Source organism: Eschrichtius robustus, chromosome 5, assembly GCF_028021215.1.
Source record: "Eschrichtius robustus isolate mEscRob2 chromosome 5, mEscRob2.pri, whole genome shotgun sequence".
Taxonomy (NCBI): Eukaryota; Metazoa; Chordata; class Mammalia; order Artiodactyla; family Eschrichtiidae; genus Eschrichtius; species Eschrichtius robustus.
This window is the reverse complement of record NC_090828.1, coordinates 70,267,121-70,389,016: the sequence shown is the minus strand read 5'-3', so window position 1 is coordinate 70,389,016 and position 121,896 is coordinate 70,267,121. Positions and strand designations below refer to the sequence as shown.

Genomic DNA, 121,896 nt, shown 5'->3' with positions numbered 1-121,896 from the left:
GATGTGGCCGCCTTCCTCCTTAACCAGGCAGTCATTCAGGCGCATGCAACCAGAATTGGGTTGAGTAATATTTCTTCTTAGTATGTTACATTTTCTTTGTCACTCATCCTTCTGTGATTAACACTAGAAACCAAACCTACTCAATGAAATACTATTTTTGCTCACAAGTCACAAATATCATGACTTTGGATAGGAGAAACTAATTGGAACAATTAAGAGTTTTCATTGTTTGATGGGTCACACTTTTCACCATACATGCGTGTTAAATAATCTGACAAACTTGGGGTGACTGCTCAGATGAAAGATTATTTAGAATAAGAATTTTGACTGAGTTTGCTGGAGTTCAATTCCAGAAAAGACACCCTTCTCAATTTGGCAGTAAGAAAATTATCCTTCTTTTTATTAATTCAAAGTCTTGAGTTTAAATGTTAATATTGTCACAGAAAGGTGACATTCAGAGAGATGATACATTTCTACTGAGCATGACATTGGTCTTATTAATCCCATGCTCTGAGCTTTTCTTAAGGGTAGTGACGTTATGCTTTATTACGCACATTCATCTCTCATTCTCAACCATCCGTGTCCCTCAGGCATCCTGAACACACACTCCAGATCTTTCAGGATGTATGTAATACTGTTCTCAGACACTGCTGTCACAAAGTTGGAAGAACAAAATTCTCTTACTTTACTCTGAAAAAAACCCATTCTTCTGTTTTGGTATTGTTTTTCATTTAGAGCTTATTAAATCTTAAATATTGTACAAATCTAATAGTTTTATAAATTGGAATTCTCATATCAACTTAGAGCAAAAGCAACAAATGCCAAGTGGTGAAACTACTAGCCTCAGTGACCACCTGTGAATATAAAACACGCAGAATGACATACAGCCTGATGTGATCAATGATCTTCATGGTGGTGGCCTTGGGTCATCACGATGCATTGAATTATGGTCTATGCCGGTTATTTAAGAAAGCATGGAGGTATGTAATCATTTCTGGCAAGATTTCCAATTTTAAAAAGTTCGAAAATAATTTGTAAAGTGATTTTCTAAAAATCTTGATCAAAACTTTAAAAAGAAACACTGTATCCATAGAAGGGATGTGACAATTCCTCCCTTCCTTTGGCGCGTGTGTTCCTGGGCACCCGTGCACTCTAACAGGCTGTTTACGAAAGGATCTTAGCATCCAGGTGCCTGGTGAGGCTGCGACAGTGAAAGGCAGGCAAGTCTGCACATCTTACTGGTATGGCTAGTTCCTGTGTGTTTCAAACCGACCCTCAGGCTAAGTCTATCTCGAATTTATTTGTCAATTTAACTTCCTTCCTTAATAAACTAATTTAAAACTCTTACTGGAGAGTAAAACTTGTCCTATGAGGGTCAGATGAAATTTACTTTAACTTCAGTCACATCATCACCATTTGCAACCCTCATTATGTGAAAAATACTTGCTGGGATTTTTTTTATTACCTCTGGGCTCCAGAGAAAACATGGGCACGTTTTGAAACTAAAGAAACAATAAATTCATACAGTTTTGACATTGTACAATAGTTGTACAATATCAGATACTATATAATCGTCTTAATATCTGTATAGTATCTGATATTGTACATCTACTGTTGTAAAATTGTCTTATTAATATCTGAACAATACCTGATATTGCACAATATCTGGTTTCAATTAAGATAAAAGGAGAATTTTTACTTAATTTGCTTTGTGATTACTAATTCAATCCAGGATGTGAACATATGACCTATGATTACTGTTTCTGGATATAAAAAAAATCTTCCGCAAAGATTGGTCCAGCTACTCACAATGATTGCAGTCTATTATTAGAATTATGACAAGAGCCCTATAGAGTTTGAAGGTTGGCTTATGGTTCCAATGAATGAATGATATTTTGAGACTTAATTACTCAATGCCATGCGCTGAAAATACAGTTGAAACAATTTCACAATCTTCTGTTCATTCCTATGCATGACTCACCAGTCTCATGTTGAATTGATAGATTTTTTCCAATTCTTCCATTTTTAGATTTTTATGCTGTAACTCATTCTGTCTGGGACAACTTTTTCCAGCTATGTTTGAAACTATGTTTGAGTTCATAAAATCAATTTTTAAAAATAAGGCCATTTTGCAAATAATTGAACAAAAATATTATGTGTCCTCAGTTATCTCAGCATCTTAAATGCATGGTTTCATTAATATCGTTATGTCAACCAAAAATAATTAGTTAAACACTTAAGTTGTTGACTTTTTTTTTTAACTTCTACTGAGCCATCTGGGCTACCAAGATGATGCTGTCGAGATTATCTGATATTATGAGCCTCATCGTAGTTCCCCGGAATAAAATGATATAGTATGTATTATATAAATAACCAAAACTATGTTGAGTTGATTTTTCAAAAGCTTATATATATGTATGATAACAGTAATTGTATATGTATTAGATAAAATCGCTATGAATTGCTTAATTTAACACATCTCTATGTATCTATTTCTTACAAAAACTGAACCCTCTCCATGTTTACGAGGCAGTTTGGGATAACAAGCAAAATAAACAAGAGCCTTTCTGAGTAAGCGTGTCCATATGCCAATGCAGTTTAGGTCTGATTCAAGACACAGAACTCATTACCTCTGAAAAAATGAAGGCACATTTATTACTGACCAGGAGAAATTCCACCGTATGTAGAATGGGAATCATATTACATACATTTGTAGCTAATTTTCAATTTTTAAAAACAAGTCCAAGGAAGTTAAAATATTCTTTTAATTAGATGCTCAAAGACATGAAATAAGAAAAACTGATGCAAAGACTCCTTCAAGTTAGGATTTGCAATACAAATATTTTCATCTCTTAACAGGGCAAGCTGATGTGTTCACATCTCCGTTCCAAGCTGCCTCTCTCACTAAGAAACATCAGTATTTTTAAAGCACATTTACAATGCTTTCCCATCACCCTTGCTGTGTTTTTGTAGCACCTATAGCCATAACTGGCACCTGGGGGCCCTGCATTGTTGGCAGTTTCTCTCTCATTTCTTTGGAGTCTATTCAACTGCTGTGGTTTTATTCAGAAGTCAGTGCTTTTGCATATATGATTTCCTGAGACTGTTTGAATAGTCTTTCTCAGAAAACTGTGCCAGTCTGGCTGTGAACAGCTCTTTGAGGAGCTGATAGCAGCCTGGTTGGGTCAGCAGGCTTGGACTGCGGTTCACAGCCTCGCCAGCTTCTTTCCCTACCCCCTCTTTTCTTACCCCTGCCTCGGTGACATCACGGCCCACATCCTGTCATTCCTTCCAAGAAGAGAACAAGTCTAGTCCAGTTAGAAAAAAATGCTGCCCAGGGAACCTCTGCAAAGCTCCCATGAAAACAATTCTTAATTGTTGTTTCACTAACTGATATGGAAGTGATTTTAAATAATAAACAAAACCAGACTGAATAATTCAAACTTCCGTAAGGTAGTAATCTGTTGCGAAGACAGAAGTCCCTACTTCGGGTTATAGATATGAAATTTGGGAACAAAGGTAACCTTAACATTTCTTGATTTGAGTGTACTTTTTTAACATCATCATCTTGATGGTGCAGTTTTGAGATAATGAGAGCAAAAGTGGCTTTTCAGAAGCTTTAAATGGCATGCTGTTCCAAGGTGCTAAGGTAGAGAGAAGCATTGCTTTAGGAAGTGGCTCATGTGGGTGTATATGTGTTGGTGTGCTGTGCTGCTGGCGATCCCATGGTCTTCATCTGTATACCACTGGAGAGAGGAAAAGAAAGGTCAGAGTTAGGAAGTCAGTTGTCTTTTTTTTTTTTTTTTTTTTAACCCAAGTGAGTTCTCATGAGCATACATGGAATAACACAGGATGTTTTAATTCTTCAATCAGTTTATAAACTGAAATGTGATCAAAGAGGGTTTCTCATTTCCTCCCAGAGCTTTTCCAGGGCATGTAGTTCTGTCCTGCAGGAGTCTCTGATCGTCCTTTGCAGGTGCTGAGACAACTCACTGTGAATTTGGCTTCACTGCATAGTGCTTTAAGGGTATGTATAATTAAAATATCCAAGTCCATTTTCAAATTTGACTCAAAGGACACTTAGAAACACATCATGCATAGGAGGGAATGTTTATCCTGTAAAGCCCACTTTAATTAAGTGTTATCAGCTGTTAAATTTCTCCTACACTGCAGTAAGATAAACTATTAAAATAAATGAATTTTTAGAAAGCAATTTTTCCTAATATATATCACTAAGGCACTAGAAAAAATCTATTTCAATATTCCATATAAATGTTTAGCATAACATATGAAGTCAAAAGTCAAATGTATTATTTGCAAACACTTTTTCACTGGAATTTCACTGGAATCTCTTATCTGCATTCTGACATTTATGTAGGATGAGTTGATGACCTGAGGCAAAAATTTATCAACTCATCCCACCACGTGAAACAAGTGGGAAGTCACTGCCAGGAAAACATATATTATGGAGACATAAATTAACTTTCAAAAATGGCTTAAAGTATCACGTCTTTTCTTTGAACAGTGGAAGGATACACCTCAACCTCATAAGAATCTAACCCCAAAAATATATGCCAGGTTTTGTGGTATCAAATGACTGTCCCACTTTTATACAGTAGGTGCTGTTTGAACTGAGCACGGAGCAAAGTGTGTCCGTTAAAAGAGAGTGAGGGAAAGCAGGCTTTTTAAGCTAATACAGACAAGAAAGGACTTAACACAAAAATATTTAGTGGAACACACACATATATATAATCTTTTTTTCTTCTTAATCTGAAAAGGTCTAATGCGTAAAATGAATTTGACTTAATACCTAGAAACATCCTCTGAATAGGCAACAACAGCTCTAGCCATTTCCGACTTTATAAAACCAGCCTAATTGTTTATAAGCTGTGGTGTTCAACAAAAGATAACATGGAAGTTGCAAAAACTGAAGCGCACTGATTACTGATACCCCACTGTTGTTAGAAGGGCTAGTAACACATACTAGAGATGGATTTGCATATTTGACCTCAGCTATTATCATGCTGGTTTCACTTTAGAATTACTCTGCCACACGTTCACTGGGTAAGTGATTACTTTTCGATCAAAATAGGGAGAGACGGGACAATCACAGGACTAGGGTTTTGACTCTCTCAGGATATGCAATATGGTGCTTCTCAACCCCCAACTGTATGATATTGAACATGACTCTCTTTATGACTCAAGGATATCACTTCTTCAACTTCTCATTGGAAAAATAAGACTCCTTTTGCTTCCGTCCCCGTCTCCTGGAACCTCTGTGAGGAGAAGTAGTTCCAAGAGGGGAACCGGAACCCACCAGGAAGTTCCCTCCCCTTGCAGGAAGTTTTGCTATACCATTGACTGGAAATCCGCTCCAGCATCCACCAGGGCTTTGGAGATCTGAGCTGACTGCTGGAAGTGAACGTTATCTGCAGGGAGAGAAAGGAAACGTAAAGTAACTAAAAGCCGCTCCACGTTTCTGGTAGGAAGGGTGGGAAAGGCACAAGAAGAAAGGGACTGTTTGAAGTTCTAGGATTCAGCATCCCATTTAGGCCAAGACAAGTGAGTTGTGGAAAGCAACACTGTTTTATTGAAGTAAATGTAACAGTCTTGCCCCTCATGCTTTTGTTTTGTCAGTAGTGAAATTGCAAACCTGTCTGTGATACTAAAAAGTCTAATTAACTGAAACTCACCATCTGCTGTTCCATGAATAAGGAGGTACTCAACTTGTTTAAAATTTTCAGCTCTGCTCATGACTGTTGAATTCTGGAATTGGGAAAAAGAATGTCATTATTCAAAAAAAGATCTGCCATAAACTGATTTTTCACTTCAGTTTACAAAATAAAATGTTTTCAGCTGGGGCCCCCTTTGATACAAAATATAGCAAACCGATATTCAAGCAAATGCTGTCTCCATGCATGGCAGAATGTACAGCATGCCCTGTCCCTGTGAGACAGGACCGGAAAGGGAGGACGCCACATCTTCCCTGCACATGCAGAAGAGGGCATCTGCCCCCCAGGCTGCATGCGAAACCCCTTGGGTCCCAGATCCCAGATTGGCTGTGTCCTATGCATTAGCACAGGGCAGAGTCTCATATTAGCAATGTATGTTCCATGGGCTTATGCTGTAGTTCAGCCAAAAAGTGTATTGCCATGGCAACCATGTGTCACATGGTGCCATACATGCTACATTTCAAAGAGCCTGTACATAGCATTTGCAACTAAACATACTCTGCAATATGTCATATGAACTTTGGTCCACATTGCTAGGCTCTGAATGAGAAGCAAGTATTACCTTTTTTGGAACAGATGTTTAAAACCTAGGCAAATGTAACATATGGGAGGGGAAAGGGGTGAAAAAGATCAAGTACGGCCTTAGAAAATCAGTGGGTGGTTGTTGTCTGCCTCATTCTGCTTTGGGGAAAGTGCTGCTTTTGGATCAAGCCAGGGAATTAGGAGAAAAAAGTGGGAGGTCAGCTTTTTGAAGGCTGTTTCATGACCTTGCACAGGTAGGACTTCTAGAATGAGGGTGGAGTCTTTGGTGGAAAAGCTTTGAAAGTATAGAACTAGTGATCTGATCTTAATTTGGAGATGTTTGCAGAGTTGAGGTGAAGGTAAGAATGTCATAGACATTGTAGCAACTTTGGGAAGGGGTGAGCCGGACTCTGCTTCTATTGTGGGGCAGAGGAAGGGCCACTAGCCTCCCTATGGGTTTAAAATCAGCCAGCTCCTCCTGCAGCATCTTGGTGAATCAAAGGCAACTTTATGAGAGGCAAGGTTTGTGTTTTACAGATATCTTTGTAGTTAACATCAGCTTAATATTTTGATGGGAACCCTGAAAGTCTGGCTGGAAGGGGATGGGGCTAAGGTCCGAACGTTTGTATTCTAGCCCCAGCTTCAATATCAGAGAGCTGTGTACCTAGAGACATGCTGCTGAGTGTTGTTTTCTTTGAAATGGGAGGAAGATTAACTCCTCTTGCTCTCACTGAAATAGAAATCAAGAGACATGGCTTTTTTTAAGGTTAAATTACGGTGATGTGAGGATGGTGTGACACAGTGTTTCTGGAAAAAAGGACGTTCTGTCTACAACTTTCAGGACAAAGTCACCCAACATATTTGTGTTGACTGAGGCTGTCAAGGTGATCTTCTCCTGGAAAGCTTAGAGCAAAGGCCCTCCCACTCCTGTGCAGGCTGGGTCCCACTTGTCCTGACCATATGGCATTTCTGACCCAAATTGAGAATTTACCCACGAACTTTCAGAATAAACACCTAGGACTCATTAAAAGTCGCACTTCTATTTTACTTTAAGAAACGTGTTATCTGGTGAGATGTCCCAGATGAATCCGTCCATCCATCCATCCATCCCAACATTATACTCCATTCATTCTTCCATCCATTCATTCATTTTTTCAAGTCAATCAATATTTATTTGTCATATACCCAACTAAACAATAAAATTCATGAGAAGAGGAATTTATATTGTTCATTACTCTATCCTGAGCATTTAATAGAGAGCTAAATATCAATTAAAGGAATAAACAAAAGAAATGTAGGCACTTATATTGTACTCTTCACTATGTTCGGTCCTAGTTTTGCAGAGGCAAGTGGGAATAGCTAGGGGAGGTGGAATAAAATATTCTCATTCTGAAATTTACCAAGATAAGTTTTGCCCACTTTCAATCCATACACCATGCCATTAGTAATAAGAGCTGATACTTATTGTGTACTCTGCGCCAGCCACTCTGCTAAGTATCTTAAAGGATTTATAAAAGCACTGCTCTATTTGATCCTCATGACATTCCTGCAAGATAGGTCTATAGCAATCCCACTTCTACACGGAGACAATAAAGTACTCCAGGTTACATCAGGAAGAAGTCGGAGCTGGACACAAAGTCTGATGGCAGAACCTCTTTTACCTCCTATGCTGCACTGAGTCTCCACTAAAATTCCAAGCTGCTCATGATGTGGTCTTCCAGCAAAGATACAGGGAGAAAGAAATTGTTACTGAACTGCTCTGGGATTTGCAGTGCACAAACACACTGGGTGTCCTTTGCCCCCTGCGTTCTCATGCCTTCTTAGAGTGAATTCATTGGAAGAGAGCTGGCTCGCACAGACCTTCGAGACTTGTGAGGCGTTTTGGACTGTGTGGTTGATGCAGAGCCTAATGAAGCAACAGAACCCTGAGCGATGTCCTGCCCTGGAGAGAGGAAAGGGTCAAAATCAATCTCCCAAAAGGCCAGTGTAGGATTCAAAGCTGGCGACAGCAGAGGCTGGGGCTGACCCACCAACCGTGAACACTGCCAGTCTGAGCCCCAGAGCCGGCGCCCTTGTCCGAGTCCTCCTGCACCATCCTTTCTGCGGCTACACGGCTGTCTCCTCCACCTTGTTTCCCCCCACAAGAAACCCAGCTCTTCGCTTGCCAAAGATAGTCAACTTCAGCACCTACACGTGGCCCAAATATCCAGCTGTGTGACCTCCCCTCCCCTCCAAAAGCCTCTCGGGCCTTCCTTGCGTGGCAGAGTGCACAGCAAAAGCCGCTCCACAACCTCCCTGAGCCATGAGACTGAGAAATGTCACTGAAACATAGAGTAATAGTTAGGAGACATATAAATACGCAGGACAGTTAGCAAGGAATGTGATAACTCCTGGAGTTTGGACCAAAACAGTTTCTGGCTGCCTTTTTTTTCTTAAATGGAGTGAATACAGGCTGAAAGAAGACAATTTTTATAAACAAGTAAAACCCTGAGCCTAAGATAAATGTTGTGATGTACACACTGTAGCTGTGATGAACTAGACATGGTGAGAAATGCAACATACTGAGAAAAAGACGAAAACTGTGATAAAAGTGTCATGATGCAAATTGTTTTACATTAACAATATTACACTACAAAGAAAGAAAGACAAATACTTTAATGCAGCAAGGGAAAAATAAAACAAAAGCTTCCCCCTGCAACCACAAGAGAAGTGTGTCATTTCCAATGCACACGTCCCCCTGCTCGCTGGGAGTTGCGTCAAGAGGGACCTCTCAGTGCACGGGAGCCAGGCAGCCTCAGGCACACACCCATTTCAAGGCTCGCAGGCTCCCGGGAACATTTTGCCCTCCTGGAAAGATGCAGCTGTGTCACCTTGCCTCTGGAACCACCCATTGTTCCCTACTAGCCTGAGCGTCCTGGCTTCTCAATCGAGAGGGACTCTTGACAGTTCGCTGTACGGCACACTTTAACCCATGAAAGGCAGCCAGAGTCAGTGAAAGAAATGCACGCACTAAGTTAAGGGAGAACTAATGACCAGAAATAATTCAATGGTGCTATTTCAACCCACCAAAACAGGATAATCCCCATTTGCCTATCGATGGAAACAGAAATAAAAAAGGAAATGGATGACTAAGTTAGAAGCCGAATAGTCTGTCACCAGCTCCTAAAAAGGAAGTTTAGAGTGATAAATGGGCAAGGATGCAATGGTGGTGCAGTTGGCACTCTCCCGAGGCTAGAAACTTCCGGAGAGCCCCGCTGCCAGCAACAGCCTGGCAAAGTGAAGTGGGGAGGATTGGTCCAGTGGCAGTGCTGGTGCACAGCATCTCTGCGAGGAGCTTTTCCTTCAAGCCCCAAGAAGAACCATCTGTAGCTGCTCGTTGGATCATGCTGGTTCCTCAGTTACCTTCCAGCAAATAAATCTTTGTATTTTTGAAATAAAAGAGAGAGCTGATAAGAGTAGGGAAGTACTGTGAGAAACAGAAGGTCTGACAATTTTTAAGCTACCCCTTGCGCCATCCAGGAACCATACGGACAGTTTGCTTCCTGAGAATAATGGTGGCAGCTTCCATGTTTTTGTAAGCTTATTTCATGGCAGGCATAGGTGCCTCGTTTAATCCTGTCAATAACCCCATGAGGTAGCTCTGATTCTCCCCATTATTCAGATGAGGAAACAGAGGTTCAGAGAGGTTTAGTAACCTCTCCTGGCTAATAGGTGGTGGAAACAGAATTTTAGCACAGGTCAAACTCAAAAGTCCATGCCTCTTAACAACATATTCTAGTGTCCCTTCACTTCACAGCCAAACATCGCATTGTCATTTCCAAGCTCTGGTAGAAAAAGCAAACAGCCACAGGTGTAATGGACACCCTATTGCTTCAGTGAGACAGTACCCCGAGTGTACTGACTTGCTCTGTGCATTCTCCCACTTGTGACCAAAGCCTCATAAATAATATTAAGTGAGGCTGTTTGGGGAAGCACCATTAATGCCACACCAGAGGTCACAGAAAATGTTTAAGGAAAAATTAATTCAACCCACCGCATCAGATGTTTTACTTGTCCGTATCCATCAAACAACTGTACCCGTGAGATGCCAAGGAAAGAGCTCCCATCCGCCTACAGGGGGCCCTACCTCAGGCCTCACCCAGCAACACTGGCTCCTTTAAAGATCACACAGCAGTCAACATTTTATCAGCACTCAACAAACAAGTTAAGGTTTGGCTTAAATCTGAAGGTCTCTCTCCCTTTGGCATATTCTAGGATAATAGAACAAATGTCAAATCAGTACAAGATGGCATATTTACAAAATTGCACCCTGTTTTGCATAACCTAACGATGCAGCAGTTCTTAAGGATTGAACATTTCAAATCTGCTAGCAGAAGACTGCCAAATCTATGACTGTTTCGTACACTTGCCAAAAGCCTATCAAATTCTGAGCAAAATGCAAAATAAATCTCCTCTACAAGTTAAATCAGTCCCTTCTGTGTGTTCCAGGCTGCCCTCTTCTCTTGGCAACGAGGCTCAGGACTTGGGCCCCGTTTCTCTTGCCCTTGATCTGACACGGCTCTCTGTAAGTCCATTCCCTCCCTGGTCTCCCATGCTGCCTTATTAGCCACCATTTGGCCAGCTCCTCCCACATCCCTGCTCTGTGTTATCCCTCGGTTCATCCAACCTGCTTCACAGATCCCCAGAAAACCAGCTCTGCCTGCTGCCACTCGTGTGTCTACTGTGCTCCTCTGCCTCGTCGGTCCCTCTGGCAGCCTGTGGAGAGCACCTACGCTATTCTGCTGCATCTCCCAGAAGTCTTCCTTAACTGGCTCCAGATAAGTGCCCTCTCCCTTTCCTACCCCTCAGTAGCTACATCTTATATAACTTTCTGTGCCTCCGTTTCTGGGTCAATAAAATGGAGAAAATCAGAGCACTTATCTCAGAGAATCTGAGGGAGAACTGAACCTAATAACCCATGGAAAGCGCTTAGAACAGTGTCTGGCCATAGAAGCAAGCACTTACTAAGTGAATTTAAAAAATGAATGAAATAAATGAAACCAGATCCCCCCTGGTTGAGAGGAGTGGGGGGAGGTGAAACCCTAACTTCTCAGCCACTTCCCTTCCCTCCCTACATGCTCAGAAGGCACAGAATTCCTGGGGCTCCAGAGTCACAATTTGGAACTACTAGTCTTTTCCATACATACTGGGCACTATGTCATGTTCAAGTTCACGCTTTATGACTACTCTCTTTTATTTCTCTTCAAAAATTGTGCCTGTATGTTTTGTCTCACCAACAAGGTAATCAACTTCTGAACAGCTAAAACACCAGGCACCTTGAATGGGTGAATGAAAGTCTACCACGTGTTAATATATTTTTTTACAGGTTTGACTAAAAGACCTGTGATTGACCATAGAGAGACCATTCATCAATGTTAGTCAGGAACCCCCCTCCTCAAGGTGGGACCACGGTTGCTATCTGCTTATCGCTATTGGGGGTGAGGGTTGTCTCATTGTCTATCTGATTCTTTTGCTCAAATCTGTTGCCATTTCTGTCGGCTGTGGACTGAGAATCGGACTGAGACTCACGGCAGTGAATCTGCTTGTACTGCTTATTAGCTACCCTGTCATCCCTCCACTCTGCCTGCCTACTTAGAGCTTCTGGGACCAGCTTCTTGGAGTTTCAGGGAGATGAACAGCTTCCTTCCTCTTTGAGTCCCTGGTATCCTTTAAACGTGCTCCTGCCCTGCCACTCGGCAGTGGGTAGGTGACTATCTACAAAAAGAGTCTTATGGAGTCACTGTTTGTGTCATTGCATTGGGTCCAAGCCTTAGTCCCAGGGTCTCCTAATTTATATGGCAGCTTTGTGAGAATAAGAAAAGGCACTCCCTCCGGTTGGATGCAGCCCCAGAGGTGCACGCCTTAGAGAATGAAGCATAGACTAGCTTCCAGCAGCGCACAAGCTGAACAACTGTACATGACATCCCTGCCTGTTCCATTTGCGTATATAAATGGCTCCTTCAACTTCCTTTCCTAAGTAGTGAGTAGGACCTTTATTTCACAAAATGTGCTTCTCTTGGTGTGCTTGTCTAAATTCTTTCAAATCTGGGTCATCAATGACTTAAAAATGAATCCTCTCCTCATTTGAATTTTATTAAAAATTACATTCTCTTCCAAAGGCTGTAATTCTGGCTACTGATAATGATTCTATAGCTGAAAAGGTGTACAAGGATCACAGGACCTTGCTTAAAACACGCTTCGATCATTCCTATCCTGGATGTGCTGAAGAAAGTCAATAGTCTAGACTACCTCGGACTCATTTTCAAAATATTTCCTCCTGACCTACGGAAATGCACAGAGCAGCGAAAGCCAGTAAGGAATTGTCTCCTTTGTCTTTTCCAAGAGGGTAGAAGGAGGGAGGGAGAGAAGGAGAGAGAAAGGGAGGAAATAAAAACAACCTGGGAAAGAGAAGTAAAAGAAGACAGGGGTCCAGAGGGGCAGCTGGGGCCTTGGAGGAAAATAGAATCTTTGAATGTATTCCTGCCAGAGACAAAAGCACAGGCTCATTTGAAAAACAAAGGAAGGCAGCTTTATTCTAAAGCCTGCTGTGCACCAAATATAGGTACTTAGATTCAGTTCTCCACTTTCTGAGGATGCAACTTACAGGGCGGAAACAATACAGTGAACGCATTTGCCTCACTTTCTCCTACCCACCTTAACTGTCGCCCACCCAAATAATTCCTCTGAGTAACACATTGGGAACCTTTAGCTCCCTGGCACTGGCAGTTTTAATGTGTCCATTGCCAGCAATGAATTTTGTGCCAAGAAAACCCGACTCCTGGCGTGGAAGGATTAAACAGTCCTCGGGTGCCATCTGTGCAGTGAAGTGAGACAGTGACTTTGTGCTCCCAGTGTTCGTGTATTGCCATCGGTAGGAGGAAGTGACTTCTATTTACATGACTACCTCATGCAGAGAACATCTAAGGGGAGAGATGAAAATGGCCACCTCAGTGGCGGGTAGAGTTGGAGAAGAGGGGGATGGGTGTGGGAATGAGGAGCCTATGGGAAAATCTGGAGAAAGATACAGGTTGACATGGCAGATTAAAACTAATTATCCTCTAGGGGGAGGGCTGGTTGAAGAGGAAACACGCTGTTGGCTGATGTTCTTGAAGTGTAGTAGGGTAGGTGCCACGGACTTCTTCGGATGTCAAGGTTTAGACTTGATCCTGTGCTTCTAGGTTCAAAGACTTTCAAAATGGGATTTTTAAAATGAACTTTTGACTCATCATCCAGCAGGTTCTAGAGTCAGGATGAGGGTCCCGGGCAGTACACCTCTGATGTTTTGGGAGTTTTTAGTACTTTAGGATATTTGAGAACACCCTTTAGCCATGCCCCAAATATGGCACACTACAGGAGGGATCCTGGTGGGGTCACTAGCAAGAAAATTCCAGCTGTAAAATGAGAGCAATGATGGAGACATATAATCTTTATAACAATGTTTCCCTTCAAAAAAGTTTTAAAATTAAATCAAAAAAGGTTTTAAGGTTTCTATTTCATACTGGGTGATCCAAAGAATACAAGGTTGAGCAAAGCCTTGAATGACTAATAATACCGCAGAGGGGGAAAAGGAGTACAAACTAACTATGAGTCCAAGATGGATAAATTGAGGATTAAAGATATACAAGGAAAATGTCATGGGAGTCAAGAGAGAATGCTAGTCTTCTGGGTGAGCAGGACAAGTTTCCTAGTGGATGAAGACAGAGGGGGAATGACATTCCAGGTCGAGGAACAGAGGACAAAGGCACAAAAGGGAAAGGCCCAGAAATATTCAGAGAACAGTGAACATTCCAGGTAGCCTGGGCCATTCTCAGAAAGGTGTTGAACACCTGGTTAAAGAATGAGGGCTGGACTAGTTTGTACAGGAAAAGTCCATGAAAGTGTTGTGGGTGAGGGTTAACCTCACACCTCTGTGTGGTACAGGCTGGAGTGCAGACAGATAAGCTAAGGGGGGACCCGTGGGGTTACTGTTGTAAAAGGAGGTAGTCATGTGACAGCAGCAATGTGGTTATGGAGCAGGGAAAGGATGTCTAAAGCAGCTTATTGGATGTGGAGGAGAAAGAATGGGAAAAACTGAGTCCAAAGTGTCATGTGGGACACTCAGCAGAAATAAGGACAACCTCATTACGGGACTGCTTTGTAGTGGAAGATGATTGGTACGTCACACTTTACAGGTTGTTACTTTTCTATCTTGACTGAAAAACAGAGATGAAAACACACACACACCCAGGCACAAACACACGCGTACACCTCCCCGCCCCTCCCCCACAAGCCTTGCTAAATAAAACTGAAAGGAAGAGGTAAAACGAAACTGTCTGTACATATCTTGCAAAACTAGAAGTTTTATTTGCATTTTCTTGTGCTTTGATCAAATGGCTTCAGAACCCATAATAATGATGACAGCTTACAAAAATGTACAAATATGGCTCAGAGCGATGTATGAATAGGAAGCCCAAGCACTGAGAGCTGTGGCACAGATGAGGAGAAATTGTGGTCTTAAATTGTATGCGTTATTGTTTTCTTTTTATCCTGGGAGGAGTTTTGAATATCCTCCGGAGAATGTAAACATCAGATGATTGACCTTGTCATCTGTACGTTTCAGGGTTTTCAATTTACACGACAGAATCAGGAAAGTTGTGGTTTTTTTTCTGGTTGGGGGGCAATGTGCTGGAAGGGTGCTTAGTACTTTGGCTGACACTTCCAGCTGCAGCAGGCTGCCACCAAAGAGAGGGCCCTGGCTTTGCGGTGGCACCCACACTAGCACACGGGGGCCGCCAATGATGGCTACACCCAGACCATATTTCAGATGCTACAGCCCATCTGCACAGCAACCTGCCCACTGGCTCTTCCATCAGGCAACCAGCCTGTGGATGCTATTCAGTAATTTGGATTCAAGGGCTTTTCAGAGTATTACCCTCCTGTACCTACACCTCACCTGCTTTATTCAAATCTTGTGTGAAAAAAACTGTACATATTTGGCTATGAATTAGAAAATTGTAGGCTTGTACATACAACTTAATTATGATAATACCATAAGAAATTTTAATATGTAGTTAAAGGTTTAGAGAGTCTTCTGGGCTCTAAAGGAATACGTTGAATTTGACATGTTTTCTGAACTGAAATTTTTATAATTAAAGTAATTATCTGGTGTTGCTTTGTATTTCCAAATGAACGCATATTGTGACCTATATAGCATACGATAAAGGCTGCAATTATGCAGAATATAGTACGGGAAGCTATTGGAGTATCTCTAAACCACCTGTGTTATTTCTTTTTAACAAGAATTTCATTGGGAATAAAAAATATATATTTTCTGGAATGGATACACTTAAAAATGTTCTTATACCACTTATAAATAGGTTATAAAATGGATCTAGTTCACCATCTCTTACCCTGTAATGGTCAAGGTTGTCTTCTGGAGTCGGAAGACCCATGTAACGTTCTGTGTACACTGAATCTGTGATGGAGAAAAGAAAATAAACTCATACAATAAAAACTTTTTTCCCTTTTTTTGGGTTACTTTATATGCTTTCATATTCTTTACCTGTGCAAAGGTCTATAGTGTTACCCTCAGAAGTATCTCCTCCAGATCATCTCTACTTGGCTTGTTAAAGCAGCCAGACTCCTGCCTTTCCATGCTCAGCCCTATAGCCCATTTCCTTTAGCCCTTCCTGTGAGGGCAGAGGGAGATCAAACCAGGTGATCTAAAACCCAATCAACAGCCCGCCTGCAGAAAAGTCAAATGGGAAGTGCTAAGTGATAAGGACTCTACATTATCATCTGACCCTCTCAAAGATCTTGATTAGCAAGTCAGTTAATGTCTCAATTGTCTGGAATTTCTTGGTCCTGACATCAGTCAGTATATGCTCTACTTTAGGATACTCTCTTTCCTACTGGAAACTCCTCATAATTTTCAATTACTGGTTGCTTACTTAAATCATATTTTTTTTTGGTGGGGGGGGAGACAGATCGAAAGGAAAGAATTCAGTTATCATTTATTTGTTGTAAAACCCTATAACGGCTCAGCTACTCCATCATAATGCAAGTTAAACATCTGTTTTCTCTCATTTTGTGATGAGGCCTCAATTCTGATGTTATAACTGTTGAGCATTGAGAAACAGATTACATTAGTATCTGTGCTGAAGTGACATAAGCTGTTTTATCTATAGATATGGCAGAAAAACGTATGCATTGTGGGTTTGGTTATTTTGGATATTTAAACATATTTTGGACCTAATTTTAAAAAATTAAATCATATATCAAATGTATGTGTGTGTGTGTGTGTGTGTGTGTGTGTGTGTGTGTGTATATATATATATATATATATGTATATATATATTTCCTAAAATATCAGTGAGAAAATTTACTGTGGCTGAATTCCAATATAACTTTAAAAATCTGAAATAACTGTTTTTGAAACATGACCAGGTTACAGTAAATAAATAAGTATAATATGTTTCCATTGTGCTATATAGGTTAATGGCTTGAATTTCACTATAATTGTACCGGTATTTCAATATTGATTTAATTAATTATTTAGAAGAATATATCATCAAAATAACAAGCTTAAACAACATCCTAACCCTTTGTGAATGACTGGCATTGGAGATTAAAAACTACATTGATAAATCTCTTGCATTTCTATACACTAATGACGAAAAATCTGAAAATGAAATTAAGAAAACACTCCCGTTTACCATTGCAACAAAAAGAATAAAATATCTAGGAATAAACCTACCTAAGGAGACAAAAGACCTGTATGCAGAAAATCATAAGACACTGATGAAAGAAATTAAAGATGATACAAATAGATGGAGAGATATACCATGTTCCTGGATTGGAAGAATCAACATTGTGAAAATGACTCTACTACCCAAAGCAATCTACAGATTCAATGCAATCCCTATCAAACTACCACTGGCATTTTTCACAGAACTAGAACAAAAAATTTCACAATTTGTATGGAAACACAAAAGACCCCGAATAGCCAAAGCAATCTTGAGAACGAAAAATGGAGCTGGGGGAATCAGGCTCCCTGACTTCAGACTATATTACAAAGGTTCAGTAATCAAGACTGTTTGGTACTGGCACAAAAACAGAAATATAGATTAATGGAACAGGATAGAAAGCCCAGAGATAAACCCACACACATATGGTCACCTTATCTTTGATAAAGGAGGCAAGCATATACAGTGGAGAAAAGACAGCCTCTTCAATAAGTGGTGCTGGGAAAATTGGACAGGTACATGTAAAAGTATGAAATTAGAACACTCCCTGACACCATGCACAAAAATAAACTCAAAATGGATTAAAGACCTAAGTGTAAGGGCAGACACTATCAAACTCTTAGAGGAAAACATAGGCAGAACACTCTATGACATACATCACAGCAAGATTCTTTTTGACCCAGCTCCCAGAGAAATGGAAATAAGAACACAAATAAACAAATGGGACCTAATGAAACTTAAAAGCTTTTGCACAGCAAAGGAAACCATAAACAAGACCAAAAGACAACCCTCAAAATGGGAGAAAATATTTGCAAATGAAGCAACTGACAAAGGATTAATCTCCAAGATTTACAAGCAGCTCATGCAGCTCAATAACAAAAAAACGAACAACCCAATCCAAAAATGGGCAGAAGACCTAAATAGACATTTCTCCAAAGAAGATATACAGATTGCCAACAAACACATGAAAGAATGCTCAACATCATTAATCATTAAAGAAATGCAAATCAAAACTACAATGAGATATCATCTCACACCGGTCAGAATGGCCATCATCAAAAAATCTAGAAACAATAAATGCTGGAGAGGGTGTGGAGGAAAGGGAACACTCTTGCACTGTTGGTGGGAATGTAAATTGATACAGCCACTATGGAGAACCGTATGGAGATTCCTTAAAAAACTACAAATAGAACTACCATACGACCCAGCAATCCCACTACTGGGCATATACCCTGAGAAAACCATAGGTCAAAAAGAGTCATGTACCAAAATGTTCATTGCAGCTCTATTTACAATAGCCAGGACATGGAAGCAACCTAAATGTCCATCGACAGATGAATGGATAAAGAAGATGTGGCACATATATACAATGGAATATTACTCAGCCATAAAAAGAAATGAAATGGAGGTATTTGTAATGAGGTGGATGGAGTTAGAGTCTGTCATACAGAGTGAAGTAAGTCAGAAAGAGAAAAACAAATACAGTATGCTAACACATATATACGGAATCTAAGGAAAAAAAAAAAAAAAAAAGGCCATGAAGAACCTAGTGGCAAGACGGGAATAAAGACCATGAAGAACCTAGTGGCAAGACGGGAATAAAGACACAGACCTACTAGAGAATGGACTTGAGGATATGGGGAGGGGGTGGGGTGAGATGTGACAGGGTAAGAGAGTGTCATGGACATATATACACTACCAAATGTAAAATAGATAGCTAGTGGGAAGCAGCCGCATAGCACAGGGAGATCAGCTCAGTGCTTTGTGACCACCTAGAGGGGTGGGATGGGGAGGGTGGGAGGGAGGGAGATGCAAGAGGGAAGAGAAATGGGAACATATTGTATATGTATAACTGATTCACTTTGTTATAAAGCAGAAGCTAACACACCATTGTAAGGCAATTATACTTCAATAAAGATGTTTAAAAAAAAAAAAAAAACTACATTGATAACTAGTGTTAGTTGTTCTATGTGTATTGCTCATGCTTTTCCTATGGAAATCAAAATATTTTCCTCCAAAATGAGTAACAGTAATATTTTATCATTTTGATTAAAGTGAATACAGACTACAAGCAATTTTACATATCTAGAGGACACTAATATAGAAAATATAGTATCTTAAAGTACACTTTTAAAATTTAAGATTTTCCTAAAATGCTCATCTTTTAACATTTAAATATGAATAACTTAGGTTACACATTTAATGGAGGGGGAATAGCTTTTAAGGGCAAAATAAAATTTTCCCCAAACAGCTACAATTCTTCTTGTCCTAGAACATAATACCCCTTTCTTATTATGCTAACCAGGTTTACATGTGTAAGAAGGTCTCAAATTTTAAAAATACTATTTAAAAAATGCTTAGTGTTGTGGTTGTAAACTTTTAGAAGTACGTCTCGCAATACCACTTATGTACTCCTTCAATTTGATTTTTGAGTAATACTGTTCAAATTTGCACATATATAAGAATTCTAGAAAGTTCCCAAGTGTTAGGTTGGTCCTCATACGTTTAATAAAGTTCTCTTCTTACCATTATGTAGTTCCAAACTCACAGATTGTTTCTATTACTTTATTGACCACCAGAGGTCTCCAAAAACAAGCCTTCCGATAGAACAATTAATATTAAGCAGGAAAGTATTATATGAAAACAAATCTATTGTGTGAGGATCAATCCTAACTATGTTCTCCAATTTTTATTTAACTAAAAGGCAGGGTTGTCTCTTTTACACATTGGCTTCTCTTGACTTGGAGAGGCTTTAAAGAAGAGTTTTCCACAGGACTGGTACTAAGATATATTAGGACATTAAATATTTAATGAGCATATTCATTATGAATGATTCTATCCTTATACTGAATAAAGGACTTGAGATGGGGTAGGAAGAGATACAGGAAAATAATTCATCTTCTCACCACCTCTGGCTCTTCCCCCCTACCTAGTGTTTCACTGCTTACCCGCTCCCACTTGGGAATTATACCTTACATGTGTATGATAGAACAATACTTTCTCAGCAGTGAACAGGATATTCTAGAGTGGCTTTCACCTACTCAGAGACAGTGGAAACAAAACCCCCAGGAATTCCCCTGCCCTAGTCTCTTCTTTCCACACAAAGTCCTACTTATATTTGACTTTTGCCTGAAGGGAAAGAGATACATACTTCTCTAATTGATCTAATATGTGAAGCTTTAAACTCAAGTTAGAATAAAAAGAAGGAAGGGTTTATCGAAAGAATTGTAGCATTGGGGATGTTCTAAAATGTGGAAAACTGAATTTGTTGATAAGACATTTAGAAAACAGAATTGGTTGGTAACTAAACGTGTAGATAGCATTTACTACCATCTAACATTTCACAATGGCAGAATAAGTGAGACTGTTTCATTACAGGTATCCATAAAGTACTTCTAAGGTGAATCAGTTTATTCACTGTAGAAACACTGAAACTCAAAAAGGAATGGTTTTGTCATTGGAATGTGAAGGTTCACACTCAGTAACTCTGTACCTGGGAGTGATCACTTACCATAGTATTCCCACTTTGACACGGGTGCCACGGCTATTCCACACTTGAACACGCCACTTCCTGCTCCCAGGACCATTGAGGTTACATACCCTCCATATGACTAAGAAATGGAAACAGTTATTTTTATGGAGGTAAAGGAATTAAGGACATATGGTAAGCAAGTCGCAGTTTCCACATTTCTCACATCTTTATATACTGTGCCTCTTTCAAGATAGAAAGCATGGTAGAGAAGGTTTAAATTGGCCTTAGTTGGGTAGTATCTAAAGACTATACTTTCAGAGCCCTGGTCCCTCTTCTTGGTAGGTGTAAGGGGGAAAGTATTGAAAATTTGCTGGGCAGTACTAATTGAAGACAAAAAACAAACCAAAACCAAAACCAAAAAAAACCTCCCAAAACCAAAAAAGCAATAAACACTAAATCTTTACTGACTTGGACCCATGAGAAAAAGTCTCCCTCCTTCCCTCTCTCCTTCTATCCTTCTTTCCCTTTATCCCTCTTTCTCTCCTTTCCTCTTTTTCTCGCTTCCTCACCTCCCTATCCCATTGTAATAAACAAAAGTATAAGCCTGGGGGGACTCATTGCCCAGAAATCTTAAGACATTGGACCTTCTTAGATTGAAATGATTGACATGATTTTCACCTCCAAATATGTACAAACAAAAGTAAATTATCCTGCTCTGGGTTATATTCACTAAGGAAGGCATACAGATTCATCAGCCAAACTACTCACCCAGCCCCAAATTGCAATCCGTTTGTCATCCACAAATCCCATTTTTGAAAATTGTCTAAAATACATGGAACAAGTCCACGAATTAGTATCACACTGTGTATAGAAAACTAAGATAACTGCAGAAATGTGAGAAACCCTGCCATTTGTTCTCTATTTCATTCTATTAGAAACAAAGATTAATTGCTGCCAGCAATCAAATAAACACCTGAGATCGATGTCTATCATTTTTAACTTGAGAGCCAGATGAACAAGGTTTACTTGTGTTGGAGTCCATCAAAAATTTGTGTGTGTGTGTGTGTGTGTGTGTTTCACAGAAAACAAATCCTGGCTGTTTTTTTCACAGCTTTATATAAAAATTTGCAGCCCAGATGCACTTTTCTTTACATAATTGAATTTAAATCTCTCCAGATGTTTTAGAGTTTGAGAGAGGCTGTGCCTGCAATGGAGAAGTATAGAGGTGTGTAGAACATCTGGGTAGGGCTTAGAAATGTCTCTGGGCCCCCTACCTGAGAACTTAAACACCATTCTCTAAATACATCCCTTCTTATGATGGGTGTTGATTAGTTAGCTCAGCGCTATTAAATAAGAAGCAATTTTTCCTTGATGGATTAAGAAGTCTTTTTGTCACTAAATTGTGTTCAGGATTGGAATCCAGGTAAAGAAAGGAGAAAAAGGTTCTTAGCGTCTATTTCTTAATCTTAGCCTTACATCAAAAGGCAATCTGTTTACTTTAAAAAAAAAATCTAGCAAATGGGGCCCTTAACTTTGTAGTGTCAAGGGAGGAAGGGGACCCTTGCATTGACTTATATGTGACTTTAAAAATCTTTGTTTTCAATGGATGATATATGTCTTAGACTGCCCTGAGTTAAGCAATATTAGAAAAAATTCAATGTAAATAGTTTTCAACTCATTATCCACTCCACGCAAACTTTTTAAACTTAGAACACATATGTACAGAAATGTGCACCAAATCATGCCTGTACAAGCTGGTAAACCTTTACAGAGTGAGCATACCTTGAACCAAAATATAGGGCATTACTAACACCCAGACGCCTCTGTGTCACTTCTCTCTTTGAAAAAAGAAAAAAAGAAATGTCTTCCTTTTATTGGATTCCATAAAATTTTCACCTGAATTTGTACCAATATAAATTGGGTCATGCAGGACATACACTTTTGTTCCTGGCTTCTTTCACTCAACAGTCTGTGAGATTCATCTGTGTTGTTGTGTTTAGTTCCTTTTAGTTGCTGAAAAGCAGCTGCTCATTACTTTTTAAACGGAGTTGTAGATTGTGGATAACACAATTCTATCATTTTAGACTTGAGAAGACCTGGAAATCATGCCCTCTCTCACAGAGGACCAATCTGGATAAATGAAAATGTGTTTGTAAAATATCAAAGCCTCACTCCTGAACCAATTTATCCTCTCTCTTATCTAACCTTTTTTTTTTTTACTTTCAAGGATGATAGCTAATCATTAACTTTGATGTAACAGACTTAGGGATACTTAATAAATTGTCATCTTCTCTCCTCTTTGGTTGTTCCTTTTTTTAAAGGAGTTTTCCTCCAACCGTTTAATCATTCACAATTTTTCTCCATTTCCTAGTTGATGGTTTCACAACATTATTTAAAATCATTAACTTACTTTGCTTTCCAGACATCTATGCGGTTGGTTATAGAAACTCAAAGACTACATTTCCCATTTACCAGTTGAATGCAATTGAATGTAAGTTGGAGGGAGACCTAGTCTCAGATCCTGACCAGTCTTGGCAAATTACCTAACCTAAGAGCCTCCATTTCTTTACCTGAAGTGTAAGGTATGAACACCCACCTCTCAGGGTTGCTGTGCAGCTTCAATGAGAATGCAGGTAAAACATTGCATGTTACATGTGCATTCCAGGGTAACCATCATTCATGACTAAAATCTTTCTTAAGCCATATCACATCTATTTATAGTCTCATAACTGATGTCATTCATCCTTAACGAAGCCCTTATAATTGTGAGTGACAACGGTCGTGTTCCACAACTTTCCCAAATTGAGGGAGTAATCCTCACTCAGCAGAATGTAGGAGCCACTCCTAGGACTTCATAGCTGTCACCCTCGTCCAAGGTAAATGTACACCGAACTCCTCTACTTATCCTTGACTACAGGGGTGGCTTGCTTGTTTAGTTAGATGTTTACTCAGGGGTACATTTATCCCTCAGTTTGTCCATGTGTTTGATGAATTCTGAGTCCCAATTCCTAGAAGGTGGTAGCACATATGTCAACTCTCTTTCTAAGTCTAAACATAATATCTTCACTAAAAATCCAGCCCAAGAATGAAAGATTCATCCCAGGACACTTTAAATTCTTTACACTTCACAACTTTAAAATATAAATGGAGGGAGAAAGGAATCAAATGACCTTTGAATTCACCTCCTAGTCACTCACCTGGTTGCTTCAATTTGATCTTCAACTTCAAATGTTCCCAGTCTTCTGTTGATTGCGTGCATGATCTTATCTCCTTGGTAACCACTTCCTCTGCCATCAAAGCTAGCTACTATAATGTTTTCTGTGCTTGCAAGGTAAGTAGCCCAGTTGAGTCTGAAGACAGCATCTGCTTTTTGACTACAGGGGCCTGCATATCTGTGAAAAATCCCAAACTGTTAGCCTTTGTGGTTTTCCCGAAGCAAATGAGGAGCGCTTGCATTTCTATCCCCTGTGGACCAGAAGTGTACGTCTTCCTGTTCACGAGCCTGAAATCATGCCAGCCACCGGGGGTGTCCACAATGGGTCCTCTAAAACTTGGCAACATGACTATAATGGCTGTGTGTTTCCTCCAAAGAGGCCCATCAGTTTTATCTTTGAAAACTGTTATCAAACACAGACTTCACAGGCCAAGAGTTTCTAAGTCGTATATATACCTTGGTGATCAAAGAAGTAAAAATTCTAATAATTGGGATAGGGGAGTTGTGTTATGAAAAAACCATGACGATGACAATAAATACAGCTTTGAATATATCTTTCTGACTGAGCTTACAAACATTCCTAGACTACAAGTTTCCTTGGTTGGAGCTTCCTGAAGGACTTTGGCTGCTGTAGGATTATGCACTGCATGTGCCGCAATGCCCAGCACAGCGCTGCTGACTAAGGCTCCACAAGGCACTGTGGAATGGGCCAAAGTATGAACGAACACCATTCCTTAAAACTTCAGAGGAGAAAGAAATAGACTATATTGGAAGATGGGTATACTGTTTGGCATTCTATTTATTAACGAGTTTAACTCCCTCGTAGTTGCATTCTTCATATAGGCTATAACTTATCCATACACAGCTGTGTGTACAATCTCCATCGAGCCCTCTCATTTCCATTTATTAATCAAGAGACACTCCCTACAGCTCATTGGATTTCATGTAAATACGTCTTCTTTGCACCACCTACAGGACTCCTGGACCCAGATCTTCTCCGATAAGTCTTCCCTCCCCAGCCCGTCTCTCCCATTCATCTGCTCACTCTCTCCTCCACAGGACTGGACAAGTCCTGCTTGGACCACTTTGCTAACATTTTCCTCCCTTTCCTGAGGGATGGCAGTCAAAACAACTTTAGTTTTAAACAAAATATTATATGACTTTAATTTTACACTAGATTTTGCAACATTCTAACTTTAAAAAGAAGAAGGCATTCATGAATTTCTTGGGCAAGTAAACATTTTTTAACATGTGAAATGCCTTGGTCCTTTCAATGGTCTTATATTTGGTAGAGTAATAGCTTCCCTTAATATTAACTATATATCAAGTAACCTAACCCTGTAAGATTAAACAACATCATTTTTAAAAATAGAAAACAGAGATTTAGACATATACGAAAATGAAGAGGAAAATCACTGAAAAGAATGGGCACCAAATTTACCATATTTTTTTAACTTTCCTAATGAAGGGGAGATCTAGTCATTACTTACTGGGGAGTCCAAGAATATAAAAATATCACTTTTTTTTTTTTTTTTTAATGAACGCTTGTGTCAAAATATCACTCTTTTTGAAAGGTAAAGGATCCTTGTTGTTTAGTATTGGGGCTAAGGCCCAAAGCAAGTGAGTGCTACTGTAGTCAAAATTTGACTAAATTAGTGTAATGAGAATCAAATAGCATATCTGGAAGTTTAAAATACCTCTTTCTCTTTCTTTGAGCTTTTATGTTTGGTTTACATGGAACTGTAAACACAGTGGAACAAGGCTGTGTCTGATGCTAGTATCTGTATCCCTTCTTTTTTTTTTTTTTTTTTGTTAGTAGCAACAGGAAAGTATCCCTGAGTTTTCAGTTTTCCTTTCTGTATAATGGGCCCAACAGAACTTACCACATCGGCTTGCTGTGTGGACAAAATAAGGCAAATTACCTGGCATGCAGCAGGCACCCAACACTTTTGTTGGTTTGTTTTGTTTTGAATAAAGGAAATGAGGCAAGTTGGGACAGGAAGAGTGGCATTGTGGCATTATGTGTGAGGTCAGGGCAAGTTTGGAAAGATTGAAGTAAAATATATTCCTAGTAATTATCAAAAATATTTTACAAAGATGCCATATTTAGACCTCACATGAGCTCATATTTACTGCTCAAAGACTTGTGATTTCAGAACTTTCTCTAGGACTTGGAGAAGTTTGAATTATAATGAATACTTTCCTGTATCACATCTTCTCTTCACCAAAAAGGGAATGGAAAATACCAGGCATATTTCAGGAACTAAAGAAAGAGAAACCTGACATTGGAATGAATTAAAGGCTACCAATGGGAGATGTTTGGGCAAACTTGGAGATAAGGAAACTGTGAAGACTGTTAATACCCATCTATTGCTTGTTAAAATGTCCGTGAGGTAAGGATGAACGTGGGGACTTGAGAATCTCTTTGGAATTCCCTTGGGGTTCGGGGGGGGGGGGGAAAGAAATCAAAACAAACTCCATATGCCATTATGATAGAGAAGAGTGTCTACCTTCTCCATTAGAAAGACGGTAGAAAACACAGGTTTGGATTTGCGATTGCAGAATGGAAGAAGAAATATTAAAACTGCTCTACAATGATTCAGGAAGAGAGAAAGGATGCATTTGGCTCTATTTTTCAGTAAGCTGCACTGGGCAAAAGATGTACAATCATTAACTTCTAAATTATTCCCTTATCTTGGATACTTACACATCTATTAGCAGAGGATATTTCTTGGATTTATCAAAATGAGGAGGCAAGATCATCTGATACCAGAATTCTAAACAAACAGAAAGGTTAATTAGTGAATTAAGAACACTTATTAGCACATGATTTCGGTTCCTTATCTTTGTCAGTGATAAGTAACATGTAGAGTTTAGCAATTTGTTAAATTAGAATAGAAAAAGAAACTGAACCGATTTGATTCAGCACGTTTTTCAGATATAAAAATATTCTCTTTCAGGTTAAAATACTAGTTTAAGTTTAAAACAATAAAGTTGTTTCTAATGGATCTATTAAATACTTTGGTGCCTTGTAAAATAAAAGGGCATCTTAGAATTGCTGATGTTTTGTTTATATGATTCTGTTCTTTGGCATCTGATCTACTTATCTAGTTTGTTTATGGCTTATGTTCTAAGTTTTCCTCCAAAATGTTTTCCTCTTCTTGAATTTCTTTGAAGATGTTTAGGATTTTTAGTTGGCCTTAACTCCATCTTAAAATTCTGATTTAATAACATTTTTGTAATTCTTCTTGCCATCCCAGACCGTAAAGCTGAGTTCCCATTTTCAGCTCTGTGTTTCACAGAATGAAATCAGGTTTATGTGGGGCAAACTGTTCTGTACGATCCTGTGCAGGTCTGTTTAATTCTCTGTGCTTGATTTAACATCAGTTTAATAAAATTTGTTCCTAAATAATAAATCGGTTACCTTTGCTCCCAAATTCAGGCTAATTAGTTAGACTAATCTTAAAAAAAAAAAAAAAAAAAAAAGAGAGCGCGTGAAAGAAAGAGAGTTGTTTCATATTTTAATAAGATTATTTCCAGCTTCAGTAGATCTAACCTGGGGAAAAAAATCCTTATCTCTAGAGCTGTTCTTCCTTACGTTTATCTTTCTTTTGTTTTTTATTATAATTATTTTAGTTGAGGAAAAAATAAAAGTTTAAGAGTAAAATCTTTATGTAGATAGATTTTTCTTCAATTTGTATTTTGCTGGTTATTTTACGCCTTCTGATTAAATGTGCTTATGAGAACAAAAGTTTTAATCTTTATTATATTTGAGTAGAATGTCAAACTATCAGTTGATAATGATGTTTTTAATAAATATGCCAAAGTCAGCACTTGATCTCCCCTTTGTTTGAATCAGCACTAGTTGATTGGAAGTGTTTCACTTCCTATCTTTTCGAAGATGCACAGTCTCTCCTTTGGGGGGTGGGGCGTGTCACATCCTAATATTTAATACGTCACATCTTAATATTCAACACCTTCTGTACCAGGCGGTCCAGCTAGCTCTCCAGGACTCTCTCCAGAACTCTAAGCGCTTGCCAGTCAAGCCAGATTCAAGGTCCAGCAGCATTGGCATCACATAGGAGCTTATTACAAACTTAGAATCCTGGGCCTACCCTGACTTGCCGGCTCCAAATATGCATGTTAATAAGGTCCCAGGTGATCCATAAGCACCTGCAGTTTCACTAGTACTGCTCTAAGCTCTTCTTCAAAAGTACCCTCTACTCTCTGTGCTTTTCCTGCCATTTAAAATTGGATGACCTGAGTTTCTTCCATTATTATCCTATATTTTAAAAAGAATCTAAAATAAATCAATCCTGATGGATTCCCCCTCCCCTATGAGTTGTTAGCCCTTAATAGAAAAGGCAAGCAAACAAATAAAAACGACAACAACAAAATTACAAGATTTCCTACTCAAAGAAACCCCTTGTTCTTAGTCGTCCCTGAACATAATCCATGATCAGGCCACCAGGCCAGGGCCTATCACGGGGAGGAGGTTAGGAAAAATTCAAGATTTCTGTCCTGAGACTGAAGTTTCAACATTTTATAGCCAACCCTATTTTTTTGATACAAGTTATTTTAAATCTGTTTGGGTTAAAGGTAAAATATATTAGGATATCATTAAGTTAAAAACACAATTAATACTTAATAGTAGAATAGAGTTACTAATGGGATGAGACTGAACTAGCAATAATGCATTTTCTCCAAATATTTTCCTCTTGATATATGTTACATAGAATGGTACTGTATTTTTAAATTTAAAAAAAAGTAAAACTAGTGGTTCTTGTGACAGAACATTTCATGGAAAAATAACCTTATGTTAGATTTACATATAAAATAAAATACATATTGTCAGATAAACTTATACTTAGTTATATTTTTACTGGTGTTTCCATGAAAAGTTATGTTCCAACAGAAATTTAACTTACTTGTTTTGTGCAAATAAATGAAGTCCAGTTTTTTTGAGGGCATCTGGACATCCTGCAGCATTTTATCCAAAGCTGAATTGTCTTCCAGGACTCTCAGTTCTAAACAAATAATTGAGACAGCAGTCATTTGTTACAACGTGAAGAATCTGGATTGTGCAAAGCAATAACAAACAAGTGGGCGATTCACTGATGGGACTACACGTACTTCAGGTTATAAGCCTTGTGTTCAAGTCATTGTTAAGACACTCTAAAGCCAAAGAAAATCCCATTGTGCTAAGTGCATGTTGCTTCTATTCACACACACTTTCCTGAAAAGCAAATGAGGGTGAAATATGAGAAAGTACCTTTATCATTGCTGTTGCTATGCAGAGTATAGAGGGGCAGACCAGGGCCTGTTAACATAATAAGGGAAAAATATATTTTAGAGTTTTGTTTTTTTTTTAAAGACGATAACATACTTTTCAAAAATAGCGTTTGTTACCATTTAACTTTGATACAATTTTGACACCATTTAGCTTTGATAGAATGAATATCACACTGGATAAGAAGCTTACTAAGTGTTAGCTGATTTCCCTTTTCCTTAACATGCACGCAATTTGAGTGTAAGAAGTATTACCGAAGAGGCACAGGGCTCTGGAGAATGAAACAGAAAATGCACCTCTGACCCTGCTGGACTCCTGGCGCACATTACTATGCCTGAGTCCAACTTCCTCATCTGTGGACTAAGCCATCCAGCCCCAGTGAGCGCCGCTATCCTTCCCAGCTCTAGCATCGAGGTCCAGCGAGTACCACAACCTCTCTCAGGCCCCACCCCCTTAGGGTGGCGCTCCAGAGCCAGGTTCCCCGGCCCCCAAAGGGCAGATTTCCCTCCACTGCTGCCCCCACTGCGGAGTCCCGGACCAGGCGGCACATCTGCACTGTGCCCGACTGGGATAAGCAATTCCTTCCTGGCACGCGAAAAGTGTTTTTTCTCACACACTCAGATCTTCACTATTTATCCCAACTGTGGTAGTTGCAGAGTGGAAGGTAATGTATAGAAAAAGCTATCTCGTGATCTATTTAATTTTGATACATTTGGATAATGATATTAATTTTTACATTTGATCAGAACCACAGTGGAGGCATTATAGGGACCTGGGTTTGAATCCCTGGCTTTCCTGCTTTGTGACGTAAGATAACATATCTATGTTTCAATCTCCTCACATGTAAAATGAGGATAATAATATCTGCATTATAGAGTTTTCTTTTTAAAGGATCAACAAGATCATGAATACAAAACTTGAGCACAGTACCTAGTATATATAAAACAGGTGCCCAAGAAATGGTGACTGGAAACAGCCATAGTAAAGAACTACAAAGAAAATATGATATTAAAGAAAATGTGCCAGTAAAAAAAAAAGGTTCAGATAAATGGTTTGGAGACCTCCTTTTGGCAATTCACAGTTCTTTTTCAGAATATCCAGACTTTTTCTCTCATTTTCAGAAGTAATCTAGCTTAGTGTTAATAGCAGAGGCCTGTGTCTGAATCCCATTGTGCCTCTTATTAGCTGCGTGACCTGTGAAATCACATTGTCTCTCCTTGTCCAGATTTCTTCACTTATAATAAAGAAAACAATAATAACAATAGCAACAGAAGATGAAGCTGTGAGCAGGTTGAGTCACAGGCACCACCTACATACATTTTTCTCATTTCAAGGGGCAAGTGCATAAAATTATAATTTGTGTTAAAAAATGCACAGCATGTATGTGTATAAGGATGAAGTGCCTCTGTCATACATAAGCTCTGGGATGTGCTTTCAGTCTAAAGCAAGCCTCTTGGTTAGCAGGGGAAGGAGAGATGGTTAGCTCACCACTTATACATGAGTGAAGGGAATAGGACTTATATGATCTCAAGAACTCAGATTCAATAGGAGAGAACTGAGCAGGGCAGAAACTGGGCACTGAAAGGAAGGCTTCAGGGATGGAGACACTGAGCCAGGAGGGTGGTAAGAAGGTTGTCCAGAGAGGGTAGGGGATGCAGGGAGCTACTCGAGAGGGATTTTGGGGGTACCCCCTGCTCTCCCTCCCTGTCCTTGGTTCATACTTACCAGAACATCTCAGCTGATAGTACTTCGCCTCTTTACTAAATGATACAGAATAGTACTGACACCTTTCTGGATTCAGCTCACAACTAAGGCACGTCACTTTTGTGTGGTAATTAAGTTGGATTCTGTAAAACCAATGGTGGTAGTTAAGTACTTGATGAAAGGAAAAATGAAAGAAGGAATTGAATAATGCCATATTCTAGTTTCAAAGATATCAGAATGCCAAAGCAATACTCAGAAACTTTTAAAATGTGGAAAAAAAATGCATGAATTAATTCATAATAACCTCAAACCTCCCGTTGTCTGGAAATATCACAAAGCATCTAATAAAGTCATGCTCTTTTGTTGACATGTGGGTTGGTTTATCGAGGAATAAAAGCATTCGATAGTAGTTCCAATTTAATATATTAGGACTAGGCAAAAAATAAAAATAAAAAATAAAAACACAAGAGCCAGAAATTGTTCATTAGCTAAAAGGTCAAGTCCACAACTCGATAAAACTCTTACTTATAAAGATTTCTTCCACCTGGCATTCCTTTATGTTCATTACTAATGTAGTATCTGGAAAGAAAACAAATGAAATATATTAATTCTGTTTTTAAGAAAAAGTCAAGTACACTCCATTTAACTCAACACCAAGCACTAGTGTTCACACAAGTGCATGTGCATTATTGCTTGCCCTTCTTTTATCATTCTTCCCTGCCTCCTCATCCTCAGAAACCATTTGTCCCCCATCATCTCTAAATAGGGGATTCTTTTTCTAACAGACTAAAATATCTGAATATGGGGATTACTCCCTTAATTAGAGTGACAAGGAAAAACTCAAAGAAATTCTTCTTTCAGAATAATATGACTGGACAACTAGTCTGAAGTTGACACCCCATTTATCTACACTGTTTCCCATATTTTCTGTTTCATAACACAAACCACTCGGCGGCAGGAGCCCCATCCTCCTAAGAGTGGCAGAGCCACTTCTAAACAGGACCTTCAAAAACTGCTTTGAGCAATGGCAAAACTCCTCCGTGGTGAAACCAATAAAGAATTATAAAAAGTGCCTAAGATTCTAATGAAAAACAACACTCCCTATCCCATCAATTCATGTGTGGTAGTTGACAGCCTCTGAAAAGCTTTCCATTCGCCAAAGAGTAAGGCCGAGACATGGACAAATACAATAGCCTCTCCAAGCCTTCCAAAAATCCAGTATCCGTTGAAATTTAACAAAATGCCCCTGAATGCTAGTTCAGTGTTCCAAGATGTTTAAGAAAAAGAGGCTCCAGCTCTTCTAATGCAAAGCAGGTAAGAGCAAGAGGTAGAGCTGCTTGGTGGCATGGTATCAAGTCTGCTGAGCATATGTGAAAATCATTAAGGCTTCCGTATGTTAAAAAGAAAAAAGTCCTGAACACATTCCAAATAGACTACTCTTTATTTGTAGAAGATTTTTCCTTATTTCTGGGCAACGAATGGCATGATTATGACAAATATATTGATATACTACTGATTATTAGAATACTTACAGGTAATCACTGGTAAGAGCTTCTATCCCAATGACCTCCCAGGCTCCTTTTGTAATAAATGTGCAATTCTGATGGGATTTTTTAAAAAAAGAGGTTTATTAGACTCTCTCTCTGATCAAAGTTAAGGGGAGGATTAAATCATTTACATCAGGAATTGGGATAATCTCGGTTCTTTTCCCCATCCTACCTTACTGCAGATACCACTGGGGTATTTGAATTAGTCTGATTATTGGTACATAGTGATCGACTTTACCAAATGATTTCCACTTCAAGTTAGTTTCAAAAAAAGGAGATCAACCCGAAATAAATTATTTAAAAATACTCACTCTCTTATCTGTTTGGAAGTGACAAATGTGTTTGTAGCCCTCTTCGTTGCTGATGATCTTGTAGAAGCTATTCCCGTCAGAGGTAAAATGAGGTTCTGCAGGCCTAAACTAGAAAATAATAGGAACCATGAAACATGTTAAAGCACATTAGCCTCATCTCAGTACAACTTTAGCTTCAGAAAGTCCTCCCAACACCTATGCTCAAAACCCATATTTCATTTACTTGCCGATTGCAATCAGAGGGTCTCAATAGAAAATTCTCCTCCTAGAAAATGCAGACAAAAGATCTAACTCCGAGGGAATTTTTGGTGGGGAGTAAATGAAAGAATAAACATGAAGAGGCTTACACAGGACACTCAGCACATAGCAGTGGTTATTGTTACCCTTAGGCATCTTCTGTCTATGGAGAATAACGCTATGGTGTCTTGATATAAGTGTGAGAAAATTAGCATTAGCCTTTCAGTTCTAAGAAGTCAATTTCCTCGATGTCACAACGTGCTCTCTTGAAACAGACTAATATTATTTTTGACTGTTTCTAGTTGGAGGTGGTTTGTAATTTGAGGGATTTCCCCCTCCCCCCTGTTTCTTATACATAATTTTTTTGAAAGTCAGACTTAGAAACTCTTTAATCATTTCTGGACTAGATACCATAAGGAATGTCTGTCGTATATTTCATACGGAAACATTCATATAGCTATCGTCTCTATTATAAGCCTTTCCATTTTGCTAAATAGGATCAACAATTTACCCAAAAAAAAATAGTTGTATGGAAATATAGAACAAAATTTCCATTTTTTACAGTTCGATAAAAGATAGTTCTCAGAACATAATGTCGTTTAAGCAGAAGGGGATCTATCCCAGCCTGAAAGGAATATATCTCTTTACGACTTCGATTTCCTTACTACATTTGAGAGCAGGTAGGAGATGGTCTTTTAAAACTGTTGGTTCACTTCACTCTCGCTGTTTCCTCGCTCATCAGCTCCCATTTTGGGAAGGAAGAAAAATGCTTCCCTCTTCTATTTAGTGATTCAAAACGAATGCATTTATGGAGCAAGCCGAGGCGTGCAGTACACTTGGTGTTCTCATTACAGAGCTCGGAAACACATTCCCCTCTCTAGACCTGTGTTCACAGCCTTATCTTTTTAATACATTTCCCTGTTTCCCCTGGATGGAGTTGTGCCTAGTAGAAATGTGTGAAAAGTGGCATCTGTCTGGTTAAATACAGAGAGGAAAAAACATATTTTTTTCAAAGAGTCGTGAGGAAGTGTAGCATGTCTCTTGCCATGGAGGAAACCACTTTTCATGTTGGCAAACCTCTCCCCTCTGCCCAATCAATGCCTGAACAAAAAGGACGTGTGAATGCTAGGGGGCTCCGAGCCCAGCTGGAAGGGGTCGCATTTCTGGACCAGGGGGCTGCCCCTCTGTGTTCTGGAAGACGAGAAATCCTTACGTTTTTTATGTCACTTTGTTTCCCTCTTAAAGGCGCTTAATAGAAGTGGTCGTACAAATTAGGGGCGATTCATTCTTCCTCTTTCACACGCGGTGCCATGATGGCTGCAGTGCCTTCGTCGGTTTGCTTCACGCCACCAGCTTGTAGCAACGTGGCTGCTAAGTCTGCACAAGGTGTAGCGTGAGGCATGGGAAGTCACGGAGGGTCACGTCCTTCCTTGGAGAAAGTTCTGCATCCAGGGTATAGTAAAGTGTGAACCCACATGTGTATGATTCCTCCAAAGAGAGGTGCATAGCGGGTGTGGTGTTGAGTGTCACTGCGTCCCTGCTGGAGGTGGTCCTGTCCCCTGCGTTTGTGCAGAGGCTGAGGGCGGAAACCGTGTTTTCTGCCGCCGAAGCGCCTAACTTCGAACCTGAGGTCAACGAGGACAATTGGTATCTTGGCTGCCTTTCAGCAACGGTTGCTTTTTAACTTTCCAGGAGCTAGAATTTGCCTAGAATATGTCTTTTGTTTTATCTGCTCTTCTCTTGAATTTTCACTCGTCCTTTTACTTTTTCCAACCAAGCATGTTGTATATTCTCTACAAAAAGACATCTCTACAGGGCGCATTAAAATATCACGTGAAAAAAGGTCAACTTCTGTCTCTATTAATAGCAAATAACATAGAGGCCTCGTTTGGTATATCTGCATATTAAATAGCTCTGAGTATCTGATGCATACGACAGAAAACCCCATAACTCTTACAACTTACTCTTCCAACCCAGCCAGTGGTACTCATTTCAATGTGTTGCCGTCCCTAGGGAGGGAAAAATACAGAGAGAAGTGAGATATGAATTCTACTCTTTAGCTGCAATTTGTGGCAATATAAGCAAGACTGTACTTGTAATAAAATAAATGAAAGCTATCTCCATTCACATATTTGTATTTATGATAGTACCTTTTACATAGCTACATTAGAACATTTACCTCTCTTGCCTAGAGCTCTGTCCTGGATGTGTAACTCATAAGCCGTCCTGCAAGCTCCTCCACATTTTCAATTCAGCAAGGACAGAAGTATCTTTCCCTTATCCCCACCAGCTTGTTCTTACTCCTTCGTTCTTCTCTGGGTTAGCTGCACCATCACCCAAGCCAGAGACCTGGGAATCACTCCAGACTCCTGCTCTTCTCACAGTAACCCCCTCAGCCCTTGTCGTCTAGTTCTTTGACTTCTCTTGTTCTTCTCCACCATTATTGCCTTAGTTTGTGTCCTGTCGGGTTTCCCAGGTCCATTGCCCTGACCTCCTGGTTGGAAACCCTGCTGCTCTGCTCTCCTTCCCGTCTGCCCTCCACCCTGCTCAACCCACAGCTGACCTCATCAGGCAACAGATAGTTCTATCTCATTATAATTCTTTCCTACTTAAAACCCTGAAATAGCTCTAAGTGTCTTACAAGGTAAGGTCAAACTCCTCAGAATGGTGCCTGAGCCTTAGCATATATCTCAAACCTCAGTTCTCACCATCGTGCCTCTGCCTCAGCCCCTAGTCCGGCGTACCCCCAGACCCTGCAGGCTCCAAGCCCTTCACCCCAGATGCCTTTGCACAGCCTCTGCTCCTAGGGTCCACATGCCTTCATGCTGCCCCGAATATGACAACTTACCCCAGGCTGCTCTAGTCTCCTCCGTGTCATCTCCCATCCCCTTCTGCCTACCCCCAGGCAGGTTGATTATCTTCTTTTGCCCTACATTTCCTTTGTACCTTGCTTATACACTTTTAGAGCACATTTTCCTGATATTGAGATGATTTAATTGGCAGGAAGCAAAGAGCTTGGTTTTTTAGTTTGGATTCTGGCTGTCATTGTGACCTAAGCAAACTCCTTAACCTTACCGAGCCTGTCTCCACAGTGTCTGGCTACTGTGAGTGTTCAAGAAATGGTAACTATTATTATTGATTTTCATAACAGTCTTCCCTACTAGAAAATAAACATTTTAGGGACAGGCATGCTGCCTAATTTTTTTTTTTTTTTCCCTCCAGAGCTATGCACAGAACTTGGAACAAAATAGGTATTCGATGATTGCTACATAAGTAATGAATGAGTGCATCAAGATACAGGGGCAGGCGGTGGGGGGCAGGATTTCTGAGGCAAGAATCTGCCGTGCGCCCAAGCAGGGTGGAGCAGGGAGAAGAGGTGTGTGGGCACAGAGCCCATTACCAGAAAAGGGCTTGTAGAGCTGTCCTTGACATATGCCAGCAAGCCTCCCCCAGGCTCTACCCCTCCTGAGGCTGTAGGTCCCAATGGGGCTTTAATTTTGATCCACGGCCTATACCTTGTGGTCTCTGGGCTGGAAAGGCCCCCAGCACTTCAAGGTTGGATTAACACTTGCCTTTGCCTTAATGTTGCCACGCTCTCAGCCTGGAAGTTATCTATTTACTTTCTAAAGCTGTTTACTGCTGAAAGATAGTCACAGTGCGGTAATAGATTTGCGGCCTCTTGATATTTGTTTTGCTTCACGTATACTCGGCGAGTCACTCCCCATTTCCTGAAACATGCTTCCTTGACCTTGCGGCCCCTGGCTTTCTCGGACTTTGTGAATTTTGACATCAAATTCTATTTTCTGGCTTTCCAATCACCACCACCCTTTTCGCAAGTGATAGTCTCTATAACTAAAACAGTATGACTAGTGAGAGCCGATGAGCTAGAAGTACCACCGGGTAATATCAAATTATCTAAAAGTCAGTCAAGACTTACTCACTGCCTCAGGGTCAGACACAGAGAAAGAATAGAAACTCAAGCTGTATTTCCTGATAACACTCTCCCTGTTTTCCTCCAGCCCTCAGACCACATGTAGCTTTGGAAGCAGAACATCCCGATTCAGCTTTACCACTGAGGAAATCCATCTTCCGGTGGACTCTTCGTAGTCACAGATATCCATGACCGAATAGTTCTGAATCCTCCGGATCCACTGCAAAGAAATCCTTTCTTCGGTTACCCATGTCACATCACACAAGTAGTAATCCCTGAAAGGAGGGAGGGAAAGAAGGACGGAGGGATGGAGGGAGGGGAGAGAAGGAGGGAAGGGAGGGAGGGGAGAGGGAGAATAACTATTTCCAGACCTTGGTACAAATAGACGTTCTGCTCAATGAAGTCAATCTTAATAGGAATCCAGTTTTAAATAGTTGTTGAAGCCATTTAACACCGTAGTATTTTACCCTTTCTTAAAGCTTAAAGTGTAATTTAATTTTGAATGGAAATGCAAATATATCTGACAGGAAGAACAACAGCTAACATCCCATGGAGGTGTAACATACATGCCATGGCTCAGGACTTCGCAAGCCCACAACTGGCCTTTGGTGGTGCCAGGGTGTCAAGGGTGATATTTTCCCATCTCTTTTCTGCTGTCTGGTGGGGCCATTACAGGGAACCCAGGGACACTGGTTGAGATTTTATTCTTTTCTGGTAATTTGATATGTTTCTCTAAAACATTCTTCCAACTAGGGAGAAACTACAGTTGACCCTTTTCTCAACTTCATTTTCAAAGGGGAAAAAATGGACTCACATCTCTGCAAAGTTTGAAAACCAAATAATTATATCCTACAAATCTTTTCTCAAGTGTCAAAATATAAATCGTGTGAAGAAATTAAGGAAGCTTTTGGTATTTTAACATAAATTTATATAAATAGAGATATCTCGAGCGGTACATCCTTGTCCAACAAAAACCTTTACCAGTGTTTGGAACTACATTTTGAGTGATAAGTGAGATGCATGGAATTCCTAATTTACCTTTCTGCTAGCCTCCCTAAATATTTGCTCTGGATAATTTATTTTATTTTATTTGCTCCCCACACCCTCGTGCGATTTTTTATGACTCTTCTTAAATCATTCCTGTCCAGTGTGTGATCAAAACCTTGCTCCCAGGGGCTTCCCTGGTGGCGCAGTGGTTGAGAATCTGCCTGCCAATGCAGGGGACACGGGTTCGAGCCCTGGTCCGGGAAGATCCCACATGCCGCGGAGCAACTAGGCCCGTGAGCCACAACTACTGAGCCTGCGCGTCTGGAGCCTGTGCTCCGCAACAAGAGAGGCCGCGATAGTGAGAGGCCCGCGCACCGCGATGAAGAGTGGCCCCCGCTTGTCGCAACTAGAGAAAGCCCTCGCACAGAAACGAAGACCCAACACAGCCAAAAATAAATAAATAAATAAAATTTAAAAAAAAAAAAGAACTGTACACTGTCCAGTCTGCACGACTGGTGTCCCTTGAACACCCTGTGAGGTTTTCCACATGCCTCCCTTGTCAACCTGCCCTTCAGTCTGAAATGACTGTCATGCTTTAACTTCTTCAGGATTTACTCAAATATCCCCCGCCCGTGAGGCTTTCTTGAAGACCCCCTCCTTCTACACCGCTATCAATCACGGGTCTCATGGTGCTTTTCACGAACCGCCAGGCTGCGGAGTCTGAGAGGGTGAATGCCGCTTTGCCGGCCCAGGAGCAAGGGCGCCTCATCTAGTCTAACTGCCCGGTACTGAGCCCAAGGCAGAGGCGTTAAGTGAGAAAATGGAAAGGCAAACCAGTCATCCCCGGGGTGGGTAGGGGATAAATACTTGCAAAGGGAATGGAAGAATGAAACGCCAGATAGAAAACAAAAGTTTTTGAAATGAACTCTCTAGACCTGGGGTCAGAACACTTTTTCAGAAAAGGGCCAGCCAGTAAATAGTTCCAGCTTTGCGGGCTACATGCTCTCTGTCACAGCTACTCGACTCTGCCTTGGCAGCACCAAAGCAGCCAGAGACAGTGCGTAATGTATGAGTGTGGCTGCGTGCCAACGAGATGCTGAGATTTGAAGTTCTTGTAAATTTCACCTGTCACGCAGTATTATTCTTCTAATGATTTTTCTTCCCAACCGTTCACAAAGGTAAAAACCGTTCTTACCTGGGGGACCATCTAAAAACGGGTGGGGGCAGGATTTGGCCGGCAGGCCCAGGGTTGCTAAGCCCTGTTCTATACCAGTAGTTCTTATTGTTTTATGTACCTGTCTCTAGGGGGAAAAAGGGTGGCATGGAGTCTGCGGCCAGCGTTGGCAGGATGCCCTCTTCCCTGGGTGATTCATTGAATTAATCACTCCACCGCATGCAGTTGCTCTTAGTAGTGGTTTTCTTTCCAGGTAGTAATAGGTACCTTATTTTAAGTAGCTTTAATATACCCAAACAAACATTTACACAAATTAGGGGAATTAATATCACACAACAGACCTTTGTTACATGCCTACTCTTTGCAAGGCAGCGGCCACTTTACAAAGGGATACCCTGTGTCATATGACTCTCAAGCACAAGTCTCTCCCAGTGCATTCAAATATGATTTGCTTTATAAAATTCAGTTATTCCGTCTATATACACTCTCGAGGAATAAATAGATTTCATAGAGTGAGGAGCTTTATCCTGAAAAGAATTAAGAGGGTGAAGCTAACCAGCAATGTTTACCAGAGGGATGGGTGGAGGTTCCGCAGAGGGAATGACTGGGGGCAGGAAATCTGAAGGCAACGGCTTATTTTGAATCCTGATTCCAACCCTGTCCAGTGTGTGACCTTGAACGAGTTACCTAACCTCTCTACACTTCTGTTTACTTGTCTGCAAAACATGAACTCTAACATTCCTCCCGCATAAGGTGATCATGAGCTTTATGTCAGCACTTAGATGAGTTCCTGGCCCACAGTAGACTCCACATGGGTGTGAACTGTCCTTATGTACAGAAATTACTTCATTGCTTTAGTATTAAAATCAATCGTACTCCTCTTGGACTAATCCTGTTCCAGAAGTTAGAAGAGCTTGTTGAATCACGGTGTCTAACCTGGGAAAGGCAGTCAGTGGCTCAAGGGAAGGCCAGGCTGCCTGTACGGTCCCTGGTTCCTCTTCCACCCCTCCCCCAACCACTCTAACCAGTCTATTCAGTATGTGCCTCTCTGTTTTTACAGAATAGAATTGGCATGTTGTGGAAAGTATACGTGATGATCCTGCTTGTTGGATTTTTCTGGTCTTAAGTGGGGACTTAAAACGTCCAGTAAAAATTACAATTAAGCCCTTGGTTTCCTTATATCTTTTTCATGACTCACTGACATCCTGGCCTGGTGTGATCGCAGCTCCAGGCTGGGTTTTGCACCCTCATTCTGTCTCCCCTCAATTCCAAATCCTAAAGAGAAACTGATTGAAGAGAAGCGTGTTTATATAAGAATTCAAAATTTACAGCCCGCTCCACTGGTGAACCGCCTTCATGGAGCCCTCACAGGGTGCAGAGTACACCTTGGGCTGTGGAGAGTGACAAAGGTAGTGGAGGATACAGGTTCATGAACCTTTGATCTAGAAGTGGGCAGGGAAGATGCCAGATGCATGTGAGTTTCCTGGCAGACTTCCCAAATTCCATCGCTCAATGTTTTCAAATGGGGGAAAGTTACTTTCATATGGCTGATTGCTGAACCTGAAGCATAATTTTTGGCTCTTAGTAGATAAGGTTATTTAGTACCAGGAGACCCACTAATCACGTTAAAGGGTTTTCTTCCCACCTCACCTGCCCCTTTCCACTAGGCCACTTTAGAAAAGAAGAAGGCTATTTGGAGTCCACTTTCCTAAAAGAACCCTTGGAAAACGTGTGCATGTGTGTGGAGAGCCTCATCTTCCTGTAGGATTTCAGCTGCTGGATGCTCTGATGAAAGGATGAGGCCTAAGGAGAAAATTAGTGATGGGTGCGCGGGCAGAGGAGGGCCTGGCTCCAGGAGCGAGTGAATTACTACGAGACAGGACAGAAGGTGCTGGGCAGCTGAAGAGGCATAACTTGCCCGCATTAACTTGGCCCTGCTGATCTCTGCATGAGGCTAGAAAACGAAGCACCACCGTGTACTAGAACATTTTTCTCCAGAGGGGCCCTCAAGCCTGGTTTTAGCAAAGCTGCAGCTGTACTGGTGCTAACAGAGACCAGAGCTGGGTTTGCAGTTTCATACACAGCACATTCCTGTAGCATTTCCAGAAATGCTTCTTTGGTGAAATACGTTCCCCAGAAAATACCCACAGTGAGTAAGGCAGCCCTCACCACGAGTGTGGCGTAAAGAACTGCAAAGAACAAAGACTTAAGGATTCATTCATATAGGGTGAAAAATAAGTCCTTAAACTGCTTAAGTTTCCTGAGCTCCGAAATTCACAACTGTGCCTTGGAAAGTGATTTCTAAGTGGGAAAGATGCCATCTCTTCATCTGTGAAATGGCCGTGAAAATGACACCATAGGCAGCCTGTGGGTAATAAATGAGACAACGTGAGTCCCCAACATAGGAAGCACCCAGTACATTTTAATTCAACTATTCTATTACTCTGGCCCAGCAAGTGTGGGCCTCTGTCCTATTCCCAAGCTCCCATGCTAAGTTGCTGTGTGATCTTAAGCAAATGGGTCTACCTCTCTGAGCCTCAGATCTCTCCTCTGTGTCTCACAGTGGTGTTCTGAGTGTGTTCCGGAACCCCGGTAGGTTCTGTCTATTCTGAGACTCCTGGGGGAAGGAGAAGGCACAGGGGCTGGGCCTATAACCCGAGCAGCCACCTGCCGTTTGCTTACTGGCACCCCACCTCTGTTGTATCTCACTTGCACAAAGGTTTCTCGCTCCTTAAAAACATTTGTAAGGTCCAAAGCCCCTTCCAGATCTAAAATCTGTCAGCGTGGGAGCTCACGGCTCATCCTCCCTTCAGACAGATGTTGGGCGTAGACCAAGAGGGCACTCAGGGCGTGCTGCTCTTTCCCGGGCAGCCCCGAGCTTGTGCACGCTCGGTGGCCCTCCCACTCCGGTCCTCCTCCTCCCCACCGTGCCCTGTCCAATTCGCTCATTCTCCAGGATGCTTTCTTTGATCCCCGGGGTCACGGAAAACCCATCTCCCCCTCCTCAGGATGCCTCCAGCCTTTTGTTTATGCCTCTGTCGTAGGCGCTCTGGGAGTCATTTATTGACATGTTTTCTATCCTCCACCCCGTCATAAGTGCCAGAAGGCAGACTCAGCCCTACAGGACATCTGTGAGTGTAAACAGTGGGTGCTGAATCAATGCTGATGGAAGAGGTGGCTGGACGGGACCAAAGAGCAGATTTTAGAACCTAAAAAAAATATTTTTTAGTTGACTGATAATTAATTTTCCCTCGGAATAAACAGGTTAATATAGATATTTCTAAGCAAGTAAATGAATTAATAACCACAGAGCAAAGCCTCCAGCATGCCTGATGTAGTAAATGCAACCCTGAGAAGGAAAATGCTTCCATATGGCTCTGATGATAACTTCAGGCATCTGAGGGCACCAGCTGAATTCACACAGAGGGAGAGAGAGGCACCTCGAAGAGTGCTTACAAGCTCTTTCTTTCAAGTCAGAAAGATTTGAATACAGCCCCTTACTGGGTCATTTTCTTAACCTCTAGGCCTCATTTTCTTATCTGTAAAACAGTCATATAATAATAGTTGCTGGAAAGAGTTACTTAAAGACTAATAAGATAAAGCGTGTGATGCCCTGTGTCTGGCACACAGAGAGTGCTCAATAGATGCTAGTCATTATTTACGAGCAATGATAAAACCAACATAAGTAATGGAAAAGAAGAGAGAGCAACCTGATGGCCAAAAGTTTCATGCAGTTTGGTGCTTACAGGAAACTAAAGGAGGGGCCGAGAGTTTCAAACCACCAAGGATCATTCAAGCAAATGACACCTGGAGGCACATCGGTGTCTCGGGGGTGCCTAAAATTAATCCACGGTCTCCCTGAATTACTCTAGGTCTTACCAGGCCCCGCAAAGCCCCGTGTGACCTGACCTTCCTCCCATCACTCTCCTCTCCGCCCAGGTGCTCCAGACTCTGTGGCCTCCTTGCAGGGCCCCTACTGCACCAAGCACGCTCCCTCTGCAGGGCCTTTGCACCTGCTCTTCCTCTGCCCGGATACCGCTCGCCCAGCTCTCCATGGGGCTAGATCATCCCCTCTTCCTTCACATCACTGCTCACGGGCCTCTTATTAGAGAGACCTTCCCTGACCTCCCCTCAACCATCAGCATCACGCCTGCCCTCCTTTGATTGTCTTCACGACATTTCACATAACTTTACTTGTTTACCTGGCTGCTGTCCGCCTCCCCTACTTGAGTGGAGGCTCCATGACACCAGAGACTCTGGCTGCCCTATTCATTCTGCAACCTCACCCCTGGAAACCATGCCCGGCATGAAGGCATGAAGTTGGAACTCAGCAAAGAGTGGTCAGGCCACCCAAGATGGCTGTTCTCTTGCTCTCTGTACATCCCCTGCTGGACCAGTCCCTGCTCCACCTAACACCTACTCCCCCGAGGAACCTTCCTACATACTCGCCCCAGGCTCCAGCCAGTGACTCTTAACAAACAGGAGGTGAGGGGCGTGCCTCTCCGCTGGTTTCCTTGGTAAATAATGAGCCAACCCGATGTAATCCTCCCTATAACTGGCAATCTCCTCTTCCCCCTGGGAGCGAAGCCTGCTGCCACGTCCTGCCCACCGTCCACAGCAGCACGCTGTGGCGTGTCGCTCCAGGACCTTGCTTCAGATGTGTAAGCTCCCGCACCCATTAAACCACGGATGTCTTTGTTCCTGACTCTGGGTTATTTCTTTGGTCTTAAAGCTGGGCAAGTGCAGCCCAACAGAGTGGTTGAATGGAAGAATGAATGATGGGCTGGGCCAGGTGACACCATGAGATACTGCCATTGGTTCTGCCATTCATTTTGAAAGTGTTCTCCCTGGGAGCTGTGGAACTGTTTACAGCACAAGCATTTGGGTCAAGAGTCTTACCCTATTAACACAGAAGCAGGAGGAAAGATTTGTTGGGAAGTTGCATTGATGTCTGGGCTGAGAGTGGTGGTATTTACAACAAAGAACTTTACAGTTGGGTTCACAGCTCCTGCCTAGGAAAAAAACAATCACAGAATTGGTATTGACAACAGATACATACATAACATCATCACACAGGTTTAAAGCTGTACAAAAATGTCTGCATTATGGCCATAAAATTATAAACAATCAGACACTTTCAAACAATTTAATACAGATAAAATGAACATAAAGGAGAGTCATGAAATGCAACCTTCTCATGTTCAGGCAGAAATACATATATGACTCCCGTTTAAGTAATGAATGCTCATAATTTATGCGCTTTGAGCAAAAAATTTGTTAAAATCAATTCTTTTAATTTGTAAATATACCCTGACTCCAGAAGACAAGAAGACTGATGGCTGACCACTAGGAAGAATACCCTGGGTTCAGCCAAAGACACAATCCCCCAGGAAAATTAGTTTACCTGAGCCGAGAGCCAAAATGCTAATTAGGAAGCCATCACTTCCACTCCAAATTCAGGTTCAGTACTTTGGAGTTTTACAATCAATGTTATGACAGAAATCTATAAAATCGTTTTATATATACACATAGATTTTCAATTGACAAATTAGTTAGAAATAATATGATATTTTTAGTGAGAACACTCTATGGTATTTCTTTGCCAGTTGCGCTCTTCAAAAAATAACATTCCACTGAAAATACATCTCCATATTTAGTCTCTGATTTTTTTCCTTTTAACTTCCTCTGTCTCCCTAAAATGGCAGCTCTTCATAAAGCAACTTGAGGGAGTCGGTAAAAATAAAAATCCCTTTTCCCAAATTGCTTACAGCAAAAACACTTTCCTATTAGACTTTCCTATAGATGATACTGTGGCCATTGTTATTATGACACTAGTGAAGCGAAGAATCCTGGTTCCTTCCTAAACCTCCCTCTTCCTTGGCTTATACTGCTTAATAAGGCTCTTCAGTTTTCATAAACATGCATCCCGGAGGGGGAAACAGTCTTGAAAACCAAGACATGACACTATTATTCCAAATGTAGGATGGGTGAAATTTACATTAGTGCCAAATCTATAATAGAACTACTAAAACTCGTGTATCTGTTATCTCAGATACTCATGTATCTGTTAGTTAGTAATACCACCTGATATATAACCCCGCTCTTCAACTTTATCTAGGGCACAATCCAACTTCTACAAATGAGATGAGCCTGTGATTCAATCACAGCCTCTCTTTTCCTCCTTTCAAACATTTTCATTCCCCCTACTTCTTTCAAAAGCATTTTCCCCATCTTTTTCGGCTTGTCATTCTTCAAAGTTTTTGGAGAAATTACAAAACCTTAAATCACACTCTTTCCTGGGATAATAAAAATACTTTAAAATTGCCACATGCTGTTGACTTCAGCAAGAGTAATCACACAAGCTGTTGAAGAGAGACTGACAATATTTTCATTAGCAGGAAAGGATTAAATGAAACCATTCTCTTCCCATCAAATCATGGAACCACTATATGAACGGAACACAGACCTTTGGATAAGGAATCTGCATGGTCTTTGGGTACTGCAGTGACTCATCAGAGTAGAAGGAGTATTCAATCAGTGGGACTTCTGTGTCGTTAAATTGGGCATATGCTAAAAAAGTGCCGTTTGGAGACCACCACAGAGCGGAGTAAGTACTGAAGACTTCCTCTGAAAAAAGACAGAAATTGTTCTGTTACAAGAAGTAGCTGATAAATTGGCTTTGGCATTCAAAATATTGTTCTCATTAGCTTTAGTAATTACAGTAGAGTTCAACTAATGAACCACTTTGCATTTGCTGGGCTTCCAAAATCAGAGTAATTCGAACGAATAAAAATAAAATCTTCAAGGATAGAGCTGGATTGTAAAAATAAGTAACCCGTTGGACCACTTTTGAATATTTTAGCACACAATATTTAATATAAACTCTACATTTTTTTCTTTATCTTATAATCCTCTAAATTTATGCCGCAAAACATACTAAAAGTAAATTTCACACAAGGGGCTGATTCTCCTTTCTAATTTTCAAACAGTCAACATGCCAGCATACGCTCCCCAAGTGGGCTCAGTTTGTACTGAGCCCGCAGGGTACTGGTGGGTGGTGTGTGGCTCCAGGCTATCAAACCAATATGGTGCCCAGAGTTTACTACTCTTGGCACAAAAGGTGTGAGAATGATGGATTTAGAATGGAAGGGAGCTCCATGAGACCCCTACCAAGAAACATCTCCTTTGCCTCGTCTAGAAACTGAAGACTCCCTTGGACTAACACCCTCTTCTGGTCTATCAGCTGATGGGTGAGGGAAGACGGTAAGATGGAAGCAAAATGAAAGGAAAGGTTTTGCTTTCTTGAACAATGCTGCACTCGTTCTCAATCTCTGGCAAAGGTAGCTCCGTCCTATGTTTATTATGGAGTCTATTCATGGGACTTCCAATCTCTGCCTCTTAAAATGCCAAAACCTCTTTTACCAACTGGGAATAGAGGATTCAAGTAGACTTGATGGAGCCTCCTAGTCCTTTACACAGAGTTAATCCACACATTTCATGTTGTGCTGCAAGAGGAAAGGTAAAAGCAAAAGCATAAAAACTTGAATATTAGAGTTAGGAAATCATTTATCCCAATCACTTTTCTGATTCTTATGGCTTCTTGACAAGTTGCTTCCAAACGCTTGTTTTCAATTACGACAATGGTAATGGTAGTAGGAGTAACAGTAATAAAAATAACAATAATAATAAAATATAATAATTATAATGATGAGCGGCTGCCATTTAATGCCTGCTGACCATACACTGATAAGTAACTGACATCTATTACCTCGGTTAATCCTCACAATAACTCCTTGTGCAGATGAGCAAAGGGGCAGGCGGGCTTAAAGCGAGGAAGTAATTTACTCAGGAGCACATGACCAATAGCTGTTAAAATCAAGAATGAATCCAGATTTGTCTGGTTGGAGACCATCTTCTACTGTTCCTTCCTGCCTATTTCAGCACTTCTAGTAACAGAAAACCTTCTACTTGATCAGGCAGCCTGCTCCCCCTTTGACTGCTTTCTACGTATATCACTGAGTTACATTTATGCAGCAATTTAGAATTTACAAAACACTTATCTAATTGAACCCTGGGTAAGTCTATGCATAGGCTATTTTACAGAGAGGACAACTAAGGTTTAGAGAGAGAGAGTGAATTGACAGAGACAAGAAGGCAGGCCTTGTGATTCTGAGCCAAGGGGGTTTCTCACTAAGAACTTCTTCATATACTGAGTTCATGTCTCATTCCTTATAGCTTCTACCCATTGGTTCTAATCTAAGATCAAGATGCAATTCCATAAAATGAATACAATGACAGCAAGGTAATGCTTTGTAAAATCACTTTTAAGTACAGGTGGCAGGTAGGAGTCTATGTTTTGAATTAGTAGTTATTTAGAATACTGAACACTTTATCTATCTATTTATTTATTTACTTTTCTTTTCCATTATGGTTTATCACAGGATATTGAATATAATTCCCTGTGCTATACAGTAAGACCTTGTTGTTTACCCATTCTATTTATAATAGGTTGTATCTGCTAACCCCAAGTTCCCAGTCCATCCCTCCCCCACCCCCCAACCTTGGTGACCACAAGTCTCATCTCTATATCTGTGAGTCTGTTTATGTTTTGTAGCTAAGTTCATTTGTGTCATATTTTAGATTCCACATATAAGTGATATCATATGGTATTTGTCTTTATCTTTCTGCCTTACTAGAATACTGAACACATTTTTCCATATCAATGATGTGTCAAAACCATTATTATAAAACTACTCTGGTCAAACTCAAAGTCCTAAGAATGAAGGGATCATGGGTAAGGAGAAAGAAGAACAAAGAAAGAAGGAAAAGATATCCATCCCTTCCTGAAGTTGGCTATGAACACGACGGGTGTCTGTGGCACTCCCACCACCATCCTGTGATAACTCCCATCCTGCCACTCACTCTGAATTTCCTTAGGTACCCCTGGGACCTAGTTTCCTCCCTCTAATAGGATACTTAATTCACTCCATGACAGTTTTTGTTGGCTTCTTTGTCTCTCTCTGGGCTGAATTCCCTGAGAACAACAGTTGGGTAGCATTTGTCTCTGTGTCCCCAGCACCTGGCACAGCACCTTGTAGGTGGTTGGCACTCAATGTGAATTGCACTGAATTAATCACAATTCCCCCCACCCCCGCCACTGTCAACACTATTGCCTCAGGGGGGTAAGGAGTGCTCCATCTTCCTAAATTATTTCCTTCTCTATCCCCTCTCATCTCACCAAAATTCTCATTTTCAGCTCTGGGTTAGGTAAACTACATCCATACTCAAAAGTGACTGTAATGTAATTAACTTCATCCTAGGAGATAAAGTATTATCATTTTTTTTTAAAAAAAGAAAACACTTATTAACTAAAGTAAAATAATAATCAATTAGAAAATCATAAAATAAAGTGAAAACAGAGAAATTGAGAGAGAAAGCTATTTGGGGACCCAGGGTGGGGTGGCGGCCCAAGTTCCAGAATACAGGCTCCTCTGTGAGTGTCCCTCCCCAGTGTGGCACGTGGCCCTGTTTAGACCTTGCAGCTTTGTTTGTCCATTTACTTATGAATCTACAGATTCTCAAAGTGTACTCTCTTTTGATCCCAACAGGTCTTCATGGCTACAGTGGAGAGGGTGGCTCCATAGGAAGGTGATCCGATATGTGGAGAAGCAGGTGTGCCCTTTTCTAAGTATGGAGCATTCGTAAACGTCCAAAACCAATTGTAGGAATTTCCCTGTAGGGACTAAAGTCCCGTTTTTAGAGACAGGCCCACATTGGAACTGTGAAGCCATTCTTCTGCTTGTGAATGGCTTAGTCATGAACAGGCAAAATGAGATCCCTCCAGCTATTATCTACCTTAGAAAGAACCTTAGTGTTGGAGTGTTTTTATCTTAGAGCTGCCCAGCTGTTCCGAGGAAGGGTCAGTCACAGCTTTGGGAAAAGCCTTTATCCAGCTCACGCTGGGGATCCTGGAGGTTGTGCTGTGCTGTCCAACAAGTGTTAAAGATGTTTTTCAATATCTAAGTGACAAGTGATAGTAAATTTCATTGTAAGTTTTAATCAAACACTTGTTTCTGGACCATGGGAATTTATCTTTCTTTTAAAGTGTTTTCTGTCGTTGTTCTTATAATGTTATCCACTTAACTGAACTCGATTTGAACTAGTAAGAACCGAAATTAAGTCATGAAGAAAAACTTCTTTTTTTTAAGTATGAAGAAGAAGTAACAGGATAAAATAAGGATGAGTCTTTAATAAGCATGAGGCAATCTTGTGAAGGGTTTGGAATAGCCTCAAAATGCTTTTTACCTTAGCAACTATAGACATGAAAAATGTCTTCCTAATATTTTCTAAAACTCTTTATCCTTAAAGAGAGAATCATTCTTTTCAACTTTTTCAGTTCTGTTTTTTGAACCCATTTTTTCCTAAGTCTTTCTAATTATTTTTTTTCTTCTTTAGAAACAGGAAATGCTAATTTCTTCAAGTTCCAATGAACACAAATCCTCTATAAAAAAAGGCATTTTCTTACCCTTGACTCCCCAATCTCCAGACAATATTTCGCCATCTTTTGGAATGTTCTGGGAGTATTTCGTTTTCTTTAGTAACTTCCGGGTTAGGTAGGCCCGGTTCGAGAAACATCTGATATTAATCTGGAGGCTTTTATGCCCCAGTAAAGCAGAAAAGCCACCTACACAGAAAGGCCCTTTGTAGCAGTAGAGCAAAGACAATAGGAGCATTGAAGAGACAGTGAGAATGTAGCAGCAGTAGGCACTGTGAAGAGATTCTTGGTCTATGAGAAACCTGGTGTTATGAGTGCTAAAGGAGATTTGATGACATTTTTAAAATGCAACTTATTTTGAATGCCCTTGAATGTTCCCCCATTTTAACTGTTTTTGAAAATGTACCGATTTTCTGATTTGAAAACGCTTTAATGTCTCTACCTTCATAAATCCAGTCAGTTATTCCATTATAGATTACATCTTCTTTCCCGGTCCATGTGATCCTCTGACTTGGCAAATTTGGTTCATTTTTGACATAAATGTCATTTTTCCAAACGTACGCCTAGAAAGATTGGAAAAAAAGATTGATACATAATATATTTCATCCTGGATTTTAAAAAACGTATCATTTATTTTATCCTCAAAAAATATTGGTATGCAAGTGTAATGATTACCTAAGCTTATTCCATTGAGCAGGAGGAAGAGTCATTTACTCCCTCCCCTCACATTCTTAAATTATAAGTATAGATATAGAAGTCCAAGAAGCAGCTCACAACCACGCTATTTGGATACTAAAGTGTATGCGAAGCCTGGGAAGACTGACCACTTCTATAGCATGATGTGTGCTATGCATTTCTCTCCAGGGAAGGTGAGCAGATTCAGGGCAGCTGCATGCCCAGAGGGTGAAGTCAACTACAGATAAACAGTCTGTCTTCCTGTTTAGATTCTTCTGGACTTCTGACATTCTCCTAAGACTATAGCACATGAAGGTATATCTATAGTGACATAGAGAAAGTCACAGAACCATCAGAAAGCAGGAATGCCTCAAAAGAAACAAAACAAAACAAAAACCAAAGTGCAACAGAATTAGAATTTAAGAGTTTAATGAACATTTTCCCAGTAAATAAACAATTCTCTAACAGTAGTTCAGAAACTTTCAGGAATTGTATTTACTGTTAGACTAATAAAATATTATTTTAGGCAATAAAACTCTCTTTGATAGTGACATACTGGCTTCCTAAGTATCTGCTCTGTATCATGGTTAGCAGCTTCTGCATATGAGAGATTTGAGCCATTATTTTTCTGACAAGGGGAGAGACTCACTAACCAATTTATGACCCACTGGTGACCACGTGATCCACTGTGTGTTGTTTGGGATTCTCTCTTCTGTAATTAGCTGCCTGGAAAAAGATAAAGAGAAATATTTCCAAGTGAATAAATCACAGTGGAATTTCTTTTCTTTTTAAATTATTATTATACTAGAAAAGCATAACAGATTTTGGGAGGAAGTCACTGACCTCTTATTTAAGTCATAAATGTCATACGAAGCTGTGTAGGAATGCCTCCATTGCTGCAAAAGAAAACAAACATTTCAGGCTTCTGTGATTTTTGATAGTTTGACCACTTGCTATAGGATCCCAGCTGAGAGATAAAGCCATATAACATTGTATAATTCTCAAATTTTATATCTTATAATTCCCTATCTAGATTCTTAAAATTTTGGAATTAGAAAATATCTCAGAAATCATCTAGTACAAACTCCTCTGGACTTCATCTATAACTTTTCTCTGGCCTCACCTCTGCAAAGGAGACTTCCCAGGACCACAGTGGACTGAGGTGTCACTTCCTGTGCAAACATTATTCCCAGCACTTACCACAGTAATGTTAAGCTCACCTGTTTAAGAAAATGCAAATTTTCCCTTTTCAACCATCTTATTGGCAAAATATCTTAAAGATCTCTAATTCTATTGCTGGTAGTGATGGGGAGAGATGCTTACTTTCCTACATTGATCATGAAAATATAAAGTGTTACAGATTTTTTGAAAGCCACCTGGCCATATGTATTAAAATTGAAATACATGTACCATCAATATTTTAAATAACCATCTCAAGAAGCTAAAAAATGAAAAGCAAACCAAATCCAAAGAAATTAGAAGAAAAGAAATAATAAAGGTAAAAGCAGTAATCAAATAGAAAAAATATAATAGAGAAAAATCCAACAAAGCTAAAAACTGGTTCTTTGAAAAGACTAATAAAACTACTAACATAGAGTAAGAAAAAGAGTATGAATGAATAATATCAGAAATGAAAAATGGGATACCACAATGGGCTCTACAGACATTAAAAGATTATAAGACCTTATTTTAAATGTTTTTTACCTATAAATCTAAAAAGTTAGAAAAAAGGACAGATTCCTTGAAAAGCAAGTTATCAAAAGTGAGACGAAAGAGTGAATCTGAATAGTTTTACATCTAATAAACAACTGAATCCATAAATAACCTCTGTACAAAGAAAACTCCCAGCTCAAATAATTTTACCAGCAAACTCCTTGTCATTTATCCAAATGAGCTGAAAACTTATACCCACACAGAAAACCTACACACAAATGTTTACAGCAGCTTTATTCATGTTTGCCAAAACTTGGACATAACCAAGATGTCCTTCAACAGGTGAATGTATAAACAAACCATGGTCCATGCAGACTATGGAATATTATTCAGTGATAAAAAGAAATGACCTACCAAGCCATGAAAAGAAATGGAGGAAACTTAAATGCATATTGCTAAGTGAGAGAAGCCAATCTAAAAAGGCTACATACTGTATGATTCCAACCACATGACATTCCGGAAAAGACAAAATTACAGAGAGAGTAAAGGTCAGTGGTTGCTAGGGGTTCGGGTGAAAGGAGGGACGAACAGGTGGAGCACAGGGGATTTTTAGGAAAAGTGAAAATACTCTGTATGATACTATAATGACAGATAAAAGTCATTATACACTCTACATTTGTCAAAACCCATAAAACGTACAACACAGAGAGTGAACCCTAATGTAAACTATGAACTTTAGTTAATAATAATGTGTCAATATTGGCTCATCAATTGTAACAAATGTACTACACTAATGCAAAATGTGAATAATAGGGAAAATAGCAGGGGTGGAGGTGAGGTGGGGGTGTGGTGAGGAAGTATATGGGAACCCCCTGTACTTTCCACTCATTTTCTGTAAACCTAAAGCTGCTCTAAAAAATAAAGTCTATTAATTCAAAAATAAATGAGCTAGAGCCATAGCAGATGACTTAGAAGAAGTTCCACATGGTACCACTGAGTGAGAAATGCAATTTACAGAAAATAGGATTCTATTTTTATAAAATAAACAATAACTGAAAAGAATCTCTATCTTTCTAGAATTATATGAATAAGGAAACAAATATAAAATATGGAGGGGTATACAATAGATTCTCAACATGGGATACCTGGGGAAAAGGCAGAGGGGTGAGAAGTAGGGAGCCAAGAAAAAATGGTAAAAAATAAGACTGAAGATTTTTTAAATATATGATCACAGATTTGCATTTATGAAATATTATGTTTATATGTGGATACATATATAAATTAAAGTTATTTTTTTCAAAATTACTTGTCTGTATGTCTGTCTTCCCTACCATACTCCTAGAGGTAAGAAATTGTGTCTTATTCATCTTTAAATACCCAGAGTCTGGTCTAGCACAAGCCACATAGTATGTATTCAAGAAACAGACCAAACTAAAATAATCGAAGTTTACCTATGAGGCTGAAATAGATGAAATAGGTAGCCCAAGACCCCCAGATGTATTAGCAGAGCTGAGACACATCAGGTCCCTAATCTTGAAAAATATTTCCACTTATCATTTATCACCCTCCTGTCCTCTCATGTCAACAAATATTTATTGTCTCCTCTTTTTTGCAAGTCATAACATTCTGTTTTGAATCCTGGATTATTCTGACACACTCCATGCTTGTTTCTGGAAAACCTCTGAGTATAATACTCGCTAGAGCCAAAAGTTGTGGTACAGGCTAAAAATATTAAGAGATTTAAGAAGTTTTGAGATCATTTCAGGGTGACAAATCTATCATGGGTTGTAAAGGGAAATCCAAGATGTTTGTATAATCACTTCATCTTCTGAAACAGACTTATCAGTCTATTTAGGCTATAAACATTGGCACCTATCCTCTTGATTAGGCATTACTGGATAAGACAGGCTCCCTCTTTTTGAGGAGCTCATAGTTGAATGGGGGATATGGAGACATAAACTACAAGAAAAGAATCACAGAGCATGCAATGGAGGTGGGTGGGGAAAGGCAGGAATCATAAATTAGGAACTGGGGAGGGAGAGAGGCTTATGGAAAAGGTGATTCTTGGACTGAGTCTCAGTGGCAGAGGACTGCCACACAGAGAAGGGCAAAAAAGCATCATAGCAGAAAGAGGTTCAAGCACGAAGATAGGAAAGATCATGTTTAAGAGCACAAACTTTGGAGTCTTCTAACCCGGATTCAAGTCTTGCTATAGACTGAATATTTGTATTCCCCCCTTACCCTCAATTCATATGTTGAAATCCTAACCCCCAGCATGATGGTATTCTGGAGATGGGATCCCTGGTGGGTGACTAAGTCACGAGGGGGAAAGCTCTCATGAATGGGATTAGTTTCCTTATAAAAGAAACTCCAGAGAAATCCCTTGACCCTTCTACCATGTGAGGACACACGGAGAAGATGGCCAACTATGATCCAGGAAGTGAGACCTAGACAGACACTGAATCTGCTGGCACCTTGATCTTGGACCTCTCAGCCTCCAGAACTCTGAGAAATAAATTTCTGTTGTTAAGCCACCCAGTCTGTGATGTTTATAGCAACCCAAATGGACGAAGGCAAGTCTCCAATATGTAATATCAGGCAAGTTTCTTTCTAGACTTCAATTTTCTCTTTAGGAAGATGAGGATAGTGACAGACACAATCTCAGGAGCATGAGAATGAATGTGAAGTATTTAGCAGGACTCCTGGACGTTGTCAACAAGTCACAGACGATGTAACTATTATTATCTGTACAGCATTAAGCGATGAGGCGAGATGCTATGAGAACATCCATAGTAGGCTGTATGGTACTTACTTATTTATGTTTTCTTTTTTTTAATTAATTAATTTTTAAAAAATTATTTATGTTTTTGTTCACTGACTCACTTACCTTTTTTTGTAGCTACACCTTAAAATTAAGAACTGATCTTTCTGAATGCACTAGCTCAGTCATGGAGAAAACATGCAGTAGGATCTAAAGAACACTGGAAGTAGACCTCCAGGGAAATGGAATAAAAGTAGACTTTTCTTTGTTCTTGATGTGTTCCTTGAGAGTTGATTAGTCAACACATTTACGCTGTATAGAAAATTCTATTGGCTACTCCGGGAAGTAAAATAGAACATAGAGTTCTCTATTTCAGGAATCTTTTGATTTAATGCTCGGCAATAAAATGTATGAAGAAAGTAAGCTAATGTGATAGAGAGTGAATGGTGGGGGAACAGAGTAGCATCGACAAAGCCTGGACCTGAATTACTAAAAAGGGAGAGCATATGATGAGCAGGGGAAGAAGGTGCCAGGATGAAGCAATAGCAAATGCTTTGGCCCGTAGATGGGAATGAAAGTGATGCTTGAGAAAAATGAAGAGCTTTGCACTTAAAGGTTCTTAACTTTGGATCGCTGAATCACTTGGGAGTCCTTAAAACTACCCACGCCTGGGCCCCATCCATAGCTATGCTGAGTTGGTTGGTGTGCAGTAGGCTGTAGGCATCTGTATTTTAAAAAAAACTTCCCCAGGTGATTGATCCTAAGGAGCAGGCAGGGCTGGGAAGCTCTGGCCAAGCATGGTGAGTGCAGAGAGGGAGGTGGGAGGTGGGTTCAGAAGGGCAGAATGGCAGGATGAAGGGGACAGCATGAAAACAGCAAAAGCAGTTAAATGCACATGAAAACTTCAGTGATACAACAAATACAAATTACCAATGACGGTTGTCCAGCTAAGGTCTACCAGTGAAATACATCCATTAGTACACATCATATGGCACTTGCTGAACTTGGCTAAATAGGAAATGAGCTGGTATTTACCTTGCTGTTTCTACCTTAACCTCATAGTCTTTATATGTTTGTCTTTAACATGGGAAATTGTTAATCTGTGGTTCTCAACCCTGGTTGCTCATTAAAATACTCTACGTGTTAAAAAAAACAAAAAAAAACTGATGCCAGCTTCACCCCAGAGACTTCAATTTATTGATCTGGGGATTGGACCTGGACACTAGGAATTTTTAAAAGCTCCTTAAGTGATTTTAATCTGTAGACAGCAATAAGAAACACTGAATTAAACAAACATTAATTCATTAATTGGGAGCAGATGTGTTAAAGTTAGGCTTAGGCTTCTGATTCCTTCCTGGTGGATTGGTTTAGCAGAACATAGTCAGCAAGGCTTCATGTCCAGGAAATGGAGCCCAGCACAATGAATCAGGGCAAATATTATGATCGAGAGTCACCATCCCAAAATGGGAAATGGAGTACGGGATGGTTGGCATGGCCTGAATACAGCAGCGCTGGTGTGTGGGATAAGGTCACTCAGTATTTACTATTTATTCTAGAGAAAAAAGGCAGAGGTAGGGATCCCCAGCTTTGTATTTTGTTTTCGAGCAGAATCTCTCCACAGGTTTTTAATCTTTCCTGTATGTCTCAAAACTTCCCATACTCAACAACCGTTGTCAAATCCATGAATAATCAAAAAGCTGCAGTTAAAGTCACTGGCGATCGGCAGCTACCCTAAACATGAGAAGGATGTGTGATTAGGCTGTAACCTTTCCTGAATGTGTCAGAATCTGATGTTGGGCTGGGCAACTGGAGGAAGCTGAGAGCTCCCTGCAGGGCACTGATGACCGGTGCTGAGGCCGCCCCTTTGGAACGGTTTGTATATGGTGGGACCTGGGGGCTGGGAGGTGGTCTGAGTCACCGTGCAGAGTCTCTTCTAGAGGATGAGAAGTTTAACTGTTTTTAAAGCAAATACTTGAGAGTTTTAATATATGTCGAACTGAGACAAAGGAAATAAAGGGTTCTATTACTGGATGTACGAGTCAGACATGTACACGTACTTTTAAATTATAAGTTCTATCTTATTAACTTATGTTTTTAGTATCTATCTATAATATTACTTTAGCGTTTTAGTATTTGAAAACCCTGAAAATGAATTTCTTTTAAAACATTCGTTGGACTTATCTTTTATGAATGAGAATGACCATTTCTCCTTCTGATACCAAATGAATGAGTTTTTAGCGCCTACTGTTTTACTTAGGTATCAATCCTAAATAGTCACAGACTTGAAATCAGTTATAAAATAACATACTCATAGGATTCTTTAAACGTCACAGTAAAAAAGCATTTCTTTTACCTTCGCATAGTTGTATTCGAAGAGAATATATTGTCTATCGGGAGATACTGAATAATCATTTATAGAATATCCAAATTCATCCTGTCAATCAAGTAGAAAAAAGAACAATTGAACGATTCCATTTAACTGCCATTATTGAGCACTTACTGTGTAGAGGGTACAGTTCTAGACTTGTGGCTGGTAGCTTGAGAGGTTCCGGTCTAGAAGAGGGGGCACACTCCCTCACACAAATGACCATGAGGCAAGGTGGGTGGTGATCAGGGTTAGAGAATCAGAGAGGGAAGGATTTATTTTAATGAAGGAAAGATGGCTATGTGGGTGGGGATCAGGAACAGAGAGAGAACTTCCTTAGGAGGGGAAACAGCAGGAGTAAAAACCCAGATGCAGAAAGGGCATGCATATTTAGAGACTGCCTAAAGGTTAGTTGTAACCTGAATACAGTATAGGGTGTGTCAGACAAAGAGAAGACATAAAATTAGAAAAATAGCCAGGGCCTAGATATAAGAAATGGACCTATGAACTACTTTTTGCACATGGATGTGATAGAATCTTATCTGGCTTTTACAAAGATGCTCTGGTGACCCAGTGGCTGAAATGGACGAGAGGGGAGGGGTTACATTAGCCCTGGACTTGGGCAATGCCGTGGTCTGATTTACAGAATGGAGAGAGGGACACTCGTTAGAATACTGTCACAAGATTAATCAAGGCTTCGAACCAGGACTATACCGTGGAAATGGAAATCTGAGAGACACTTGATGTTGCAAGGGAGGACTGATAGGGTTTGTTGAGTAGCTAAATAAGGGGGCTGACAGAGGAATCAAGGATTCTGAGGTTTCTGGCTTAAGTGACTTTGAGGAGGGCGCTATTTACCAAGATTGGGAACTCAGGAAGAGGACTAGTATGCCTTCCGTTTGCTAGGAGAGGGAAGGGGAAATAACTAGTTTAGCCTGGGACACTGAGTTTAAAATGACTGCAGGCCATCCATGTGCCAGAACCGGCAAGCTGTTGGAAACAGAGGTCTAGATCTCGGGAGTAGGTTAGTGTTACAAGCATGTATTTGAGAAGCACCTGTGCTGTGGAAGTGCATGGAATTCGCTGAAGGAGAGCATGCAAAGTGAGGAGGGAGGGTAGCAGTGAAGACACGGCCCTGAGGAGCACTTACACGTAAGAGTATGGGCAGAGGAGGAGGAATCGTCAAAGGAGACTAAAAAGTAGCCAAGGCAGGGAGCATTCCAAGAAGAAGAGAAAGATCCACTGTGCCATATGCTGCAGAGAGAGTCCAACAGGATGAGAAATGATAGTACTCATGATTTGAAAGGTTATGAAAAAGAAAATCCCCAGAATTCCCTTAAAGCATGAATTACTTATGTGATTAAACATACAAATGTACTGTTCTCCAAGAACATGGAGCTGTTTCCATATTCAGCATTGAATAGCAAGATATTATTTTCTTGTTTGTAGAGATATTCATGATCTAAAGAGAGAAAACGGCCAGATCAGTATTTCAAGATGCTTTTAAACATCTTCATAAGCTAAAAAATCATGCAATAAAAATTTAAGACAAATTCACACAAGTACTAAAAAGGCATTTCTAAGTTGGAAAAACATGAACTGATGAATATTACACTAGTATGCCTTCATTTTTCCATCATTATTGTAAAGGGTTCAGTTCACGTTTAACTTTTTATAGTACATATCAAAGAAATACTCAAGTTTCTTTCTGTCTTATCTCCCTTGCCACCCTTAAGTAGAAAAAACTTTCCCATACGGTTAAAAAAAAAATAAGGATATTTTCTCAGTGCCATAAAAGTGCCCCACAACCTAACCAGAATGAAAATAACCATAAAAATCAGCCCCCTCTCCGCCAAACATCCTTACCTGAAACCCATCGCAAGGTGTAGAACTTCACTCTAAAAGTATTTTTTAAATAATCGGTTAGAGTGTAGGTTCGGCGACTATCAGCTATAGCATCATCTGCTGGTTGGAAAAAAGAGCCAAATGTTCAGTAAGACGGGATAACCTGTTTCGCATAAAATTAAAAAAAAAAAGGATATCTACAATATACACTAGCCACAAAATACAGAAATACACTGACAAAATGCAAAACACATCTTGAAAGAGTTCGGACTGAGAAAAAGGGTAAAAATGCATTTAGCTGTTAAAGTGGATGCGAGACTGTGTCTTTCACGGTGCTACATTAGTGAGCTTCATTTTGAAGGTCTAGATCAACAACGTCCAAGGGAAATACAGTGTGAGTACACTTTCTAGTAGCCATATTTAAAATTTTTTAAGGTGAAATTAATTCTAATTGCATATTTTATTTAGCCAGTATATCAAATATTTTATCATTTCAGTGTGTCATCGGTTTTTATACGTTATTAATAGATCTTTCACATTATTTCATTTTGTACTAAGTCTTTAAAATCTGATATGTAATTGATGATTACAGTATATCTCAATTTGAATGGGCAGCTTCCCAGTCAATGCAGTGGATGGCACGAGGCTAGATCATCCTTTCGTGAGGCCCTGAGGTCCACTTCTAAGTCCTCTCGCTCCGCAAAGACCTTTAAGATATGCTGATCACCCAGGTCAGAGATCTTCGTTTCTATCATCACTTTTCCTTGAATTTGATTAAAGTTTACATGAAACCTTTCCCTTGGATTCTGTGACAACCTCAGTCCTTCTCCTAACTCTCTGACCATTATTTTTCCATCTCCTACTTTGACTCTATTTTTCTCCACTGACCTGTAAGGCAGAAGTGCTTTGATATTAGTCTTCAGCTTTCTACTCCTCTCTCTCTACAGTTTTCCTTCCAGGGAACTCCAGAGAACGCAAGCTCCTGGGCTTCAGGCATACTTACCATTTAGATAAATGACGATATCTGCTCTCACTACCTTAGCCTACTGCACCCACGCTTACATTTCCAGTGCTGTGTTCAGCCTTCTTAGTTGACTTGCCCCACCCTAACCCTATACATACCCTGTCTAAAATAATTGTCTTCCTTCCAAAACTAGATTTCCATAGGAAATTTGTGTGGTTTTATATTCTGTTACTGAAGACGCCAATTCAAAGGCTGAAAATCATTTTGATGTCTCCCTTTTTTTTACCATCCCCTACAACCAATCAACCCTATTGACTCTTCCTGTGAAATCTCTTCTCCAGGTATCCCTGCCATCAGGTTCTCCCAATCCAATTCCTGTCCTGCACCATCAGTGGAATGATCTTTCAAAAATGCCACTTTCATTCTGGTGATCTCTTCCTCAAAAGCTTCCAGTGAGTCCCCACTGTCTACAGGGAGATTCAGACTCCTTAGCCTGGCAATTGCAGCCTCCACAGTCTGATGTGAAGCTCTTTCCAGGCTTATTTTCACTCTCTCCCTGCAAGAACCTTCTAACCTAGTCACACTGATCTGCCTACTGAACCCAGCAGATCTTCTTAGGCTTGTCTGACTCTACTCCTTGTCCTAAGCCACTTCCTGGCATGTCTTCAACTGCTTCTCCATCTGTCACAAGCCTCCCTCCTCCATTTCCCACCTCTGTCATGAAGACTTCAATTCAGCCTCTGACTTTTGCCCCCATGCTGCTCATTGGGCTCCTGTCACTCACTAACTTGTGTTGATAACTATTTTTCCATGCCTGCCTGTGTGATCTACTCAGCTAGGCCATGTATTCTTTTGAAGACAGAGCTTTGGGTTTTTGTTCATTGGTTTGGGGTTTTGGTTTTTGTTTTTCATCAACCTTAGCATCTAGCACAGTTGTATGGCATAAAAGAGACACACACAAAAAGTTTTTGTTGATTGGAGTAGGGTATCATCCTATAAGCATAGTCAAGCCAATGTGATTCCTCTTCCTCAATCCCGGAGCCTCCACTGATGACAAATACCCTAAAGTCTTTTTCCACACTCTCTACATTTTCCACATACATGTAAACATACACTCACCAAATCAGCCACTACCATAACATTCCTATAACTGCAGTTCTTTTCAGGGATTTCAAAGCCAGCGGTATCTTCTCGTGTTAATTTTTTACAGCCTGTGGAGAAGTAGATCTCGTACAGGAAATGCTCTTTCAAAAAATATTCTTAAGATTTTATTTCTTTGGATTTGATCTGATAACATAGTCTTGTTTCTGCCTATAAAACCTTCAGCTTCGATAGATAAAATTGCTACCCTTTATTTTATTATTTTATTGATTTTGTTTAAGCCTAGTTTGTTAAGTAAAATATTCTTTTAAAAGCTTTTGTTTTTCAATTCAATCCTGCATTTCTCCCCTGAAAGTTAATAAGATATTTGTGTTTGTTAGCAAAAATACAGCAAGTGAGTAAAGCCAGTCCTTGAGTTTAACCTTTAAATAAGAAGTAAAGCATTGTGCTACAGAAAATAATATTTGAAACTCATGTTGGACTACAAAATTACAAATCTGGATTTGTTCACTAACACCCTCAATTGTTTGTATTCATCCAATCATCCTATTATATAAAAATAGTTATAAAGTGAGTATCATTGTTAAGGATAAATACCCTGCTATCAAGAGCTATTAGTCTAAAATGAACATAAAACACATCCCCAGATTAGTACAAATCAAGGTATCAGTGGTAAGAGACATTCACAATCCTAATATTATCTGCTGATGTAGATGTTTAGATAGATCTGTAAATAGAAATAGATCAATTTATACAAACACACGTATATTACAACCAACTGAATGTCTGTATCCCCGCAAAATTCACATGTTGAGATCGTAACCGCCATATGATGGTATTAGGAGGGGGAGCCCTTGGTAGGTAATTAGACCATGAGTACTAATCCTCATGAATGGGATTACTTCCCTTTAGAAAGTGACTCCAGAAAGCTCTCTCACCCCTTCTTCTATGTGAGGACACAGGAAACGGGTCCTCACCAGACACTAAACACCAAATCTGCTGGCATCTTGATCTTGGACTTCCTAGCCTCCAGAACTGTGAGAAACAAATGTTTGTTGTTTAAGTCGCCCAGTCTCTGCTATCTTTATAACAGCAGTCCACATATACTAAGACATGCATATCTATAATAAGACAGACATATCAATATAAAGCGTCTATCACTGACTCTTGATTTTGTGAGAATGAACTGCATACCTACAATATAGATCAGATACAGTGTTATCTCACATGGGGGTATTTGCCCAGGTTTTAAAGGACAACACACTTCAATCTGGAATAATAAAATAACTGAGACAAAAATCCCCCGTGATGTCACCTGCTGCCCTGCATGCTGCTCTTCCTTGCTGGGCACTTACCCCTCCTGCCGCTTCGCCTCCGATGTCACTGGGCTCATCCTCTCATCAGGCCTCAGCCTTTCTAAACCCATCATCTCTGCCAGATTCAGACTCCCTTCTGCTCATAATGGGCTCAGCGTGATTTCGATCCACCTGCTGATGTTCAGATATCAATACCGATGCCAGGCCGTGTTCTTGCTATGGCCCAGGACATGGGTGCAAGGCCCGGGCCACCCTTGGCTTGTGTTACCCTCACTCAGCTCCTTTACAACACCACTGCAAAACTGGAACAAGCAGAGCAACAAATGTTCCTTGTTTTTTGCCTTGCCATTTGATAAGCAGCGCAAACTGGAAGACTTTCGAAACATCTAGATAAGCGAGTTCTGTGAGACGTGAGTGCCAAGTCCAGGGTTTTTTGTATTTTTGTTTTTAATTTTATTTCTTTATTTCTTTATTTATTTTTGGCTGTGTTGGGTCTTCGTTTCTGTGCGAGGGCTTTCTCTAGTTGCGACAAGCGGGGGCCACTCCTCATAGCGGTGCGCGGGCCTCTCACTATCGCGGCCTCTCTTGTTGCGGAGCACAGGCGCCAGATGCGCAGGCTCAGTAGTTGTGGCTCACGGGCCTAGTTGCTCTGCGGCATGTGGGATCCTCCCAGACCAGGGCTCGAACCCGTGTCCCCTGCATTGGCAGGCAGACTCTCAACCACTGCGTCACCAGGGAAGCCCCAAGTCCAGGTTTTGACCTTTAGCAAGTTCATAGTTTGCTGCCAAGTTACAAACTATTCTGTCAAACACCAGAGGACACGCCCACATTTCTCTTTCCTTGTCTGATTGCTCCCTGACAGGGCACCCGTGCAACAACAGATGAAGGTCTTTGGCTGCTAGTGTGGTCTTCCTGGTGGGCCTGGGACATATCGTTTATTTGACTTATCAGTTTAAAGCATTATGCTAGCCAAGCAGAGCAGTTAATCTTATGTTACCCATCAGTTTACACAGAAACTCCTAGATTCATGTCTCCTTGAATTTAAAAATAAAAAAACGGTTAACAACTTTATACTTTACTGTTTTGGTGAGACCAACTATTAGGTTGAACCATATGAAAATGTCATTTTTATCAGTCAAAAATGGCAGAATAACAGCTTTTAAAATGGTTCAACTTAATAAATTTCTCATCAAAGTGTGTGGTATCTTAATGAGTCCTGGTTGTAGGATCAAAATCATTTCTGAATAAGAGGAATTCCAGAATGGTAAGATCTAAGTAAGAGAGTGGTGTAGTTCCACAGAATAGTCTTGCTTTAACCAATGGTTATTTTATGATTACAGGATATTTTGAATTTTTTTAAAAATTAATTAATTAATTAATTTATGGCTGTGGTGGGTCTTCGCTTCTGTGGGAGGGCTTTCTCTAGTCGCGGCAAGTGGGGGCCACTCTTCATTGCGGTGCGCGGGCCTCTCATTATTGCGGCCTCTGTTGTTGCGGAGCACAGGCTCCAGATGCGCAGGCTCGGTAGTTGTGGCTCACGGGCCTAGTTGCTCCGCGGCATGTGGGATCTTCCCAGACCAGGGCTTGAACCCGTGTCCCCTGCATTGGCAGGCAGATTCTCAACCACTGCGCCACCGGGAAAGCCTTTGAATTTTTTTATATTCATTAATATTAACCTTTTTTGGTCTGTATGAAACTGTGATATAAAATATTTCTACCTCAGAAAGATAAACTGTTTTGGTAAATAAACGGCTAATGAAATGCAACTAAAAGGAAAAGTGCTCTTTACAGCTCATAAACTCATAAAGTTGTTAAACATGGGGAATAGATATCTGGTTTTAGAGTTCTTGTGTTCCATATGGTAATCAGTTAACATTTTATATTGATGCTAAGGAAATAAAATGAGTGTTACTTTAGAATTTGCTCTAGCAAAATAGCAGCCTTGACATTGGGACAGAGGAAGAAAAATCAAGAAGGCAGAAGAAGAAATTGACTGGAAAGTTGCTCACATCTTTTATTCTCCAGCAGCACACGTGGGCTGCCACCCATCACCAATGATTCAACAGATACCAATAAGGGGTTGGGTCCCTGATGGCTTTGAAATCAGAGAGCCTGAACTTGAACCCAGGCCTAATTCTTGCACAGGAGCCTTAGGAAAGTTACTGAATCTTTCCAAACCTCAACTTTGTAATCTATAAAATGATAATAATAGCACTATCTAGCCCCTAGGGATCTGCCATGATGAAATGAGATAATGTATGCAAAGTTCTTAGCTCAGGATTTAAAATTTAGGAAGCTCTCCAGATAGGTTAAACTATTTATCATTATTTTGTTCCAAGCATGTGCTAGGCAATCAGGAGACAAAGATGAAAGAGTCTCTCCCTAGGAGTATCTAGCAGTGCCGCTGAGATTAGGAATTTCACTGCAATAAAATAATAGCGAATTAACTTTCACTGTGTTCAAATCCCAAACGATCCTAACAAGAAAGCATAAGAGCATCAGGTTGAGAAAGCATCTAGGATAAGTACAATTGAATCATTTGCTAAGTACTGACGAGCATCACTTCCTCCTTCGACAAGTTTAATACCATTCACAGCGTTCACATGGAGGGAAAATGTTGGACTTGAGAAGAATTAGAGGAATTGTGAAAAGTGATACTTCTCTGATTACTATACACAGGAGGCATTAAAATATAATCACTATCACCAGATTTCCCTTCTCAATAAGTGAACCATCCCAGGGACATCCAGTGCATCTGATAAATGCATTGCCATTGAGCTGGAGCCCTTGAACCTGGGGCTGTGTACTCTAAGATCAGAGTGTCAGATGACCAAACTTTTGTTAGGGATGTAATCGCTGTATTTTCAAAGGTCTACTCTGAAAGGCCAACCAACTGGTACCATGCACATTTTCCAGAATAGCAAAAATTTGGAAAAAAGGAAACAACGAGGGGTTGTCCGCGTCGTGACTCTGGCCTCCGCCCCCCTTCTCCTCTTTTCCCTCCACTCCATCTGCGCTGGCCTCCCCACTCTTCCTCAGACACACTGGGCCCACTTCTGCCTCAGAGACTTTGAATCTGCTACACCCTCTGCCTGGAATATTCTTCCCCTCAGATGTGCCCAAAGCTTGTTCCCTACCTCCTTTAGGTCTTTATTTAAATGTCACCTTCCTTTCCTGGACTAACATTTACAAACCCCTGGTGAAGAAATCCCCTTTGTATCGCCCTTCCTGGCTTGCAATGTTTTTCCTCAGCAGTGATGCCATCTAACGTACTCTAGTTTTTACTTGTTTATCGTCTGCCTCTCTTGACTGACTGTGAGCTCCAGAAGGACATTGATTGTGTTTTGTTACGTTTTGTTTGCTAGTTATCTCAGCACGGCCTAGATGGTGCCTGGCCGTAGAAGGCACTTCGTAAATGTTTGTCAGATGAAAAGATAAAAGCCAGACAACATAAACAGGAGAGCACAAACACAGGAACACAGCTCTAAATATGAGCATCGTGAACTCCAAGCGACTGGTGAGTAGGAAAGCAGTGCACTGGGCCAGCTGGGTCTAAATAGAGCGAGGATAGGAGCCTCAGGCTCTAGCCTTCCACTCGCTGTCACCAGGCATTCTCACTTCTCTACGCCTGTGACTGTCATTTACGTATTGTCTATCAGCTCAAACACACACTTCTATCCTTTGCTCAGTAATGCTGGGAAGGGGGCCTACAGCTGTGTTTCCCAGACCCCTTCATCTGCAGGCTTCCTGTTAGGTCCTGCCATTAGGGAAACACCGAGAAGGCGTGGAGTCAGTAGGAGGGACTCCCTTTATCTTGTTGATCCTGTCAGCAGGTGCCCCGAAGGAGCACCTGTCCCAGCCTCCTGCTTTTCTTTTTATACCTGAACCTGTTGCATCCTGCCTCTCAGTTGCATGCCTCACACACCTTGGAGCTTAGAGCCCAGAACTTCTATGTCCCTCTTCTCCTTTTTCCCAAGCCCTAGAGATGGCTTCTTCCTACAGCTCCTGTCTCTCACTTACCTCATAATTTTTTCTTTTGCTCTTTAATTTGTGGAACCGATTTTTATATCAAGTTTCTCTGCTGAAACATCTAGTGCGATTTCAGTGTTCGTCACGTCTCTGTGAGGATTTACACAACTTACCTGTAAAATAAGAAGGTCTCTTTCGGCTGTAAGATTACAATATCTAGACCTGGGGTTGGCAAACTTTTTCTTATAGGGCCAGATGGTAAATATTTTAGGCTTTGCAACTCCTCAAGTCGGCCATTGTAGCCTGAAAACAGCCACAGACAACATGTAAATGAATAGAAAAGGCTGTATTCCGAATAAAACTTAATTTACAAAATTCAGCAGCCAGCCCTGACTGTAGCTTGACGACCCTATCTAGACATTCCTCAGAATGGTCAACAACACGAAAAAAAAAAAAAGCTCCCAAGACCAGTTGGAAAGACAGATGCTGAGACTGAAATTCTAACTGCCTTGAAACAATATGAATATCAACATAAGATTCCAATATATATGGCAGAGAAGTGAAAGTGGGCAGAATATTCATGCCTCAAACTTCAGGTCAAGATGAAGATGTCTATAGCCACTGGTAAAGAAATGCAAGGCCAAAGGGACTACCTGAACTAAATCCAGTTTACCCTGCCCAGTTTACCCTGCCCTCACCCCAGTGAAGAGCCAGGAGGTTCAGCACACATAGGAAGCCAGCACTAAACAGGGCATCAGGATGGCTTTATTCCTTTCTGAAATGGAAATTGCCCTATTTTTCTATTCTGATTATAGTTACTCCCTCACCGCTTGTTAGGACTCTTCTGGGAATAATCAGGACTGGATAACAGTGGCCATAATTAATATTGACAAGGCTTTTACGCCCCACTATGTCGACTGACATTAAGCCAGTGTAATCCAAGGGGATGAGAAACAGCTGAAAGGTGGAAACGTCTTAACTGTATAAATAAATGACCCACAGGCCCGTGAAACAAGCAACTATTTTAGCAAAGGGCTGGTTTTTAGCAGTAGTAGTTGTAGTGAGACATCACTGGGAGGTCACAGTGCAAGCTAGAAATGATCAGTTTGGAAAGAAAACTGATTAGAGAACATCAGCATTTGGGGAAGCTGAAAGCTCTAATACCAAGTCACTGAAGAACTTTCCAGAAAGATTTACAGGCATAATCAACAAGGCTACTCTCTGTGACAACAGTTTGTCTGCCAGGAGATGAGGAAAATGATCACTGGAAAACAAAACTGCCATAGAAATTGCCCTTTCCAGCATTCACCCAGCAAAACTTTCAGGAGGGGCTTCCCTGGTGGCGCAGTGGTTGAGAATCTGCCTGCCAACTCAGGGGACACGGGTTCGAACCCTGGTCTGGGAAGATCCCACATGCCGCGGAGCGACTGGGCCCGTGAGCCACAACTACTGAGCCTGCGCGTCTGGAGCCTGTGCTCCGCAACAAGAGAGGCCGCGATAGTGAGAGGCCCGCGCACCGCGATGAAGAGTGGCCTCCGCTTGCCACAACTAGAGAAAGCCCTCGCACAGAAACGAAGACCCAACACAGCCATAAATAAATAAATAAATAAATAAATAAATAAATAATTTTAAAAAAAATTCGTAAGCTCAGAAAAATGGTCCACGTACCCTTAAAAAAAAAAAAAGAACCAGCAGAAAGCAGAAAAATTAGGCCCAAGCTGAGTTATCCCATGAAATGCCTTCTATAACAAACTGCATTAAACCAATAAAGAAACCCCTTCTCCAAGGTAGAGTTTGAGCAAACAATGGAGCTCAAGCTCCATTTGAGTTTGATCTACGTACAAAGCCTTTAAAAAAAAAAAAAAAAACTTTCAGGAGTGTGAGACAAGTATTATTATAATGCCTGTCTCTGGGACTGTTAAAAAATTTTTTTTAAGTTAAAAATATATAAAGAGTAATCATTACAGATACTTATAGAGACCTTCCAATGTGCTGGGCTATTCTAGGCATTGTACACTTATTAACTTATTTTCATCCCAATTTTACAGGTAAGGAATCTGAGGTGCAGATAGTAACCAGACTCAAGTCTCATGACTAGTAAGCCCTAGGCAATAGGGTTCTGAAGCCTGTGGTTATAACCACTGCTCTGAACAACCTAAGTATGCAGCAGAGTGAGGTACATGGTAAATGCTTGTTGGCAGTTTTTGTGAGTTAGCATAAATGGATTAGACTTTATGGAAGTGTCTGGATTCAATCTTTGCAAATAATCTAAACAGGCAGCTTGGTAGTATCATTTGGACCTGGGACAGTTGGTAGGTTACATTAGAACATAATTTGTTCTAGTGCTCTGAAGTCAGAGGGGCATCAATTCTTTCTGAAAACCCTAGAATTTTCTCTCTGGAGTGTTATTAAGGATGGCAACTCTGTGACTTCTGGAAAGAAGGTTGTACTACCCTCCTCCTCTCTTCCATGGTACAACTGGTAACTCTCATCATCTTTTCCCTACACTCATAAAAAGTAGCCATGCAAGCTTTATAACAGGTTTCTTTTACCCTCCCCCCTTTTTTTTTTCATGTTTCCTAGATCTTAAACATAACAAATCTTGAATAACTCAGGCCCTGCAGTACACATTTTCAAAAGAGTGGGAACTTGTCCAGTGAAAAGATTCAGCAATTCCTCCCTTAGAGCCACCACAGGGGCTTGTTTGTTACTCTGCTTTCCACTTCTGTCTGTCCCTTCCTCCACTCTTTAACCCTTTCCTCAGCACTCGGAGGCAGAAGTGGACCTGCCCCGGGCCTCAGATCCTGGTCCTCTTGATTTCTTAGGGGCTCTGTTTCATCTCTTCTCTCTCAGTATCTTCATTTCGTTTTCACTGCTTACTTCTGCCCTTTCTATAAGCATGCACAGGGTGTACTCATGTCAAACAAACACTTACTGACCCTGTGGGCTCTTGCAGCCATCTTCCTATTTCTCTTCTTGTATTTATCAGCCTACTCCTCAAACAATCTGCATTTGTGGCCTTCAGTTTGTCCTGGTCCCTCCTCATGCCTCTGGAACTACCCCTCACTCCGTACACTACACTTTGCTACAACATCATCTTCTTCAATGCTTATTTTCTATACCACATAGTTTGCCAATTAATCAGGTAATCTTCTATCATTAGTCAAATATTTAATCTGAACAGTCATATCTTCACTGGTCTGTAAGTAAGCTGAATGGATGAATTTATTTTATCAAACAGCGGCTGGCACTATACGAATAGGTACGCATGATCTAGTAGTGGATGACTTGACCCCATATTTAGGAATATAAGAATTTTAATCAGAATTAAAGTCACATTAAAAAATGTTCATCAAAAACATATTTTTACATGAGCTCCAAGATCATTTCTTTAATTCACCAAAGGTTTGTCAAGCTGTACTGGGTTGAATAGTTTCCCCACCCCCCAAAATTCATGTCCACTGGGAACCTCAGAAAGTGACTTTATTTGGAAATAGGGGTTTTGTAGATGTAATTAGTTAAGATGAGGTCATACGGGATTAGGGTGGGCCCTAAAATCAATGACTAGTGTCCTTATAAGAAGGCCATGCAAAGACATGCTTTTGCTGACTTAGAAAATGAAGAGGACCATGTGGAGACAGAAAGGGAAGAAGGCCATGTGACAATGAAAGGAGAAATTGGAGTCATACAGCTACAAGTCAAGGTGGTTGCCAGTAACCACCAGAAGCTGGAAGAGGCAAAGAAGGATTCTTCCCTGGAGCCTTCAGAGGGAGCGTGGCCCTGACGACACCTTGATTTTGGACTTCTGGGTTTCATAACTGTGGAAGAATAAATTTTTGTTGTTTTAAGCCACTCAGTGTGTGGTAATTTGTTACGACAGCCCTAGGAAAGCACCCACTCTGTTTTTCAATGTTCTGAGCACTAGAGATATGAGTGAACAAAACAAAAAAAATTCTTGCCCTCATGAAGCTTACATTCTAATGGGGGCGAGCCATAGGAGCAAACAGTAAATAAATAATGCCTTACGTTAGGAGGTTAAGTGTCACAGTTAAGTGCTAGAGAAACTCTGCTTTTTAAGGGCTCCTGTGATTAGATCAGGCTCACCCAGGTCATCTCCCTTTCTTAAAACTGATTATGCCATCATATAACATCACCTAACCACCAGGATAAAATCCATTATATTCACAATCTCAGAGATTAGGCAGAGATTATTAGCACACGGGGCAGGGAGGAAATCTGGGGAAACAGTTTAGAATTCTGCCTATCACAGTCATCTTGCCAGCTGTGTTGAGAATACACTGCAGGGAGTAAGAAGAGAAATAGGGAGATTTTTGCAATATTTCAGGTGAAAGGCGATGGTGTCTTGGACTAGGGTGGTAGTAGTGGAGGTGCTGAGATACGGCCAAACTCTGAAAGAACATGAAGGTAGAAGTGATAGGATTTGCTGACCGATCGGATGTTGAGTGTGAACAAGGGAGAGGAGTTGAGAACTGCATGAATTTTGGCCTCAGTAACAAAAAAAAAATGAATTGCTATTTGCTGAGACCAGATGTATTAAGGGAGGAATAAGTTTGAGGGGATTAAAAAGTTTTGGGAGATGTTACTTTGAGACGCTAATAACATCAAAATGGAGATGTCCAATTAATAGTTGCACATATGCATGTAGAGTTCAGGAAAGAGGTCTGGTCTGGAGATATAAATTCGGGTGTTGTTGTCAGGTTATAGATGGTGTTTAAGGCCATGGGAGTCGATGAGACCACCTGGGAGAAAGAAGGAAGAGGTTCCAGGATGAAGCCTTGGAGTCCAAGGTTAGAAGTCAGACATGACACTGGGAGGGGGAAGGGTAAGCTCGGACGAAGTGAGAGAGTGGCATGGACATATATACACTACCAAATGTAAAATAGATAGCTAGTGGGAAGCAGCTGCAGAGCACAGAGAGATCAGCTCGGTGCTTTGTGACCACCTAGAGGGGTGGGATAGGGAGGCTGAGAGGGAGGGAGACGCCAGAGGGAGGGGATATGGGGATATATGTATACGTATAGCTGACTCACTTTGTTACAAAGCAGAAACTAACACACCATTGTAAAGCAATTATACCCTAATAAAGATGTTAAAAATAAAAGTCAGACAGGAGGAGGAGCCCCTAAGGAGAATGGGAGGGAGCACGTGGAGGTGCAGAAGGGAAACTAGGAGAGAGTGGAAACCCAGAGGAGGTGGAGAAGAAGCATGATCAAGTGACAGGGGATGGGAGACCCAGAGGGAGAACTGAGCCCTGGACGCAGCAGCACAGAGGTTAGGGACTTGGACGCGAGCAGAGCCAAACATTTGAGGGACGGGTGAGGATAAGCCTCATGCCAGTGAGTTTAAGAGGGAGCGGGGAGAGGAACAGCAGACAAAGAAAATAGAAAACTCTTCCAGGAGTTTTTTGGTAAAGGGAGCAGGGAAAGGGGCTGGGAGGTGGGCAGGAATGTGGGGTACAGAGAGGATCTTCCTCTCTCCCCCCTTCCCTCCCTGCCCCCTTCCCTCCCTCCCTCCTTCCCTTCCAGGATGTGAGAGATTTACAGCATGTTTATACAGAGAGGGGAAAATGACAGTGCAGTGGGCAGAGGAAATAGCTGCAGCCACATCTCTGAGTAAGTGAAAGGGGCTGAGGTCAGTGTACAAAGAAGGGTTTGGCCTTGGGCAGGTGCTGGGAGGGGGCTGGTGGGAACTGAGGACCTTCTCTCCTAATAGCCTTAGTTTTCTCCTTAAAATAGAAAGCAAGGTTGGCTGTCAGCTGAGAATGACCGCGGGGAGGTGCTGGAGGCCTGGGGAGAGGAGACACGTGAGTAGGCGAGGGAGCAGCGGGGGAGCACGGGGTAGGGGTCGGGGCATGGGGGTCACCAGCTAGTATGAAGGGGTCGCTTGATTTTTTTGGAGTTCTGGATTTTCATTTCAGTCCAGTCAAACCATTTTCATCCTAATGAAATCATTACCATGTAGATGATTTCAAATGTTACTTTCCTGGGTCAACTTTTACAGGTCTAACTTTTACCATGTATTTTTAAACTTCTTTATGTTGACTGTTTTGTTTTATGTTAACTGTTTCTGCCGCATTTTCCCATTATGAATTGGATAAAATACAACAGTTTATATGTGCTTTTTATGAGAAAATTGAGAGTCGTTTCCCTCAGATGTTTGTGACCCCCTCTGTTTTCTCAGATTTGTATCTTAAATGTTGCAAACTCAATTCTTCCCTATTCTCAATCATTTTGGATAACAACAGAAAGCAAGTGCTGGGCTCACAATGCCTTCAGGATCAAAAAGGCAGCATCAAAACACCCTGCTTTACAATAAACTCGTTTGGTTAGGAAGGAAAGTGAGAAAAGAGGGAGAGAGTTATACGATTGGAATCTTTGGAGATCAGAGCTGGCTTGACATCTATTTTCTTTTGCTAGTAAATTAAATTTTCCCAATGTAATGAAAAATGAGCAATCATGAAATATCTGATACACTTGCATAGACCTCCCATTTCTTCCTTTTAGAATCCCCAGTTCAACTTAGGTAATTCCCTTTCCCCTTCCAAAGGCTGAGGAAGGAGCTCCCTCCTGGTCCCAGAAAGATGAGTCTTGGTTAATCTAGTCCAAGCTTGGTAATCCTTTCCCCTTGCCAGAGATGGGTTTAGCATGGACAAATGACACACATCTGGCCAAGGAGACAGGAGGGCAAGTCTGCCTTGGGCCAGGGAACTTGGAGAAATAGTTTTCCTCCCTGATAGAACAGACTATGAATGAGGAAGAGCATCGTCCTTGTGAAATGGCTGTGTGACAAATGACGCATTGCAGAAGCAGCCATGCTCGACCTGCGAGGACAAGCTTGAGGACGAAAGTGGCAGTGTGAGACCAGCAGAGCTGAAAGACGCAGAGACCCTGGGCCCTGGAGGAAGCGGTGGGACCACTGCGTTAACAAACTCTAGAACTGCCCTACCTCTGCACTTCCAATTACGGAAGATGCTAGACAATAAGACTCCATAGTTTAAACAACTTTGGGCCAGGTATTCTGCTACGTGCAGCCAAAAGTATTCTCTCTGACATAAACTGCATGCAGAATCGGGGGTCGGGGCTGTAAACTGTTGAGGGCTAAACACGTAGGTGAACTGCATGCCTGGGAGCCAGTCTGATGGCTCCAAGATCGGAAAGGTTGTATTCAGGCCCGTTAATGATTAACCCTTTAAGCTTGGTTGGTTTCCATATATGAACTTCCCTGGGCAGCATTTATCACGTTCTCTTGAGAGCTTCCACAGCACTTTGATCATTTACTAGAAGGACACTTAGCCCTTTTTATTATAGTTAATGTTTACGTTTCCTTTAAGGTTAAGAATTATTTGAGGGCAAGGGCCATGTCTATCATTTTTATATTGCCAGGGACCAACAAAGTGCCTAACGTAGAAAATGTTCAATAAATATTTGCTGAATTAGAGAACTACCTTCTGTTGACATGCTGGGTGCATGATGTAGAAGGCCCTCCCGAGACCTGCCTTGGAAAGAGGAAGTGTATCCAGTAGGATGAGGGAACTGGAGGGGCCACGGCAGATTAGCTCTTCTGGGAAGGATAGAGCCATGAGGGCAAGAAAAAGGTCTCCACTTGGGCTAGCCAGCCGACTGTTCAAGGAGTCACCCTTATCTCTGCTCCTTCCGGGGTGCACCCTGTCCAAGCTGGCATCATCTCTCACCTGGATAATCCACTGCCCACCCTCCACCATTATCTACACCAGAGTCAGAGGCATTTTAGAAAGAGAAACAAGATCACGCCACACTCATGCTTGAAACAGAGAAACTCCTTCTTGTGTCCCTCCATCCTCTTGACCACACTTTATTTTTGTCCTAGCCTGTATCACTGTCTGAAAGTACTCCGACAGTACTCAGCTTGCCTGCTATCTGCCTATGGGGCCAGGCTCTTTGCCTCTACTGTTTAGAGCCTCATCCCTTGTTCCTGCATCAACAGCTGCCACGCAGTAAGCATTCAGTACACACAGGAGAGTTCACCAATATCGCCTCTGGTCAATATAGGACCTTAGCCCTTCAGAGGTTTTAAATCTCACACAACAAGAGTTTCCTGCCTGGAATAAAAGAACAAAGGAAAATAATAGGGAAATGGGAGCCATCCATGATATTCATGGACCTGAGCAGGTCTGGCTTTAAAACAACTGAGGAAAATAAGAAGATGGGGTCCCAGCCCCACAGAGATGGTGTTAAGGATGCAGGGGCCACCCAGCCAGTTTGGGGGGACCCACAGTTAAGTCAGGGAAGGGGTGGATGGTGTTACCCACTTAATGTTCACCCCCCTTGCCCTTCTTTCTCTGTTGCACATCCTAAGCTACCTTGGCCCTCAGGTTGCTGCGAACAAAGTCCCTGTTGGCTTTGGCTCTGCCTTAAATTACCTCGGCTTCCTGGGCCTTAGATGCTGAAACACGTGACCTAAGCTCATGGGTCTACTTGCTTCCCCAGTGGACCAAATAATGAAGAAATGTGCTCGTTAATGTGGACAGTTAACGAAAGCAAATGGTTTATCATTAAGTTTGAAGAAATTTCCTAGGAAGTTATAATTTTGAAGTACCATACAAAACTGCAAAAATAATACAGCTAACACAGAAGTGCTAATTTTGTGGTTTCAGTTTGCTCTCTGAGAGACACGGCCTCCTTGGGAAGTCATAATGGACCTGTGAAGACTAAAGGTGAAAATATTAACAAGATAATTGATTTACAATAATGCAAGGGTTAGCATCAAGCCATAAAGCAGTGATTAATCTTTAAGTTACAAAAGTTTCCACCAAAGCATTTCTCTAAAACAGTTATTCATGGAAACCAGCAGACTCAGGGAAGGCTAGAAGTTACGAGATTTGAATTCTCAAGTTCTAGTACTTCCTCACAAAGCACTAAACTTTCACACCTCAGTTTCTTAAGTGTAACAAGTCAGGAAATTAATACCTCCTCTGACGTGGATTGTTTTGTGAAGATCAGATGAAATAACACAGCATACATTGGAAACAAAACAAGTGTAATCCAGTGCAAGTACTAAATCTGGACCTACTACTACCACTGAAAACACTTAATAAGACCAGTCAAAAGAGTGGGATGTCAGTCCTGGGCTGGAAGTTGTTGCTCCTCTACAGCTTTGTGTAGGAACGGAGGCAGCAGCAGGCACTTTTCCCCAGAACACTGGCACCCAGGGATTAGCAGTCATGAAATTAAATATAGTCATATAAATAGGAAGTTGTAACATTTATGCTAATATGGCCACATTAACTTTATACTTGATCACAAAGTACCAGCTCTAGAGGCACGGTGCCTGAGCGTGAACGCCAACTCTGTGGAACTTCGAGCAAGTTCCTTAACTTTGGTAGCCAGCCTCCAAGATGGCCCCAATGATCTCCACCCCAATATTCATGCCCTTGTGAAATGCCCTCTCACTTTGTATCAGGGTTGGTTTGTGTGACCGATAGAATACAGCAGAAGTGATGGCACATCACCTCTGAGGCTAGGTCAAAAAAGCTCTGAGGCTTCCTACTCAGTTGCTCTCTTATATCCTTCATGCTAAGGGAAGACAGCCGCCCTGGCACCCTTTGGAAAAACCCATCCTTTACGGGGAACTGAGGCCTCTGGCTAACAGCCACGTGAGAGAACTTGGAAGGGGATCCCCCAGCCCTAGTCAAGCCTTCAGATGATATCTTGACTGCAGCAGCATGAGAGACCTTCAGCCAGAAACAGCCAGCTAAGCCTCTGACAAATTCCTGACCCATAGAGACTGCGAGATAACAAATATTTGTTGTTTTAAGTTGGAGAACAATTCATTATGCAGTAATAAATAACTAAAGCACCCTCTCAAGGTTTCTGTAAATCTTCTGTAAGAGTGGAGATAATAACCTATCTCAAAGGGTTGTTATAAGGAGCAAATGAGAAGTGTATTGAAAGCCCTCAGCCCAATACCTGGCACAGAGTGAATCCATGTTGGTTATTACTGCATCTTTGTGCCTTCTCTTCCACAAGGAAGGGGGTCCTGCAGGTACTTACAGTTAACATTCCTCAGGCTCAGCACTTTGTTAAGGCTTAAAATTTCAAGTACACGGATCCACCTCTAGCCAGTCTCTTGATGTCATTTTTCTCTAAGCATCAGTTGGGCAAATAGTCTTCCCTTTTTCTCTCTGATCCCTTTTAAGATGAGAGGCAAGATGTCTAAGATAGAGAAACTTAAGGCATATGCTATAGCTGGGGAACCAAAAGCCAAAATAGCTGGCCTGAAAAAGACCAACCCATTGACCTCAGGAGCACTCGACAAAGCTTGATAACTGAGTGAGCTGGAGTCAACTCGAGCTTTTACAGGGCTCTCTGTTTAGAACCTGTCCTCTGAAATATACAAAGCTTTCATTCAGGCTCATTTCTGTGCTTTTAAACCTGGAATAGATCCTGGACTTCCTCAGGCAAACTTCATAGATGTTATCTTTTCTTTCTCTGATTATTCCTGTCTCCTTCACATTTGGGTTTTCTTTTATTACTGGTGGATGGCTGAGCAGTCAAATTTCCTATGTGCTGAAAGAAGATATTGAGGAAATTTACTGCTACAGCAGTGGAAAGAACACAAGAAGAACAGATATGTCTCTATCCCATAACAAAACCCCATAAGAAAACTCTCTGACAAATAACAAAACTCAATAATGAAACTATTTGACAGTTATTTTAAAAACTCAGCCTATAATATAATGTAAAGAGGGAATTAAAGGGATCACAAATGCTGAGTGAGAAGGTTTTATTGCCTCTAGGCCAGGAAGATTTCTACAATTCCAATGTGAGTAAATTATTTTTATACATTTTATTGCTGATTCTCTGAGAAACTGAATGTCCAAATATGCAATATCCTTCTCTACTAGGATACTTGAGGGATTTAAAACAAAATACAATCCTTTATTATATATACAGAAGGAGATGAACTTTCAGTTTTGCTTTGTGAAATGCATAATTCCTGACCTCAAGGAGTTTTTATTCTAAAACAATTCATTAACAGTATTAAGCTTACACCTCCATCTCTCTCTGTCTCGGTCTCTCTCTCTCTGCTCTGGGTGTGTCCAGAGTTCTGCTAAAGTCAGCTTTTCATATGGAAACACTTAACCTTTAAACCAGCCTCTCAGGGGATGAACCTGGGTTTGCTCATTTCTTCCTCTTTTTTTCTTGGCTCTTTATTTCTTTGCTTTCCACATAATCTAGGACTTTGTTTTGTTGTTCTATCAAAATCTTTCTTCCTTTCCTCCTTCCTTCTTTCTCTTCTTTTTTTTTTTTTTTTCCCCCCTTTCCTTTCCATTTATATTTCCTCTCTCCCACCTCCCTTCCTCTCTTCTTTTCTGGTTTTGTTTCACTTGAAAACCGAGATTGACAATATGAAGGACACTTCTTGGGTGATGACTCTGGATCCTTTGTAAAAAGACTGTCCCTCATTGTGGCACAGCCCAGGAATGGTATTGCTGATTTAGCAAAAATACTGCATTCCTGAGCTTTTATCTTTGTTCCTTATGATAAGGCTGGAGTTGAAACAAGGTAATTTCCCTTTTCTCCTCAAATATACATACATTCCTATTAAGAAATGCAAGAAGAGAAATAACTTATTGTGTAAGTGTAAATAAAGCACATAGTGAAACCACATCTCCACCCAGTAGTCCAAGAGGCATTCTCACCCACCCTACCCCCTTACTCCCTATGTATGTTTCCAATTACGGAAGTCTAATCATTCACATCTCTGAGTAGCTCTACAGCTTCCAAATTCTGCTCTGCGCCATCAGTCTCCTGGGATACTTCCCTTGCTTCCTCTCCAGCCTTGCCCCATGTCAGCCCACCTTACCACTGTCATGCCCCACAGTTCAGGCATGCTAGAATTCTCCATCATCTACAGGTTAAAGCCCTGCTGCCCACACTTCGCTCTTGCTAGGAATCCTCTTATGTTCCCAGATAGAGGATGTGATCTTGTGTCTCTATGATGACTCACAAGTTGTTCACGTTTTCTGGAAAAACTTATCTCCAGGAACCGATACTAACTCTTCAGGCCTCCCCGCAAAAAAAAAAAATCTCTTGTGAGAAGTCTTCCCAGACTTTCCCAGAAGTGATCCTTCTAACCCCTGAGAAAGTTTGCTTAAGCCTCCCTAAATTTTCTCACTGAATCGTAATAATAGTTAGACCTAGACATGTGAACCTCTCTGGAAGTCCCTGTCAAGAGAATGTTCTTGAAATCTTTGTTCACATTTCATTTGGAGAAGAGACTAAGTATGGTATAAGGGAAATGGTAAGATAGCCCCTCCCCAGTCTGTATGCCCCACCCAGCCAAACAAAATCCCTGTAGTTAACTTAACCAAACCCCATGGAAGGCAGATAGATGACCCAGGCCCCTAAGCCATTTCATTGCCATCTTAAGTGGCTTATTTATCAAAGTTTAGTGTTCCTTTCAACTTTCCAGAAGGGAAGTTCTGATAATTACAGTTTTACCCATTCTTCCAAGGATGCCTGGGTGCCTCAGCAATATATTAGAGATGAATGGACTATCCAGGTTACTTTGATTTGTTTGCATATCTGTTTCCCACTAGATTATAAACTTCCTGAGGTTGGGGATCTTTTTATTTATAAAATTTAATCTTTGGATTTGCAGCAACTAGCACAGTTCCTGGAACATAATGTAGGTCATGTGAATATTTACTGATTGTATGGGTGACCCGTCCTTTTCCCACAGGAAGGCTTTGTGTGTGTGGTTGTTTAAATATACAAAGTACCACTTTATGAAAGCAGTTATATTTTAACAATTCACAACAAAGAGTCAAAAAAGTGGACAGATGCCTGCCATTTAATAGTCTAAAATGGTGGTAACCATGGCTTTCTTAAGTAACTGAAAATCATTATCAATAGGTCAACACACTCAGTAATTTAACCTTTGGCACCTTTGCCCTGGTCCTGAAATTGCCGGCCAAACATGATTTTTGATGGTTCTACAAACTAATTCTGAATGGTCACCTGAAATCTAGATAAGACCCCTCAGTATATAAGCACTGCCTACACATTTCCTGGTTGACTAGACCATCAGAGAAAACACCTCAGTTGGCTGACTAGAATGTGAATAGTTACATGAAAGTTACTATTGAAAAGGAAAGTAGGGCCAGTGGAGACCCAAACTAGTTATTCTCACTTGATTGCATCCAATAGTGTGTATTTCATTATATGAATGTTTTATATTAAGAGCTAGGACTAAACTGGAACAGCGAGGCAAGCTAAAAGAAACCAAGGTGGATTTAAATGAAAGAATCCACCAAACATCACTGATCCCACCTCCTCTGAATATTGCCATGGATACCAACTTTATGATTTAACTCTGAAATACTTACTTCTATAACTGGTCAAATAGTTATTTTCCTGCATCCCAACTCTCCAACTTATGGATTTCCATCATCCCTGAAGGAAAACCCCCTGGGCTCCCCAAGCACTGTCTTTTCTCAAAACTGTATTTGGGGGCTTGCTTTCTTATTTTTTTTTCCCTCCCCTTAGGACATCCTTACTGCTGTTTGGGATCTTTGAACGCTGCCTCTTTTCCTTTGAAAATCACAACCACGAAAGTTGTTTTTTTTTTTTTTTAATTTACATTCAAAAGGTACTAAATTCAAATGTAACATAAAGAAATCTTAAAACTTCCCCTTATTTTCAGGAAGTATGTATTTGCCATACACAAGACGTGGCAGGTGCTAAGGCTCTCGTAGCCTAAACACTGGAGACCAACGAAGCGAATCTAGTGGCTACACTAGAAGCGGCAGCCACGCCAGCGAAGCCCCAGCGACGACCTGGCACACCGATCCCACCCGGTCCCCAGCAAAATCCCTAGGTCTCCTTGGTGTGGTAAAACAGAACCTGATCCCGGTCTGCAGCTGTCTTATCTTTTTCAAATGTTTTAAACTTACTGCCTTTGTTCAGCAGAACCACAGGCACGGTGATGACGGTGACGAGCGCAGCGATCCCCAGCAGTCCCAGGAGCACCTTCCACGGCGTCTGCAAGCCGGGCAGATCACGTCCAGTTAGAGCCAGCCTCTTGGCCCCAGTCTGGGAAAGAGGGTCGGGGCCTGGGCTGCACCCGAGGCAGCGGGGTTTGCCGACGGGCGCGCCCTGGGAGAGAGGCACCGCGGGCTGGGAGGGTTTGGAGCGCGCCAGTCGGAGGTTGCAAGAGCGGTCTCCCTTGAACTTTTGGCCTCTGAATACTTTAATTGTTTGCTTCTGTAGGCCTACAACTCAGAAGCCAAGTGAGGGTTCAGGCGTGCGTTTTGCGGGTGGCCCTCCAGGTTCTCCAAGGCTCGGTGCCTAAGTTCTAGCAGAAAGCCCGCGGGTCCGAGAGCCAGGCCAGAGCCCTGGGGCGTCCCTTCACCTGTCAGAGCGTGGCCCTGAAGCTCCCGCCTAATGAGAGCCCCTGGTTTCGATCTGCAAGCTTTGGGGGCAATCTGGGGAGAGTTTGGTGAAAAGGCACCTACAACTCGCCCCTGGGGCTCTGGGGGCGGGGGTGGGGAAGGCCAGCTACTCACTCACCTTCATGGTCGGCGTCTCCTCGGAGCTAAGCTTTCGGAGCGGGAGCGCAGGCAGAAGTCAGGCGAGCCTCCCGGACGCGCGTGCAGCTCCGCAGCTCCGGGCGCGCAGTCACTCGGCGCTCCCAAGTTTCAACCCCGAGTTAAACATTAGTGAGCGCCGGTCCGGCTGGGTATAAAGGGCCGCGGGCAGGCTGCGAGCGAAGGCGCGCCGGGCCCCGGCAGTGGCGTCCCGGCCGGGGGGCGCCCGAGAGGCACCTCCCCACGGGCGCGCCGGGCACGGGGCGTCTGCGGGGCGCGCAGGAGGGGTGTGACCGCCCGAGCAGCGGCTAGCCAGCGCCTGGCATCCGACGGCGAGCCCTGAGGCTGCAGACCTGCTGCAGCCCCGGCGGGAGACCATGGTCGGCCTTAACTGAAAGGGACCTCTGCGCTCAGTTCCCGCAACCTCGCGTGGGCCGGCAAGGGGACCTAGCCCAGGGAGGGCACGGGGTTCTGCAAACACACAGCTCACTGCTGGCAGCTGAAGCTAAAACCCAGGCCTCTGTCCTTTGCCAGTGAATGGCATGTTGGGGAGTTCTGGGATGTTTAAAGCTTCTGGAAGGCCAAGAGAGAGAAAAAGTGATTGTTCGCTTGTGGATGGCACTTAGAGGCTGTGTCTGGATTCATTCTCCGCAGGGGATTTCTGGCTTGTCTTGCAGGCTTACCTTCTCATCAAGATGCCAAAAATAATATCAGTAACACTTATGTGGAACTCACTTTTTCCCAGGAGCTGCTCTAAGCATTTATGTGTTTATTTTACAGGGAGGAAGCCTAGGCACAGGAGGTTAAGTCACTTGGCCAAGTCAAGGCAGCTAGGAAGTCGTGGAGCCTGAATTCAGAGTCCGTGTTCTTAACCACTACGGCACAGGGCCTTTCATCTTTCAGTCTTGCAAAGAGGATTTGGAAAAAGGTAAAAGGTCAGGTGTGGCTTCTTCCTCCCTTCCTCCAGGGTGCCCTGTAGGTTCCTTCACTCATTCCTTTTTCTCTTCATTCACTCATCCCCACACCCTCCTATTTATTTCACCCATTCCACAAATATTTGAGTAAATACAAAGTGCCAGAGTCTCATCTAGATGCTGGAGATAGAGAAGTGGGACAAGAGAGATGATATTTGTGCACTTGGCACTTTCAGTCTGAAGTACACAGGTGAACCTTTGCAGTTAGGTTCTTCCTCTATGCTTGCTTCCTCTCTTGTGGATTAAGTACTCCTACTCCCTAAAAGGCCTCTTCAGCTTGCTCACTCGGCTACAAAACCTCTCTGTCCAAAGTTACAGGTAAAAGGTTAAAAATGCAAAGTCCTATGGAGCATTAACACATGATTATGAATAAATTCCAGTTTCCATCCTTTATCTCCAACCCAGACATTGCTTCTGAGCTCAGGGATCTTTTCCCCTCTGGCTACTAGTTGCTTATGACACATACCCTTATTCACACCGAGCTCCAGAGGCTGGCACCGAACTCTTTCCCCTTTCCGTCAGCCTCATCCCTTCTCTGATCATCTCTGTCTTCATTATATGGGGATACATGTATATGTATAGCTGATCCACTTTGTTATACAGCAGAAACTAACACACCATTGTAAAGCAATTATACTCCAATAAAGATGTTAAAAAAATAATAAAATAAAAATAAAAACACAGCTCCCCAAAAAAAGAAAGTGACCCCATTCACCAGCTACAAAAACTAAAGGCTTGAGTCATCTCAGTTTCTCTTCTCCACTCTCCTGCTACATTCACGTGGCTATCAATTCCCCTCATTTCTGCCTTCACAAGTATTTCTCAAATCCATTTCCTCCTCCCTCTTACAGCTGCTGGGGAGTTGAGTCAATAGTGTTATTGTAGCCTGTGAGCTGGGAAGAGAGGCCGTCCCACAAGGACAACAGGGAATGGTGCCATATTGGGGGCTCAGTGTTGATCTCTGCTTTCACCAGTTTGTACACTCAGCAAAATGCAGGGGGCAAGTCAGTACAGTTGAGTGCATGCTTGACCTCCATACCTGCACCGTGACACTATACTTTCAGCAAGCCCCCAGGAAGCTGGGGGAAGTTGGCTGACATCCGTGGGGGCAGATCATCTTGTTCTCTGGAAAGTATTCCACAAAACACAAATATTTTCACTCTCTGCCAACTTCAAGAGATTCTTTCCTAAATCCACCCCCCACCGCCCCAACCTCTTTGTCACTAGTCTTTCAATCTTGTTTTCTTCAGGTCCCTAAGGTACCAGCTGGCCAACACATTAGCCGCCACCTATGAGTCAGTGTAAATCCTATATTAGGCCATCTCTCGTTTCATGAAAAATGGAAAACAGATGTACTACTCCAAGTTCTGTCTGTCAGGATGATTTCTCTTTCTACTAGATTTCAGAACATCCCTGAGAGGGGCTGTAAGGTAGCAGCCATCACTTTTGACTGGTGCCAGCTTACTTTGCATAAGGCTGCCTCTTCCCTCCTCTGTTGCCTGCCTGCGGCGAACTCTTATGAAGCTATAGGTGTGTGTTGAGGTAGAGACACCGAACAATGGGAGAAGCACCATGGAGTCTAAGTTCACTGCTCATGGGATTTTTTTTTTTTTTAACTTTTTATTTTATATTGAAGTGTAGTTGGCTAACAACATGTATCTATTCTTTTTCAAATTCCTTTCCCGTTTAGGTTGTTACATAATATTGAGCAGAGTTCCCTGCGCTATACAGTAGGTCCTTGTTGGTTATCCATTTTAAATATAGCAGTGTGTACATGTCAATCCCAAACTTCCTAACTATCCCTTCCCCCCACCCTTCCCCCCTGGTAACCATAAGTTTGTTCTTTAAGTCTGTGATTTTCTTATGCTGTCTGGACCACTTGTGCTCATCTGCTGTGTCTTATAGATACCATTTTCACTTAATCATGGGACATGGCTGAACATGGCCAACTTTATCATTGGGTAGATCAGGTAACAACCAGTTCATTATCATAGCTCAGGTTGTATGGTTATAAGTTGAGTTTATGTCTCCTCCAAAAAAGATATGTTGGAGTCCTAATCTCCAGTGTTTCAGCAAGTGAGCTTATTTGGAGATAGGGTCTTTGTAGAAATCATCAGGTTAAAAAGAAGTCATTAGGGTGGACTCTAATATGAATGGTATCCTTATAAAAAGAGAAAATTGGAAAACAGAGAAGATGATATGAAGAGAAACAGGAAGAAAACAATGATCTACAAGCCAAGGAGAGAGACCTGGAACAGATCCTTCCCTCATAGGCCTCAGAAGGAACCAACCCTGCTGATCCCTTGATTTCGGTCTTCTAGCCTCCAGAACCGTCAGACAATAAAATGCTGTTGTTTAAACCATCCTGTCTGCAGTACTTTGTTATGGTGGCCCTAGCATACTAATATACTAAGGGTTCCATGATCACGCTTTCAGTGTCTATCAGGGCCCTATAGAAAGAGAGGAGCTGATTTTCATGTAGTGAATAGTCATTGACTGTTGTAGCTTGCATCTAAGATGGGTCCCAAAGTTTGGGGGTGCCTTATTATACATCAATAGATAACTGACGAATTGGCAAAGGGCATGACTTTGTTCTAAAAACCCTAAGCAGGTCCTCTGTGATTCTCCTATTGGGGCCCACCAGAGGCTTTGGCTACCATAGGCACTTCTAATAACTATTGTCTGCTAGGTCATTGAGATTCAATATCAGGGAAGCTTGCACTGTAGCCTAGACCTAGGGAGCCCTCTCTTGCTACAGGTTCCGTTAAAAATACACATCCTTAGGTGCTACTGAGCAAATAGGTTGGAGAAACACATCCAGTTGTGGTATATGGTATCTCCAAAATCCAAAGAGTTCTGGTAGATATTGTTCCTCTTTGTGGTGGGCGTACAAGGTGTAGTGACTTATCTTTCATTTTAAGGGGGCTATCCTGACATGCTCTAGACTGCTGAATCCCTTGAAACTTTGCAAAAATTTTCATGGGATTTATCCTCTATTCTGTGGTCATATTTGTCTTGCTAAAGCATATAAGGAACTTGCTACTTACTGTTCCCGAGGTCCAATTCGCATGATATCACCAATGTAATGGCCCCATGTGATGTTCTATGGGATTTCAAGATGATCAAAGTCCCAGGAGATTATATTATGATAGAGCGCATAGCCCTGAAGTAAGATGGTAAAGATATACTGCTGATCCTTCCAGGTGATGGCAAACAGTTTTGGATGGTCCTCAAGAAAAAAACAGTGTTCTTCAGATTAATAGCCACAGGTACTAGGACTGTATTGTTTGATCCAGTAAAGTTACCACACTGGAAATGGCAGCTGACATTGTTCCATAATCCATCTTTTGTACGGGCTGAACAGGGAAGTTAACTGAGTATAGGATAGGGAACCAGCACTGTTGAATCTTTCAGGTTTTTATATGGTGACACCAATCTCTGTGCTTGCCCAGGGACGCAGTATTACTTTTGGCTCACCGTATGGATGTGGAAGGACAATTCCAGGGGCTTCCACTTATCCTTTCTTACCATCATCTCTCTCTATGGGTCAGGGGAGAAATGAGCCAAGGAAGGCAGGCTGACGCTAGAAGCTGGAAAAGCAAGGAAGTGAATTCTGCCCTAGAACTTCTAGAAAGAATGCAGCTCCGATGACACCTTGACTGTAGCCGCTTAGGACCTATTTCAGACTTCTGACCTCCAGAACCATAAGACAATACATTTGTGTTGTTTCAAGCTACTAGGTTAAAATAATTTGTTACAGCAGCAATAGGAAACTAATATACCACTGGGCAACAGTGATGCTTTAACTCCATAGAAATGGACATAAACCTAGGGCCAGGATTTAATAACTCCTGGGAGGTCTGGGCATATCCCTTCTCACAGAACATTTTCAAATGTAGCTGTATGTCACATGTCCTTCTGAGGAAGGCTTGGAAGACGATACAAGGAATGTACTGTGGGAGCATTGCAGGGTCTGGCCTCCATTTCAAACAAGGCATTTTGAGTCTATGAGCTGGTTTGAGTCTGAAAATGATGAAAAGCCACGAATTTCTATTATGGCAACTTAAGTGAGATTTCTGACCCAGACCTAGAACTTTTCTGAGTTCTGAAATCAAGCCATAGTTTAGAATGCTGCCTGTATACTTTGTTCTTAAGTACCCCATGATAAATGAAACACCACCATTGCAGGTTACACATTTTGATTACGATGTGAAATCAAGATGCAGCTGTTTATGGTGATAGCCTCTTTTAAGAACCTGAGTCTTGGAAGCAGAGTCACCTAAAGTGAGCTGTTGCCTTGGAAGTATGCAGTCAATGTCAGATTGCAGCGCAAAGCAGATAAAAAGCAGATGGAATAAATACTCTTGTCTCTTTCTCCTAGTCTGGTCAATATCTTGCTGGTGGCTCCCTTTGGTGGAACCCAGCTAAAGGCAGAGGGCAAAGGAGCCTGGATGATAGAGGATGTTACCTGCAGGGGTCAGCTTCCTAAGGCACTGGGCAGGGAAGATAAGGGTGAAAGATGGATAAGAGGGTCCAAATGAAATATAACCAAATAAACGGCCCAACACCATGAGAGTACATATTATTTGCTAAATTGTCTTCCCACAAAGATTGGAGATGTTCCATTTATTCTTTTATCTTTCTCTTCCAGCCTTCTCTCTCTAGTGCCTAGTAAAATGCCTGGAACACATCAGTAGTCAATAAGTGTTGGTGGAATAAATGCAAAACTTAAATCAAATGAAGAAAAAATAACATCAGATCTTTTCATTCTTGTCTGCTGGAACCGGAAGCGAGGGGAAAATGGGATGTCGCTGCGTTTGGAAAGAAAGGAGAGAGGGAGGATGGCAGGGCTGGGGGGGTGGGAGGAAGCTGAACAGATCTTACTCTTTGCCCTTAGCTCTGCAGGATAAGTAAAGGAAGTACAAAGGTATTTATTCTTTTGCTCAGCGCCCTCTTTGCTCTCCACCTAATCAGGGAAATCTGCCCACCTGTGTGGAAATGACTTTTTTAGCATGTCCTTTGGAGTCCAGATCAAAAGTCACTTCTTTCAGATTACCTTCAAAAATAACCCCATCTGTTTCCATTCCATTTTCTGCTTTCCCTACCAAACAGTCTTTGTAAGATTATTCTGCTTGGGTTATTTACAACAAAATTAATTTCTACCACATGATACAGAGATGACAGACAGATAATTCTGTGGATTTAGACGTATGGAAAGAAGAAATTTCAGACCAAAGGAATAGCTACACGAAGCCTGAGTGACAAAGCTGGAGATCTTTAGGGAAAATCTATTAGTTTAGTTTCACCAGGAAGTAGGGTTGGTCTTGGACATATTCTTCAGTCTTAAATTCAGTATTCAGTATGTACTAGGGAGCCACTTAAAATTTTCTCCAGAGAAAGGAACACAATCAGACTTGAACTTTAGATATAAGAAGCAGGCAATAGCATAGGCTGGATAGCTGAGAAATGGAAGAGCTAGAAATAGGATGAGAATCATAAACTTGATGTTGCAAAATTAATTGGGCAGGTGCTTCTCTGTGTGGAGCTTGTCATAAAAGAATTTAAATCATGTTGATTTGTATTTGTTTACATACAGATCTCTAAAAACTGTTTTCCAGCTGTAGTTTGGGGTGTTTTCCTTGCCCCAGTGATCAGTAATACCAAGTAAGGAGTTCTTCGTACACTCAATACCCAATAAAGTTCTCTTGCTACCTATTAGAACAGACATTAGCCTAAGAGAGAGGAGACTTTCGTGCTCTTCTTTGATTAGCGTCCTTTGGCTAGTCTGTGGGTTTTTAAAAATTTCAGTGATTTACTTGATTTACTTATATTAGCTCCTGACTTAGGAAATAATTGTATGACTTTATGAGAAAATGTGTTTAAGATCCTTGGAGCCAGATTCTCACATAATGGCTGTGGCTATGATGACTTCTCCTTTTTAGTGTTTTCCAAGCTGTAAATGTGAGGTGATGTGATGGTGGTGGTGTATGTGTATGAGGTTGCGGTAGTGGAGGAGTGGAGAGGCTAGACAGTGGTTACTCCAATTTAAGGAAAGAAGGAGCAAGGACCAGTACAACAAGGCTAGGGACCTCTAACTAAACTGAGAGATCTAATTTGCCATTGTGGGGGATGACCTATTCTCTTTTGAGTGGTAGATCACAGAATCAGAAAGTTATATGTGGAAGGGCCTTCAGATTCGTTGGATGTTGTTTTATTAAGAACAATAATAAGGGGGAAAAAAGGTTCATGCTTGGCATTGGACTAGAGTGAAAAATCAGGCTGTCATTTTTTAAAGTTGTGGTAAAATATACATACTGTAAAATTTACCATCTTGAGACTTCCTTGGTGGCGCAGTGGTTAAGAATACACTTGCCAATGCAGGGGACACGGGTTCGAGCCCTGGTCCGGGAAGATCCCACATGTCTCGGAGCAACTAAGCCCGTACACAACAACTACTGAGCCTGTGCTCTAGAGCCCGTGAGCCACAACTACTGAGCCTGCATGCCACAACTACTGAAGACTGCGCGCCTAGAGCCTGCACTCGGCAACAAGAGAGGCCACCGAAATCAGAAGCCCGCGCACCGCAACAAAGAATAGCCCCTGCTCGCCACAACTAGAGAAAGCCTGCGTGCAGCAACGAAGACCCAACGCAGCCAAAAATAAATAAATAAATTTCTTTTAAAAATTAACATCTTAACCATTTTAAAGTGTACAGTCATTTCTTTTTTATCTAGAATAGTCCAAAGTTTGTAATGTAATTTTTTTTTTTAATTTATTTATTTATTTATTTATTGTTGGCTGTGTGTTGGGTCCTCGTTTCTGCGCGAGGGCTTCCTCCAGTTGCGGCAAGCGGGGGCCACTCTTCATCGCGGTGCGCGGGCCTCTCACCATCGCGGCCTCTCCCGTTGCGCAGCACAGGCTCCAGACACGCAGGCTCAGCAATTGTGGCTCGCGGGCCCAGCCGCTCCGCGGCATGCGGGACCCTCCCAGACCAGGGCTCGAACCCGTGTCCCCTGCACTGGCAGGCAGACTCTCAACCACTGCGCCACCAGGGAAGCCCCTGTAATGTAATTTTAGCAGATTAAACATACAGCTTAAAATTATTTATGTAGGATTCTCCTTTTTCTTGACAAGATGGTGGAATAAAACTTGGCTACACTCATAGTATACTTTTTGGACTAGCATCTGTTTACTGGGGCTTGATTTTCTCTCCTTAAAGGCGATATAGGATGGAAGAGAAGGACTACATGGGAATTGGATCTTTTTAGTGATATTACATGGGAGTCTTTGCTATGGGTGTACACAGAGACCTTTATTCTGGTGATATTCCTCGTGCTTTAAGAGAAGGGACAGTAGTTGTAGTATTTCAAACAGAAACTAAACGAACTAGGGAGAACTTTGAAAAGCCAGAAATTACAAGGTAAATGCAGTCCAAGAGGGATGGTCCAATGCTATTTAACTCCCTGGCTGAAAAGCACAGTTTTAGGTAGAAGTATTTACGTGGGCTCTACAGCTTGTTTCTCAAATGTTTTATTTCCTTATTCTCTACGTTCCCCCACCCTCACTTCTATTTAGATATTTTTTTCCTAACCAACACCCACATTCAACTCAAATACCACAGATATACTGTACGTCTGTTTATGTATTTTATGTTCTATATAAATCTGTGCTTTATACATCAGAAAAATAACTTTTTTTGCCCCCAAGAACCACTCCCTAGGGGGCGATATTGCCCTCATTGAGAATGCAGGCTCTATAGTTGCACTGGTTCCAACATGAAGGTGGCAATTACTCAGCAGAATATAACTACTCTTCTTTTACTTTATTTTTTTGAATTTTATTTTATTTATTTTTTTATACAGAAGGTTCTTATTAGTCATCAATTTTATACACATCAGTGTATACATGTCAATCCCAATCTCCCAATTCATCCCACCACCACCACCACCCCCCCACCACTTTCCCCACTTGGCATCCATACGTTTGTTCTCTGCATCTGTGTCTCAATTTCTACCCTGCAAACCAGTTCATCTGTACCATTTTTCGAGGTTCCACATATATGCATTAACATACGATATTTGTTTTTCTCTTTCTGACTTACTTCACTCTGTATGACAGTCTCTAGATCCATCCACGTCTCTACAAATGACCCAGTTTCGTTCCTTTTTATGGCGGAGTAATATTCCACTGTATATATGTACCACATCTTCCTCAACCATTCGTCTCTCGATGGGCATTTAGGTTGCTTCCATGTCCTGGCTATTGTAAATAGTGCTGCAGTGAACCTTGGTGCATGTGTCATTTTGAATTATGGTCTTCTCTGGCTATATGCCCAGTAGTGGGATTGCTGGGTCATATGGTAATTCTATTTTTAGTTTTTAAAGGAACCTCCATACTGTTCTGCAGAGTGGCTGTATCAATTTACATTCCCACCAACAGTGCAAGAGGGTCCCCTTTTCTCCACACCCTCTCCAGCATTTGTTTGTAGATTTTTGGATGATGCTCATTCTAACTGGTGTGAGGTGACACCTCATTTTAGTTTTGATTTGCATTTCTCTAATAATTAGTGATGTTGAGCAGCTTTTCATGTGCTTCTTGGCCATCTGTATGTCTTCTTTGGAGAAATGTCTATTTAGGTCTTCTGCCCATTTTTTGATTAGGTTTTTTTTTTTTTTTAATATTGAGCTGCATGAGCTGTTCATATATTTTGGAGATTAATCCTTTGTCAGTTGATTCGTTTGCAAATATTTTCTCCCATTCTGAGGGTTGTCTTTTCGTCTTGTTTGTAGTTTCCTTTGCTGTGCAAAAACTTTTAAGTTTCATTAGGTCCCATTTGTTTATTTTTGTTTTTATTTCCATTACTCTAGGAGGTGGATCAAAAAAGATCTTGCTGTGATTTATGTCAAAGAGTGTTCTTCCTATGTTTTCCTCTAAGAGTTTTATAGTGTCTGGTCTTAAATTTAGGTCTCTAATCCATTTTCAGTTTATTTTTGTGTATGGTGTTAAGGAGTGTTCTAATTTCATTCATTTACATGTAGCTGTCCAGTTCTCCCAGCACCACTTATTGAAGAGACTGTCTTTTCTCCATTGTATATCTTTGCCTCCTTTGTCATAGATTAGTTGACCATAGTTGCGTGGGTTTATCTCTGGGCTTTCTATCCTGTTCCATTGATGTATATTTCTGTTTCTATGCCAGTACCATATTGTCTTGATTACTGTTGCTTTGTAGTATAGTATGAAGTCAGGGAGTCTGATTCCTCCAGCTCCGTTTTATTCCCTCAAGACTGCTTTGGCTATTTGGGGTCTTTTGTGTCCCACACAAATTTTAATATTTTTTGTTCTAGTTCTGTAAAAAATGCCATTGGTAATTTGATAGGGATTGCATTGAATCTGTAGATTGCTTTGGGTAGTAGAGTCATTTTCACAATATTGATTCTTCCAATCCAAGAACATGGTATATCTCTCCATCTGTTTTATCTTAATTTCTTTCATCAGTGTCTTATAGTTTTCTGCATACAGGTCTTTTGTCTCCCTAGGTAGGTTTATTCCTAGGTAGTTTATTCTTTTTGTTGCAATGGTAAATGTGGGGTGTTTCCTTAATTTCTCTTGCAGATTTTTCATCATTAGTGTATAGGGATGCAAGAGATTTCTGTGCTTGAATTTAGTATCCTGCAACTTTGCCAAATTCATTGATTAGCTCTAGTAGTTTTCTGGTGGCATCTTTAGGATGCTCTATGTATCATGTCATCTGCAAACAGTGACAGTTTTACTGCTTCTTTTCCAATTTGTATTCTTTTTATTTCTTTTTCTTCTCTGATTGCAGTGGCTAGGACTTCCAAAACTATGTTGAATAATAGTGGGGAGGGTGGACATCCTTGTCTTGTTCCTGATCTTAGAGGAAATGCTCTCCGTTTTTCACCATTGAGAATGATGTTTGCTGTGGGTTTGTCGTATATGCCCTTTATGATGCTGAGGTAGGTTCCTTCTATGCCCACTTTCTGGAGAGTTTTTCTCATAAATGGGTGTTGAATTTTGTCAAAAGCTTTTTCTGCATCTCCTGAGATGATCCTATGGTTTTTCTTCTTCAATTTGTTAATATGGTGTATCACATTGGTTGATTTGCATATATTGAAGAATGCTTGCATCCCTGGGATAAATCCCACTTGATCATGGTGTATGATACTTTTAATGTGTTGTTGGATTCTGTTTCCTGTTGAGGATTTTTGCATCTATATTCATGAGTGATATTGGTGTGTAATTTTCTTTTTTTGTAGTATCTCTCTCTGGTTTTGGTATCAGGGTGATGGTGGCCTCATAGCATGAGTTTGGGAGTGTTCCTTCCTCTACAGTTTTTTGGAAGAGTTTGAGAAGGATGGGTGTTAGCTGTTCTCTAAATGTTTGATAGAATTCACCTGTGAAGCCATCCGGTCCTGAACTTTTGTTTCTTGGAAGATTTTTAATCACAGTTTCAATTTCATTACTTGTGATTGGTCTGTGCATATTTTCTATTTCTTCCTGGTTCAGTCTTGGAAGATTATACCTTTCTAAGAATTTGTCCATTTCTTCCAGGTTGTCCATTTTGTTGGCATACAGTTGCTTGTAGTAGTCCCTTAGGATGCTTTGTATTTCTGTGGTGTCCGTTGTATCTTCTTTTTCATTTCTAATTTTATTGATTTGAGTCCTCTCCCTCTTTTTCTTGATGAGCCTGGTTAATGGTTTATCAATTTTGTTTATCTTCTCAAAGAACCAGCTTTTAGTTTATTGATCTTTACGATTGTTTTCTTTGTTTCTATTTCATTTATTTCTGCTCTGATCTTTATGATTTCTTTCCTTCTACTAACTTTGGGTTTTGTTTGTTCTTCTTTCTCTGATTCTTTTAGGTATAAGGTTAGATTGTTTATTTGAGATGTTTGTTGTTTCTTGAGGTAAGATTTTATTGCTATAAACTTCCCTCTTATAACTGCTTTTGCTGCATCCCATAGGTTTTGGATCATCGAGTTTTCATTGTCATTTGTCTGTAGGTATTTTTTGATTTCCTCTTTGATTTCTTCAGTGATCTCTTGGTTATTTAGTAATGTATTTTTTAGCCTCCATGTGTTTGTGGGTTTTTTTGTTTTTTTCTCTGTAATTGACTTCTAATCTCATAATGCTGTGGTCAGAAAAGATGCTTGATATGATTTCAATTTTCTTAAATTTACTGAGGCTTGATTTGTGACCCAAGATGTGATCTATCCTGGAGAATGTTCTGTGCGCACTTGAGAAGAAATTGTAATCTGTTGTTCTTGGAAGGAATGTCCTATAAATATCAATTAAATCTATCTGGTCTGTGGTGTCATTTAAAGCTTGTGTTTCCTTATTAATGTTCTGTTTGGATGATCTGTCCATTGGTGTAAGTGAGGTGTTACCGTCCCCCAGTATTACTGTGTTACTGTTGATTCCTCTTTTACAGCTGTTAGCAGTTGCCTTATGTATTGAGGTGCTCCTATGTTGGGTGCATACATATTTATAATTGTTATATCTACTTCTTGGATTGATCCCTTGATCATTATGTAGTGTCCTTCCTTGTCTCTTGTAACATTCTTTATTTTAAAGTCCATTTTATCTGATAAGAGTATTGCCACTCCAGCTTTCTTTTGATTTCCATTTCCATGGAATATCCTTTTCCAACCCCTCACTTTCAGTCTATATGTGTCCCTAGATCTGAAGTGGGTCTGTTGTAGACAGCGTATATGTGGGTCTTGTTTTTGTATCCATTCAGCCAGCCTGTGTCTTTCGGTTGGAGCATTTAATCCATTCACGTTTATGGTAATTATCGATATGTATGTTCCCATTACCATTTTCTTAATTGTTTTGGGTTTGTTTTTGTAGGTCCTTTTCTTCTCTTGTGTTTCCCATTTAGAGAAGTTCCTTCAGCATGTGTTGTGGAGCTGGTTTGGTGGTGTTGAATTCTCTTAACTTTTGCTTGTCTGTAAAGCTTTTGATTTCTCCATCAAATCTGAATGAGATCCTTGCTGGGTAGAGTAATCTTGGTTGTAGGTTCTTCCCTTTCATCACTTTAATTATATCATGCCACTCCCTTCTCACTTGTAGAGTTTCTGCTGAGAAATCAGCTGTTAACCTTATGGGATTTCCCTGGTATGTTATTTGTGGTTTTTCCCTTGCTGCTTTCAATACTTTTTCTTTGTCTTTAATTTTTGCCAGTTTGATTACTGTGTGTCTTGGCATGTTTCTCCTTGTGTTTATCATGTATGTGACTCTCTGTGCTTCCTGGACTTCGGTGGCTATTTCCTTTCCCATGTTTGGGGAGTTTTCGACTATAATCTCTTCAAATATTTTCTGGGTTGTTTTCTCTCCCTCTTCTCCTTCTGGGACCCATATAATGCGAATGTTGTTGTGTTTAATGTTGTCCCAGAAGTCTCTTAGGCTGTCTTCATTTCTTTTCATTCTTTTTTCTTTATTCTGTTCCGCAGCAGTGAATTCCACCATTCTGTCTTCCAGGCCACTTATCCGTTCTTCTGCCTCAGTTATTCTGCTATTGATTCCTTCTAGTGTAGTTTTCATTTCAGTTATTGCATTGTTCATCTCTGTTTGTTTGTTCTTTAATTCTTTTAAGTCTTTGTTAAACATTTCTTGCATGTTCTTGATCTTTGCCTCCATCTTTTTCCGAGGTCCTGGACCATCTTCACTCTCATTATTCTGAATTCTTTTTCTGGAAGGTTGCCTATCTCCACTTCATTTAGTTGTTTTTCTGGGGTTTTATCTTGTTTCTTCATCTGGTACATAGCTCTTTGCCTTTTCATCTTGTCTATCTTTCTGTGAATGTGGTTTTTTTTCCACAGGCTGCAGGATTGCAGTTCTTCTTGCTTCTGAAAGAAGGTATTTTCAATTCAATGCATATGGAGCTTCTGCTAGTGATGGAGGGTCGCCTGCAGAGGCAGGGGACAGCTGTGGCTCACTGCGGGGACAAGGGCTCTGGCAGCAGAAGTTCTGGGAAGTACTCCTTGGTGTGAGCCCTCCCAGAGTGTGCCATTAGCCCCACCAAAGGGCCTGTAGTCCATAGCTACTCTTTTAGAGCACTGGTTCCAGCATAGGATAGAAATACTGAGTTCACTCTGGGAAAGCTAACCTCTGAAATCTTAATGCTGAGAGACTGAACATGCAAAGAGACAACGGCCAGACAGTTGGATTCTCACTCACCACCTCTACAACAATCTGCCCAAAGTGGTCAGGACTTGGTCAATGATTGCCAGCTTTGCTATTTTTGCCCTTTCTTCCAACACAGAACCACTCAGAAAAAGATGAATATGCTCCTTAATTCAATCTTATAAGATGCTCCACTTCTAGTTAGCCCACCTCCTGTTTTCCCATACCAATAATCTCCAATTTGAGCATACTGGAAGCCCCACTTCTTTTCACTGTAAAGCATTCCCACTCCCCTGCCAGCCTTTGAGTCCAAATGTCAAGCTATGGTGGCTGACTCCCTTGCTATATTAAGCTCTGAAAAAATAGCCTTTGCTTGTTCTCATTTGGGTAATCTTTGTTTATTTCCATAATATGGAATGAAGATTGCAGCCATGGAAGACCTTACATGCTTAAAAAGACACCATAGATAATAACCACTTCTCCATTCCAGTGTTTGAGTAGCATGCATGGCTCATCCACTGGTCTCTGTTTTCTTCAACCACCCCAAAGGCTGTTATAACATTCTTTATCTTGTCCTTTTTCAGCACACTATTTAAATAATTCAAGTGATTTTTTTAGCCATTTGGCTACAGCAGTGATAACATTCAAAGATGTCTGGAACTTCAGGCCGGTGCCAAAAGAATTAGATAAGTCACTCAATAGGAGTCTTATACATACAAAAACTCTATTACTTAGTTTCTTGGATACTTACATGTTAACTTGGATTTTGATACAGTCCAGAAAAAGGCTCAGTGTTCAAGTGACTACTTCCTGAAGATTTTATTACAAATGTTTTCTCTTTAGAGTTAAGACTTTCTGTCACATCCACCAGTATATTAGCATTAATATGTTGCCAGATAAACTAAAAAAGATTTCAGCAGTGACAGAAAGATGAATTGTGAATCTGTTTAGAAGATTGATTTGAAATCAGGTCATGTGGTCTGAATAACAGTGCAAAGACCACCCAAAGTCTTTTGGATAGAGACTAGGTGATGGCCATGAATATTGAGAAGAAAACTTTATCAAAGACTCCTCAATGGTAACTAATGAGTCTGGCTTCTACTAATGGAAGACCAAAAAATTTCAATATGCCGATTCTATTATGTAAAATACAATATATATTTTAGATTTTTATTTCATTATTTATTTACTTCGTTTTTTCATATTGTTGTTGACTTCTAATTTAATTTTGTTATGATCAGAAAACAGTTTTTAAGTTTTTAAGACATTTTATGGACAAGCATGTAGTCTATTTTAGTGAATATATAATAGGAACTTCAAAGAAATTGGGTATTTTCTAGTTAGCCAATATATTGTTCTAAAAATGTCAACTAAATCAAAGATTTGCTAAACTTGTTCAGATCTTTTAGACTTATTTTTTGTAATTTTATTTCATTAATTGGATGCTAAACTATTCTACTACAGATTTTTAAAAAATATTTTGAGTGTAACTAATTATTTACATTTAGCTTTAATTCAATCAAGGTTCATACTTCTTGAGATGCTACTTTGCCAGGCAGTGTACTGGGAACATCACAGTGAACAAGTCAGGTCCAATAGGGGGAGCACAGTGTTTACAAACAAGTTGATCATTGTGAATCCATCCAAGCTTGCTACCAAAACCCAAGACCAAATGTCAGAGATGATTAAGCTTTACTGGCCCCCAAAAAGCATTCTGGGGGGGCGGTGGGGGAGATTAGACCTCCCAGGGGCCACGTGAATGTGCTGGGCTATGGATCTGATGTTTAGAGTTTGGTAGTCAGTCCTCTTGGCTCCTTCCTGTAAGTACCCTTCCTTCTGTTTCCCTCCCAGGTCTTGCTGTCTCTTCTTTTCCACTGTCTCTTCTGTGTCACTGGTATCCCCTTCAGGAATATCTCTTTCAAACCAGTCCCCAGAGGTGAAGTCCCCGCCTCCCCACCTCTTTCTCCTCTCTCAGATTCCATCTATTCTGTAAACAGCTTCGACTGGAGGTTGACAGGATTGCTATATGCATTTTATCAGGACTTTTGAGGCCAGAAGCTTTTATTTGATTCTTAAAAGTTTTGCCAGATACACCTGGTGCATACCTCTGTCATTCCTCTTACCATGGATGAAATAAAAATTCACATTCTAAGGCAAGTTAAGGAAAATTTAAGCATAATATTTTTCTCTGTCCTTTGGCCACTTCTCTCCCCTCTACTGTGCTTTGTATACCTGCACATGCATCAGCCACAGTTCCCCATCGCCAGAAAATACCTGCTCAACCATAAAGAGCAACATTTTTCTAACATCAATAAGATAACTCCCTAGGAGATAACCTTCTTAATCTTGTAAGGGACCATGATGAGCCATGACCCACTACTCACTTTGTACTTGCAGATCTGGATTGTGCAAACTATCGACATTTAATGTACAGCCCTCTATCTCAAAAAGCAATACAACTGTGCTTTGACCTCTAATGGGAGGAACAGTTCTTGGAGCTTTCTGAGAGGCTGTTCCTGGTTTATAATCCTCCATTTGGCTCGAGTAAAATTCTCTATTTCTTTCCTAGATCAACTGACTAATTTTTTTTCGTCGACACCATGTTACATTGAAATGATCTCTTGACTTTCTGTCTCTCTTACGCTGCTTTGACTGTGGCAGACATGTGTTATTAATATTTGTATTTCCAGAAACTACAACAGTGTTGGACTTGGGTGAACTCAGCAAAGTACCAAAGCTATAAACACAGAAACACCAGCTTCTTCCAGCCAATCAACATACCACCTGGAAGGCAGCATGGAGAAGAGAAATGAGCAAAGATTTTAAAGTCTGACAAGCCTGGGTCTGTCATCCAATTACTGTATGCCCTGGGTCTTTTTTTTTTTAAAGCTACTTCACAGAGTTGTGGAGATTTAATGAGATAATAACTGAGTAATCTTGGCTACTCCCTGAAGCTTTCAGATTTATCTACATGCTGGTGTATCTCTTCGGTTGGGATCTCTCTGCTGGATTCTGAGCCATCTGGAAGTCCTTGCCTGGATGACTCAGAGGCCTATCAAATGCAATTTAGCCAAGAGTAAGTTAATTATTAATTACTGCTGGCGCTACCCCAGCTCATCCCTGACCCCCTCCACAAAGTTCCATCCTTTCCCTCATGCCCCATTTCAGTGAGAGGTATCGACACCACATTGCCCAAGCCAGAAACCCAGGGGTCCTCCTTGATGTCTACTCACTCCTTACCCCACACAGCAACCCCTTTAGCATCTGTTTTATTTGTCCACATCCCTCTAAGCTCACTCCACCTTTTTGTAGGCTTTCCTCTCTTCTGGTTCAGACCACCCTACCAGCATCCTCTGAACGGCCTCTTGTCTTGTAATTTCACTCCAGTGCAGCCTCTGTCACTTTCTTGTTTCAAATTGGTGGCTTCTCCTGCTGCAGGATAAAGTACAAATTCCTTATCGTGAGCTGGTCTCTGCTTCACCTTCCTTCTTACCTCACCTTCCCAACCTCCCACCTACACCAAGAGACTTGCATTTCTAAGCATTGCCCTTCTTTCCTTTGCTTCCAGATCTTCAAACACAATACTCCCTCTGCCTGGTATTCCGTTCCCCGTGTTTTTCATCTGGCTAAATTCCAATCAACCTTCCAGACTCCAGTGTCATTTCTTCTAAGAAGCCTTGTCTACCACCTGTCCAAGTGAGCTGCTTTGCCTCTGTGCTCCTAGAGAGCCTTGTGTCTCACTTCTTTTTAACAAAACACTTGTCACTCTATAATGTAATTATCTAATGTAGTAATAGCTAAGATTTATGGACCCTATGTTATGTGCTGGATGTTCTTTTAAGTACTTTACTTGTATTAGCTCGCTTAATCTCATGATAATCCTATGCAGTAAGTGCTGTTATCACCCTCACTTTGCAGACGAAGACATGGAAGCACAGAGAAGTAAATATTTCTCTCAGTATCACACAGCCAGCATCCGAACCTAAGAGGTCTGACTCCAGAGTGCATATGATTATCCACTCTGGATTTTTGTATCCAATAATCTCTGAGGATTTTGTCTATGTTGTTTACTGAGGTAATTCCAGGGCTAAGAATAAAGTCTGGCATGTAATAGCTGCTCACAAAGTGTTTACAGACTCACTGAATAAGTAAATACTAATTCATTTGTGTCTCTTCCTTCTGAAGGGCCGGGGACTGGGGTTCACTCTGTGTATTCCCAACAGCTAGCCTGGTACCTCGTACATAAGAAAATCAGTAAGCTTCTCTCTGTGCATAGGTTCACTGCCACTCGGAGTCTGAAGATTCCACTTCTCCTTTGTGCTTTTCTGAGACCTTGCATCCATCCTGCCACGCCATAGCACACTTTGCTGCATGTCAATTTTCAGCGTGTAGAAAAAAATCTGGTCAGCTGCTGCTTGACAGCTGGAAAAACAGAGCTACACTGGAGCCAAACAATTTTGTATCTAAGGGAAGCAGGGAGGAGAACCTCCTACCTTGTGTGGGTATGTGGGTGGAGGGCTGAATCACTGAGTTCTTTGAATTCCTTGGAAAAAGATAACACAAAGGAATATTACACGACATGGAGAAGTAGGAAAGAATAAGCAGAAACACAAAAAGGATTTAAAAGTTGAAAAATATGATCTACAAGGCTAAAAATAGTTGCAATCAAATTTGGAGAGAAGAAAGCTGGGGTCAGCATGCCAGTGCCCTGAGGGGCCATGCATGACTGAGTGCTCCAATTTGAAAGCTGCTGAGCAGATGTTCCCAGGCCTCGCGGAGGAGAGGACTGTGCAACAGGCCTAGACTGACCTTGAGAGGCTGAGACAGGGGGAAAGGAACAACTTTGCTAGGGGAACGACAGCCTGAGCTTCTGCAAAACATTATAAAAGAATATCCTCGAGTTCTTTGTGACCCCACCCAGAAGGAAGGGAGGTGACAAGTAATGATGGTATTTCCTGGGTAGTAGGTGTATTTTGCACTTTTTCCCCTAAATGAGCACTTTAAAATTCCACTTGATTTTTTACACGCATTGCAGAATTTCTCTAGAAACTTTGAAAACTTTGGGTGGAATAGGGGTGGGGAGCAGGTCAGACTTTCATGGTCATGCCACCAAAAACCCCCAACAATTTTCATGTCTTATCTCCGGCTCATTTGGTAGTTATTATATGAGAGACAAGTTGGGATAGTGAGAGAATGGGCAAGGGCTTACTCAGGATATGCCTCTTTGTCTTTTTTTTTTTTTTTAATTTTTTTTTGTTTTGGCCTCACCACGTGGCATGTGGGATCTTAGTTCCCCGACCAGGGATCGAACCCGCACCCCCTACATTGGGAGCCCAGAGTCTTAACCACAGGACCACCAGGGAAGCCCCTCTTTGTCTTCTTTTGAGCAGCACTTTGCAAGCTGTATTGTAAGGATGATTAAAGAGGTATCAAAAATAAGTAACACACTTACGAAAGGGCAAGTGGTAGGCTCCACAAATCGGAGTGGGTTTATCATTAGTATTGTTTTCGGCTAGCATTATTTTCTTAATTTTCCAGCTAAGGTTTCTGAGGTATTGCCTCACCATGAGGAAAATTGAGCAAGGTAGATCCCAAAGTCAGAGGAGCTTATGATTAGAATGAAGACACTGAATTGGTTTCCCAGGTGGGCTCACTGGCTAAAAGACAATTGTGAGAAGCGTGTCTTCCAAGTTTGTTCCACAGCCAGTGTTTGGGCTCTTGAGAAGGGAGGTGCCATAAGTGTATTGTAATAATTAATGCCCTAAGGGAAGAGGGGAATTGTATGAGAAGATGTATTCTCTAATTCTTTTGTGTACAGTTCATCTTTTCTGCCCAAGAAGAATGGACACACTTTATGGGCAGGGACCATGTCTTCTAATTTGTATTTATAACCTTTCTTTTTCTTTCTCAGAGTTTTCAGGAACTAAGAAGGGACTTACTGATAAACCAAATCCAGAAATTCAAGTTACTTGTGTTGCTAAACATGTGTAGAATTTCATATAAATATAATTCATAAAATTATATTTGACAAGAATTTGATATAATTATCAAGAGTTTCTTTCTATCCAATAATTTTGGGCAACACCTGGTATACCACGCACAGTGGCAAAATATAACAACCCTCAGCCCTGCAGAGACCTCTTCCCTGTAGGTGGAATCTCCTTCCTGGATCTCAGAGTTTCAAGGATGCAGTATGCCTGCCGCTCTACCCCTGAGGTCCTGCTATCCTCTTCAGACCTTATAGCTGCTTTGAGAGAGGTGTGGCCAAGGCATTCTTACTTTTGAAGGGAGTGAAATAAAACAACCTGGAAAAACCAGGTTCTCTGATTAAAGGCCATGGTTTCCCAAGAAGAGCCTCTGTTTCTCCCTGAACTACTCTATTGGAGACATTGCTGGTGGACAATTTTCAGTACCTTTCTCCTCTCTTTTGTTTTGAAAGGCGCTGTAAAAGATCACTAGTAAGAGATCATTTATGTTTAGCAATTGCCCTTTGAAGTTTCAGTCAAACACAGAATTTACTGTAAAACAAATTAGTCTTTATTATTTTAGTGAAAATCATAAACTTAACTCAAACATACACAGAATCGGATTTCTGGACCTCTCATCCACCCAGTTTTCCCTGTGGGTAGTTGATTCTTATGGATGGGTGAACTACTTTTAGCAAGTGGATAATGAGCTACGTGCTGTATAGATATGACTTTCTTTGAGCATTCACTTAATGATTGGGTGGCCATTGCTAATTCCTCCGATAATGAAAAGGGGTTAGAAAACAGGTATGGAAAGACTAGATTTGAACCATATGATATTGCTGATCCTTGACCATTTTTGACCCACGTTATTCTGATTTTACATAATATAACTTAATATGTCCAAGGCTTATTCATAAAACAATACATTCTATACTATGTCCAATGTAAAACTGACATTCTAATAGTAATAGAGTACACTTCAAAAGAATTCAAAAGTTTCAAAAGTTCAAAAATTGTTTTAAATACAGCTGCAAAATAGGAACATGATACCATATTCCATATGATAATAAGCCAGTAGCCGATGAAAGAAGATACAATTATGTCATTTTATACTCAGTAATTAAAAATGAGCCTTATAATTATGAAAAATATATTAGTTTACTATAAGCCCTTAAGTCAATAACATTTCGTGAAACAACTCTTTATTTTGTTCTTTGAGTCAGAGGTGAATGGTGTTGAGGAGGTTTGGGAAATCTTCCTTTACCTCACTAAAGACTATGTGTTTTTTAAAAAATGCTTTAGTTTTTTTAACTACTTTGTACTGAATACAATGTGCTAACACATAACATTAATCAAATATGATTGATAATTTTGATGAATTATAATAATGGGAATTTCAAGAAATATATGAAACATTTTGGGGTTGAAAAGTTCTGACTAATGTTCAAAAGTAAACCCCCTCCTTTATATTTTGGTCCCAGTACAATGAGAATTCGCAACTCTGAATTATGCAAAAGAGCTAATGCTCTTCTTCTGTTCGTGTGCATCGAATAGACATTCTTAACGAAGGAGATAACGAGTATCTGACGGCATAGTGCAGTGTAAACAGAAGGAGGAAACTAACAGGCTCACTAATCGTGGAGTAAATCTTTTTATATGGAAAGCAAGAAAATGTTTCAAAATCATAGAAAGACTGCATCTTGACTAGAGAGGGAAGAATTGCTCCTTTCCTAATATGGGAAGTTAGATTAAGGCCTCTAGCCCCTTCAAAGATAAACACCTTAAAATTCTTGAGTCCTTCATTGTTAGAGATTTTCCCTCTGGATGCTGCAGTTTAAGGTTTTTTAAAGGAAGAGTTATACTCTAGAGCTCCTGAGAAGTTTCCACTTTCATCCATGGGGAATGTTCATTTATAATTGCGTCCTATGGAGTTCCGTGTGAGGGGAGTTGACCAGATTAATTGTTTTAGTTCTTTCCTCTCAATAGTCCTGAGAAATTTAACAAACCTTCATGGACAGCCCACGAGGTGCTCTCCCTCCTCCCCACGAGTCCTCAGACTCCAGCCTTCCCACTTCCCAGTACCCAGAACCACTTCAGAGTTCAGGCCACCACCACTTCTCCTGGCAGCCCCTCAGCCCCCTCCTCTCCACCAGCTGTCTAAACTCAGCTCAGGGAGATTGTCCTCAAATGCAAGACTGGCCCTTTCGCTTCCAATCCTTTGAACATGGCCTATAAATTCCTTTGTAACATCACTTCCCTTCCCCTTCGTTCCCACCACATTCTCAGTGTGGCCCTGTTCTTCATGCCAGGCCTTTGGTCTTTCAGTACCCATTTCCGGGAACTCTCTCCCCAGCAGTATCTTCCATTTCCTGCACCTGGGTAATCCCTGCTTGTTTGTGAGGTCTCTGCTTAGATGCTGCTTTCTCCAAGTTGCCTTCCCAGATCCCCCAAATGTGAATCCCCCTCGCATGTCTACTCCCCTCTCCCTGGAGCAGTGACCACACTATATCACCATTGCCTTTCTGCTTTTCTGAACCCTCTATAGTCTGCAAGCTCCTTAAGGGCAGGACCCCTTGTCTGTCTTGTTCACCATTGTATTCCCAGGGCCTAGCACAGTACCTGGCTTAGAGTAGACACTGAATGTATGCTTATTGAATAATTTTACAGTGCATTATTTTAAATATTGTTTGTAACTGAATAAACTCCTAAAATTTAAAATGTTGAATGTAAATTTATAAAGACAATAGAATTGTATTTTTATACTTGGTAATAGTGACATAAATTTTAGATCAAAATTTTTCTCTAAATAATAGTATTTATTCATTTTACTTGACTGTGTAATGATTTAAGAGATATGCAGAGATTTTTGAACTCCTTCACTGTTACTATTTTTTCAGCGAAAGCATATACCCTAAACTAGTTCACAACAGAATGTGCTGAGATAGCCTTATTTCCACAAAATTTACAACCCAAGGGCTAGTTTTATATGTTTTCTTTGCCGGCTGGATTGTGGCTAATCATGGCCAAGTGTTTTGATGCTGTTGGTTTGGCTCTTAAATGAAACTGGATCCTGACAACAAAGTTCAAAAATTATTGTCAGCTTCTCTGCATAACTTAGAAGCATCTCCAAAGGCATATGTACTATTGCCCTGGCAGACATATATACACGAGTACGGTATAACACCTCCATCCTCCATGCTTGGCAAGTTAACGTGGATGTTCATTTTTATAGCCGCTAACTTATTAGCTGTGGATTACGTTGTCACTCTGTGTGTTACATTTCCAAGCGTAAGAAGTGTGAGTGAGTTCTAAGACATGTGAAATGAAGGATCAACTCGCAAAAGCTGGTCTTGAAGGCATCAAAGAGTAGGGATAAAGACTTCATCATGCGGTTCATAGAGCTTGCCAATTCCTTGATTGACAGCTCTCTGTATGGCAAGTCTTGAGGGATTGGGTATTTAAATCTTAATTACAAAAAAGTGTTACAGAATACTAAAAATCAGTCAAGGAAACTGGAAGGCTTGTAATGTAGCATTCTTCTATTAATCTCTTATACAGAATAAATTTGATTGACAAGATCCATACAAATAGTGTAAAGGAACTTAGGAAATCAGTACAAAACTGAAGGGAAATTTTTAAACCATGTGCCATAAATGTGTCCTGTTTTACAAATTAAAATTGCTCCACAATCATATACACAAAAATAAAGCAGATTAAAATGAGCTTTATTATAAGATACAATCCTAACTGGCTTAAAGAACTAAAATCTCACTAACAAGATTCAAACAAACAAAAATACAATACAAATAGCTGCTTTACTTAGGAGAAAAAAACACAAGAACTTATTTTAGGGAAAAAAATGGATTCCAAAAGATAGAAATAAAACAACAACTGTAGAGAAAAAATTTTAAAATAAAAATTGAGGAATATTCAAGAACACCAGTAGTGCTCTTAATGTTTTCATCTATGTCATTCCCTTATTAATTCATCAATTCAATAAATATTTATTAAGAGATTACTGCAGTCCAAATCTTTTGCCAAGCGAAGAGAATATGGAGATATTAATGGCAGGGTCAGAGTCCAGTGGGAAAGCACTCATGAAAACAGGTCATAGCAATAGAATGTCATTCAAGCATAAATAAAAAACCTGGATATCTTCTGTTCCCTCACCCCCATATTCCTTCTCCGCTTTGCATTTTTCCCTGGAGAGGCTGATCTGAATGGAATGTATCAATGGGTTCCTTCGCCCTTTGGCTTCTGGTTAAGCTCAGCCAGTGGGGACCCCAGCAGCAGATGAGAGGAAGGGATAAGCATGAGGTGAGGTTTTGAACCCCGCTGCTCCTTCCACGTGGGGTTGCCTGCATCTGTGGGCCAGTCACAGCTCCTTTCAGGAAATGTCCTCAAATTATTCTTTTTACTGTGCCATCTGTTTCCTGCCAGGCCCTACTGATACACTGTGGGAACACAGAGGAGAGAATTCTTTGGGGAATCCAGATAGACTTCACAGAAGAAATGGCATTTAAGATGGGTCTTTGAGGAAGGGAGGAGTTCCTGAAGAGATGGGGGAGAACTTCAAGGTGGCTAGAACATAGGGCAAATGGATAAAGGGAAGAAAGGAATCAAGATACTTTTGGGATGGATTGTGAAGGACCTCGCGTTTCCTATAGAGGTGTTTGGACTTAACCCAAATGCAACAGGCGACAGGTTATTTTGGTGGGTTGTTAAGTAGAAGGCAGTGTTTCTCAAATCTGATTATTACAGGCATCCTTTTAATAGAAATATTTTTTGAGGACTTTTTCAGGATTGACTTCCATATTTTTATTATGATATGTACCCTATAGGTATCAGCTTTAACGATATAAAAATTCCTTTTGCTTGTAATTTTTATACAACTAAAGAACAAAAATTGATTTATATAAGAAATAAAAACAAAACCATATGAATTCTAAAATTCAAATTATCATTAATTTAATGTGAAGGATTATGGTTTGCTAAAATTAATTCATGAAAAAATGAATTTCTTTAATCATAAGAGAGTTCAACATGCCTATAATAACTCATGTTTTAAGATAATTAGATTCTTCCACTTCTTTCTGTTGCTCAAACTATTGTGCATCTTTCTTCTATACCACATGCTGTGAAGTCATTTGACTCTCATTTGATATGTTTCCCTCAAAACTTAGCTGTGTAGACAGCCATTTTATTATGCTGATAGATTCTGTGAGTCAGGAATTCAGACTGGGCTGGGAATGGCTTCTCTTTTTTCCAGGATGTCTGGGGCTCAGCTGAGAAGACCCGAGGGCTGGAGAAAACTCGACATCTTCACTCGGGTAATTGATGCGAACTCATAGTGGGACCTCAGTTGAGTGGTTGACTGGAGCTTCAACACACGCCTTTCCAGGCAGCCTTGGCTTCCGCATAGCACGGAACCCTCAGGGCAGTCAGCTTTCTTACATGACAGCTCAGAGCTCCCAAGTGTCCCACGTCACAAAGTAGAGCTTGCCTCACATTTTCTGCCCTAGCTTCAGAAGTCACACAAGGTCATTTCCACTGTATTCTATTGTACAGTGAGGTCACAAGTCTACCCAGAATCAGGGGGAGGAAGCATAGACTTCGTGTCTTAATGGGAAGAATGTCAAAGAAGTTTCAGCCACATTTGAAAACTGCCACAGGCCATGAGAATAACACAAAAACAAACATGGGCCGCTAAAAAAGTATCTTTTGTTATATATACGGTGGTCATCTGGATAATCCAGGATATGCTTATTCATAGAATAATAACCAAGTTTTTTTTCCTTAGGCTCTAAGATTAGCAGTTAAGTTCCAAATCTGAGGACAAATGGGTGGTAAGTGTCTCTCATTTTGGAGGGCTTACTGTTAGGCATTAGATACAGCATTTAAGACTAAGGACATGGCCAAAAGCCTTTGTTTTCTCCTTTCTCATGGAAAACAGAGTGCCATGAGGTCCCCATGGAGACACATATAGCACTTGTTACTCTGCCACCATATTGCATACTCAGCACGGCCAAGGTGGCACTCTGTTGTCTGGACATCTACCTGTCTACTTCATCAGCCAGTTGCAAACTATCCATCCTGGACAAAGTGCCAATATTGAGCGCCATTCACAATTTCACAGCAAATATTAATATCAGATTTGTTAAGGGAAGAAATGCCTTTTAGATGATTTGTAATTTCAGCTGTTGGAAATATTTGATTAGTTGCAAATAAATGATTTTAAATTTCTTATATACTTAGGAGAATTAAGTTTTTGTTGATGTCAAATCCCAAGAATGTGAAGAGATAATCATTTCAAAATCTTATTCAGGGCTGGGCAGGAATGAGGAAGAATAGGGGGTGACTGCTGATGAGTATGGGGTTTCTTTGTGGGCTGATGAAAATGTCTTAAAATTAGATTATGGTTATGGTTGCATAATTCGTCAGTATTTTAAAAGCCATTGAGTTGCACAATTTAGGCGGTTGAATTATAAGGCATGTGAATTATATCTCAATAAAGATGTTATTCAGGCATAACTAATCTACGAGGTTAGAAGTCTAACCTCGTTAGATGACTAGGAGGAGGTACAGGGCAGGCTCTGATGTTGGATTTTTATCTGACTGCTGGCAGCTTGGATGTTACACTTTATGAAAATTTATCAGGCACTTACAATTTGTGTGCTCTTCCATATGTATGTTATACTTCAATAAATTTTACTTTCAAAAAATCACACAAAAGAGCCAGAATGGTATTATGTGGCAAGAGGCTGTGGGGTAGACCATTGAGGAGAGGAGATGAAAGCTGTGGACATTCTAGTAAATACTAATAAATGTTTAACAAATGGCTCTCTGAAAGAGAAGAAGAATTAAAAAAACAGAACTGGTTTGTAGTTTTTGTCAATTTCTATATCGTGAATTCTCCCACCATGGCTGATCGCAAGCTACCATTTGGTTCTGGGAATAAGACATCTGATCCAGCTCAATTTATTTCAATCCCTTTATCCAGTTGTCTGCTGGAGCCAGCTCATACTGGCCAATTGTTAAATTTTCAGAAATTTTGTGAGCTGGTTGTTAATCCACTGCTTGACCCATGGCCTGAAACCTGTAGGGCACAAGAGGACCTGTGGTCCTCACCTTTCTCTGATTATCTCTTGCTCTCCGGGAAGCATGGGTGAGTGGGGGAATAGGAGTTATGGAAAGGGATGGCTGGGTCCTATTTGAGGATGCTGTTGTGGTTCTCTCTTGGCTACACTGGTTACTTATCCACTCCCTCAATATGGCAGGAATCCAGTTGATGCGTCTTTAGGGGGACAAAGTGAAGTTCACTTCAGGGCACATGGGTCAAGCAGTATGAGCTAGGAGTGTGAGGGAGGGAGCTCTATGAGAATAAGGTTTTAGCTGGATTAAAATGGACTGAACTGGAAATTATCTGAATGTAACTGGAAAGGAGGGTTTATCCTAGTACAAATGAACGTGGCAATTGGAGAAATAAACAAACTGTTTCTGGTATAAACTCCTATCAAGTGCAAAGTATTTGATAAATCAATTATGCTCATTATGAAATAAGTTGAAGTTTATCATTGAAATAAAAACCAAAAAAATTAATCTTCTATATATCTCACAGAAAGATACTCTATGAACAGACTGAAATGGGGAGATGAGTTAGGAAATTATTAAATGTCAGAATTCAAAGTTGAAGAACTGATCTAAGGATGCAGTAGATTGATGGAAGACGGTAGATGGATGGATGGAACTTGGATGCCAGATTCAAGAGGCAAAGCTACATGATTGGGTAACCAGTTTCTTATGGTGGGTAAGAGACAAAAGGTGTCAAGATTGATTCTTATTTTCCAGCTTGGAGGGCTAAATATAGTTTCATGGTTTTGGAACTAAGAGTTTTAAAAATTGGCATGAATTTAGAAGACATTATTTTACATGTATGCTGAAGTTGGAAGAGTCCTCTCTGAATAATAAACTAAGATAAAGATGATGAATATGTCTCATAGTGTTAACATTTATTAAGATTCATGCTAATAACCTTGTTTTGCTTGTTTTAGAGCTTTATATAAATGGTATCATATTCAGTTTGGTCTTCTGGGACTTAATTATTCTACTCATTATGTTTCTAAGATTTCTCCACGTTCAGTTGTGTGCTGCTGTAGTTCATTCAATCCCACAGACGAGTATTCTATGGAGTGAATGTTTCATAATTCAGTTATCTACTCTTCGTTTGATGGGTATTTGTGTTATTTTCAGTTCTGTGTTGTAACTATGTGTGCTATGATGCACATTCTCCTGGCACACATATCAGGGGTACAATGAGAAAGAGGACAGGATATTCAAAATGTTTCAATTCTGAAGTTGTGGTGAACTTTTATTAACATGATTTATCATTTACATATATATGTATATTGTTTTGTAGGCATCAAATATTACATTTTAAAAGAATAAAATACAACTATGGAGAAAATAAGTGGAAAGGGGGAATAGGGAATGTTGGTTTAGAGAGGAAAGGGCTGCAATTTTAAGTGGGGAGGTCAGAGAAGGCTCATTGGAAGGGGCCATCTGGGCAAGACTTGAGGGAGGTGAGAAAGTGGCCAGGAGGAGATCTGGGGAAAGAGTGTTAAAATACAGACATTATGTCAAAAAGTGAAAAAGAAGACTAACAGATAGTAAAAGGAATCTTTGGGGAGGAGTGAGGGGTATAGTATCAATTATAATGGCTGTTTCCATCTTTCCTTTTGAGTTTCTCCCCAGTTGTGCAGTTGAAGCAGCTGCTGCCAGTGGGATTTTACAGCATCTAGAAACAGATCTCTTCCCTCGCTTCACCACAGTGAGAAAAATCCCCTTTCTTCTTAGTGTTTGAGAAACACACACACACACACACACACACACACACACACACACACACGGCTTTACCGGACGCTTAAACATAAAAATGGATCCAGTTATGAAACACAGTTAATTTGTCCTGGCCTCGGTATCACTTCCGTACTGCACGTCAAACCTGTTTGGCAAACTGTACAAGTTCCTCCTTTGAATCTTTGGGTCGTCTCCTGTTCTAATTTCTATTCCTCCTCCTTTTCCTTCAGGCTTCACCCTCTTCAGGGCTTGGGCAAATAACTATATTGTGGGCTCACTGCTTAGATGAACAGGTGCTTGGTGAGTCTACAGAGACCTTTCTGAAGAAGGTATCTTTGCCCACAGAAACATCAGAAATGTATCTTGGCTTTTCCTCCACATCTCCCCACATCACCTGCCTTGGTAAAGATATTTTTTCCAACCAGTTAACTCTTAAAAGATTGATATTTTAGGGTTTTCAATAAGCCTTACAGGAAATGAGATTTTAAAATAAACTTTAAGGGGTTACTAAAATCATAATGGCTCCAAGAAAAAATAGAAAGAAAAGCCAAAGGGTAAGTAATTTTCCACAAAACTGTAAGTGATACAGTTTTGTTTCCTTATAGATGTTAAAAATGTCCTCATTATTCTCTTATAGCAACAGTGCTTCTGTTGATAATAAGATAAGGGAAAACTCATGCAGCTCCAAGTCATAATAAGGAGCCCATGCATTGGTTGGTGGTGGAAAAATACTTTTGGCAAGAAACCACCTGCTATGGCAAATATAATCAGTGTATTAAGCAAATAAAATGTAAACTGTATGTAATGCTTCTCAGGCCACACCAGCCTTGGAGAGGATGACCAAGTTGTATCCCACCCAGTGGGATTTCTGAGACCCTCAAGCTCCTGTCTCCCAGCTCCCAAGCTGATTCTTATCTTTGCCATGAAATCTGGGGAACTCAGGATTTCCTCAGCAGCCATGGCAGCCACAGTTGATGTCCTGGTACAGTTCATGACAACAAAGGACTTAGAATATTACATAAAATCAGCTGATAAAGCAGCAGTAGGGTTTGAGAGGATTGACTCCTATTTTGAAAGAAGTTCTACTGTGGGTAAAATGCTATCAGACAGGATTGCATGCGACAGAGAAATCGGTCGTAAAAGGAAGAGTCAGTCAATGTGGCAATTTTCATTGTTGTTTTACCTTTAGAAATGGCCACAGTCACCCCACCCTTCAGCAACTACCAGCCTGATCAGTCAGCAGCCATCAACATCGAGGCAAGACCCTCCACCAGCAAAAAGTTGCTAAAGGCTAAAAGATGCTAAAGATGCTTTACTACTTGCTAAAGGCTCAGATGATGGTTAGCAATTTTTAGCAATAATGTATTTTTTAAATTAAGGCATTACATTGTTTTTTTAGACATAATGCTATTGCACACTTTATAGACTACAGTACAGGGTAAGCATAACTTATATGCACTGGGGATCCAAAAAATGCACGTGTCTCACTTTATTGTGATATTCACTTTACCGCAATGATCTGGAACAAAACAAGCAGTATCTCCAAGGTCTGCCTGTAGACTGGAGAACTTCCAACCATGGGAGAGGGGGGATGAGATTGGGAGTGGATAGTTGCCTACAACTCCTTCACCTTTTTGGGGCCTGCTGGAATGCCCAGGGGTGCTAAACAAATGCTGCCTTAAATGGGATGGATGATCTTTCAGCCCCAGGATTTTCACTCACTTACTTTGTGCATCAGTTACCTTAGTCTAAATTATGTGACAGCAAGAAATGACCCACAAATAAACATGGTGTTATTTCTTGCTCAGGTTACATGTTCATTGTGCATTGGCTGTGGCTCAACTCCACATATTTGATCAATGACTCAGCAGCTACCTGGGACATGCAGGTCTATAGCAGGGAAAAGAGGGTAGAAGAATTGCTTTAAAGTTTGCATTAAGAATTGGCACCTGGCCCTCTACTCACATTTCATTGGCCCGAGCAGGTCACAGCGTCAAGCCTGATGTCCAAGATGTGACAAGATCTAATCCTAACGTGGTGTGGGGCAGCCAATACTGGAGAACAATAATACAGCTTGATATATTACATGAACTTGAGCAAGGCATTTTACCTCTCTGAGCCTCAGCTTTGTCCCATGTATAGGGGATGACAATAGCATTTACCCCTCAGGGTTTTTTAGAAGGTAAAATGAAGTAATGCATTCAAATGCCATGTAAGTGTGAGAGCAAAAAGGATTTAATTGCTGACCCAAGATTGCTCTTTCTCAGATAGTACCATCTCAAAAAGCTGTGCAGTTTTTCCCTCTTCATTTTTTTATTCACTACAGAAAATGATCATAAAAATATATATTTTTCAAAAAAGTTATCTGCACATGTAAAAAGGTGTCTTGTCAATATTGACATTTTTCCTTGTTTTACTTTCAAAACGGTTGTATGATTTAGCAATTCATGTATGAGTCTTCCTACATCTTTTGCCCCCTATTCCCTTCCTCCTATAGAAGAGGTTCAGCTGTGATTGCTTGGCGTCTTCTCTTCCTCTTGCCCACCAGGCATGTGGAATGTGGGTTGCAGAATTTGAGACAATTTCTCAAATGAAGACAGGCAGCTAGAGCCTCAGGGTCAGGAGGAAAGGAGAGGGTGGAATGATGAGAGCCTTCCTTGTCATCAGAAAGGTAAGATGTTTTTCTCTTGGGAAAGGAAAGAAAAGCCTCTGGGGGCTGGGATTCTGGAGACTGCATGTAGGGAGGAGTTTTTCCTGGGGATTTTAGGAAAGAAAAATACAGAGATGTGAAATGTAAGGGGTTTGACTTTGAATTACTTAAGATTATGTTTGGCTGCAAGCAAAGAAAAACCTCTGAATAACAGTAGCTTACATAAGATAGAAGATTGTTCCTTGATCACTTTAAAAAGTCCAAATGTAGGTAGTTCTTCACCTTCGTGGAAGTTCAAGGACTTGGGATCCTTTTCCTGTGCCATCAGCCTTAGTGTGCTCTCCCATGGTCTAAAATAGGTGTTTCAGTTCCAGCCAAATCATCTGTATTATTGCCCGCATAAAGGAGGAAGGAACACAAAAGGCCTGCCGACATTGTTCAAGGAAATTTCCCAGGAGTTACACCCAACATTTGTACTTAGTCGCATGGCCACACCTGGGAAACAATTGATTTTATTCTAGGTGTCCAGCCCAATCAGGAGTTCCACTTCTAATGAAGAAAAGGAAAATGCATAGTGGGAGGGAGGGCTAGCAGACAGAAAGGAAAGAGAATTTTAAGGTGGTGTTGTGGATTGTGTATTTCAATATTTTTAACAGTCCTTGAGATATGAAGTGAAGAATATGAGTTATTTTGAAATAAAATCTTGGTTTCTGTACTGAAAGGAAAGAGAATTTTAAGGTGGTGTTGTGGATTGTGTATTTCAATATTTTTAACAGTCCTTGAGATATGAAGTGAAGAATATGAGTTATTTTGAAATAAAATCTTGGTTTCTGTACTGTGTGCCATTGTCTGCGACCTAGATTTGAGGCTGAACCACATGAGCTGTGGCTCAGTGCTCATCTGGCCACTATAGTCACCACTAAGTGTGTGATTCTGGTTACCATGAATGGGCTCCTCGCACTGAAATGCCTTCTTGTTCCCATCTATATAACCATCTGAGACAGGAAAGGACTTTTTCACCATCATTATTCCAATTTATTGGAATCCCCAATGGACGGTCTTGCTCTCTTGCTCTTATACACTGTGGAGTCATATGTATATATCATATTTACTCTTTCAATTTCTTTTATTCTTACACTCCTTTTTGCAAACTTGGGACAAACTCTCTTGGAACTAGTTCAAACGGTATCACATGAGTATCATGGTCAAAGCATTTCTCTCCTAAGAACTTCAGAGTTCCAGGACAAAGCCAGGGACCTTGGACTCTTTCCTTTGTCAAGATGTGGTTTCTGCCTATAAGAGAATTTGGGAAATATCCTGTTGCTTTACTCCTCTTACATAACACTGAAGTCCTGTGAACTACACCCCTGGCCACCTTGTAGTCTTCATTTTCATTTTTTGCCAAGTACTGTATTAGGATTTTATGCTAATTTGCCATCCTCTATGGTAGTTTTGGAAAACCCAAGTCCCAGAAATAGGTATAAAGATTAACTGTTCACTTTCCTTTTCTCTCAGCATGTCAGTTATAAATATATTATAATTTTTATTATTAAAGCAATACATGTTCATTGTAGAAAATTTGTAAAAGTATAAAGAAGGGAAAAAAACCCCACTCACAATCTAACCACCTTAACCATGTTCACTGGACTCTTCCTAGTCCTGTTTCTATGAGTTTATATGTGTACGTATGTGTGTGTGTGTGTGTGTGTGTGTGTGTGTGTACATGTGTGTTTTAAGCAGAATTGAAAATATTCTACAAACTTACGTTGCTTATGTGTTCTGTTTTCCAGTGAACTTGAGCACTTTCCATCCATAAATATTCTTTGAAGGTATGATTTTTGATCACTGCATAGAACTTAGTTGTATATACAATTAAAAATTCACTTCAGTAGGGATTTCAGTTAAGTTTTTTGTTGTTTAGTTTTTAAAGGTGAAATGGCTTTGACACTAGCATGGCAAAGCCAAAATTAGTAGTCAGAACTACAACTCTTATTTCAGAGTGTATTTATTTATTTTTAATATATTTTGAAGTTTATTTATTTACTTTTAAAAATTTATTTATTTTTAATTTATTTTTGTCTGTGTTGGGTCTTCGTTGCTGTACACAGGCTTTCTCTAGTTGCGGCGAGCAGGGGCTACTCTTCGTTGCGGTGAACAGGCTTCTCATTGCAGTGGCTTCTCTTGTTGCGGAGCACAGGCTCTAGGCACGTGGGCTTCAGTAGTTGTGGCACGCGGGCTCTAGAGCACAGGCTCAGTAGTTGTGGCGCACGGGCTTAGTTGTTCTGAGGCACGTGGGATCTTCCCGGACCAGGGCTCGAACTTGTGTCCCCCGCATTGGCAGGTGGATTCTTAACCACTGCACCACCAGAGAAGTCCTCAGAGTGTATTTAACGACTATAAGCTTCTGGAGGTTAGGGACCATGCTTGTTTACCTTGGCTGGTCTCTAAAGAGGGCCCCCAACGAACCATACCTTCCTGCATTCAGGATCTTCGGTAGTTCTCTCCCACAGTGAATCCAAGCTTGTCCTGTGTAGCCAGTAAAATTCAGTGAAAGTGACTCTGTATAACTTCTGAGGCTAGGTCATAAGAAGCCTTGCAGTGTCTACCTTGGTCTTTTTGTGCTCTGGAGGAAATTTATGTCTGACTACATGGGGCTGCCTGGCTGTAAGGAAGCCCAACTTGGCTACATGCATAGGCCACATGGTGAGAAAGACAGAGATTTTGAGAGAGAAGCAGACAGACAGACATACAGGTAGACAGACAGACAGACTTGGCCAGTTCCAGCTGTTCCAGCCATCCGAGGTGCGAACAAATGCCTTGTACTGGTCTGGTATGTCCAGACCAGTCAAGCCTTCATGTGACTTCAGCTCCAACCACTATCTGATTGAAACTACATGAAAGACCTGCCTGACAACTGCCCAGCTGAGCCCAGTCAACCCACTGAACTATGAGACATCGTAATGAATTATAGTATTAAGGTGTTAAGTTTGGGGGTGGTTTGTTATACAGCAATAGATAATCAAAACACTGTTATATTAGCTACTATATCTTCAGCCCCTAGCATGAGCTGGCATACTTGGTATACTCTAGATGACTGGAAAATACTTGCTAAATGAGTAAATAAACTTATAAGGTTACTTGCTGGTATATTGTTGATGACTGGAAAATATTTGCTAAATAAGTAAATAAACTTACAAGATTACTTGCACACAAATACACACACACACGTTTGTGTGTGCATAATTGCGAGATTTCCTTATAATTAGAATGCTAAAAAAATAAGTCCCTTTTTCTTTTATTTTTTCAGCCTCATTTCTCACTGGACTGGCTCAGTGAAGATTGATTTGCTATCTGTAAAACAGAGTAAAGGCAAATGTCATAAATGGCTGATTGAAAATTTCCTTTCAGAATCACTTGTTTATGTGGTTTGGGAAACTTGTTTTTTAATGAGTACAATTTGGTTTTGCTCTGAAACTCCAAAATTAAAAAGAATTGAGCGTCCACATGGTGTGGAGACGGTGTCGTGTCTTTGCTCGTGTTTCCATCACAGCTCAGGGAGGACGGGTGAGGTGGGACAGCAGAGGTCTCATGAAGCCTGTGCAACTATGGCAGGTGCTTAGACAGGGACATTGAACACGGGAAAAGGTGTGGTTTTTGGTGGTTTCTGGAACTTGAAGGAAGAAGGAAAGAACTAGAATTGTTTTTAAATATTCTTTGCCCAACCCTACTCTTTACCCGCCCGTGGCCAAAGATGGGTTTTAGAAAAAGAGCCAAGAAAATAAGGGTGGAGGAGGAGAGATGTAGAGAGATGAGAACAGGACACTCTCCTGCAGCTTGTAGTTTCTCCAAGGAAGAAATCATTGCGGGCGTCGCACAAAAAGCTGAGCACTGGTTCTTCTTTTCTCCCACTCCTCCCCTCCCCCATCACCAAAGTACAGGATCCACTCCTCGTGAGGTTCGGCAGAATAAGGCAGGACATTAGCCCTCCCACGAGTTGTAGAAAAGAACCAGGACTCTGGATGAGGGACAGGAGTGTGTTCCTGCTGTGTCCTGAGCCAGGTGCCATGGGGACAAATTTGCAGGCGTGGCAATCAGGGTTTTGGTATTTCTGAAACGTGAAGAGGCCAGCACAGAGCAAATACTCAACAAATCTTTGTTCCCTCTTGTTAACGTTCAGCGTGCGGCACCCAAGAGCCTTGGCGTGCAAGTAGTCAAACCCCACAGTGTCCAAGGAGGTGATTTGAAAGTATGAAGTATCATTGAAAATAAGGAGCATCCTGTGCTATCGGATATCAAAGCCCCTCTGGATGTTTGAATGGGCCCTGTCATGTTGTCGAGGGCATCCCTTCCACCTTGAACTTGTGCTATCTTGCTCCAAACACTTAAAAACGTGCCAAGAATAAACCAGCCTTAGAACTCCTACAACGTATTCCCAGGACTGCAAATTTTATCCTGAAGGAAAATCTTAGTGGAAATTACCAGCACCCCCTTGAGACTTCTGTATGTGTTTCGACATGAAACACACTGAAAAAGTGAACCTACTGAGGTTGCTGCCAAATTTCTAATTCACAAAGGGGTGTGCTTTTCTCAAGATTCTCGTGGAGGCCTGACTGCTTGCTGTGTACAATTGGAGCTACCTCGAGAGGTTTCTTCTCACTTTAAATGTTTTCTAACTAACCTCATTCTGACTTTTGCTTTGAAGAGATTATCTACTCTGCTCAGATTATCTACTTTAAACAGACAACTCTCTTCTCTGTTCTCCAGGGAAATGTGGGTGCTGAGTGGCTTTCTGTGGTATGTGTTACTTGGTCTCACCCGGGAGCAGAGACGATTTTGCCTTCTGCACCTCCAAAAAGCTTCTTTGATAAGGTGATTTCAGTTTCTTACTTAAATAGTGAACAATCCAGCTTATTATCACTTCTAGCTTGTTTTTAAATAAATAATTTTTTTAATCACACCCACTAAATTCATCCAAAGAATGTCCAGTTTCTCCTTAAGCAAATAAGAAAAGCTACCCAGAGTATTAGCTCCAGGAAGGCTGAGAATTGTGGTCGGATGCAATGATACCACACCTGTTCAGGGGTCTTGTGCCTTAGTCCCACCAGGTAGAATAGTCAGCTATGAGGCAACCTGTGGAGTCCTATTGCATAAATGAGCCAGATCATGTCGGGCTAATTCTGAAAGATCAAACTCAGCAGGCTCATTGATGAAACAGTGAACCAACTTAAATAAATTATTTACAATGAATGAAGAGCTAGGTCAAACCACAGGGCAGCTGCTGCTAATTGGGATATTCCATCATCCACAGGATATTTATTGATATTAAGCCAAATATTAGTGTCCCTTCAAGCATAGCTTGAGAAGTGCTGAGTTAGACAATGTGGATTGAAACAGTTTCACTAGATTATCTCTACTTCAGGATTCAGACATGTATCACCTCCTCCAGGGAGCCCTGCCTGACTCCACAACTGTTTTCCTCTATTGTACCACTCACTCTGGAATGCATTATTCAAGTTCCCTGTCTGCTCCCCACAGGACTGTGTGCTCTTCAAATGTATTAACCACAAGTTTGGCTTTGAGGAGTTAATGAATGAGTAAATGGATGGATGAGTGCAGTGTCCAATGGCTGTCATATTGGAATAGTGTTGTACACAACGAGTAGCTGCAGAACACAGGACTTTCCTCCAGTAATGGTGATAGTATCACCGATCTCGCATGGCTGTAGAGGACACAAAAAATGAGATAAGCAATATGATTTTATTTAACAAGCTTATAGCTGAGTTCCACTTGGAGCTAAACACTGGGAAAGCATTCCAAGTCCTTAAGAAAATGATATTGTTTCCATTTATATCATAACAGAATTTGGTTGGCCACTGGCTCCAACTGTACATACACCACTAGGCAGGGCAGGTTTTCACTGTTCTCAAAAATCCTGTTTTTGGATTTTCCAGCAAGGAGTTCACATTTCCTCATAGTTTACTGCTACTTCTACTTTGTAGTGCTATAGCGATATGGATGGTCCCTTAGGGAATCTGAACTATGAGCATTTTGATACTCAACTTTATGATCCTGCCTGGTTTAATTTGGACATGGTCCAGGAAAAAGAAAACAGAAAAAAAAAAAAACTTCACAGATTTGTTTTTTAATAATGAAATATAATCCCTTAAGGATACAATGCCATTTAATTTTAATTTTAATTTTTATTATGCTTGGTGTGTTCCAAATAATCAGAGTGTACTTTGGGTATGGAAAACAAGTTTGATAAAAATCTGAATTTATGTTTGCTTGGCAACTGGATGCCAAAGAGAAATGTAAGAAATCTTTTCAAGATTGGAGACTATTTAGATTTTTTTAAAGTATGTGTTTTGTAAGTTAATGTTTACATGGCTTTGAAATGGTACATGCACTAATATATGACTGACAGGAAAAGTCAGGGGATAAAAGGCATCTTCACTAAGGAACGGCTAAATTTGGGAATTATCAAGAGTAGAGCAGATAGATAATTCAGTAAGTTGTTGCATGGAATAAACTTACTATGGTAAAAACCCCATCTACTTTGAGAACATTCCTATATTTTTCAAAATAAGTCATGACATCATCTTGTATAATGGATGAGTTCCTTTCGGTGGTCATGGCTCCATAATTTGTAAAACCTAAAAAATATTTAACCTTCTAGTTGGAATCTTTGTTTTTGTAGTTCTTTTCTAGAGTGCAATAACATTAAATTGCTTTGGGTTGAGTGTTTTAAATTCCAAGAGATATGGCTCCCAAAGGCACTCAGATAAACAGGAGGAATGACGGAGTCATAGTACTCCGACAGCTATTTAAGTCAAATAATGGATTGTACGTGATTACAGACTGGATTGTGGTCTTTAACTAAGGAAAAAGTTGGGTTTCAAAAACTTTGAGGTTGGGACTTCCCTGGTGGCACAGTGGTTGAGAATCTGCCTGCCAATGCAAGGGACACGGGTTTGAGCCCTGGTCCGGGAAGATTCCCACATGCCGTGGAGCAACTAAGCCCGTGCACAACAACTACTGAGCCTGAGTTCTAGAGCCCGCGTGCCACAACTACTGAGCCCCTGTGCTGCAACTACTGAAACCTGCACGCCTAGAGCCCGTGCTCCGCAACAAGAGAGAGAAGCCCCCGCTTGCCACAACTAGAGAAAGCCCATGCACAGCAACGAAGACCCAATGCAGCCAAAAAAAAAAAAACACAAAAAACTTTGAGGTTTAGGTCTCAGACCCTCATTTTCATAGAAACTCTGATATAAATATTAATAAAAGCCCCTGATATAAGTTCTGAAGCCACTCCATTGGGCCAGTTTAATGTACATGGTTGCTGGAAGGGTAACCCCAAATCTGCAGTTGGGGAGTTTGTCTCATTGGTGAGTGTACCTGAAGGGCTGCCTGTGGAATCAGGGCTGGGTGGTCTCAGTGGTCCCCTTGTCCTGAGGCTGAAGCCCTGCGAAGGGAGCTGCAGACCCTAATGTGGAGGATGCTTAAGCTTTCATGCTGGCAAAGGTCCCAAAGACAGGGACGGTTTCAGGAAAAAGGGGAGGCTTGGGGTCCTGTCGCCACACTCTTGTGGTGGTTGAAGCTTTTTCAGCAACACACGGGAGGACCCTGGTGTCTGAGGAGACAGCTTGTGGGCAGATGCTTGAAGAGCATAGAGAGGGCAGGTGTGACTGGGTTGCGTGTCTTTCATAAATCGTGTCTATACATCATGTTGTCTTAGTTACCATGGCTGTGTAACAACCTCCAAGCATAGTGGTAGTGGCATAAAAAAAAACTTTAGTAATGTTAATGGATTCTTTGGACAAGGCACAGTGAAGGCAGCTTGTTTCTATGAGGTCTGGGGTCTCATCCAGAAGACTGGAAGGCTGGGGCCGCAATCGTCCGAATGCTCCTTCACTCACATGTCTGGTGGTTGACTTGGTTATTGGCTGAGGCTCTTTCTAGGGCTGTCAGCTGGAAGAGCTACAAGTGACTTCTCCGTGTAGCCTGGGCCACCAGGTGGAGAGAAAGCCCAGGCTATTATTTTGCTTAAAATTAGTTTTATTTTATTATTTTACTAAAATTACTATTATTATTATTAGTTTTGAATTTTATTTTATTTATTTTTTTATACAGCAGGTTCTTATTAGTTATCTATTTTATACATATTAGTGTATACATGTCAATCCCAATCTCCCAGTTCATCACACCATCACCCGCCCCCCCCCCCCACCACCACTTTCCCCCTGGGTGTCCATACATTTGTCGTCTGCATCTGTGTCTCAATTTCTACCCTGAAAACCGGTTCATCTGTACCATTTTTCTAGGTTCCACATATATGCGTTAATATACGATATTTGTTTTTCTCTTTCTGACTTACTTCACTCTGTATGACAGTCTCTAGATCCATCCACGTCTCTACAAATGACCCAATTTCGCTCCTTTTTATGGTTGAGTAATATTCCATTGTATATATGTATCACATCTTCTTTATCCATTCATCTGTCAAAGGGCATTTAGGTTACTTCCATGGCCTGGCTATTGTAAATAGTCCTGCAATGAACATGGGTGCATGTGTCTTTTTGAATTATGTTTTCCTCTGGATATATGCCCAGTAGTGGAATTGCTGGGTCATATGGTAATTCTATTTTTAGTTTTTAAAGGAACCTCCATACTGTTCTGCAGAGTGGCTGTATCAATTTACATTCCCACCAACAGTGCAAGAGGGTCCCCTTTTCTCCACACCCTCTCCAGCATTTGTTGTTTGTAGATTTTCTGATGATGCCCATTCTAACTGGTGTGAGGTGATACCTCATTGTAGTTTTGATTTGCATTTCTCTAATAATTAGTGATGTTGAGAAGCTTTTCATGTGCTTCTTGGCCATCTGTATGTCTTCTTTGGAGAAATGTTTGTTTAGGTCTTCTGCCCATTTTTGGATTAGGTTTTTTGTTTTTTTAATATTGAGCTGCATGAGCTGTTTATATATTTTGGAGATTAATCCGTTGTCCATTGATTTGTTTGCAAATATTTTCTCCCATTCTGAGGGTTGTCTTTTCATCTTCTTTGTAGTTTCCTTTGCTGTGCATTAGGTCCCATTTCATTAGGTCCCATTTGTTTATTTTTGTTTTTATTTCCATTACTCTAGGAGGTGGATCAAAAAAGATCTTGCTGTGATTTTTGTCAAAGAGTGTTCTTCCTATGTTTTCCTCTAAGAATTTTATAGTGTCCGGTCTTACATTTAGGTCTCTAATCCATTTTGAGTTTATTCTTGTGTATGGTGTTAGGGAGTGTTCTAATTTCATTCTTTTACATGTAGCTGTCCAGTTTTCCCAGCACCACTTATTGAAGAGACTGTCTTTTCTCCATTGTATATCCTTGCCTCCTTTGTCATAGATTAGTTGACCATAGGTGCGTGGGTTTGTCTCTGGGCTTTCTATCCTGTTCCATTGATCTATATTTCAGTTTTTGTACCAGTACCATATTGTCTTGATTACTGTTACTCTGTAGTGTAGTCTGAAGTCAGGGAGTCTGATTCCTCCAGCTCCGTTTTATTCCCTCAAGACTGCTTTGGCTATTCGGGGTCTTTTGTGTCTCCATACAAATTTTAATATTTTTTGTTCTAGTTCTGTAAAAAATGCCATTGGTAATTTGATAGGGATTGCAATGAATCTGTAGATTGCTTTGGGTACAA

At 40.8% G+C, this 121,896-nt stretch overlaps 1 protein-coding gene across 4 annotated transcripts; it reads right to left on the bottom strand.

Moving 5' to 3' along the window:
• Positions 1-2,631: 2,631 nt before the first annotated feature.
• On the bottom strand, positions 2,632-80,877 carry DPP4 (dipeptidyl peptidase 4). 4 transcript variants are annotated; one of them, XM_068545001.1, is made up of 26 exons: positions 80,602-80,877; positions 79,986-80,124; positions 58,700-58,795; positions 58,204-58,295; positions 56,822-56,902; positions 50,898-50,950; positions 50,708-50,780; positions 49,822-49,942; positions 45,351-45,511; positions 43,784-43,896; positions 36,863-36,998; positions 34,757-34,801; positions 32,556-32,663; positions 32,230-32,297; positions 31,223-31,276; positions 30,719-30,840; positions 28,976-29,023; positions 28,632-28,730; positions 26,411-26,480; positions 23,687-23,881; positions 21,258-21,312; positions 20,529-20,628; positions 15,683-15,747; positions 5,694-5,766; positions 5,356-5,429; positions 2,632-3,746 (listed from the first exon to the last, which is right to left on the bottom strand). In XM_068545001.1, the coding sequence occupies exons 1-26, from the start codon at positions 80,605-80,607 to the stop codon at positions 3,645-3,647; spliced, it is 2,349 nt and encodes a 782-aa protein (XP_068401102.1). In that variant the 5' UTR covers positions 80,608-80,877; the 3' UTR covers positions 2,632-3,644. The 4 variants fall into 4 exon arrangements, with proteins under 4 accessions (XP_068401102.1, XP_068401101.1, XP_068401103.1 ...); XM_068545000.1 differs by having other exon boundaries at positions 58,700-58,798; positions 80,602-80,876; XM_068545002.1 differs by having other exon boundaries at positions 58,700-58,798; positions 79,986-80,073; positions 80,602-80,876.
• Positions 80,878-121,896: the final 41,019 nt, after the last annotated feature.

What these genes read in the sequence shown, in the direction of transcription:
- DPP4 (XM_068545000.1), bottom strand. An exon ending in TCGAATACAACTATGCGAAG is followed by an intron (nt 50,951 to 56,821) that starts GTAAAAGAAATG and finishes TTTCTTTTGCAG; the next exon opens with CAATGGAGGCATTCCTACAC. An exon ending in ACTTCCAAACAGATAAGAGA is followed by an intron (nt 32,298 to 32,555) that starts GTGAGTATTTTT and finishes AAATCCCATCAG; the next exon opens with AATTGCACATTTATTACAAA.